Below are 108946 nucleotides of genomic sequence, written 5' to 3'. Positions count from 1 at the left end.
GGAGGTGGAGAGGGAGCCCCTGCCATGCACAACGGACACCCCCATCTTCCTCGACACCCCCATGCTACTCACATTTCTCAGGTCGCAGGTGATCCCCGGGGCCACCCCCTGCTCCCCTAGCTCGCTGAGTGCCAGGAGCAGCGACGCTTCGTTCTGGACGTTCACCTGGGCAGGCAGGTAGCCGTAGGCATCTCGCTTGAGCAGAGGGGAGGGGGAAGGAAGGAGACGGGATTAGATGGATCAGCGACGTGAACCCCTCCCCCTGCCACTGACCGGTCACCGTGAGAAATCCCCAGTCGTCACCATTCCTCCAAGTCGCCCTCCCCTCCCTGTTCTCTCCCTCTTGCCTGGAGCAAGCTGGTCTGCTCAGCTAAGAATCCCTCCGTTCCCGTCTCATTCCAGGCTGTCTCTTCCTTCCTGCAGAGGGAGCCAGGCCCACCCCACCCTCCCCGCCCTCCCCCAGTCCCTTGGCTGTACCTGGAGACAGGTAGCTCGCCCCAGATACGTTGCCACCAGGACCCCAATGATGCTGACGGTGAGGACCGCGACCGCCCCTGCGGTCATGATCACCAGCTTGCGGCTGGAGGGAGGAGGCCCCTGCATCTCCAGGCCGGAGTGGAAGGTCTGAGGAAGAAGGAGAGTGTTAAGACCATAAGAACAGCCAGACTGGGTCAGACCAAAGGTCCATCTAGCCCAGTGTCCTGTCTTCCCACAGTGGCCAATGCCAGGTTCCTCCAGAGGGAATGAAGAGAACAGGGAATCATCATGTGATCCATTCCCTGTCTCTGACAAACAAAGGCTCAGGACACCATCCCTGTCCATCCTGGCTAATAGCCATTGATAGACCTAACCTCTGTGAATGTAGCCAGTTCTTTTTTGAACCCTGTTAAAGTCCTGGCTGCCACAACCTCCTCTGGCAAGGAGTTCCACAGGTTGACGGTGCGCTGCGTGAAGAAAAACTTCCTTGTGTTTGTTCTAAACCTGCTACCTATTAATTTCATGGGGTGACCCCTAGTTCTTGTGTTATGGGAACAAGTAAATAACTTTTCCTTATTCCCTTTCTCCACACCAGTGTTGGATGAGGAGGGGGCTGCAGACCAGGGGCCGGAGCTGTCTGAGTCAAGAAGCTCACTGTGAGGCAGGCCAGCTTCCCGGCTGCTGCCAGCCAACCTCAGCAGGGGCCGGACATAGCTCTTTCCTGGGCTGGAGAGCCCATCGCTGCCACGGCACCCATTCAAAATCCAGCCCAGGGTAGTGACGCCGGGAACATGGCGAGTCTCAGCCCAGCACAGAATCACCCTAGACAATGGCTCCCTGGCAGAGGGGCCAGCAGGACCATGACAGCTCCCTTCCCAGCTCGCTGTTGGAAGGGGGCAAGTGTCTAAAATCAGCCCTATTTCAGGCCCTTGTGAGGGGTATTATGGTAGGACCTACCGTAATGGACAGGGCCTCTAGTGCACTAGGTGCTGAACGGAGAGGTCCCTGCCCCCTTGGTACTCTGCTTACCTAGGAGCGGGGTCTGGCTGGCCTGCCTGCCAAAGGGCCTGAAGCTAAGGGAAGAGGTGGCGTTAAATGCGGGAGCAGCCGGGAGGCAAATTGCCGCGGAAACGCCCCTGTCCCTTTGTTTCCAGGCAATTTCTCTCCAGCGCCAGGCCGCGATGGGGCTGTCTGGGCTCCCCACGCCATCGTGGCTCCCGTTTCCCGTGCAGCCCTCGCACGTCGGCCGAGCTTCGGCACGTGTGTCAGAGAAACCTAAATGCCGTGCGTGACGCGCGTCTGTCTCTTCGGAGCTGGAGCGGTCCCGCTGGGCTACTAGTTGCTGAGAGGTGGGGAAACTGAGGCACACAGCAGCACCGGGTCTGAACTTTGAGAGGGTACTCAGCTCAGTCTGGAGGCACAGGCCTTTGGAGGGCGGATGCTGCTCTAATGAGGCCAGGTGTTGCCGTGGCAAGGAAAGGAGAGAGAGACTCGGGAAGCTCAGCCCATCTGGACTTATGGGGGGGCTGTGCCAGTCTGGGCTGAGAACAGCCAAAACAGAGCCAGGCTAGAAAACCTGGAGGCCTGCTTGGACAGAGGCTGGGCTACCAGGGCAGCTGCATTTCCCCTGCTAAGCCTGGCCCCTGCAAACCCCAGCACTCACCTGCCCTCAGTAGGATAGGGAAGGGGCAGAAAAGGCCGAGGGGGGTGCAGAGATGCCCAAGCAGGCAGGTGAGAATCAGCTGGGGGGAGATGTCGGAGAAAGGGGTAAGGATCAGGGAGGGACGAAGGTTAAAGCAGCTGAAGGAGCAGGAGAGGCTGAAGAAGGGATGTGGCCCAAGGCAGGGGGTGACCTCTGAACCTCCCTCCAAGCACTAGAGCTGACGGATTGTGCAAGAGGCCGGCTCAGCCCCTGTCCTGCCTGGAGGGGCCAACGCTGGATGCCCGGCTCCATCCCCCCATGCTGCAGGCAACTCCTCTGCCCCTGGGTTAGCACCCCCTGCCCTGAGCCACGTCCCTTCTGATAGCCCGGCCTGTGCCCGAACAGGCCTCCGGGGTTTCCAGCCTGGCTCTGTTTTGGCAGCCGGAGGGGGAGCGGCACCTTCCCTTGCTCCAGTAGCTGGATCCTGCCCTGGTGGGACCATCTCTGACCCACTTAGTCCCTGCCCGTCCAGCTGCAGCTACCACCCTGCAGGCGCATGAGTCCTAGGAGCCAGATTGAGCCCCCCATGCTCCCCAAACTTCTCTCCCCAAGGATCAGTCTGTCCCCCCCCTCCCCGCACACACCCAGCCCCTGATCCATCGCTTACGTAGGGGGGGCTCTTCAGCTGCAGTCCCGCTGGCCAGGAGTCAGGGCTCTTCTCTTCAGCAGACATTCCCCAGGAGCACCCCGGCGATCGAGACCCCTTCTCGCCCTCGCTCAGCGGCGCCCGAGCTCCGGGCATTTATAGGGGCTGCGGAGCTGGGGGGCGGCTTTGCTTGGGCAGTGCCTGTCCAATGGGAGCGCTGCTGATAGCGGAGCCTCCCAGCCCTGCACCTGCCCCCCCACACCTTCCCGCAGCCTGAGTTACCTCTTTGTCCTCTCCTGCCTGCCTCCCTCACAGCAGCCCTGAGTGGTGTCTGTTTGCAGCCGCCAGCGGAACCTCCCGGGGCAGGATGCGGGGAGAGGGGGCTACAGGAACCCTTCCCCCTCGCTTAGTTTGGGCTCTGCTTCTGGAGTGTGTAGTGCCGGGGGCAAAGAACGGCCTGACGTGTGCATCAGACCAACTTCCCCACCCCCCACCCGGCCAGGCCAGGCCCCGTGCCCAGAGGGATCTGCCAGAACTGGAGGGATTTGGCTCTAGTGCCGCCCATCTTGAAGGGGCTCCGGCATGCGCCGACTCTAGAACATGTTGCAAGCACCCCAAGCCTTTCTGGGCAAGCGTGCCAAAGGGCCATGCCATAGCGCCAGCAAGAGCCATAGGGCCATGCCATAGCGCCAGCAAGAGCCATAGGGCCATGCCATAGAGCCAGCAAGAGCCATAGGGCCATGCCATAGAGCCAGCAAGAGCCATAGGGCCATGCCATAGAGCCAGCAGGCGGCCCTGATAAGCTTTGGCCCAGGAGTTAGGCTACGCCCCAGGGCTATTGCAGGGGCCAGTTCAGTTCCCCCTCAGCCTGAAGAGGAGACTGGATTTGAGCAAGGGCTTCCCTCATCCTTTTCTGCCATTTTATGTGGTGTTGCCCTCTAAGCACCCCTGCCGGCATAGGCCCTGCCAGCGAGGTAGGCGGCTGGATGCCTGCCTGTCTGTGGTTCGTGGATCGTGCCCAGGCAGAGGTGGAGACAACTGTGCCTAAGGCAGAGACACAAGCATGGAGGAAATGGTTACAGCAAAACTATAGGGGTGAGGCAGCTGAGGTGCCTATGGGGTTAGGCCAAATGGGGCTTTTTGGCTCTCGGAGCAGGCCCCTACGCAGGAATTGGGGGGGGGGGCTGCTTTTTTTGTAAATGTGGACCACAAGGGTGTGAATGTAGCCCCTATGGTCCCTCGTGTAAATGGGGAAATCAGCTCCAGCCTTCCCCCAGCCAGCCAGAGCATGGGGGAGGGAGGTTCAGCAATGTGCTGCTTCTGCCTTCTCCTGGCTGGCCAGAGCATGCTTACTTGGGGACCCTAGGGGTACGGGCCTGCAGAGGTACCTAAAATTGGCTTGGAACAGGGTCCTGAACTTAGGGTTGCCCATGTCCTAAGCTACTGTCCCTACCCTGTAACCAAAATCTGTGCATTTTGGGTTTAAAATTGCACCCCTGAACCCCAAAGGCTGATTATCCACCTAAAAGCAGGACTGATGTGTGGCTGTTTCTAGCTGAGTTCCGCCTAACCACACTGAGTCCCTCTTATACAGAAATAACCCATCCCCTCCAAAAACAAACCAACAAACCAACCCTATGGCACACGGTGGAAATCACATCTTATGTCCTCTTAGTGCAACTTTCCCATGGAGTTCAGCTTTCGTGAAGGGGAGCAGCCCAGACCTCATAGCTTGCAATGGCCCAGTGCAGTTTGTATCTACACAGCTTTTGCGGCTGGGTCTCCATCTGGAATCCTACAAAGGCTTCTGAATTGGGGCAAAATAACTCCCTCTTCTCAATGAAGGCTGGGCTTGAAGCTGATGTGCCAGCCCCAGAACTGCCGGGCTCTGATGGTGTCTAAGGCCCTGCTAGGAATGGACGATCAGAGGCCGCCTAGGGGATATTGCAGAGCTGGCAGTAAACTCCTCGCCCTGTGTCTGCCTGCCCTAAACTCCAGTGCTGCTGCCGCTGCCAACTCTCCGGATTCTGTCTCGAGTCTCACGACAAGTCTCGTTTTCCTTAAAGCCTCAGTTCCCGGCGTCAAGCAGCGATGTGATGACGTCAGCCTTCAGCCTTCAAGAAAAAGTAAGTTTCCGGCCCTCGGGACTGTGGGGAAGTTTCAACCAGTGACCCCAGTGGGACCAAAAGGCTCAAAAAAAGCAGAAGGCCAATAAAAAGAACCCACATCTATTATCTACTATATAGAGAGCGTGTGTGTCTGTTCAAGAACTCCTGCCTAAATAGTAAGAGCTAGAACCGCCAAATTTGGTAGGAAGGTTCCTCTTATCATAACTTAAAGCAAGGTCAGGGTTTGGGTCTTCCAGGAAAAAGGGATGTGCCTGGAATGGGATTGCAGCTCATAAGACAAACAGAAATGAGACCGACTTACCAAAATCCAGTACAAGTCCTCAATACTGACATAACGGAGCAAATGTTGAAAGAGACTGACCCAAGATGAGCCAGAAAAATAGGATGAAGGTGGAACAAGATTGCTTCTCAATAAGCCTTTCAGAAAAGAGATCATATGGAGAAATGTTGGAGTAGTGCTCTCTTTTGGCACAGCTAAATCAATGCTTAAGGTTTGAAAACTAAAAGAAACTTACAGAAGAGCAGGGCTGGCCTTACCTTGAGGCAAACTGAGGCAGCCGCCTCAGGTGCCAGACTATGGGGGGGACACTAGTTCACACTTTTTGAACAAGGCATTTTAAGTTTAGTTCTCCTTTATTGGGGGAGGTAGCAGAGCAGTCCCATGAGAGGAACAGAACAGGAAGAAGGCAGAATTGAGACCTTTCAAAGTTTTGGCCCAAGCGAGGTGACATGGGACGTCATTTGAGCTCCCTGCCTCAGGTGCCAAAATGTTACGGGCCGGCCCTGCACTGGAAACCAAATTGACTAGAGCCCTTTTTGGTTAAATCAGAGCAAATGATAAAAGAGTTTATAGGGATGAAGAAACAAAAGGCGCTTCATGGAATTCCCGAATCACGGTCCCGAGCAACGCTGGGTAAATCTCGTTTTTTTACATCATCTGGGGATTTGGGGTGAGCCTGCCTGGGACTTTTTGACCGTGTGAAGTTGGCGATACTGCACTTGGCAGGCTGGGTAACGTGGTTGCTTCTGGGGGAGCGGGCGGGCTGGCGCGCTTGCTGTACTCTTCTCGGAGTCTGTCTCTGTGGGGGTGGTTCGCTGAGTCCTGAAAGGACCTGGAAGTCTGGGAAAATATGTCACTTTATTCCCCAGGGCGTGGGGGTGTCACCTGACTTACGGGGAGCAGAGCTCCCCACCGTCCCTACGCTCACCAGACTGTCTAAGCTCAAGCAGCTAGCAAGGGCAGGCCCCTTGCCACGGCCTCTCCCCTGACAGGTACCCCATGCACAGTCCAGCTCTGCTTTCAGCCAACCTACTCAGGTTCCACATTCCAAGCTCCTGGGAAAAGGGCCTTTCGAAGGAAACCTGATCGCTGATAAGCTGGCTCAGGCCTCGCTGGCAAAGGGCCGGGCTGGGACACAAACGGGCCCCTGTGTGCTTGGATGTGCTGTGTCATGCCGGACTCCCATGGGAGCCCACCTGGCTTTGGAAAAGGGGCCGTCTCTGCTCGGCCGGTTGGGAGGCAGCATAAAGGGAAGATTGTGCGGCGATACTGAGCTGAAGCGAGACACAATGCAAGGCCGGGCACTGAACAGCGCCGCGTCCTGGGAGCCGGCCCATTGGCTAGAAAACAAAGCGGAAGCGGGGGGAGGGGGAAACCGGAGCCCTTGGCAGCGCAGGGTGGGAAGGAGAAAGAAATTTGCGAGCAGGCTGGGGATCCTGGGTTTAGCTCCTCCATCCCACCAGCCTCCCATCCCTTCTCCCCAGCATATAGAAAGGGCAGAGTCGTGCTCCAGCCATGGTACGTCCCCCCCTGGAATACAGTACGGGCACCGTTGGTCGCCCCAACTCAGAAAAGATCATCTATGAGACATAGGAAAGGGCTAGAGAAGGGCAATAAAGTGAGCAGGGGGATGAAACAGGCTCCCTAAGAAGCGACATTACAAAGCGTGGGACTGTGCAGCTGAGAAAGGTGTGGCCGAAGGGGGACATGATGGGTGTGCAGAACGGGAATGGAGAAATGTTATTTACCCCTTTACATCAACCCAAGAGCCAGGGGCACCCAATGGCAGCAGGCTTCAAGCGAGCAAATGGGGGTATTTGCTCACACAACGCACAGACAACCTGCGGAACTCATTGCTGGGGGATGTGGGGAAGGCCAAAAGTGTCACTGGGGTCAAAAAAGAATTAGATGAGCTCCGGCTGGGGCTGGTAGCCGCAATGGTCAGAGGTGCAACCCCATGCACCAAGTTTCCTAACCTGCCGCACACGGGGCCTGGATGACTGGAGGCTCACTTGATGAGTCCCTGTTCTGTTCATTCCCTCTGAAACAGCTGGCATTGGCCACTATCCGCAGACAAAATACTGGGCTAGCTGGACCATTGCCTAGTCTGGCCATTCTCAGAGGGGCCGACAGCTCCTGCGGGCCCCCAGGCAAAGGGGGGGGCTCTGTGCCCCTGGAAGGGGCAGGGCCTCAGGCAGAAGGGGCAGAGCCAGGAGCAGCCCAGACCACGGCACCCAGCCCTTAGAGCCATGCGGCGTGGTGCTCCAGCGGTGATTTAAAGGGCGCAGAGCTCTGCAGCAGCTGGGAACCCCAGGATCCTTTGAATCACAGGGCACGGGGGCAGGTCTCCCTCCTGCTGTCAGCAGGCCTGTCCGTTCTTATGGACACAGGGCAGGCAGCCAGCTAGGTGGATGTTGCCGACTGTAATACTGGAAGTTCATAAAGCCCCCCCCCGATTCCTAAGGCGACATTGTTGGCTGGTCCTCTTTGTCAGGGAGCGAGGGGAAAGTGCCCAGTTTGCTGCATTCTCACTCTGGCTGGGGAGCACAGGGGAAGGCGAACCTGGACCTGCCCCAGCTGGGGGACACGCACCCCTCCCCCGGCTGTCCCCACTGGCGCTGCAGTGGCCATGGAGAGGCGCTTCTCACCTGGCCCAACACTGCTGCGGTGAGAGAGGGCTGGGGTCGTGCTCTCTCTCCCCAAGGCAGCCTGCAGCCTGAGCCCCTCCTCCCTGGCCCCACCCCACAGCCATGATGTAAATGACGTTGAGTTGAGTGAAGTTGAGTGAGGGGCCCAAGCAAATCTCCCCGTCCCAGGAGAGCAGGGCTGGAGGCAAAGCCGCCATTTGCAGGACAAGGGGTTCGCCCCTCCACAAGTGGAACCAGAAACCAGCTGTGGCTCTTTGAACCGCGAGGCGTATTCACCGCCGGCATTGACGCCGGCAGCATGCGGGAGCCGGCGTGGCTGGGAGCTGGCTGGCTGGCGGCGAGCTCTGCGCCAGCTCAGCCGCAGGAGACGGGCTCGAGGCCGGAATCGCTGGGTGTGTGGCCCTGCTCTGCGGGGACAGCCCCGGGGTCCCGTCTGGCCGTGAAACCGACCATGGGAACGTCTCCCTTGGCAGGGAAGCAGCGTGTGGCAGCGCCGGCAGCTGCACCGGACTCCCCATGAATGCAAGGGCTGGACAGCCTGGACCTGTGCCCTCTGCCCGGCGGCTGCTGATCACTGTGATGTGGGGGCGGGAGGGATGAGAAGGGGCCGTGATGCAACCTGACCATAATCACCGCGAGCTGTTATCTCGCACTTTTCAGCCATTGTTCCCAAAGCAGCTCAGGACTCTCCTCCCCACGTTACATAGGGGGAAACTGAGGCACAGAGCAGGGGTCACCCAGCAGGTTCACAGCAACCAGGAATAAAATCTGTCTCCTGAGTCCCAGTCCCATGCTCTAGCCATTAGGCACCCCTGCCTTTAGGCCCATGTTCTCTTTCTATGCGTGTCCACCCTGCCCTCTGGCTACTCTTGCACCCTGACTGTGCGTGTTCTCCACCCTATGCTTGTGCTGACCAAAGAGGTAGCCCAGACATCTCTCCCTAGCATGCCCCCCTCCCTCTCCCACTGTGGGCCAGTGTTGTCCCATGGCTGGGAGGGGTCGCAGTGCATGATGACATGGTGTGGGAGCGTGGTTCCATGTAGCAGAACAGCCTCTTGGCGAGGGGCGATGTCACCCCAATTTTAAGGGTCCCTGGTCTGGCTGGCAACTCAGTCATGAATCTGTTCCCCGCTGAAGCATGAGGTTGGCTTACAAATCCTGAGATGGTCTATAGACCCATAGACTTTAAGGTCAGAAGAGACCATTATGATCATCTAGTCTGACCCCCGGCACAATGCAGGCCATGGAAGGTACGTCTAGACTACATGCCTCTGGCGACATAGGAAAATGAAGTGACGATTTAAATAATTGCCGCTTCATTTAAATTTAAATGGCTGCCGTGCTGAGCCGATCAGCTGTTTGTCGGCTCAGCGCACTAGTCTGGACGCTCCACGGTCGACATCAAAGGCGTTTGTCGACCTCCCTGGTATGCCTTGTGGGATGAGGTTTGCCAGGGAGGTCGACAAATGCTGATCGGCTCAGCGCGGCAGCCATTTTAATTTAAATGAAGCGGCGATTATTTATATCGCCGCTTCATTTCCCTATGCCGGGTAGCCTAATCTACATGCCTCTGTCGCCAGAGGCATGTAGTCTAGAGACATACCCAGAATCTCACCCACCCTCTCCTAGAATAACCCTCTCACCTGTGTCTCAGATATTGAAGTCCTCAAATGGTTTAAGGACCTCAAGATACAGAGAATCCTCCAGCAAGTGACCCATGCCCCATGCTACAGAGGAAGGCGAAAAACCTCCAGGACCTCTGCCGATCTACCCTGGAGGAAAATTCCTTCTAGACCCCAAATATGGCCATCAGCTAAACCCTGAGCATGTGGGCAAGACTCACCAGCCAGACACCCAGGAAAAAGCTGTTAAGTCTGTGACGGTTTCCTGTAGTTTGTCTACTCCTGCCTAGGTCCTTACCTAGGGAACAGACAGTTCCTGGAGCCACTGTGCTGGGCACGCAGCTCTGCGCTCCTTAAATCTGTCCCATCAAACCTGTGTGACGACTCAACATTTCTGTTGTTTCCCCCAACACTGAACTTGTGGGTCCGAGTTTTGATGAATGAGAGCAGCGATCCCTGTTTTTCTTGGGCTGTGAATCAAAGGCCGGGACAGGGAAGGGCGAGTTTTCCACTGACCCTCGCAGGCCTTGCATTAGGCTCTTGGTAGTTTGTTTCTTCAGCACTTTTTATGCAGTTCTTCTCCTCATGGAGTGGAGCAGCGGTTTTCAAACGAGGGGCCGCGAGCCAGGACTGGAGGGTGGAGTGTTGGGGCGCTGGGTCTCAGTGCTGCACAGGGGTCAGGTGAGCAGTGGGGGAGCTAAGGCAGCTCCCTGCCTGTCCTGGCCCTACAGACTGTGCTGCAGCTTAGAAGCAGCGGGCAAAAGGTGGGAGGAGGGGGAAGAGTGCACAGGGCTCCATGCTCTGCCCCTGCCCCGAGCACTAGCTCTGCATGCCCATTGGGAACCTGCTGCTGGCTGCTTCTGGGGCGCAGCCTGGTCTGCGGTGCCAGCAGAGCCGGCCTTAGGGTGCCCTGGGCAAATTTGTGTTTTGGTGCTCCAGTCCTTTGTGAGCATAGCACCATAGGCTCCTCAACCCCTGCACCTCTCTCCTGTGCATCCTTCACCACTAACCCGACATTGTGCTCTCTTTGCCCCTAAACCTCTGCACAACGCCCCCTTCATCCCAACCCCAGCCCTGCGCTTCCAGCATGCCCCCCACACACTGCTCCCCTGCTCAGTACCTCCCCTGTACCCCCTTTGCCCAGCAATCCCCATGGCTAGTTGCCCCTCACCCCCTGGCTATAGCGCCCTGGGCATGTCCCCAGTTTGCCCAGCCCAAAAGCCAGCCCTGGTGCTAGGAGAAGCAGGAAGCTGCCTTAGCACCCTCCCTGCACCGCTGCCCGGGAGCCGTGCAAGACAAACCCCTCCGGCCCTGGCCCTGACCCCTCTCGAAGCCGGACCTCCTCCTATACTCCAAAGCTCAGCCCGCACTCCAGTCACATTCTGTTGGGTGGTGGCATCAACACTTTTCTTCAACTGGGACATGAGAAAAAAAGTTTGAAACCCCCTGGCCTGGCGTAGCCCTGCAGCCCCAGCTGCTGGCGAGATGAAGGCACTGCAGTGTCTTTGCTATGGTCCATTTTGTTCCCGTGAATGGCCTTTTCTGCCGCTCAAATGACTGGTTGCGTATGACACCGTGTAGATGCTCAAATGAGCTCAGGGCCCCAGACTGCTGGGCAGGTGCAGACACATCGTAACAGCCAATCCTGGCCCCCCAAGCCTCTGCGTCTAAATAGCCAAGGTAACCAACATCTGGGAGGGAGGAGGAGAAGTACAAAGATGAAGTGATTAGCACAAAGGTGGTAACATTTTAGATGCCACAAATGCTGGCAGGGGGTGAGACTGGACTAGACAACCATTACCCCCTTCCCACAGCTGCAGGGGGGAGCCGAGCTGGTCTGTACAGGATAAACTTAAAAAAACAACAAATGATGAGTCTATGAGAACACATATAGATGGTCTCATGAGCTTTGGTGACAGGTTATCTGAAGAAGTGGACTGTGCCCACAAAAGCTCATGATACCATCTACATCAGTGGTCCCCAACGCGGTGCCCGCAGGCGCCATGGCGACTGCCGGGGCATTTATGTGCGCCACATCTGGGCTGGCCCCCTGGCCCGGTGCGCAGCACATGTGGGGTACCGGCCCTGGGCTCAGGGTGCATGGGTGCCACCCCCCCATCCCCGGATGCCTGGCACATGAGCAGCCCTGCCCCTGGGTGCCTGGCAGCCAGGAAAGGTTGGGGACCACTGATCTACATGTTCTGTTAATCTATAAAGTGTTACCAGACCATTTGTTGGTTTTAAGTTTATCCCTTCCCACAGGCAGCAATCCAGCAGCAGCTGCTCCCTCCTCCCCCCTATGAGGGAGCTAACACCTATGAAGGGTGTTAATGGGCCACTCCACCTTGAATGGTCATGTGTTAACTACTTATGCTAAACAAGATGTTTCACCTCTTATTTAGCTGCTAGCCCTGGAGGGCTTGGCTACATTTACAGTCCTGCAAAAGCTGCGAGGAGTCCTGTGGCACCTTATAGACTAACTGAAGTGTAGGAGCATAAGCTTTCGTGGGCAAAGACCCACATCTGACGAAGTGGGTCTTTGCCCACGAAAGCTTATGCTCCTACGCTTCAGTTAGTCTATAAGGTGCCACAAGACTCCTCGCCGCTTTGGCAGATTCAGCCTAACATGGCTCCCCCTCTGATAATTTACAGTCCTGTAACAGTGTTTCTCAACCCTTTTTTTATATAGTACCCCCTTAAAAAATAAGTACCCCCAGTACCTACACTTTTCAGACACACAAATTTTTTTTCTACCATTGCAACACATTTGTTTAAACAACTTAATCGTAGCTGGGCGGGCGGTGAAATGTTGAGGTGTAAAAAGTACACAAATAATAAAGGGCTGTAAGACTTAAAACAAAAAATCAGTTTTCTCCAAATTTCAGTTGTGTTGATGTACTCCCCCAGACTTCTCTTGAGTACCCCTGAAGGTACGTGTACCACTGGTTGACAAACACTGCTGTAACAGCCTAACTGCAGCTGTGGCTTTGTCTAAATTTAAGGATTTAAAGCAGGGGTGGGGAACCACAGGCCCAGGGGAGGGGAAGCAATGCAGCCCCCTGGCATGCCTGGATTTGGTCCCCAAGGCTCAGCCCTTCCCCCCCAGTATTGGGGAGCCCATGCTGGTGCTCAAGCCCGATCTGCTGCCTCACCAAAGTCTCTGTCTGTGGGATTAGAGCAGATGCGGTTGTATCGAAGGGCTTGGCTATAGATGATGGATCGTGTGGTGTGTTCTGGATGGGAGCTGGAAGCATGTAGATAACTGTATGAGTCATACGATCCATCATCTATAGCCAAGCCCTTCGATACAACCGCATCTGCTCTAATCCCACAGACAGAGACCAGAAGCTTCAGGATCTCTACCAAGCATTTATAAACCTCAACTACCCACCTGGAGAAATAAAAAAGCAAATTGAAAGAGCCAAACGAATACCTAGAAACCATCTACTACAAGACAGACCCAAGAAAACCAACAATAGAACACCACTTGTCATCACCTACAACCCCCAACTTATACCTGTCCAACACATTATCAATAGATTACAGCCTATACTGGAACAGGACACTAAACTCCAAGAAGCTCTGCGAGACAGACCCATAGTCTCCTATAGACAACCACCTAACCTCAAGATGATTCTTACCAACAACCACAGGACATACCACACTAATACCAACCCTGGTACTTTCCCTTGCAACAAACCCCGTTGCCAGCTTTGCCCACATATTCACTCTGCTGACACCATTATTGGGCCTAACCAAGTGAGTTACAAGATCAAGAATACATATTCCTGCGCCTCCAGAAATATAATCTATGCTATCATGTGCCGAAAGTGTCCGTCTGCTATGTATATTGGACAAACGTCTCAGACCCTTCGCCAAAGAATCAATGCCCACAAAACAGACATTAGACAGGATCACAAAGAAAAAACAGTTGCTTGTCATTTCAACCAGAAAGGACACAGTCTCAATGACCTGCTAACCTGCATCCTACTTCAGAAGACATTCAAATCTGCACTTGAAAGGGAATCCTCTGAACTGGCATTCATGCTAAAATTCAACACTCTCCACACTGGACTTAACAAAGACCCCAACTATCTTACACATTACAAAGATAGCTTCCCCAATTATCACCTCTAATACTATTTACTCACAGACATTTCCCCTTCCCCACCTCTAATATCATTAACTCACTGGCATTCACCTTCCTCCCCCCCCCCCCCCCCACATTCCCCTTCTGTTCTGTAATGTGATTTGTCCTTTTCATGTGTGTTCATTTTTTTTAAATTGTATCCTTTGGTATATATGGTTGTGACTATTTTCTTCCATTATTTGATCTGAGGAAGTGGGTCTGGCCCACGAAAGCTCATCATCTAATAAACCATCTTGTTAGTCTTTAAAGTGCTACATAGTCCTGTATTTTGTTAGGGCTGAGAATGGGGCTCCCAGCGTTGTAGCCTGTTTTACACTGTGCTGTAACGTGCTGCCCTTTGGGGGGGGAGGTGCATGATTTTTCACACCTGTGATCCAGAAAGTGACAGTGCAGTAAAGCAAAGCACTAGTGTAGCTTGTGCCACTGCAGGGCTTAGTGTTGTGTTGACTGGGGAAGCCCTCCTGTTGACTACAGCAGGGCTACATCCACACTGCTCCCTCTTGTGCAAAAAAATATGCAAATGAGGAAGAACGGCTCTTGCGCAAGAGGGAGGTTTTGTGCAAAAAGGAGCCGGGTAGATTTTTGTGCTTTTTGTGGTAGGCTCCCTGCATGTCTTTCTCCTAAGCATAGGGGGGCCAGGGTAGCTCCATGTGCTGCCCACGCCCCGAGCCTCAGCTCTGCAATTCCCATTAGAACCTAAGAACGACCATCATGGGTCAGACCAAAGGTCCATCTAGCCCAGTATCCTGTCTGCCGACAGTGGCCAATACCAGACGCCCCAGAGGGAGGGAACAGAACAGGTAATCCTCATGTGATCCCTCTCCAGTCACCCATTTCCAGACAAACAGAGGCCAGGGACACCATTCCCACCCATCCTGGTTAATAGCCATTGATGGACCTAACCTCTATAAATGTGGCCAGTTCTTTTTTGAACCTGTTAAACTCTTAGGCTACGTCTACACTGCAGGCTTTTTGTGCAAGAAGGCTATGTCTACACTGGCATGATTTTCCAGAAATGCTTTTAACGGAAATTTTTTCCGTTAAAAGCATTTTCGGAAAAGAGCATCTAGATTGGCAGGATGCTTTTCCACAAAAGCACTTTTTGCGGAAAAGCGTCCGTGGCCAATCTAGACGCACTTTTCCGCAAAAAAGCCCCAATCGCCATTTTCGCGATCAGGGCTTTTTTGCGGAAAACACTACTGTGCTGTCTACACTGGCCAAAGACTTTTGCCCGAACGGGAGCAGCATAGTTTTTCCGGAAAAGCACTGATGATTTTACATTAGATCGTCAGTGCTTTTCCGGAAATTCAAGCAGCCATTGTAGACTGCTGGCAAGTTTTTCCGGAAAAGCGACTGATTTTCCGGAAAAACTTGCCAGTGTAGACACAGCCGAACTGTTTTGCACAAGAGTTCTTGTGCAAAAGGTCTTATGCAAGAGCATGTCCACACTGCCATGTTCTTTTGCGCAAGAGATGTGCTTTGCACGAGAGCGCCAATGGCAGTGAGGACGCTCTCTTGCGCAAGAAAGCTCTGATGGCCATTTTAGCCATAGGGCTTTCTTGCGCAAGAAATCCGTTGCCTGTCCACACTGCCTTCTTGTGGAAGAGCTCTTGTCCAAGAGGGCTTATCCCTCGTGGGGAGAGAAATAACTCTTGAGCAAGAATCCGTTTCTGACACTTTACTGTAAATTTATTTGTCGAAGAACGCACGCGCAGTGTAGACGCTCTGCAAGTTTTTGCACAAGAACAGCTGTTCTTGTGCAAAAAGCCTGGGCTGTGTCTACACTGGCTGCGTGTTCTTGCGTACTGACGTTCTAATGTATGAAATCAGGTCTTCTTGCGCCAGAACTCTGATGTTCCCACTAAGGAATAAGCCCTTTTGCACAACTGTTCTTGCACAAGAGGCCAATGTGGACAGACAACAGGGGTTTCTTGTGCAAGAAAGCCCTATGGTTAAAATGGTCATCAGAGCTTTCTTGCGCAAGAGAGTGTCTACACTGGCATGGATGCTCTTGCGCAAAATCACATCTCCTTCGCAAAAGCACATGCCAGTGTAGACACTCTCTTCTGGAAGAGTTTTTGCACAAGAACTCTTCTGCAAAAGAGTTCTTGTGCAAGATCATGCCAATGTAGACGTAGCCCTGCAGTGTAGACATAGTGCTAGTCTTCACCACATCCTCTGGCAAGGAGTTCCAGAGGTTGACTGTGTGCCGAGTGAAGAAAAATGTCCTTTTGTTTGTTTTAAATCAATTGCCTATTAGTTTCAATTGGTGACCTCGAGGTCTTATGAGAAGAAGTAATTCACTTTTTCCACACCAGACATATCCCCCTTAATTTCCTCTTTTCTAAGATGGAGATAGAGTGAGCAAGGAGTGGGGGTCTCTGGGGAAGGTGTAGGCAGAAGTCTTCAGTTTTCCACTATGAGAAAGTTGGCCACCCTTGTCAGCCTGTTGGACTTTTCAGTTGAGACCCTGCTTTGGGTGGGGAGCAAAAGGAAATGCCTGGTGCTACCATGGTCCAGCCCGGCTGAGTGCTCCACTGCACCCATCACTTCCTGTCTGCAGGGCTGGGAGAGTTTGAGACAGGAAGTTGGGTGGCTGGGAGAGTTTGAGACAGGAAGTTGGGTGTGTGTGTGGGGTGGGGGGGGAGCTGGCAGCAACAAAACACCCTGCAGAGCCTTAACCCTTTACAGACCACGTGTCACCACAGCCCCTCATGGCTGCAAAAGCCCCAGCATCCCCAGCTCCCAGCATCCCCTGCTCCCCTGCCCTTGGCAACAGCCAATGCAGACACTGGAGATCTGTTTACAATCAAAGCACTTGTACTAGGTGGGCGAGGCGCTATGTTGATAGATGTGGGTCTCAGCCAATCAGCGATGCCAGCAGCTGGGCCTGGCCTTCTCATAGGTGTAGAGACGCCGCATGCCACAGAGGCTGTAGCCAATGAGGAAGGGCATGAGGGGGCAAGTGGGCAATGGACACGGTGTCCAATACAAGGCGAGGGGTTATTTCTGAGTGGCATGCCCGCCGTCCAATAGGATAAGTGGTGGGTCGGGACTGATCTGACCGACAGCCTTTTTTGGCCAATTGGGAGATAAAGAGTTTTGAGTGACGGGCATGCAAGCCAATGGGAAGGGCAGAAAACTGGGGCTCGCCTACACGGCAGCCAATTGCCTTGGGCTTGAAGACCGCACCTGAGTTACATTCCGTTTGGTGTGGGAGAGTGACACTTTTCCCAGATAACTGGGAAGCCCTTCAGGGATCGGCCTCAACCAATCGGTTTCGGGAGTAGGCGGGTCATCTCGTTGAGCATGAGGTTCCCCCACTAGTAGGCTATGGCAGGTGACGTCCTCTTGATTGTCAGGCTCTCTGGCCAATGGATGCGAGGATTAGCCCTTGAACGACAGCCAATCCAGCCAATGAGGATGAGCATGAAAGGAGCTGCGCTAACTGACAGGTTTCTCAGCTAATGGAGAACGAGATAGTAGCAGGTAGCCACCTGAGCTTCTGACCAATGGGGAATGACGTAGGCGGGGTAAACCCTTGAATGGCACAAGCCGCCACCAATGGTAGTAAGAGTGGAAGGCGGGCTCAGCCGTGGGGCTGCTTGTCTGTCAACCAATGCAGAACGAGGCAAGTGGGACAAGCCCTTGAGTGACGACCAGATCAGCCAATAGAGAGGGAGGAGGGCGGGGACAGTCGCGGAGTGCCAGCCCCGCCGGCCAATGGAGTCGATGTTGGGGGGGGGGCGAACCCAGCGGGCAGGGGGCGGGGGAGGAGGAGGGAGAAGCAGGAAGTGGCTCAGGAGCAGCTGTGGCCGGAGAAGGGCCTTGGGGCTGGGATCCGAGCTGGCCCCCTCCTTGCCCTGGCTCTGAGGCCGGGATCCCCCCCTCAGCCGCCCGGCCGGGGAGGAGTCGCCGCCGCCGCCGCCTGAGGCCAGTGGCCGGCAGGTAAATCCCCCCCCCCCCGCGCAACAACAACATGAGGGGGGGGGTCTTATGCCCCCCCCAGTTCCTGGGGTCCCCCTGCCCCCTCCCCAGCGTCTGGGGAGAGAGTCGGGGGGGGGGGCTCTGCGCCCTCCAATGGGGAGGGGGGTCTCGTCCGGGGTCTCCCTGCGTCCCCGAGATGCGTGTGAATTAGGGCGCCCCCTAAAGGCGGAAAACCACCAGGGGGTCTCGTTGCCCCCCCCCCTCCGGATCGTAGGGTCTCGCTAGCTGCCCCCCCGATAATGGAGCGTGACTAGGAGGGTCTGGTGCCCCTTCGTTTCCAGGGGAGGAGGGTGCGAATAAAGCGGGGGGGGGGTGACTCTCTGCCCCCCCCAAACACGGAGAAGATGAACAAGAGTGTTTTATGGGCTTCTCCCCAATTCCTGGGGGAGTGGGGTTTGGGCAAGGCGGGTCTATGCACCCCCCCCCAAGTCGGGTAATGAGTAATGGGAAGGGGGGTTATGGGATTCCTCAATTCCTGGGGGAGTGGGGTGTGGAGAAGGCAGTCTGTATGTACCCCGAAGTGGGGCAGTGAGTAATGAGGGGTTTGTGGGGCTCCCCAGTTCCTGGGGAGAGAAGCCTCAATAAGGGGGTGTTTCTTTGGGGCCCTGAAATATGGAGACGGTGATGTCTTTAAGAGCTTCCAAGTCATGGGGCCGGGAATCTGGATTGGGGTATTCTCCTTCTTGTCCCCCTACCCCTGCTCAGTGGGAGCAATTAGGAGTGTTCAGGTACTCAGGGACGTCCCTTTCCTTTAGCCACCCCTTAGGCTGTGGTGGGTGTCTCACTACACGGCACCTCAGACTGTAGAAACCAAGAGCTGGGATTAGTTGATCCTGCTCTGAGCCCCTTTGGCTCCCTAAACTCAGTGTGTAATACTTGGAGGAGCAAGGTTAACCCTTGGATGTGAGGAGGGGGATGGGTTCTGCAAGGAAGTTATGTATAAAAATGTAACTGTAAAGTCTATCCTAGGCTTTGGCCACTTCCTTTTGAGGCTGGCTAGCTTTTGTACGGAGAAAGTTGTTAAGACACCATGGGTGTTTGGTGTTTTAGACCCAGTTACCAACTCCTGGGCATCTCCCCTACGAAGTCTCTTCCTTGCTCTTTACTACTGTGTGGAATAGGTTTGCAGGGCAGCCTTGTGGCTCTGGAAAACACAATCATTTGTGGGAAGGAGAGCAGGATTAATTCTCGCTGTAGTGCGCTGGGGGGGTGGAAGTAAGATCTGTTTCCTACTGATGTTTAGGTTGTATCTGATCTAAGCAATGTCCTAAGATGTGACAATTTTCTTCCATTATTTGATCTGAGGAAGTGGGTCTGGCCCACGAAAGCTCATCACCTAATAAACCATCTTGTTAGTCTTTAAAGTGCTACATAGTGCTGTTTTTTGTTCTAAGATTTGATGTGTTTCATTGGAGACTGCTGGCCTTGCCCACTCTAAGTGTATGCAAAATAGCCCATCTATGCTGTAACAAGAGTGCGGTTACTTCTAAGCCAGCTCTCCCACCATTGCAAGCGTAGATCGCATGTGCAGGGGTTTGCACCACTGTCTTCTATTTCTGGTGTAGAGGACAGTAAGCAATACTTGTGCTTTGACCTTTGGCCTTAATTCTGCAGTCTCAGCTGTGTGGGAGGAGGGGCCCTTACTTGTTCATGAAGATCAAGCGAAACCTATAGGTCACTGCAGAGATGCTTGCAGCTGAATGTAGCATCCAGCCCTTTGTTAGCAATGGTGGAAGCATTTCAGAAATTCACCTACATAGCAGGTTTTTCTGACACCAATGTGTTATTTTTGTTCCTTTTAGGGACTTAAATCTTGTGTGGTGTATGTCTTTCATTGTTTGCTCAGCGTTTTGCAAGGACTGGGGGCCTTATACAGTTTCCTTGATCTCTTCCAGCTCTGATTTCTAAAGTTCTAGGTCATCTATTTTAATCCATGCTTTTGCTAATGTAAGGTTGTCCCCTACAATATATCTTGCAGGGCTGTAATTTATTTGTACCAGCAAGAACCTAAACACACTTCTGGATACAGTATAAATATTAATGTACTAATAGAAGCTGTGTGCAGTTATGGCACAGAGTCACAATGTGTGTGTGTATGTGTCTAGACTATGTATCTCGTTCCTTTCCCCATCTGGCATTACTGTAGGTGTGTGAGATCATCTCTTTCCAGTGGTCCAGGCTGAGATTGAACCTTACGTTGTAAAACACATTGTGTTGAAAATAGCATGAAACTCCAGTGGTATAAAGATAACAATGGTGTCCTTTAGAAGTCTCCAAACATCAGTTTAGGTATTTATTTGACACCAAATGACTTAGTGAGAGAGACTAGGTTAGAAATGCACTGGGAGCGGGGGTTTACGGAGTTCCATTACCCTATGGCAAAAGCATTGGACTAGGACTCAGGAAATACAAGGCAGTTGAGTTGTTGACTCTCTTTGACCCTCTGCATGAGTCCCTTTATTTCTTTGTTCCTTGATTACCCATCTGTAAAATAAGGATATTTCCTTTCCTCCCACCTTTGTCTTGCCTGGATTGCAGGCTCCTTGGGGCAGCCACTGTCTCTTAATATATGTTGGGTACGCGTTTTAGCAACATGTTGATTTAATTCTTTAGGCCACTACATGAATATGGCTAAACCAGAGAAAGGATCTAATAATACACATTTCTTCATAAAACAACAACAAATGTTCATGTTAACCTGTTTGTGCTCTTCTGGTGGCTTGGTTCTGTAGCTGTGTTAGCACTGTCTCCCTCACTAAACAGAAAGGTCTAGCTGGGGGCACTAGAAGCAGTACCTTTTCTTCCTTGCTCTGCCCTGAAAATCAGGCCTTAGCTACACTGAGGTATTGCCTCAATGCCTGCTGCATGCATGGCAGTGCCAGGCTGAACTGTGACTTGCATCTGTGCAACTTGACAGCAGGCTAAATGGGTGCAAGTGCACATTATGGTTTGTAGCTACTTCTGTCTACACCAGGAGTTAGCGCTGATGCTGCTGCACTGATGTGTGAAATCGGGGCATGTCCCTAGTGTAGACACATCCTGTAAAATGGAAATAATACTTGTGCGGGGAAGAAGGGTGTAATACTAAATGCTTGCATAGATCTCAGTGAACTATCTAAAGTAGAGAGGGCAGCCATGTTAGTCTGTAACTTTTAAAAACGAGTAATACCGTGGCACCTTAAACACTAACAAATACTCTCTCTCTTTGTGTCTCTGTCTCTATATAAATATAAATAAAAATCTTGAGCTTTCATAGGCAAAACCCGCTTCTTAAGATGAGATGCTCTTGGGTCTCTAAGGTGCCACAGAACTACTTGTCCTATCTGAAGTAGAACATGTGGAGGCCTTGTTTATGCCAGGAGTGCTTTGCTACGGTAGCTATACTGGTGTACTAAATCAGCAAAATGCTCCTAAAAAGTTTGAAGTTTGTCCCAGCAAAATCACACTTAACTTGTTCCAGCTCCCAGAGTGAAATACTCTATCCTGGCAAAACTGCAGGGTTGCTGCTGTAGCGCTGTCGCTGCTAGTCCAGGGCTGTAGCATAGCTTTGTCTGTCAGGGATCTCACTTTTCATACCCCTGACAGAGGTAGGCTGGTAGAACCTTGTAGTATGTAGACAGCCCTAAACACAGTGTATATGTTGCAAAGGATTCAAAGGCTATCTCTTCCACCTCAGGCTGGTGGTTACTCTGACTTTAGGGTTTAAAGAGAAACACTTTTCTCCCCTTGTTGATGTTGAGAACAGTTTGTGTTAAAAACAACTTCAACAAAAGCCTGCCAATGTTTAAAAACTTCATTTTCCAGGCTGGCCAAATTCTAAACAGCCCTGGATCTGAGCCACCTCTTGTTTGTTTGGTGTCTCCAGAAATTAGCAGATGGTAGAGACTTAATTCTGTTAAACCTATGGGAATTTAATCACTAACAAGCCTCTAGTCGGGTTTTATGTCTTCTCCCATGCAAGGACAGCTGTGATCTGCTAGTAGAGGGAGTATATGGGATTGTGAGTGAAGTTCTCCTTTCAATTTATTGCTATCGTGCTTTATTCTTTGGATTTCCTCTCTGTTCCATGGGAAGAATGGAACTTACCTGAGCTTTGTATAACAGTTCTAAGTATTTTCTACTCTAATAAAGTTTTTTATGGTGGAGTTTTCAGTGCTCTGCATCAAGTTTTTTCTTGGAGTCAGGGTGGAATCCCTGTGTGGAGTGTGGATCTATGAAAACCAGTGTTACCTGCTAATGGAGTGAGGTGCCTGGACCCCTGAGTATACGTCTTGCTAATGATGTTAAGAGGCGTATAATTGACTAATCATGTTGTCGATCCAATTTGTTATCAACTACAGGAAACCCCCGAGTTGTGACCCCCGCTCCCCTGCACTTACAACTATTTTTCAAAGTGCAGAAGGGGGCAAAAAAACCCTGATTTACGTCCTCGGCCTGCATTTATGACTGCGCCTATTGTTAATGAGGATTTGAGTTACGATGCCTCCGACTTGCGATGCTTCCCCAGGGAACTAATCACATTGCAAGTCGGGGGTCGCCTTTACACAATTAGTCGATAAGGGAGGCAATGTGTCCTGGAGCTACCCCACTGCAGCTCTGCAGTTTAAATGTAGAAGGAGCTGGCACGCATGCAGCCCAGCTCCTACTACATTTAAAGTGCAGAGCCGCAGTAGTCCTGGACCAGGAAAGCTGTGACTAAGCCAGGCTTGCTCAGTCCCGGCTCATGCTGGGTCCAGCAGTCCCTGTCTACAGCCAGCCCTGGCCGCCATGCCTCCTGATAGAGGCAGCAGCGCAGAGGGGGCAGGTGGCACCATGGAGACAGTGCTGGGGGGAAGCCAGCTCCCCCCAGCACTGGCTTCTGTCCCTGTCCCATCCCGTCCCCTCCCCCCTCCCGCCCAATGCAGAGGGGGGGAGGGGAAGAAGGTACTAGAATAATTGACTGCTCACTTGCAACTCGACTACTCGCTTACATCCCTACTGGTGGCTACTAGTACATTTTAAAGGCTAAAACAGAGTGTGGGAGACCAGGCATGATCTGGGACAGCTGATTCCCGGCTTGCACCTGGTCCCCATTATGCTTCTGCCTCCCCTACCCCACTTGGAGATGGTGCTGGGGCGGGGGACAACTAGCTCTTGCCCCTCCTCCCCTTGCTGCCTCTCTTTGATAGAGGCAGCAAGAGTGGAGAAGTGACTAGTAGCTTGCATCCCTAGTTAGAACTGTGATTGTTCCCTGCTTAGACTTTCCACCTCCTGCTCCAGGAAAAACTACCCCAGGTGGAGGCAGCCTAGTTAGGTGTTAATACTGGCAGGGCTGCACAAAGCAATGTGTAATGGCCAAGTTCCAGTCATGCACCCTTGCTTAGGCAGGAAGGGAAAACAACCCTAGCTGGTTTCAAATGCCCAATCGGTAGGTGTGTTATTTCTTACCCGCTTCCTGAAGCAGTGGAAAGAGCCATCCTTGAGTGCCCCAGTCCAGAGACAGGAAGGCGTAAGGGCAGGGAATAGAGAGGGATCCGTTTCCCAAGAAAATGGACAGATTCCTCACCGAGCCAGTGGCCGGCCATGGGTTCCACCAGGGTGAACTAATAAAGTTCTAGGAAAGCCTTAAAGTTACATTTCTTTCCTCTTTAGTATCTTGGACTGTGGTGCTGGCAAGCTTCCTACACCTAGCATCTAACATCTAAACCAGCATTTAGCTTACTTGTCTCAGCTGTGCTGTAAAATACCCTAATGTGGAATAAATCAAGTGGGCGTAGCAGGATGGGGGGGGGGGGGGCGGGGGGCTGGAATTCTGACTAGAGCAGTTGCACAGGAGGGGAGGCATGTTTACCTGTCCTCCTCTCTACCCAAGGAAGATTCAGCTTCTGATCTGAGAGCGCCTGCATGCTGTGGACAGTCGGGAAAGAAATATGCCCACCAAAATCCATCACGCGTAGTATGGTGGTAGGCTGGGCATCAAAAAGGAAAAAGCAGTTAACCTTGGCTAGTTACGCAGCATTTGGAGCATCGGGGAGCAGTTAGGAGCCGGAAACTCAGAGAAAACAGATGGAGAGGCACTTCTCAGATGACAGGAGGTGCACAGGAGAAGGCTTTCCCTGACACAGGTAGATTGTGCGGCGAGCTAAGCTGGGAGGAGCAGAATGTGCATCGGGGTGGCTGGCTGGTGATAATCCACAGAGGGATTTAAACCCAAGAAGGAACAGGCTCCTGAACCAACACTGGAGCTTGTTGGACTACCAAAGAGAGGAGGTGAATGTGCCCATGCCGTGTGTGGTGAGATAGCAGCAGCACATGCTGGGGGTTTGTGGAGTTGGGGCTGTGGGGAGCACTCAGAGGCTTGATCCCATCCATGAGGAGGTGCCCCAGCAACTTAGGTGCAGCCTGGGGGCATTCCTCACAAACTGCCCCCTGGGAGATGCTCACTTAATCCAATCATGGCCATGTCAGGAAACAATCAGAGCAAGACCAGGCTTTGTTGGGAGCCAAGTGCACTTACATTCTGTGCAAGCCCAGTGAGTCAGAGGAAGTGTAGCAAGGTCCTTGCCTCTGACTTGGATCCTGTGCCTCCAAATGCTCCTCTGGAAACACCTGGGGATGGAGACTTTCTGCCACTTGTCCTTTGAAGCCCCCACTCAACTGTAATTATTACTATTGGCACACGTGGGCCCGCACTGAAGCCTTCCTTTTGGGACTCCCAACATGTGCTTAAAAATATGAAACCCCAGGCCCTTTTCTGGGAGATCCAAGTCCTCCAGCTGGGAAGACGTGGCCCCAGGGAGATAAAGTGACTCTGCACATGATCACGGACGAGTTTGAAAACAACCGGGTGGTCAGTTTTCAGAGGGGCCTGACTCCTCGCCCTGCCACACAGGTCCCCTCAGCATACAGAGAGTGCTGCCCTAAACCACCTCCTTTGAGGTTGATCCCTTCCTCCTTCCATCTCAGCCCAGGGAGGGAGCTTTTCTTAGAAAGCTCAGAATGTGTCTCCAGGTCTGTTTCATTTGCTGGTGCGGGGGAGATCTCTGCACCTCACCAGAAATGGTAGCCTAGATTAGCTGTAGCCCATGAAATAGAGGAAGAGTCATCCTTGGCCTGTGGAGGTTACGCCTCACAGAGCAGGCGCTCAGTGTGTTTTACACTGACAGTTTGATGATGGATTTTGTATTGAATTAGCAGCAAGAGCTGCACCTTTCTGCTTTACCACGGTTGGCGGCAGGGTCTCACGATATCTTTCCAGCTTGGCTGGGCCAGGCGAGTGCAAGAAACTCATTGGAGCACAGGCCGAAGTGTCAAGACACCTGGAGTCTGTTCTGACTGTTGCTATTTACCTGTGTCTCCCGAGCTGCATCTCCAGGCCTCCATTTCTTCATTCTCAGGGTGGAGGCTCTCGGGCGGGGGGGGGCCTGAAGCTGGTAAAGTATCTCTGTTAATACTGTCCCTGGTATAGGTGATGGTGATGGCAGGATATAGGAGAGACAAATTGAGGGAGATAATATCTTTGCTCAGCTTTTGAGTTTACAGAGCTCTTCAGAATGGCTTCAGTGTTTGAATTTAAAAAAAAAGGAAATTGCAGGTTAACCCTGAAAGTAGGGGAACTCCAGGTCTTTTGTGTGTGTGTGTGTTTTTCATCAACCAGGAAGAGCCAGCTTTGGCATAAAGATCATGGCTCATAAAAGCCCCTTGAACACTTGCTAAGTTGCTTTGCCTTAGAGTTGCTTAACAATGCCTTGGTTTTAACTAGCCTCTTGAGGTTTAATACTGCCCATCAAGGTGAATCGGCAGGGGAGGGGTCAGTTTACACCTTTGGGGATGCTGCTAATGGTTGTTTTTCCTGCAAGGCAGCTAGGAATCTCTTCACACAGTGTCTGTCTCCCAGCTCTTTTGCCCACCCACCCTTTCAGCTTGAGATCTTGCCATGAGATTGTGGTTTTAACTCCAAATTCTCTCTCCTGTATTTCTGCCCCTGCTAGTCTTGTTTGCCAGCTGTTTCTTTCCCCTGGGTTACACACTGCTTTACCCTTCTCTTTTATCTGGAGATAAAAGGGTCTTTTATCTGGGGATCTTAAAGCACTTTAAATCTTAATGATGCTCTATCTCCCACCCCCTCCCTTTTTCTTTTCCCCCCCTCTTCTTCCCCTCTCCTATTTATACTGAGTTTTCCTATCCCCAACTCATAACTCCAGTCATCTGAAGAAGTGGGCTGTGCCCACAAAAGCTCATGATACCATCTACTGTTTCGTTAGTCTATAAAGTGCTACTAGACCATTTGTTGTTTTTTAAATCTCTGTGAGGCTTAAATTTTAAAGATGGAGAAACTGGGGTGCACTGAAGTGAAGGGACCTGCTCCAGGTTGCCCTGCAGAGCTGGGGAACAGATCACAGGTGTTATGTTGTTTAATCTAACCTACCATGGGGAAGCCAGAGTGACTGTCTTGAGGAAACACTGCCTGACCTTCTTGAATATAGCCTTTCCTCCTGGCAAGAATGATACAATTCTCACTCTCTCACCTATATCCCCCCGCCTCCAACAAACTTGGCACAAACATATCAACTAGCATGCACACGCCCCCATCCCAAACCCAGCTGGGGTTTCCGTCACCCTGAAAAAGGAGAAGAGCTGGGGGAATTCCATGAGACCCACTAGGGACTTCATTACTGCTGTGGGTTTGAGGCGGGAGGTGCACAGATGCTGTGGTGAAGGGCAGCATGGGAAAACCCTAGCTAGCTGGGAATGGAATCCAGGCTTCCTGTGGTGTGTTGCTGTAATTCCCTTTCCTCGCCGTCTTCCCCCTTTTCCTGGTGCTGTCCCCTGTTTCAGTGAATGCTGCCTGACTGTATTAGAAGCCAAGAGACCTGGAATACCTGAGTTTCTCTCCCCTCCCCCATACGTCCAGCGTGCGTGATGTTGAACCTGCCAGCCTGAGGCAGGATGGACACCGTGCGTGCTGGATCCCAGCCCTGGCAGATGGCGAGGGAGGTGGAGCTCCTCCCACGATTAGTCGATGTTGCTGGGGGCAAGGCAGAAGGGGTGGCAGCGGAGGATTTGTGCATCTGATGGGTAGCTGCTGCGGTAAACCGTGGTCCGACCGCCTCCTAGCCAGGGCCGGCCTCCCAACGAGCCAGAGTTGTTCTGGGCTTGTTTTGCTGAGCTTCCCCTCCCACTGCAGCTGTCCCTGCTGAGTCCTGACCTCATGATGTCACACTGGGCGCAGAACATGTTGCTGCTGCTTGTTTAACCAGTGTGGCTTTCTCTCATCCCCCTCCCCTTTCCTCCATGTGAAACCTGAGCCCACTCTCTGGCCCTGCCTGGCTCCTCTGCTGTCCGGAGCTCCCTTCTAGCAGGTTAGTACTACATCGGGTGCCTGGTTCTGAAAACTAAGGGGTGACAAATCACATCACTGAAGATTTGCTAGATAAGCAAACCCTGATGAGATCGGGCAGGTTGAAAGTGAGAAATGCAGTGTTTGGGAAATCCCCAGTGAGGTGGGTTTTGAAATAGGTGCTGTGCTTTTGGAATAGGTTGTCAAGCCAGGGTGTATTCACACAAGGGTGTATTTGGGGTGTGCAGAACTCTACACCACAGCGATGAGGGTTCTTCCCTTAGCTGAATAGCAAGTGAAAATGGGGCTTCATGCATGGCATTGAAGGTGCTCTGATAGAGAACAGTCTTAACTGAAACGTTGGGTGAGAGCAAAAGAACTGGGATTTTGGTTCTGTACTTAGGTTTATCCCTGGATTGCTGTAACTTTGTGCTTCTCTTTCCCCATCCTTAAATGGGGTGGAATATTCCCCTGCTCTCATATAAAGCTTGTGAGACTTTTGTAAATCTGCAAATTAAAGGCGCTCTCGATGCACAAGGTGGTTTATAAATGGCATCTCTCCTCCAAAGCTTTGCTGAATCCCTTTTTGCTTTCTGTCTTAGCAGCCATAATTATAGCTCCCAAAAGGAGTAAAGTGGGGCGGGAAGAACTTTGAAGTTGAAGATCTTTAGAAGTTGTCCGGCAAGATGACTTGGCTCTTAAGTCGATGCTATAATGCATGTTCCTAGAGAAGTCAACTAGGTGTGGCATAATGCAGAAGTCTTGGAATCCTTTAGTTGGTAGAGAGGAAAAAATATGGCTCAGGAACAGCTATGAGATTTGCAGGGCCTACCCATGAAGCCATAGTCATTTAATAATGAAAAAGCAGCAGTTTGGTCTAGTAGTCAGAGCTGGAGACAAGGGTATTAAAAAAGGCTTTTTACTCTGTTTGTGGATGCAGTTGTATTGGTATGAATGTGCTCATGTCAGCATAAGCTGTATTGATATAATATTGTCTACACCAGTGTTCTTAAACTATGTTCCATGGAACACTGGTGTTCCGTGAACGACTTGCAGGTGTGCCGTGACCTCATCTTTGTTTTTGTTACTTCGTTTTTGTCTTTTTTTTTTTTTGGTCTGACAGCAATTTTTTAAAGAAAATTTTCATACGTGTTCCGCATTAAAAAAAAAAATTGTTTGGTGTTCCGTGATCTCAAAGTTTAAGAAACACTGGTCCACACTAGGGCTTTTCCCAGAATAGTGGTTTGTTTTTGTTTTTTAACATCACCTTCCTTCACTGATAGCTATGCTGGTAGCACATTTGAAAGTACACAGGCCTAGTTGTTAGGGACCTGTGTTTTGCTCTTGGCTCTTCCCACCTTAGATTTTACAGGTGTGGTGGTAGCACACGTTAGCTACCAGTGTGGAGAAGAGAATGTACACTTTAACATACACTAAATAGATCAAATTACTGGAGGTTTGTGGTTTGAGCTGTTTAAAATATACACCGCCTTGTTGTAAAAATTGGTGTAGATGTGGTTTACTTTAGCTGACACTATACCTTTAAATCCCACTCTGTACAAAGCCATAGACTTGCTGTTTGACTTTCCCTCCCCTTGCCTCAATTTCCCTGTCTGTAACATGGTCAAGGTTACAGTGTTCAAAATATTTATCTTACCGGGGGAAAAATCCACTAAAACAGCCTTTTGCATCTCCTGTTCTGCTGTTTTTGCAGAGCAGAGTGGCTAAGTGGTTAGAGTAAGGAACAGCAAGTTGGAAGATTCCTGACTCATGCAAACACTGTGAAGGAAGGATTAAATGCAAAGCCAGTTCCGTTCACGCCAGCTTTTGTGAAAACTTGTTTAAACTCCATTGGTCTTAAAATAAACCTAGAGTGTCCCTTTGATCTGAATGATATGTGTTAACCACACAATCCCGGTGAGGTACCTGCTCTGTACAGCATTCGGTGTTGCACTGTTTCAGCCATTTGCAGTTGCATGCTGGGAGAGCAAGGCTCTCTGCTTCTGTGGCAGATGTGCCCCCAAAGAGTTGAGCCTCCAGAACAAGGCTAAGCTTGTAGATCCTGTTGCATACACCAGACACTCCGGTTCCATCCCCACCCCCACTCCCTTGTCAGCACCAGCTGGGCACCATGTCAACAATTAGCATTGATCTTCATGTAAGCACAGCTTCAGGGGGCAATCTACCCCCAGAGAGGGGAATTAGAACAGCTGAGCACTGGCTGTTGCATAAAACAGCAGGGCTATTACTTGCAGGAGTTTGTTTGTGTGTGGGGTGAGGAGTGAAATACGGAATAGCAAGGCCAGGTGCTTCGCTGCTCTGAGATTTCTCCCTTCCCCTCCTTCCCAGTTCAAGGCGGGTTGGCTAAAACATTGGCTGAGATTCTCAGCCGGGGAGAGAAATGATACAACACCTGACGCTAGTTTTGCTCATTAAAAACAGTTGCTCTTGAAGGTCCCAGAAAGGCTGGCGGAATTGTGTGTGGCGGGGGGGGGGGGAGGCTGTTAAAATAGCTCAAACAGCACTAGGAATGATTGAGAGAGGAATAGTTTGTCCAGCTCCTAATCTGGGTGTCTCTGCCAGGTAAATCTGACATTTTCTTTGGGGCTGCTTCCCTCCGCTCTTCCCCGCTCTCTAGCCGTATGCTCTTGAGGCCTGGGAGCAGTGGTCCAGGGAGAGCTGTACTAAAAGGGTTCTTCTGTGCCTCGGAAGCTAATCCATTTGTCACGTGATCTTCCGGCGCTCAGCCATTCCAGTTGGCCTTCGACACTGCGACAGGCAGGGCTGAAGGCCTGGGGGTGGGAGGGAAGCGTTCCAAATGGCGTTTAACAACTTCATTGAGAACTCTGTTTTCTGAGGGTTTTTTTAATGCTCTGGGGAGGCAGGACCCTGCATCCGTCAGGAAGGGGAGCAGTCGAAGCAGTTTTTAGAAACAGCAAGCCCTTTAAATAGCCCCACCGCTCGCAGTCTTTCTTTTTGTCTGAGCTTTGTGTCTCTCTGGCTGTCCCTGGCACTGGCTCTCCGGCGCTGTCTCTGTTCTCTGTGCGCTGACTGGGGACTTAATGCTCCCAGCAATTCCAGAGCATCCGTGCACAAAGATGGCTTCTGTTGATAATCCCAAAGACTCCTCCTCTGCTGGCATTTTTTAAAGGGAGGGAGAGTAGGGGGTGCTATCTCTAGCCAGCAGTCCTGGTTAAGCATAAAGTCACTTGCACTAAACCCACAGGCTGAGCAGCTGAAGGGGTGTTGGAAGCTTTACAGTGCGTCGGTGCGGAAAGCTGGCTAATATTAGTAGCAATGATTAGGGGTTAGATGCCAGGCTGGGACTCTAACAGCCGGGGTCCTGCTTTGGGAAGTGGCTTAGAGTAGAGAGGATGGGTTCCATTCTCAGCCTTGCCATTGGCTTGATATGTGACATTGGGCAAATTCCTTCCTTCCTCGTGACTCAGTTTAGGGATGTAAAGGACTAATCACTCCCCACCCCCCTTGCTGCCTCTCTCAGAAAGAGGCAGCAAGGAGAGGGTGGAAGAGGTGGGGGTACTTCAAAGTGGCAGCACTGCGTAGAGCCAGGACCTGACCCTGGGCTCCACACGACGCTGCTGCTTGGAAACGCCCATGCAGCCTGGGACCAGGTGAGGTGTCCCAAGGCTGCATGCGGCATTTCAAAGCAGCAGCGCTGCGTGGAGCCTGGAGTCAGTGGGGAAGTCCCCGAGCTCCACGCGGTGCTGCTGCTTTGAAATGCCGCGAGCAGCTTGACGCCGGACTCCTGTGGCGTTTCAAAGCAGCAGTGCTGCAGGGGGAGTCCTTTGCTGACCCCAGGCTCCATGAGGCGCTTCTGCATTTGAAGTGTAGCAACAGCCTTGGGCTGTTGCTACACTTCAAAGGCGGAGGCACCCTATGGACTAATCAAATGGTCGATGCAAAATGCATTGACTAGACTATTAGTCAATTATTCACAATTTAAAGCCCTCGCTCAGTTCCTGTGTACGATAATGACACAAACTCCCCTTGGTAATATTTTCAGATGACACAGAAATGGAGGGAATGGTAAAAAGTCACAGGGACAGGTCAGTTCTCCAGAAGGATCTGCCTCGCTTGGGTGGGAGCTCATTTGAACTTGTTTTAACGTGGCCGAAGGCCAGGCCCAATATCTAGAAACAAAGAAAACCTAGAACCTGAAGAAGATGGAAGACTGTCTCCTGAAAAGGGTGTGTGTGTGAGGGGGGGTGAACGTAAGCTCGGAGAGTTGTACTGTAGCTATGTGGGCAAATCTGATTCTTTGCTGTATGAACTGGGGAATATCAAGTAGAGCAGGAAGGGGGAACCTCAGGCCCGGGGGTCAGATGTGGCTCCTAGCTTGCCTGGATCTGGCCCTTGATGCTCAGGGGTCCCCCCAGCACTGGGGAGTCTGTGCTGGCACTCCAGCCCTCTTCCCCACTGCCGCTGCTCACCACAGGGCTGGAGCACACAATCTGCTAGCCTGCCCTCCCTCCCTCCCTCTCCCCCCCCCCCCCCCCGCCACTCCTCCCGCAGCTCCGGTGTGTGTGAAGGGAATGTGAGGAGTGTCTTTCTCCTTTTCGGTCAGGGGCCACCATCTGTGAGGGTGTTTGGGTTTTTGGCTTCTCACTTGTGTGCGGGGCCCCGACTGATTTTTTTCTGTGGGTCAGTAGCCCCTGACCCAAAAAAAGGTTCCTTCCCTTGAAACAGAGATAGGGAAGTGGCATTTCTTCATATGCAGCATCCATGAGACTCTAGTGTCTGCACTTACGCACTTAAATAAGGATGGTGACAGATTGGGAAAGGTTCAGAAAAGAAGCTGCAATAATGATTCAAGGCCTGGAAAAAATGCCTCTTAGAGGAAGACTAAAGAAACTCGGGGCTTGTGTGGGCTTCAAATATTAGAGCCAACTATGCTGTCCTGCTCCAGTGTAGAATTCTTCCCATCAGCATAAGTAATTCACCTTCCCAAGAGATGGTAGCGAGGTCAACAGAAGAATCCTAAAGAAACTAAAGAATCCTTCTGTTGACCAATTAGTGCTTGTGTGCACCCCCCTCCTCTTGGTGTGTTTTAGGTTTTATGCCCTCCCTGGGGGTCTCTTCTTTTACTTTTTTATATATTGTGTTTTAAAATTGTATAAGCCACCTCAAGGTAAATAGAGAGGCAGGGTCAAAACGTATTTTAAATAAATAATAATAAATAAATATCTCCACAGGGATTTAGATTGGTTTAATTGCACTGCTCAGAAGTGTAGATTTTCCACACCCCACCAACATGGTTAAACAGATTTAATTTTCTAGTGTAGACCTGGCCTCAAGCTGTTTAGTTGATCCAAGAGGAATTTAAGGGGTGTGGCCCTCGACTGATTTTTCTGTGGGTCAGCGGCCCCCATCCAAAAAAGGTTCCCCACCTCTGGTCTACAAGTACCTACAAGAGAAGCTTTCTAAGAGTTCTTTAATCTAGTGAAAAAAGGAAAGCAAGATCCAGTGGCTAAAAACGAAAGCTAGACAAATTCAGAAGCTTCAACAGGGAGGATAATTTAATTTAGGGAAGGGGTGAATTTTCCCTTGCTTTGGGAGTCTTCAAATCAAGACTCTCTTTCTAAAAGATCTGTTGTAGCTCTACCAGAAGTTAGGTGAGAGTCTGGCCCATGTTTTTCCAGAGCCCAGACTGGCAAACTATTCAGACCTTCAGGTCTTGGAAGCTTTGTGTAAGTTACTTTTTTTTTTTTAAAGGCCTTGAGTGAAAGGCACTGTGGGGGGACTTTCTAAAGCGCTCTGCATATTTTTGAAAATGTGGCTTCAAGTATTGCAGTGGGGCTGAAAGTCTGCCCTTGTTCCACATATGTAAATGGGACACAGCTCCTTTGAAATTCTGACCTTCTTTCTCTTAGCCTGTGGGGGAGATAGGTTTGCACCACTCTGCAGAAACACAGAGACTTAACCGCCTAACACAGTGGTCTCCAACCTTTTTATACCCGAGATCACTTTTTAAATGTCAGTGCAAGATCTACCCCACCCCTTCCTGGAGGCCTCGCCCTCTCTATTCCCCTCCTCTCCATCACTTGCTGTCCCCAGCCCTTACTCTCTCTTGGTTCAGGGAGGTGCAGGCTCTGGGGTGGGAAGGGATGAGAGATGCAAGTTCTGGGAGGGAATTTGGATGCCCGAGGAGGTGGAGAAGGAGATGCTGGCTCAGGGAGGGGGCTCCAGGCTGGAGAGTGTTGGGTTGCTGAGCAAGCGGCAGACTTGTGGATATTGGGATGCAGGAGTTCGGTATGTGAGGGGCTTGGCGCGGGTTTGTGGTGCGTGGATGGTGGAGGAGTGTTGTGGCACAAGACTGGGGATGCGGAGGGTGCAGCAGTTTAGGGATGTGGGGGGGGGTTCAGGGCAGGGGGTTCAAGTGTATGATGGGCTCAGGGTTGGAGTGGGGAGGGTGCAGGAGTGTTATGATCTGGCCAGATGGGGGCTTGTTGGCCAGGCTTCATTTTTAAATAAAATATGATGTCCAACACACAACTTTTCAACATTGTTGTTCTTTATGGGAGGGGTGAGGAACGTATTTTAGGTCAGGGGCCACTGACCCACAACAATGCGCAAAAAAAAAAACCCTCCAAAACCCCCAAGCCTCACTGATGTGCGTGCTTTCTGAGAAGTCGGATCTGGCACAGAGCTGCCGGACCTCTTCACCCCTTCCCCCAGCAGGAATCTGGTTTTGGCTCTAATTTTGTGAGGGGCAGGAGGCTGTAGCGCCAGTGCAGGCTCCCCGTTGCAGGTGGAAGGGAACACTGTGTCAAGATCGATTGGCAGTGCCTCCGCGATCGCGGTTGGTGACCACTGTCCTAACAGCATACAAAACTCAGGATCCCAGGACATCCCATAGGCAGGCGTGCAGCTTTGACTTCCTCAACCACCTCAGCCCTTCTGGGTTGTGGTGCTTACACCCCACCCATGCCTGAAGGGACGTGTCGATTGATGATTGAGTGGGGCAGAAAGCAGGGTGTCTCCAGATGTCTGGGTTTGAGAACTTTAATCTACCTCGTTGCTAGAAACACTGCAGTGCACCAGCGTAGGTCAGGGGTGGGCAATAATTTTTGATGGGGGGGGGGCACCAAGACTGTGGAAAGTGGTCAAGGGCCGTGCTCTTCCACGATATTAATGGGGGAGGTAGGGATGTGAAGGACTAGTCGCTCCCCTCTCCCCTTGCTGCCTCTATCAGAAGGGGGGGGGGAAGAGGAGGGGTACTTCAAAGCAGCAGCACCGTGTGGAGCTAGGGGCCAGACCCTGGGCTCCAGGCAGCACTGCCACTTTGAAAGGCTGCATGCAGCCCGGGGCCAGCTGGGGTGTCCTCAGGCTGCACGGGGGTTTCCAAGTGGCAGCACCATGTGGAGCCCAGGATCAGCTGCGGACTCCCCCGCTGACCCCCAGCTCCGAGCGGCACTGCCACTTTAAAACGCTGTCTGGAGCCTAACGCTGGGCTCCCCGTTGCATTTCAAAGCGGTAGCCCTATCAGCTAATGGAATAGTTGATGCAAATTGCATTGACTATTTAATTAGTCAGTTACTCGCAATTTAACATCCCTAGGAGGAGGCAGCGCAGGGTCTGGGATGGAGGTTGGGTGCAGAAGGGAGCTTAGAGTGGGGCACTGGGGTGCAGAAAGCATTGTGGGGTCTGGGAGGGAGTTTGGGTGAAGGAGGAGGTTGTGGCCTGGAACAGGGGATTGGGGTGCACCGTAAGGAAGATAAGAGACGGGTAATTCGGTAACCATGTAGTCAATATGATTTGTTTCGACTTTACGATTCGTCAGTAAGGGAAGGCGCTCAGAAGGAGTTACTCCCGCTGTGGCTCTGCAGTCTAAATGCCCTAAGAGCTGGGTGCGCAGTCAGCCCGGCTCCTACTACATGTAAACTGCAGAGCCACAGCAGGAGTAGCTCCTGGACCTGGCATGGGCCAGAATTGAGCTGGGCTTGCTCTGATAGAGGCAGCAGCGTGGCAGGGGCAGGAGGGGACAAGTGGCACCATGAAGACAGTGCTGGGGAGAACAGGCTTTTAAGCCGTCTCCTCCCAGCCCTGGCTTCTGCTCCCCCCCCCCCCCCACTTACTGCCTCTGATGTAGAGGCGGGGGAGGGGGCAACGTGAGGACTTGACTCTACTACCCAAAAGCCTAGGCTTATTGGATAGTTGACTAATCGACTACTCTCTTACATCCCTAGTGCACAGTGAGGGAGGGGGTGTGAATGCAGGAGAGGATTCCGACCTGGAGGAAGGGTGTGAAAAGGGGTGCAGGATCTGGGATGGGGATGTTAATGTGGTATCATTTACATGATTAATCGATAAGCCTGGCTTAGGTGGGAGCCAGTGCTCATGGGAAGCTGGCTCTTAAGCCAGCTCTCTGTGCATGCTGGCTCCCATGGAACTGCCCCCCCCCCCCCCGCCCCGTCTCCCACAGAGGCAGCAGTGCAGGGTGCAGGCAGGAGACAGTGTACACGGGAAGCCGACTTTCAAGCTGGCTCCCTCTGTGTACTGGCTCCGTGGAAGCGCCTGACCCCTCCCCTCACTCTGCCTCTGTTTCAGAGGTGGAGGGGGGGAGGCAGAAGCTGCTGGCTCCTGCCTGCTGCACTGCATAACGTCTAACTGTTGGATTTCAGCAGTTACACGTTTACTGAAGTAAACGATTGCTAACATCCCTAGTCTGCGAGGGAAGTATGACCCAGGACAGGGGATTGAGATGCATGGTCTGGGAGGGGGTATGGGTGCAGCAGTGGGGATGCACAAGGGTTTGGGTAACGGGGGACAGGGTTGCAAGGAAGGTGGGCTCGGGTGCTCAGGTGCAGGTTCTGACCAGGAGGCACTTATGTAGGCGGCTTCTCGCAAGCAGCCCAGTGGGAGCCTCAGGCGGACTCCCCCCTGCCTTCCACGCCCTTGCACACCACTCGGACGTAGCTGCGGGGGCCAGGTGCTCTCAGCATGCCACGAGCCTCTGGCAGGTGGGGGAGGGGCTTCATATACTGCTCCCACCCCCCAGCACAATCTGGTAGTTCCCATTGGCCAGCAGTGGGCAAATGGGAGCTGTCTGGGTTGTGCTTGTGGTGTAGGCAGTGTGTAAAACTCCATCCACCCCACATAGCACGTGGGCCCAGCAGCTGGCCACTTTGAGTGATGGCGGGTTGGATCCAGTGGTCTGGTGGGCCGGATCCAGCCCAGGGGCTGTATTTTGCCTGCTCTTGGTGTATGCTTTCCCTATAGCAGTGGGAGAAGTGCTCCTGTTGCTGTTATTAATCCACCTTCCTGAGAGGCAGTACTAGGGTGAGGGAAGAATTCTTCCATTGACGCAATGCTGGCTACACCAGAGCTTAGATTGGCTTAACTATATCACTCAGCAGCATGGATTTTTCTCATCATCCCTGAGAGATGTAGCTGGGTCCACCTAGCTTTTTAGACCTGGTTGTAGTTACTGTACATTTTTGCCCCACCCCCTGCTATGGGGTTGCCCTCTAATCTGGCACATTTCCCCAGCTCTGCCTAACAGAGAGCAGCAGCCCGTGATCTGGGTTGTCTCCCTATTGCACTGTGTCCTTTGCACTCAGGATGTTAAATATCGGTTAATTGAATAGTGAGTAACCTCATGAATTCTTATCGGTTACTCGACTATTCTGTAGTCCCCGGGGGCGGGGCCAGCAGCCGGTGCGCTCTGGCCTCGCTCCCAAGGAGCCCCCTGCCACTCCGTGCTGCTGCTTCTGTATCAGAGGCAGCAGCGCAGGGTGCCAAGTGGGAGCTGGTCCACGAGGGGAGCTAGTTTAAAAACCTGCTCCCCTCGCGGACCAGCTGCCTGTCTCCCTGTGCTGCTGCCTCTGATAGAGGGAGCAGCGTGAGGTGGCAGCAATCCCAGTGTAGGGCAGGGTTTGAGCTCCCAAACCAGGCATGAGCCAGAACTGAGACGGGCTACGTGCCCGCTCACCTGGCTCCTAGTACACTTTAAATGCAGAGCTGCAACGGGGATAGGTCACGGACCCAGCGTGAACCGGGACTGAGCTGGGCTGCTGGCCAGCCTGCTAAAAAATGTACTGGTGAGGGGGAAGGGAAATGTGTGTAGTCTGTAACATTAACCTATAAGCTTTTGCTTATCAGTTAATCAACTATTCTGTTGCATCCCTGCTTTGCATACATGCATTTCTGCTACCAGGATCTGGGGGAGCAGGCCATCCTTAGACGCTTGTCATTTCTGCTAACAGGCAGGGAGGGGGCCTGTTTGGAGGGTGGGGATAAAACGTGATTCTCCTTACAGAGCATTTTACAGAAGCGCCTTACTCATTACTGTGCATGCTGCCTATCCAACCAGCAATGGAGGTGAGGGGCTCATGGTTAATGTACGTGTGGACTAACCAGAAACCATATCCTTTGGCGTGAAAGTGAAAGCACAAACGGTCTCTGAAATTATCCGCAGGGGTCACTGTTAAGGGTTCCTCTGTTTCTCAGTTTGCGAGACTGACAGCAGTTGGCCACGGGTGCAGTTGTGATCCAGACCATCCGAACCAAGCCATGGTGCTGGGCACGCAGGCTGTTGTGTTTGCTGGGAAAAGTGGCTGAGTCCATCTCCATTTCAAAACCCACCACTTTGTCCCAGACAGAGTCAGACCGGCCTGTTCTCTGGTGTCTGTGTCCTGCGCTCTCCGGTGGCAGCTTGAGAACAGACCCAGGAGCTTTTAGATTTGAAATCTTACGTTGCTCTCTAGTTAATTTTAACCCGGGGATCATGGTGCTTTGGGCGGGTTAGGGTGGTCTGGATCTGGGTTTTAATCCTGGTTCTGCCTCTCACTTTCTTAACTTCTCCCGTTTTCCGGTCTGTGCCTTGGAGAGTGCTCAGAGAGCCGCAGATTCACTGGTGTGCTAAGAACTAGTTCCTGAGCTGCACTGTGCCCTGGGCAGAGTACCTTTCAGCACCATTAGTGTTGCAAGACCCAAACTGTGCTGCAGTGGGGTCCCTCAAAATGATCAGCCTTGTGCTCACTGGGGAGAGGGGAAGGTGTAGTTTTAGTCTCGCATTTAGCTAACTGCGCTACTGTCCTTGTGAAGACAAAGCAGTTTGTTTCCACATGAGTTAGCAGATCGTGGTAAACTTTAGGCTGTCCCATGGCAATTTGAGATAAAGACGGTTTGCTGCAATCTGCTATTGCATGTGGGAACGACAAACTGCCTTGTCTTCACCAGGATTTTACCATGCGCATGTTAACTTGAGTTAAGGACACACCCTGTTTTCCTAGTGAAGACACAGGCACAGTTGCTGCAGTGCAAATGAGATCTCTGGCTAGTGACTTCTAAGAACACACACAACCCCCCTGTGGTGGGTGGAGGAGAATTTCCCATTGACTCTAGACCACGCGGAAACACTCTTGTAATCAGCCCTGTGCAGTCAAAGATCCTCCCTAAAGAACAATTTCTTCAGGGAGTGATCAGTTGAAGAGCAGCTCTGGGAGCATGGAAGCGAGAAATGGTCTGTAAATGCCTCTTACTTTCTGTTTTAAATGGTGAGGTTTTCAAAAGTGATGGAAGGAAGTTAAAGTGGGGGGTATAGTCTCCTACAGTGGTGGGCAGGGCGTATTCAAAAAAAACAAACAAAGTTAAATCAGATGACACAGGAGAAAATAATGACTCTTTAGAAAGACCAGGACAACAAGGGGCAGAATTTTACTTAACTCTGCCTTTGAGCATAGAGAAATGAAATGCATGGGATTTTCTTTTCCCAGTGGAGATCATGTGCCCCTGCTTGTACAGAGACAAAACGCAAATTGTTTATAGTAGAATAAGTGGGAGTAAACTGCAAAGCGGATGTTTGGGCAGATGTTGTATAATTGGACTGAGGCATACATCAAAGTAGCATGCAGGTTGTGTGACACCAGGCCGAGTAATGTCCGAGCTTGTCTGGGTAGCATAAAAGCCCATGGTAGATGTTTTATAAGCATTCTTTCATACATGACTTGCTGAGAATTCGCTGCGGGTGAGAAGCAATAACCCTGCTGACTTGTGTGTATCAGAGCTGGGATCTCACAGGCAGTGCTAGCTCCCAAGCTAGTTTCTCTCTCGGGTTTGTCCAGGGAGCTGTTCCATTGGGGCTCTTCCTTCCTCACGGTCCTGTCGGAGTGTCTTCCACTTGCGGATTGTAATGTGACCGTCGTCTGTCATGGGAGGCTCCTTTCCCCAGGGCAACTCTTATGTACAGTGGCATGTTCTGTTTTGGCCGGGTTTTCTTTTTAAATGTTCCCTGCTGCGTTGTGTTTGTCAGGGAAGACGTGTTGAGAGTGTGTGGCTGGCACCTGTAGCAGGAGAGGGGGAGGTCTGGAATGGAGAATGCGTTCTACTGCCCAAGGAAGCTCTGGACGCCCACCGAGCTGTACCCTGGGGAGTAGAAAGTCCCTTTGGGTCTGAGGAACAGAGCTGCCGACTGGAGTCCCCATCTTGGAATTTCAGGCTCTCTTAGGTTATGTAGGTGGCAGCAGAGAGATGCTGGCTCTGCTTGGCAGTAGTGGAATAGCTGAGGTAGAACAGGTGGCAGCTCAGGTTAGCTGTCCGAGTGCGTATACTGGGTGGGTTTGCCGCCTGTCTCCCCCAGCTACGCTAGCTCACACTGAGCTCCCCTGTGTCTGGTGACCCAGGCTGCGAAGCTGCTCCCTGCTGCAGTACAGGTGTCTTACGTTTGCCCAGGCTGGGCCATCGAGCGTGTCGAACGGGACGACAGCTCGCAGGTGAGTTGGTTCTGGTTACTCGAGCTGTGTCCAATGCCGCTTTTCAGAATTGGTGGGGATGTCTCTCACCTTCCCCCATGTCAGAGTTGCTGGTCATAAAATCCCTCCGGGTTGGTTTTTCTTTCCCATGCCCACTGGCAGATACCTGTTCCCAGTAAGAGAGAAGCTGCGTGTACAGGGGAGCGCTCTGTAACCTTGTGTTTATATTTGACGGTGCGGGCACAGCTAAACTACAAGTCCAGGGAGCATGTTGAATCTGTTCTGGGGGAGAATTTCCCTAAACAAGTCCTTGCTTTGTGAGCACAGGCAAGCTGCCGGTTTTCTCCAGGGCATCTTTCTGTGCAACAGCCTCCTTCTCTCCTCTCTTGACTGTAAATAATCAGACCCTGCCAAACTAGGGCTAAGGAATCGTTAGTTGAAAAGCAAACTTCCATGCAGAATCGTGGCTGGGGCTAAGAGAGCCAGTGTGGCAAATTCTGGAGCGCAAGTGTTACATGCAGAGGTCCCTGATCCCGACTCATAGAAATCCCACTTCTTTTCATCACAGCCCTTCTGCGGAGAGGTCTGATAGGGCCTCGCCTCCCCTCTCACTTACGACATCTCTGCATTGTCACCAGTCATGGCTGGAGGAACATCATGTGGTCTCTTGAAACCTGATTGTAAGGGTTTAATCACAGAGGAGGTCTCCTCTCTTGCTAATGAAATCCCCTCTGTTCCTACTCCTGTCCAGGACAGAGTAGGTCCCTCCATTATCTTCTAGTGCTGTGATGTCCAACACGCTAGCCACGAGCCACATGTGGCCATTTGGCTGGTTGAGCGTGGCTAGTTGGCTGTAGCAGTAGCCACTCTATTTACATTTTGAGAATGTGGCTAGTTTGCTATAGCAATAGCCACCTGAACTTGTTGGGACACCAGGGTTCTAGTGACTCTTTATCTAATCTGCTTGTAAAAGTCTCAGGAGACAGGGCTCCTAATCCCTGAGGAGAGGACTCCAGAGCCTTAATAAGTCTCCGTGTCAGGGACGTGGTTCTGCTGTTGGTTTAAATTTTCCCTTTTGTCATTTCAGTCCGTTCTCTGTCGCCCCTGGTGCCTCCCGGCCGTTTCCTTTCCTCACATCTAAGCCCTTCCTGATCTCGTAGACTGTAATCCAGTCCCCTGCCCTGCATGGCTTTTCATGCTCGTCCCTTTCAAGTGTAACGAGGACTCAGAACCAACTGTTTGCCACACTCGCCACCTTCATTTGCGCCTCTTCTGATACAAATGCCAGACTTCTAGGGCAGTGTTCTTCACTGCAAGGCCTGCGAGCCGGCAGTGGCTCCTATGGGGCAGTGGGACTGCTGCTAAGGCAGGCTCCCTGCCTGCCTGCCCCCACCCCATGACCTACCCACAGGCCAGAGTGGTGGAGAGAGCAGAGGTTTCTGTGCTCTGCTCCTGTCTGCAAGCACCATCCCTACAGCTCCCATTGGCTGGGAACAAGGAACTGTGGCCAATGGGAGTTGCGAGAGCAGTGTTTGCACAGAGGCAGCACAAAGAGGCACATGCTCCCCCTCCCCCCGAGGGGCACATAAGCCCCTGCCAGGAGCTGTGTGGGGCTAGTGCTGCTTGAAGTAAGTGCCGATCCCTCCTGTACACTGGGCCCCCTCCCATAGCCAGCCCCATATACTCCCTCCTGTGCTGTGGGAGGGTCCCAAAGCTCATGTCTACACCAACATCGCCACCCCTTAGCCTGAGCCCCGTGAACCCATGTTGGCTGTGTAGACACACCCTGGTACCTCTTTCTCAGGGCAGGGCTAGCTGGCTGTGCATTGGGAGAGAACAACTGACATGAAGCTCACCCCATGTGGATTGATGTCATTGGTGGAGTATGGTGGTGGTCAAGGGACCAAACAGAGATCCCCTTGGAATGACCTATCTGGAGGCTTAAAAATATAACTAAACTACACCTACTTACTAAGGTTACAGTGGCTTTCCTAGTGGTCTTGAAACCCTACCTAAGCTCAGTCCGCAGAGAAATTGGTTTCTAATGAGGTCTGGCTGACATGAGTGAGACCAAACCATGTATCAAAACAGGTGGAGCGGAAACTCAAGAGCTTGGTTTCTTAGCCCAGTTTGGGCTCCGCATGTGGTGGCCACCATGTCTACATCATACTTAAGCATGTTCTTGGAACGCTCCTGGGCCAAGTACCTGCATCCACAGTTGCCCGTGTGCCTATCGTGGGAAATGGCTTATGCAGTGACCTGCTGCAGGTAGCCTCATGCCTGCACCATAATGGCCATGTTTTGGTCCTAGCCTTTGGTTTGGTGCCATCACATAGGAGTATCTGTGGTGCCCTTCTACATCAGTGGCTCTCAACCTCTATGGACTCCTCTATCCCTTTCAGGACTCTGATCTGTCTTGCATACCCCCAAGTTTCACCTCACTTAAACTACTTACAAAATCGGACATAAAAATACAAAAGTGTCCCTATTACTGAAAAATTGCTGACTTTCTCATTTTTACCATACAATTATACATCCAGTAGAATATAAATATTGTACTCACATTCAGTATATAGGGAAGTAGAAACGAGTCGTATGAAATTGTAGTTTGTATTGACTTCACTAGCGCTTTTTAGGTAGTGGGGATGTGAACGAGTCATGGGATGTGGGGCGGGCATGTGGCTTTGTACTTCCTTTCTGCAGGCGGTGCCCCTGTAACTCCCATTGGCCACAGCTTCTTGTTCCCAGCCAATGACAGCTGCGAGTATGGTGTATGATGCTTATGGTAACCAGTTAACCGGCGCCTGAGAGCAGTCCATGGTCTTCCGGGGCCATGGCAGGGCGGCTGCAGTTGGGCTGGAGTGGCTCCCCGCCCGCAGGATTCGGTTTAATCGGTTAACCAGTTCATCTTAACGTTTAACCAGTTAACAGATTAAATGGGCTTTTACATCCCTATTAGGTAGCCTGTTGTAAAACCAGGCAAATCTCTAGATGAGTTGATGTACTCTCTGGGGTTGTGTTTAGACTACACAGTTTTTTCAAAAAAGTAGCTTTTTTTTCCGAAAAAACTTCACCTGCGTCTAGACTGCCGTCGCATTCTTTCGAAATTAAATTGAAAACCTCATTTTGCGAGGAAGAACGCCTTTTCTCGAAAGAGCTCTTTTGGAAAAAAAGGCGTTCTTGAGCGCAAACAGGGTTTTTTCGAAACAGTGTGTCCAGATTGCCTGGGTGCGCTCTTTGGAAAAAGCAGATCGCTTTTTTGAAAGTGTTGTTTCTGCCTAGATGATCTCTTTCAAAAGAGGCTTGTAGTCTAGATGTACCCCGGAAGACGTCTGAGAACAATGGTTGAGAGCCCTGAAAGTTTGGAACACGAGCAGCCTAAATCTAGGTTAGTATCAGTCCACAATCCGCTGTGTGCCGAGTGGCAACAGAACCCGCTCAGGCGCTGATGTGCATGCTCCGTGGCTGTGTTCTTTGCGTGATGCGACTTTGCCATCTGTCAGCATGTGCTGTAATTTCTTCGTTAGGAAGCTTTCCCTTGGTGTGCTGTGAGAGACCGCTCTCTCGGTGCGCCCCTCTGCTAGAGTCGCTGATGCTTCCCGCCAGCCATGTAGACCACATGCCTGCCTGCGCCAATTTTAAAACAGAACATCAGTCTTCAGACCAACAAGGGCTCTTCTGAGAAACTTGTCCTCTCCCCGATGAACCAAGGGAGACAGAATGGTTTTGCTCACATATGTGTTTATGGGGACTCGGAACAACTTGCTGCTTACTGATAGTCATAGGGCTTGTCTGCACTTCAGATGCTGCAGTGGCACAGTGTAGACGTTATCTGTGCTGACAGGATGAATTCTTCCTGTGGCCTAGGGCTGTCTGCTTAGGTTGGCTTAGCCATGTTGCCCAGGTGGGTGGATTTTTAAATGCCTCCCCTTAACTTTTTAGTGGAATGAGCTCATAATCTGACACTTCCCTGGGAGCTAAGATGAGGGGTGACGAATCCATCTACTTGTTCAAAACCTTGAAAGAGTTTTACAAGCATGAAGGAGGCACGGACAAACAGCTGCATATTGGACCTCTCTGGTCTGACCTGTCCCAAATGAGGGAATTTGTGGGCTCAGAGTAGGTCCCCTGCCACCAGCCTCCCAGGACACTGCCCCTCCTTCCGAATGGCTCTGCTCAAGTCTTGCTGCTACAGGTCTTGGACTTGGCTCCAGACCGGCTCTCCAGGGATGGAGCTCCCCAGCCGCGGCTTTCTGGAGCCAGAGCTCTGCGGCTGCCCTGCTGCTGCCGTGCCTGGACCACAGATGTTGCCAGACCAGAGAATCCTGGATTTAGGGGGTCCAACCTGTACTGAGCGCTTGGTCTGAAATATTGGCCAAATCATGGAAGATCTTGTCATGTCATCTTAGAATTGGGTTTTTTAAGCGTTTTGGTGTTCACCGGGTTTTTTGCCAATTATTCATACAAAGCTATCCCATCAAAGGGGTAATTCTTCTAGGAAACTTCATGTATATTTCTGTTGTTCCTTGGGGAGTAAGAGGGCTAGATGTGGCTTTATAGCACAATATTCCAATAGGCCGACAGTTGCTGCTAATAGGTGGTAGATGCATAAGTCACATTCTGGCATAAGCACGTACGGTGTCAAACAGATGAGTGGAACTCCGCCCACACAGACTGTGTAGCCCCTTTTCAATGAGGGAGGCAGATTTGTTCTATTATTTTCTCTTGAATTGGTTGAAATTTTTACATCAAAGTGGTGTTAAAAAATTGGGATTTTGGACTAAACCAAGTTTCCCCTGACACATGTCTACCGTCCACTGAGAACTGTTCCAAGAGGCAGTAAAGAATTTTTTTCATCGTCTCGGGGATTCTGACAAGCATTTTCTTCGTAGGATCCAAGCACCAGACGTGACACTAGATTTGTGAATAGTGGGATTTGGGGGTTTGATGGGATTTTTGGAGCAGTCGTATACTTGGTACTTCCTGTGGTTTATCTTTGAGCCCAGGGTGGCTGGGTGGGCTTTTCAAGCTCGTAGAAATCACATTAACCCTCCGCTTGCTGCGTGAACAAACCCTCATGGCTCCCATGTGAGGCAGGGTGGTGCTTATCCCCATTTTACCAATAAAAATAAAAAGCAACAAACAGCAGCGGAGAGGGGCAAAGTGGTGAGAGGCCCAAGAGTTCAGAAAGCAAAGGTTGGCCTGGGACTTAGGAGAATCAGGTTCGATACTCCCTCCTCCCCCCCCAGCCACAGGCCTCCTGGGTGACCTTGGATTAGGGAAGTAAAGGTTAGCCAGTAAGACTCACCCTAAACAGGGGTGCTTACCAGTTAAGGTTAGCTGGTGGGGGCAGGAGCATGGGCAAGGGGCTTCTCCAGCTCCGTGGGGGGGCCTGTCATAGACAGGCATCCTTGCTGGTGTAGCCCCTGCCTCAAGTTGGGGGAGTACACCCCTCTTACCCCCCCCCCCCCTTTAATTGGTTAGCCAGTTAGCCAATTCAACAGGATTTTGCATCCCTGCCTTGAACAAGTCAAAAGGGCTGCGTCTCTACTGCGGTTCTAGGTGTAGTCATACCCAAGCTGGTAAGATTGGAGCTAGCTCAGGTCCCTGAGTAGGGAAGCCCCAATGAGGTGGGCTCCAGAGAAGGCTGTAAAAACCATGCCTGGAGCCCTGGGGAACTACTCAGAGCTAACCCATCTGTGCCACACAGCTTCACTACTGCACCACCTGCAAGCGAGATTAAGGTCAGCGTGTGTATGGCTCTGGGCTGCAGTCGTCCCCTGGGAGTTCAGTCGAGACATGCCCTAAATGCCTCTGCCTCAGTTCTCCCTCTGCACGATAGGGTAGCAGCCCCCCTGCTGCACGGGTTGTGGAGAGAAGTACCCTAAGCGGGCCAGAACCCAAGGCCGAGTGGAGATTAGTGTGCCAGCTGCTCTGTGTCGCCAGCGTGGTCTGTGCTGTGATATTAAACTCCCTCTCTTCCTTTTCTTAGGCTCTGCTGGATTCTTCACCATGGGTGACATGAAGACCCCGGATTTTGATGACCTCTTGGCAGCCTTCGATATTCCAGACATCGACACCAACGAGGCCATCCATTCAGGCCACGAGGAGGCAGACGCTCACATCAAGCCGGTGCCCGGGGAGCCCGGGGCCCCCGACCATGTCCTCCCCCATGCGGATATCACTGCTGTGAGTGTGATTGTGAAGAACACTGTCTGCCCGGAGCAACTCGACCCCTTGGACGGCCGTAGCAAAGATGGGCACGTGCTCGGGCCCCGCCTGCTGCAGAACGGCTTTGGCGCGCCCGAGATCCCCAGGTCCCCCCCCGCCAGGCCAGGGGAAGCGGTGGCATCGTCCAACGGCGAGTGCTGGGTGACAAAGGAGAAAGGAGCAAAGCCCCTGGACATCTTTTCCCACTTCAGCCCCGATCCCAATGAGGAGAACTCCGCGGATCTGATAGACAGGCCCCGGGACAGCAAACCGAAAGAGAAAACCCTCTCTGTGCCCTCCCTCTCGCCATCCCCCACCCCATCTCCTGCCCCATCGCCAGACTGCAAAGACCCAGCTGGAGAGAGCACCGAGAGCCTCCCGCCAGCTTTCCCGCAGCCCTTTGAAACCAGCGATGCTGGGGGCATAAACGGTTCCCCATCCACCATTCCCCTGATCAAGAAAGAGGAGTCCGACTCGGAAGAGCTGGACCATGGGGCCAGCCCCAAGGGTTTGGCTGCAGCGCTGCGTGACAGCCCCTTGGGGCATCTAAAATCGGTCACTGTCCGCTACTCCACGGACGATTCCCCCATTGCGTCATGGCCCAGCTCAGACCAAAACCTGGACGGCAGCTCCAGCAACCTCCCTGAAGTGAAAGACTCTCCCGCCAGCCCTCAGGAGCCGTTCTTCAAACCTTCCCCTCTGGCTGAAGAAAGCCCCGGCCTCCTTAACTCCCCCAAGCCGCTGGAGAGCAGCCCCCTCAAGGAAGAGCAGGAGGCTGTAGAGAAACCCCCGCCGAGCATGTCCAGCGGTGAGGAAGAGGAGGATGAAGATGGCAGCAATGACTCCCCCTCTTCCAACTCCTCGCGGCCCCTCAAGGTGCGGATTAAAACCATCAAGACGTCTTCTGGCAGCATCACCCGAACGGTAACCAGAGTCTCCTCCGACTCGGAGCCGGGAACAGCCAAACTACCATTGGAGCCAGGCTCTCAGGAGGCTGCCAATGAGGGTGGCATGCTCTCGGCATCAGCGGTGAAAGAGGAGAGCAGCCTGGAGGTGCCCAAAGAGAAAATGGAGCTCTCCAGCCCCCTGAAAGTCATAGAAGGGCCCAAAATAGTCAGTGTGCAGCTGGGCAACGGCACCAAAATCAAAGGCACCGTCCTGCCGGTCACCACCATCCAGAACGCTAGCAGTGCCATGCTGATCGCCGCCAGCGTGGCCCAGCAGAAATCCGTGGTGCTGCCGAGCAAGGCGGTGACCAAGAACATTATCAACTTGGTGCCACAGACCCTCCCCAAAGCTGACACCAGGACCAACGTCAGCACGGTGACCCAAACCACTACCATCACCACCACAGCCAACCAGAAGGTCAACGGCACCACGGTGGTGATGGTGCAGCCGCAGAAGCCTTCGCCCACCCTCGCCGGCACGGTCATTTCCAGGAGCCAGTCCAGCCTGGTGGAGGCTTTCAACAAGATCCTGAACAGTAAAAACCTCTTGCCCACCTACAAACCCAACCTGAATCCTCCAGCGGACTCCAGCCTGACCCTCCCGCCCTTCGGGTACCGGTGCTTGGAGTGCGGGGACTCCTTTGCCCTGGAGAAGAGCCTGGCGCGGCACTACGACCGGCGCAGCATGCGCATCGAAGTGACCTGCAACCACTGCACCAAGCGCCTGGTCTTCTTCAACAAGTGCAGCTTGCTCCTGCATGCCCGGGAGCACAAGGACAAGGGCCTGGTGATGCAGTGCTCTCACTTGGTCATGCGGCCTATTGCTCTAGATCAAATGATCGGCCAGCCGGACATCACCCCCATCGTCTCGGTGACCTCCCTGGCGGCCGGCAAAGTGGCAGGGGTTGCTCAGGACGCCATGGCCACCGCAAACGGGGTTCAGGATCTGCCTATCCTGCCCCTGAGCGGCGGCTCGGAGCAAACCAGCTATAACTGCTTCCGGTGTCTGGAGTGCAAGGAGCAGTGCAAGGACAAAGCCGGGCTTGCGGCGCACTTCCAGCAGGCTGCGACCACGGGAACCACCACCACCACGGTAGGTAGAACAGCTCCAGCCTCCTGCCAGGGCCATCTCTCCAGGGTATCCTCGGGCTTTCCTGAGGGAGGCAGCATGACCTAATGGTGAGAGCAGGGAGCATAGCCAGCAGCAGAACTGGCTTCTACTCTGGACTCTGCTATGGCTTCTCTCTGTGACCTCGGGCCAGTCCCTTCCCCTTTGTTTCAGACTCTCCCTTCGTGAGATCAGGCTGTTTACCCACAGGTAGAGCTGCTGGAGACCCTGCAATGAAAGGCCCCGTGTTACAGTAGCAGCTCTGTACACTGCCTCAGCTCCGATTACTTCCTGTACCACGTGGCTGCTATTTGCAAAATTTCCATTCACAGAGGCAGCTTCTGTTGCAGGAAACCAGCCCATTGTAAAGCAGCGACTCGCGACCTTCTCAGGCTCAGGACCCAAGGTGGCTCGGTGCAACCCAATCAATAGCTTTAGTGTGAAAAGTATTTGCCTTATGCAGTGTCTTATAAAATAGACACATTTCCATAGAAAGCATACTGTGTCCCATAGCCGCAGCTCCAGTCCTGTGTGGCTGGCTGGGCTGGGCTTCCCGCAACCTCCCGGGTCGCAGCACCGCTGTGGTTTGGCCTAACTCCCCTGGTGGGACGACCAGGCCACGTTTGTGAGAGTGGTGCTGCAGCCTCATACGTATGGTTCCAGTGCCACACAGGTTTGACCTGGCTTGTCCTCTGTCATCACAGAGCTGTGCCAGGCCAGCACCCCAGGACTGGAGCCGAGGGAGCCTCCCATGCTTCTGACACATTCTGGCAGCCCAATTTTGGGTTGTGACTCTGGGGTTGAGAAACCCTCTTGTAAAGAAGAAAGAATGGTCACAGGAGGCAAAATGGGCTGCACTTGATGCCATTGTGGGAGGTGAGCGGGTGCAGAGCTGGAAGACTGGAAGGAGCAGAGGGGGAAGAAGACAGCTGAGCGCGGTGCAGAGCAGATACTCTGCAACCATGGGCTCGGTTAGCCTGGCGAGGAGTCCCTAGAAAAAGCAGGGAACTGGAGAAACATCAACTGGGTTGATTTACTTGGGATTGGTCCTGCCTAGAGCGGGGGCTGGACTTGATGACCTTCTGAGGTCTCTTCCAGCTCTATGGTTCTATGATTCTAACATTGAAACACTATTTGAAAGGGAATTATTTTAAATTGACTGGGGTCGCTCTGCCCTGTCACTACAGTTCTGTGCTCACTCTCACATAAGAACGGCCTTACTGGGTCAGACCAAAGGTCCATCTAGCCCAGTGTCCTGTCTGCCCCAGAAGGAGGGAACCCAACAGGTAATCCTCACATGATCCCTCCCCTGTCACCCACCTCCAGAGAAACAGGCTAGGGACACCATTCCTACCCCTCCTGGCTAATGGCCATTGATGGACTTAACCTCCATTAATCTATCTAGCTCTTTTTTGAACCCTGCTAAAGTGGTAGCCTTCACCACATCCTCCGGCAAGGAGTTCTAGAGGTTGACTGTGCGCTGAGTGAAGAAAAACTTCCTTTGGTTTGTTTTGAACCTGCTGCCTGTTAATTCCATTGGGTGACCTCTAGTTCTTATATTGTGGGAAATAAATAAACCTTATTTGCGTTTTCCACACTAGTTACAATTTTATAGACCTAGCATACCCCTCCTTAGACTCCTCTTTCCTAAGCTGACATGCAGTTTCCAATGCCCATGAGTTAGTGCCCTACATGCTCCTAGCATCTGTCCTGTATAGTGATGAACATAAAGTTGCACATTCAGTTGTGTAACTTACTCACATCTGGTACCTTTCAACTCGTGTGTATTTCAGAGATACTGGGACAATTTCCCCAGCTTCTGTCCCATTCACAGAATTAACGATTGGCAAGTAATTAATCTTCCTGTTGCGCTTCTTTAAAACACATTTCTTTGTATTATCACTTGGAAAGTGGCAAATCTCTTACAAGTATCACATTTAGGGTTTAATTCTGTGGTATTCCACGGAATTATCTGTCTCTGGCCATTTTTAAATCAAGGTTGGATGGTTGATCCAAAAGATCTGCTCTAGTTCACACAGGAATTAATTCAGGGCCTCTGTTATACAGGAGGGCTGATTAGAAGATCACAGCCGTGCCATCCGGCTGTTGACTTACGAATGACCTAGGGCCTTGTGCATTATTTAAACCTGGTGGGGGGAGGGGACTTGGCAAAATTTTATTAGCATCTTTCTTTAAGATTAAGATTCCTGCAAGATCTGGTTGCTGCTTCCTGGTTTTGTGGTGCTCCATCAATTAAGTTTGTGGAGAAACTTGGAGGTACTTGCTCCCTCCTTTAGAGCTAGGCGGGGGATCCTGTCTGTTTCCTGTTGCCTGCAAACACATCCTGGCTCGCTCGGCATGATGGCAGCCAGCAGTGTCTATTTGTCTATTAAATAGTATAGCGTCCCCCCCCCCCCCTTGGAAAGAGCAGAGAGCTCAAGGTACAGGTTGAACCCCTCTAGTCCAGCAGTGTGAGGACCTCACGTGCTGAACCAGAGATCAATATTTTGCTTAGCAGCATTTACCAACACTTCCATGGCTTACTAGGCTCTTAGAAGACATTTAGAGGTCAATTAGAGGTAAGTAACAGCACAGAACAGAGCCAGGACTGGTGGCTGTAAACAAACTTTATGGGACTGCGGGAAACTTGGCAACACCCATAGGTTAACATCCGTCTAACTAAAATCATGCCGGACCACAGATGTTGCCGGACCAGAGTGTGCCAGATTAGAGAGGTTCCACCTGTAGAAATCAATTGTGTATTCAGAGTCCAATACAGGACCTACAAATTCTGTCCACCTTCACTTTGTCCTTTTCAATTATTCGGCTCATTGGCTTCCTTCCAGTGAAAGGAATTTACTGTTCCACCTTCACTGTTTGTTGTCTCTGGAGCACTGTTGCTGCCAGATCATTGTTTCAGTTCAGGTATTACAGGGCTGTAGTTAAGGCTGAGCATCGCTCTCTGGTTGACGGGTGACTGTTTGCTCTGAACTCCTCGTGCTCACTGAAATCAGCTTGGAACCTGCTGTGCCCCCTGGGGATGCAGAGCGGAGAGGCTGGTCTGAATTTGGAGCTGTTTGAGAAGGGGGTGCCTGAGATCCAGCCCTCTTAAAAGCAGCTTGATGCAGATTCACCCAGTTCTTGTAACGCCTGTGTCATGGCTCCTTCCCCACTCTGGCACAATAAATGCAGAAGTGGAGGGCCAGCAAGTGTATCCCAAAACCTTATCTACCAGGCTTTGGTATAAAACTTCCCCCCAAAATCTTAAAACCCTAAATTTTGGGAATAAACCTTCTTCTGCCACCACCTAAGTATTGATATGACAAATCAGGGGAAAGAACACTAGGGAAGTCTCACTCTTAAAGTACGAACCAGGACACCCTATTAACCAGTACCAGGTTAATAGAAAGAAAAGAGAAAACTTTTATTAGCACCACAATATTTCTGTTGCAAGCATAATAACTAGATGGAAAAGTAACAGATAATATACTCATGGAGAAACTCCATGGGTCTAGAACTTAGTTACAAAGAAAAGCCAAACATCTTTTAAAAAGTGCACAGGGGGGAATGTGACTCCAGCCAAGTGTGGGGCAGGGAAGCAACTCAGCAGGGGAGGAGAGGGGCAGGTGTGCAAGGACTTGGTGTCCCTCTGCTCCAGGACGGAGCAAGTTTGAAGCACGTAAAACAGCGATGCACAAACATCTCCAGTTACACACACACACACTCCTCTCCCCCAATTACTGCACAGCCAAGGCAGTTAGGCTTAAGCAATTGTGTAGGGCCCGGCCAGCCCAGAGGGCGGGTTGTTCACTTTTTATCACTACTAAGGCTCCGGTTGGTCACAGATTCCATGATTTTACATGACCTCCATGCTTCGCCCCTGCCAACAGCGAGCTCAGACCAGCTATAAACTTGGGCTGTCAGTGTTGTCCCCCCAGTATACCTGCTCAGGGCCCCCAATAGGCTAGCATTGCTTCTGGGTTGTGTGGCCTGCTGCGTTCAGTTGGGAATGAAGGAGGCGCTCCCTCCCCGCCCCACATGGAGTCCCTGCCACCTGGTATCACCGCTTTCCCTCCCTCCAGATAACTTTGGTGGTGTCCCCTCCATGTGGGGGGAGAGCCACCTGTGTCATGGTCAGTGTCTGCCAGAAGGTTGGAGCCTCTTTCCTGGGGTGTCTGTCGGGGTGTGATGGGCAGATTCCTTCCCTATCTACAAAGCTGAGGCACCCTTTGGATGTGCCCGAGAGAAGATGAATGGGTGAGTGTGGATGGCAGCCGTGGGGGGCCCTGGCTTCTGTAGCTGCTGAGAGGACACTGGGCATGTCACAGATTGGACGGTTGTGCTCCTTAACCTGCCAAACCACAGCCCGCCACCCTGGGGTGGTGATGGGGGTGGGGCTAGGGCACAAACCCAGCAGCTGCTCTGGGGCCCAGCAATTTAAAAAGGCCTAGGGTTCTGGGTTGCCACTGTTGCTACAGGGCGTCCCCGGCACATGTTCAAAAAAGTGGTCGTCTAGCGAAAGGGCGTAAAGCGGGGGATTTTTTTCCCATGGCTGACTGCTGTTTGCTCAGATTGGTCGTGTCGTGCCCCCCCCCCCCCCCCCCCCCCCCCGTCGGTGACAGAGGAGCGGGGAATGGGAGGACTGAAAACAGAACAGTCCCCACAAGCGTCCACAGCACTCGTGCGGAACCAACATATACTGGGGCGCCTTATAGCGGAGATGCCCTGGACTGAGGCAGCAGCAGTGGCTGGAGCTCTGGGTCCTTTAAACTGCTGCTGGAGCCCCGCACAGTGCAGTCCTAGCAGCTCTGAGGGCTGGGTGGGGGAAGCTAGGCCCCAGCCCCACCCCATCCATGGGCTCTGGAACAGAGCCCCACTGCCAGCCAAGTCTGTCACCTTTCCTGCTCCATCCAGATCTGCTTTAGGCTGGGAGTGGAAGGGTTGATAAAGGAGCAAAGGGAAAATACACATGGGCTGTGTCTAGACTGCACCCCTTTTGTGGAAAAGGGATGCAGGTTAGACACCGTGCAATTGCAAATGAAGCAGGGATTTAAATCTCCCTCGCTTCATTTGCATGAACATGGCTGCTGCTCTTTTCCGGCTCGGGGCTTTGCCGGCAAAAAGCGCCAGTCTAGACGGGGATCTTTCGGAAAATAAAACCTTTTCTGAAAGGTCCCTTATTCCTGATTTTAAGAGGAATAAGGGATCTTTTGAAAAAGGCTTTATTTTCCGAAAGATCCCCATCTACACTGGCGCTTTTTGCCGGCAAAGCCCTGAGCCAGAAAAGAGCAGCAGCCATGTTCATGCAAATGAAGCGAGGGAGATTTAAATCCCCCCTTCATTTGCAATTGCGCTGTCTAATCTGCATCCCGTTTGCGCAAAAGGGGTGCAGTCTAGACACAGCCATGGGGAAGGAGGTGTTGAGAAGGGAAAACCCACATCAGCCTCATCACAAATGCTGTTACAGCAAGTGAAATAAAATTTTCAGCCTGTGACATAACCCAGGGCAGGGCTTTCTCTCCCTGCCATGTCTCCCTCCAGACGTTTCCCCGTAAGGTCATACTCACCACTGCCCTGTAACAAAGGGGCCCCTTGAGTCACCCAGCACAGCACCACCTTACCGTCAAACCCTCAGGACAACCACACGTCCCTCCGTTATCCCCGCCTGCAAAGAGCAGCATTTTCTGGGTCCAGGAAAGATCCAGCATCAGTTCCATAGAGATAAAGGTACCTGCTGGCACCTTGTGCCCTTCCAGGATATGGAGGTGAGTTCAACTCTAACTACTGAAAAGCAGAAGCCAGAGTTACGGGAGATGCCAACTGCACAATGCAACCTTGGCTCTTTCCTCTGTGCGATGCCCCAGCAGGTCTCCTAGCAGGCGGGACACAGCGCTCAGGGCAGCGCCTGACACCTACGGGTCTCTGTGCCATGGACCCTGTTGGCATTGCCTGTGCGGCTAGAAGGGTTTTTCTGTCGACGTGGGATCCTTGCTTCCCCGCTGCAGAGCTCTTCTGTCAGCGTAGCTGCAGTTCCAGGGTGGTTTGGTCAGGATAGTGGCGTTGGGCAGCAGCATGGCTTTCTCACACCCCTGGCTGGCACAGCTCTGCCTCAGGCAAAACTTGCATTTAGATCTGGTGTGCTCAGCAGGTGTTTCCTTCCCTTTGCCGGGGCTCGCACGGAGTCGGCTCTGCAGGTGCAAGGCCCCACTGGCTGAGTGGTTCAAGGCCATCACCAAGGTTCCCTCTAAATCTTTCCATCCCTGTGTGGAATACATGCTTTGGTGCATATAAAAAGTGCAGATGAGCACCTCCAGAAGAGAAGCATGCTGTCGACTGTGGGCGCTCTGCTAATCAGCTGGGTGGCATCTGAATTTCTCCTGAGCGGCTGCACAAGTGTTCAGCTTACAGGGAACACTGGCTGTCAATCCTCTTATAGGGATGTTAGCATATAGTTGTTTAAAATATCAACCAGTAAGCCTATGCTTATCGGTTAATCCAAATGACTACACACACACACACCCTTGCTGCCTCTGTATCAGAGGCAGTAAGAGGGGGGCGGGCAGGAGCTGGTGCTGGGAGGGGAAGCCGGCTTAAAAGCCAGCTCCCCACAAGTACCAGATCCCATGGAGGCCCCCAACCCTCCATTCCCACGTTGCTGCCTCTGATAGAGAGGCAGCAGTGCAGAGGGTGAGGGAGGTGGTACTTGCGGGAAGCTGGCTTTCAAGCCAGCTCTCCACACCTGTCTGTTCATGTGGCGTTGTCAGCTCCCCCACGCTGCTGCCTGTCTATCAGAGAGCCAAGTGTGGGATGCTGGAGCAGTTTCTGACCACAGGGAGTGCGGGCCCCCTTATGGACAGGGGCTGCTGCCGCCTTTCTGAGCCGGTCTGCGCAGGGAGCTGATTTTTAAACCATCTCCCCTTGCAGACCGATTCTTTTGCAGCTATACAATTACTAAAATAAACATTATCCCCACAGACCGTGGTCATGGTAGGAAATGGTACCATGGTCATGGTAGGAAAGCCCCTGTCTGCTGCTACTAACACAACCCCCACAGCTTCCTCATGTCCCCTTATAGCATCACCCTTACCAAAGGATTTCCAGGGGAAATCGCCGGTGCTGGGGGCACAGTAAAGGTGATGTTCCTGGGGGGTGATGTACCTTAGCTCCATTTCCTGGTTTTCAGAAGTTTACCTGAATTCTCATGTTCTGGAAGAGCACAAGACACCACTGGGCAGCTGTAACTCTGCTTTAACAAAGCAGTCATGACTTAACGAGGCCATTAGAGTTGCAAGGCTACTGTATTGTCCTTTTTTCCCTGTGTTATGTCCTTGATCGCAGATACTCAGATCTGCTTATGCCTGGCCTGTCTCCCATCCCGCCCCCGCCTGTCTGCTTTCCCTTTGTTATTTACATCTCTTGTGCTGTCTGAATTTGTCAGCAGAGTTCTCTCTGCTTCAGTAACTCCTAGGCTCGGTCAGAGCTGAAGCGACCATGCGCATAGTTCTGGAAGCTTGATCTAATTGCAGCCTTGGTTGCCAGATCTAAATAAGGGTACACTCCAGACAGGCATGCCTTTTCCCTGTCTCTCTCAGGAAAAGCCAGGATTGGCGTGTCCTGCAAACTGCTCTCCCAAGCATGCAGGCCTGATTGCGGCGTTGGAGTGACCATCCTGGCCCCCTCGAGTTCTGATCGTTTGCCCTAGTTACAGGCTGTTGCCAAAATTTTTCTCGACTATTGTGTGAGAGAGAGAGAGAGAGAGAGAGACTTGCTAGTGTCCAACAAGCAGTCCTGATCCCAGCTTGGCTGCTTTCTCTTGTCCAGTCCATCGCTTGCTGGTATTTTCCCGCTGCTGAATTATACTGCAGCGACTTCTCCTAGCTCAGTGGTCTCCAGCCTTTTTAACCACAAGGTCACTTTTTCAATTGAAGTGCAATGTAAGATCTACCTCACACCAAGATACCCTTGCCTGGCTTCCTTGCTCCCCTTCTCCGAGGCCCTGTCCTTGCTCACTTTCACCAGGCTGGGACGGGTTCAGGAAGCAGGCTCTGGCTGGGCACTGTTTAACTGAGACGGATTCCGAGTGGTGGCGCAGTGGGGTTAAAGCAGGTTTATTCCTGCCCTGGCCCTGCACCGCTCCTGAAAGCAGCTGGCATGTACAGCAGCAGTTCCATGGGGCCATGTGCTGCCCCTCATCCACTGGCACAGAGCCCACAGCTTCTGCTGGCCACGGTTCCCCACTATTTATCACTGGGAGCTGCAGGAGCAGTGTCTGCAGGCAAGGACAGCATGTGGAGATCCCCCCTCCCCCCGCTCTGCCTTTCTCAGGGGCTGCAGGGACATGCCAGCCACCTCCAGGAGCAGCTGTTACCACAGGGATAATGACTCCAGCCACGACAGGTTGGGCATTTAAGAACTCGCGACTCAAAGAATTAAATTTAGGCGTAAGAGAAATGAAAATGATGAACTGCACAGACCAGTCACAACCCCAAACTGTAACCCCCTTTGCAAGCAGTAAAACAAGTAACAACCACCCCACGTAGGTGTTGGGTCGGGAGCTGTGTGAGAGAAAGAGAGAGAGAATGACAGACTCATACATTGTGTTCAGACAGATCGGCATTGCCACGCTCCCGCCATCCCCTTCTCTCTGTGTGGAGATAGGGTATGGGGGGGGGGGGGATGGAAGGAACACCCTGACATCAGCACCCCCCCCTTCTCCCTCCCACACTCCGCACAGCAAGCAGGAGGCTCCCAGGAGGCAGCAGCAGCATGGCAGTGGGTGGAGGGGCAACTAAAGTGCCAGGGTGGGTGAGCGGCTGCGGAGATGGACGGGACTGCTCCGGTGTCTCTCCCTTCGCGGGAGAGCGCTGGTACTCAATCAGCTGGTCCTGTCCATGCTCTGGCACCGGCTCAACACCCTGCGCCCGGCCTCGGAGGTCCTGGCCAAGCTCCAGAGGGCAGCTTTGGGGTTCTTTTGGCCAGGACTGCACTGGGTCTCTGCAGGGGTCCTGTCCCTCCCCCTGGAGGAGGGGGGTCAAGGCCTGGTCTGCATACGCAGCCAGGTCCGGACCTTCCGCCTCCAGGCCCTGCAGAGACTCCTCTTCAGTGCAGGTAGTCCGGCATGGGGCACCTTGGCGCGCGCTTTCCTCCGCCGCCTCCGAGGGCTCCGATACGACCGGCAGCTCTTTTTTATCCACCCGAGGGGTCTTCCGCGAGACCTCTCAGAGCTGCCGGAATTCTACCAGGACCTCCTCCAGACCTGGAAGCTGTTCTCGGCGACCAGGTCCGTTGTGGCCTCCGAGGGGGCAGACCTCCTCGCAGAGCCCCTGCTCCACAATCCAGCCTTGTGCGTGCAGGTGGCGGAGTCTCCCTCGGTGCGCCGGAGGCTGATCCTGGCAGAAACCACCATGGTCGGAGACCTCCTGGACTACGACAGGGGGGACTGGGTGGATCCCCGAGCGCTCGCTCGGCGCATGGGGCTCTCCACCCCCCGAACCCCTCTGCGCCTACTCCAGGAGGTGAAGGCGGCTTTGCCGCGGCCCGCTCTCGACTTCCTGCAGCGGTCCTTGCGAGAGGGTACACCCCGCCCCTCCCCTCCTGCAAAGCCTCCGTCCCTTATTATTGGGCCCCTGTTCCACGGGCCCCCCCGGCCTCCCCACCCCTGGACCCCCAGCCGGCTGCAAAATCTGCAGCCGGTCTGTTTCCAAGCCGCGCCAAGGCAACATCTGTACACGCTCGTGCTCCACACCCTGCATTTCCCCACCCTCGTGTCCCGCCCTGATACCAAATGGCGGGACTATCTAAGACCCGTAGAGGGTGGGGAACCCCGGTGGGCCAGCGTCTATTCCGATCTAATTCCGCGGCCCATCGGGGACATCAGTTGGCGGCTCCTTCACGGAGCCGTGAGCACGGGCGTGTACTTGGCGCGGTTTACCACCATTCCAGACACCTGCCCCTTCTGCGGCGTGAGGGAGAACCTGGCGCACGCCTACCTCGAATGCGCCAGGTTGCAGCCCCTATTCCGGCTCCTCCAGAACCTCTTATTGAGGTTCTGGCTGCACTTTTCCCCCCACCTATTCATTTACGCACACCCTATCCGTGGCCCCACAAAGTTGCGAGACCTCCTCGTCAACCTCCTCCTGGCTCTAGCTAAGAGCACCATCTACAATACCAGGAGGAGGATGCTAGACGAGGGGGTTCTCTGCGACTGTGGGGCCTATTTCCGCTCCTCCCTTGTGTCACGAATCCGGGCAGAGTTCCTCTGGGCGGCGTCCACTGGCTCCATCGACAGCTTTGAGGAGCAGTGGGCGCTGTCCGGGGTTCTCTGCTCGGTGTCCCCATCCGGCTCCCTTATTTTGAACCTCTAACCCGCACTCCTTGATCCTTTATTCATTATTTGTCCCAAGCAATTAGTTAGACATGGGTCCAGTGTCCCTCCCATAAGGCTGGGGAGGGGCTTTTAGAAGGTGGGCGGGCGAAGCCCGCCCACCATCCCATGTTTTCAAATAGACTAAAGTGCCAGTGCTTAATAGCTTCCTAGCCAAACCAGTCAGGATCAGCTGTCAGAGGCTCCAAGATCTACTGGTAGATCCCAGTCTCCTGGTTGGTGACTGTTGGCCTAGCTCAGGGGTGTCCAAACTTTTTTCAAAGAGGGCCAGATTTGATGAAGTGAACATGCGTGAGGGCCGACCATTTTGCCTGACATTCTTTGAACCATTAAAATTAAATGCAAATTAACTATTTTATGCAAAGTTTATTGCAAACAGCATACTTTTCATTTCGTCACATGGATGACAAATCTAAACAGGTGTTAAATCACTCTGCCTTTCATATCTGAAGGCCAGATGAAAAAAAAATCCAGGAAGCTGAAATATATGTCAGGAACATTGTAAAGTACATTACATATTATTGGTAATAAAGGTTGTCTGTCAACTTTTAAGTTCAAAAAATATGAACAGGAACATAACACCAAGTATACATGTTGTGTCCAAATATATTTATAACTGATTTAGACCAACTGACATTAACTGAGATTTTACAATGTATTCATCTCAATACATATGGATTAGTTGGGGGCCATAAAAGATAGATATTGCCAAATTACCTGTGGGGCCGTATTAAACCGGAACACGGGCTGCAATTGGCCCGCGGGCCGGACTTTGGACATGCCTGGCCTAGCTCTTCAGACTCCAGCCTGAGTAATTACAGGGCAGTGCAATGGGCGGGGGGGCAATGTCTGGGACTCCAAGACTGAGGACAGGGCATCTGCTTTAGACGGTGGGTTTATGTTGCACCTTTTCCATTCCAGAAGCCTCCAAAGCGCTTTCCAAAGTCACAGGGAGCCGTCGGTGTTCAAAGGGTTAATTCAAGCCTTTGTTTTTCTCAGACTCCTGCCCCACACACCTGTTTTCTGCTTCCTTCCATTGGCTCCCTCAGCTCCTCTGCCCATCCCACCCCCCTTCCTGTGGCCCCCTCCACCTGCGGAAATCCTCATCCACGCCTCTGCTCCCCTAACCGGGGCCCTCGGGAGTCCTGGCCCATGGAGACCCACTAAAACAGGCATCTCTGCCACCGAGTCTGCTGGTTCATTCTAGGACCCAGGTCAAAACTGCCTCTTGTGTGGAGTTGCATAAGCCCTACTGTGGGAGGGTGGCGAGGGGGGTGTCTTGCTCTTAGTCCTGCCTGCCTCTTCCATCCCTTGCTTCTCTGCCTGTCTGCTCCCCTTGCATGCGTCTTGCTCCTCCACTCCTGCCACTGGGGGCAGACTTTTCTGTATCTCTGGCCTCCTAGCATCTCTCTTTTAATCCCAGGTATAAATATCCCCTTCCCCTCCTTGGCCCGTATTCCTCTTAATTCCTCTCGCCCCTCTAATTTAGTTCAGCACAATGATTGAAAATTTCTGGAACCAATTTGCGTGAAAGATGCCTCGCAGAATGAAATTCCCAACAAGCCAGAGCCATCTGCGTTGAAGGTGCATCTCGATCTGAGTAGTTTAGTTAGGTATTTGAGAAGCAGAAAAGGGCGTTGCTCTCCCAGCAGCCATCGAAAAGCAAACTGGTACAAGCAACAGTCGCCCGCAGTACACACGTAACTGAACAAGTGCTGCAGCGCAGAGGAAATCGACACCCCCTTCCCCCTTTGCACTCAGCATTGCCCTCCAAGCCACGGTGCCCATGCAAAGCTGCGCCTGGCTGCTTCACACTGAACGTTGTATATTAGCGGAGAGGTTCTTTTCCTGGCTCTGTGTGGCTCTGGGCAGGACTCTGTGCCTCAGTTTCCCCATCTGCTCTGCCTGTCTCTTTTGATCAACACATGTGGTCAGAGGGGGCTTGGATTCTGTTACCATGGCTGGGTACACAGTGATTCAGGCACCCAGCAGGGCCTTTGCTCAGTCCGACCTTTGTGAGTTTATACAGCATCTCCCGCTAGGGGACTCGATCTCAGCTGGCGTCTAGGCGCCACCATGATACTAACCACCTGACTGCCTGTGTTGGGTTGAAAAAATCGCTTAAAAACAGGGTGTGTGCCCCCCTCCCCCCCGGGTTGAAAAAATCGCTTAAAAACAGGGTGTGTGCCCCCTCCCCCCCCCCCCCCGGTTTGCAAAACAAAAGCTTGTGCCAGCCCTAATTCAGCCCCTCACCCATCGCTTCTCTCTAACCTCGATGGGCTTGGCTGGATGTCCCCAGGTTTTCCTGGGGCTCCAACCAGAGCTGGGAGAGGACGTGTGGTGCTGCTCGATGGATGCTCACGTTACCTGTGTTTGCTTCCCCCCTCCCCCAGGTGTGCACGACATGTCCCATGATGATGCCCAACACCTGCAGCTTTAACGCTCATCAGCGGATGCACAAAAACCGACCCCCTCACGTGTGCCCCGAGTGTGGTGGGAACTTCCTCTTGGCGAACTTCGAGGCCCACCTGAAGGAGGCCTGCCTGCACCTCTCCAGGAGAGTGGGCTACAGGTAGGTGCGGTGCTTTCGGCTTCTCGTTGCGCGACACCAGGAGCTGCATGGGCTTTGGGTGTAGCCTAAACTGCCCCGGGGGGCTTGTGCCCTTCCTGCCTTTCCCGCAGTGCCAAGGGTGGGTCCTGAGTCTGTCCCAGCTCCACAGGAGTAGCCTGGAGCAGTCCCAGGCAGGTGAAGTTGAGACGCACTGGGCTGGCCTAATGGCACAAGCTGTGAGTTGCAAACTGCATCCCTCGCCTGGCTGCCCTCAGTCCAACCCATGATGAAGGATTTTCCTGCTGGTTTAAGAAGGGGCAGGAGCTCTTGGGTTCAAGTCTAGCATTGGTGGGCCATGGCTGAGCCGTGGGCTGGCTGGTGGCCATGTGAGACAAGGAGGTTTTGGGTTATGGGGCGAGGCTCGTTCCAGGTCTTTCGGGTCAGATGTCCACAGCGTGCCCCACCGTCACCACTGGCATGGATGGGCCATCCCAGCAGAGGCCAAGCAGTGAACGGTGGCAGAGCCACGGTGGCAGAGCCACAATGGCCGGATGACTGTTTGCAGGAATGGACCTGTCCTTTGGCGCCCCTGGCCTATTGATAAAATGTCCTTCTGGATCCAGGATTGCCAGCCAGACTCCTGCTGCCAGCAGCTAGGAGAGGAAGGATGCTCCAGTGGTTTGGATTCTAGCCATGGATGTGGGAGACTCAGTTTCAGTTTTCTGCTACAAAACCTCTTCTGTGGCCTTGGCCAAGTCACTTAGCCCCAGTGTCCCATCTGCACAATCTGCATAATCTGGGGGGGTTCCTGGTGAGGAGGCAGGCGCCCGACCTAACCCTGCCCCTCTGGAATACCTGCCTTCCCTTGTGTGCTTGCTTCCAGGTGCCCCAGCTGCGCCGTGGTCTTCGGAGGGGTGAACTCCATTAAGTCCCACATCCAGACCTCGCACTGTGAGGTTTTCCACAAATGCCCGATCTGCCCCATGGCGTTCAAGTCAGCCCCCAGCGCCCACGCGCACATCTACACGCAGCACCCAGGCTTCAGCAATCAGCAGTCCAAGTAAGTACCCCCCGTGGCGTTCTCCTAAGCACCCCGGGGCCCTGCCTGGGCAGCAGATGGAGAGGGAGACCTCTGAGGAATCTCTCTGGAGGTAGAGGAGGAAAGACCTGCCCCAGTAAGAGCAGTGTCCCCACGTGGTTAGGGAGCGTGGGGCTGTATGGGCCTTTGTCCAGAGCCAGAGGCCCTGACAGCTTTGCACGAAAGAGCCCAGGGTGTGTTTTTGCAGGACTAGAGGGTGCTGGAGAGCAGCATTAGCCTTCAGTTTACAGCACAGGACTCCTGGGGTCCGTCTCTACCCGAGACCAGGGCCATGCTTGAAAGTGAGGTGAACTCAGCTACTTCAGGGGTGTGAAAAATCCCCATGACTGAACTATGTACTGTAGTTAAGCTGATCCAACCCCACGACGACCGGGCCCACCTAGCTACCGCCCCTTTGGGAGGCGGGTTAACTGCAGCTGAGGGGACATCTGCACTCCAGCACTGCAGTGATGCTGTTCTGCAGCTGTGGCCGAGCCGCATGTGGCTCTTGCCCCCACAGAAGTGTGGCTCCACCCCCTGCCGGCCCCCCGGCTTCCCTGTGCTTACCTGGTCGGAGCTGCAGGGTTTTAAAAATGGTGCCCAAGATGGCGGCCATCTTAAAGGGGCAGCCTCCTTTTTAATTTTTTTAATTATTTTTTTGTTTTTGCTTGACAATTCTGTTCTGGGGGGCTTTTTTCCCTCCTCCCCACCCTTGACTGGTGCAGCTCTTCGCATTTTTTCCGCCGCTGTTTTGGCTCTTTGTTAAATGGGTTGGCCACTCCTGCTGTACTGCGTCAAGCTCCAAATTGCTTTTCGAGGGCCTTCATTGGGCCTGGTGTTCCCTCTAATTTTTTTCCCATCCATATGTGGAATACATTTTGTTATGTGCACTGACGCAGTGGCGGGTGTGCACCACCAGTGGAAACAAAACCCAGCTGTGGGCACGCGGCTAATTAGTGGGGTGGCATTTGAATCTCTCCTGGGCGGGCAACCCAGCCCCTTATGGGAATATTGGTTGTGCCACCCGCTTTCTGTTCTGTGGCTCTGTTTGTAAAATGGGTCTAAATACGTCGGGAGCCGGGGGCTGAGGGGTCACGAGTGGAAAGGGCTGTGAGATCTGTGGATGGGAAGTGCTGGGTAAGAGCCCTGTGTGGTGGGCTAGAATCTCGGCCCCTGCTGAGCACCCCACTGCCCCTCCATCTGAGGAGCTCAACATAATCGCCCCTTGCTTGCTGGCAGGCTACCTGGGAGTGTTTGAAGCCTGTGGATCACACAGTGTCCTCCATACTCCAGGGCACTGCTGAGATTAGGGAAGAATCCCAAGAGACTGAATTTATGCTTAATTAGCAGCGTTGCCTAGTGGCCAGGGCGTTGGCTCAAGACTCAGAGACCTGAGTTCTCGTCCCACCTCTGCCGCCGAGCAGCTGGGGGACTCACGGGCACATCACTTCCCCTCTGGCTCTGACTTAGATTGTCTGTACCGCGGGGCCCTGATCTCAGCAGGCCCCTGGTATGTAAATAACGTTCCTTGGGGGCTTTTTTCATGCTGAACCAAATTCAGGGAAATTACGGTTTGATCTTTGCTAACCCTCCCCTTGCTCCCCCCTCCCCTGGCTTTCAGGATGATTTACAAATGTGCAATGTGTGACACGGTCTTCACCCACAAGCCCCTGCTCTCCTCTCACTTCGACCAACACCTGCTCAACCAGCGGGTCAGCGTTTTCAAGTGTCCCGACTGCCCGCTGCTCTTTGCCCAGAAACGCACCATGCTGGAACATCTGAAGGTAAGTCGGACACCGGTGCCTCCTTCACTAGAGAGGTCAGAGCAGCCTGAGCAAGAATCCCTTGAGCTCTGTGCCTGCCTCTGACGCCGACTCCTTGTGACCTGTGACCATGTGCAATCCAGGCCCTTTCCATGCCTCAGTTTCCCCTCCTGTAAAGCAAGGAGGAGCCTGACCATGTTGCAGAGCTGCCACGAGCATGCAGTACACCAGCTTCCCACAGGTTAGCCTGGATGCTCCCCATCTTGCAGGACAGTGTATTGGGGCCCCGGTGTGGTCTGCACACTCTAGCATGAGGCCTGTGTCGGCGTGTTGGGCCCTACGGGCCATTGTAACTGGTTTGAGGATTTGTTGGGCAAGCCCTTTCCGGGCAGTGCCTGAGTTATGCGTTGGTTGGGTCTAGGGCGGCTTCTTCACTCTGTGTACAGCGCCTACTCCGGGATGTCCCAGTCAGGTCTGCTGAGTGCTTCTGCAAAAGGCTACAGTAATAGGAGCATTACTGAGAGCACACGGACTTCTCCACCTCTTGCCTTTCCCCGTCCCAGATTGGGTTAGAATCCTTGAACGCTAGAACTGGAAGGGATCTCGCAAATTCAAGTCCAGTCCTCTGCCCTCGCGGCAGGACCCAGAACCGTCCAGATCATCCCTGATAGACATTTATCTAACCTGCTCTGAAATATCTCCAGAGATAGAGATTCCACAACCTCCCTGGGCAACTTATTCCAGTGTTTGACCACCTTGACAGGTGGGAAGTTTTTCCTAATGTCCAACCTAAACCTCCCTTGTTGCAGTTTAAGCCCATTGCTGCTTATCCTATCCTCAAAGGCAAAAGGGAACAATTTTCTCCCTCCTCCTTGTGACACCTTTTTAGATACCTGAAAACCGCAACCATGTCCCCTCTCAGTCTTCTCTTTTCCAAACTAAACAAGCCCAGTTTTTTCGGTCTTCCCTCATAGCTCATGTCTTCTAGACCTTTCATCATTTTTGCTGCTCTTCTCTGGGTTGTTAATGGTTAACCAGGAAGCCTCATCCTTGGTGGGTGAGGCTTACTGGTTACAGTTAACCGGTGAGGGGTGAGCAGCCCCCGACTGTGGTGGGCCCAGTGCAGGCGTGCTGTGGGCAGGGCCATTCCAGCCCGGCTGCGGGGGAGGGGGGAGCACACCCACCCCGTGTAATCGATTTACCAGTTAAATTTATTGTTTAGTGGGTTAACTAGTTAAACAGGGTTTTACCTCCCTAGTGTAGCGACACCGCTCCCGTCTGGGCAGGGCGATGGGTTGTCTCCGGCTTCCAGGTGCAAACTGATCACCTCCAGGTTCTGGGGTGCGACTGGTTTGCGTCCCCTCTGGGAGCGCTGCCAGGCAGGGGCTGCTGCTGGAGGCCAGATCTGAGCCTGGCCAGGCTGATGCCCCAGTCTGTGCTTTCCAGAACACTCACCAGCCACAGAAGCCCAAGGAGGACCTCGTGAAGAAGCCGGCCACGTTGCTCATCCCCAAGGAGGAGCCCGTCGAAGCCCCCGTCTCCAAGCTGTCCGAGTCGTCGTCCTCGTCCTCGGAGGAGGACGAGCCGCCCAGCTCCCCGGAGCTGCCCAAGACGAAGCGGGCCCGCTTCCAGCGCAAGACGGACGCGAGCAAGTCGAAGAGCAGCGGCTGGACGTGCGGGATGTGCCACTCCTGGTTCCCGGAGAGGGACGAGTACGTCTCCCACATGAAGAAGGACCACGGGAAGGTGAGAGGGAATCCCAGAGCTGCTGGAGGTTGCTCAGTGGGAGCCTGGCCCTGTGGACACGCCGAGGCCGTGGGGAAGGCAGCATTTCATACATTGTGCCGAGCAGCGGCTGGGGATTGGGATTCCTGGGCTCTGTTCCTGGCTGAGGGAAGATGCTGTGCTCTAATAGTTACAGCAGGAGAATTGTCCTCTGGGCTCTGTTCCTGGCTGAGGGAAGGTGCTGTGCTCTAATAGTTACAGCAGGAGAATTGTCCTCTGGGGTCTTTTTCGGGTTCTGTTGTGATTCTGTGTCACCTTAGCAAGCAATCAGTTCTCCGTGCCTCAGTTTCTCCATCCATGCAGAGGGAGGAGGGGCTGTCTGACCACTGACGCAGTGGCAGGGCAGGTGGTGTTACCCATTCAGAGGAGTAGGAGAGGCCATTTTACACCCTCCCAGGCTATGCCCTTTATCGGCCCGTCACTGAGGGGAGCTATGCTAAGTCTCCCTGCGGCTCATGTGCTGGCTGCTGCAGGGCATTCCCTCATCTAGCTGGGGATGCAACCAGGACAAGGAGTGCCTCAGTTTCTCCCCTCTCCCCTTGCTTCTTCCAGTCGGTGAAAAAGTTCCCATGCCGTCTGTGCGAGCGTTCGTTTTGCTCCGCCCCCAGCCTCCGGAGACACGTGCGAGTGAACCACGAGGGAATCAAGCGAGTCTATCCCTGCCGGTACCCAGCAGCCTCTTCTCCTTCTGGTTTGGGAGGTGAAAGGGATCCAGCTGCTCCTCCCTTCCACCCGAAGCTCTGGGGGAGGCGTTGGTGCAGTCTGGAGGGCTGCCCGAGCTGGGGGGAGGCAAGGGGCTGGCTTCTCAGCTCTGGAAGGGAGAGTAAATCTAGGGGGTAGGCTTCCGAGTTGTAGTGCTCCCAGCTCCTGGGCCTGGTTCTGCCACTGACTTCCTGGGTGAGCTCCACCAGTCTCGTCACCTCTCCCAGGTGCTTTCCCCAGTGGAGGGGGCTTGGCACCTGCAGATCACCTTGGGATGGAAGCAGTAGGGCAGGTCTAGGTGTCGTCCATTGCAAGTTGTCCGGGGGAGCCTCGTTGCCTCCCTGACTCTGCTCCTTCCCAGGTACTGCACCGAAGGCAAGCGCACCTTCAGCAGCCGGCTGATCCTGGAGAAGCACATTCAGGTGCGGCACGGGATCAAGGTGACCGACCAGACCAAGAGCCAAGAGGTCGTCATTGCCCGCACGGGGTCCGGAACCTTGCAGGTACGGGGCCGATGGCGGCAAAGTCAGGCGAGCGCAGCTATGAGAAAGGGGGGTCGGAGGGGTTCATATAACTTACAAACAAAGCAGCCGCCTCTTGGGGGGAACCTAGCAACCATTAGAACCACCCACAGCAACGAAGTGCAATAGGGCAGGGCAGGAAGGTAAGAATCTCCTCTCCAGCAGGGTGGGGGGGATTAGAAGGAAGAATATCATTGAGCCAAGATGTGGGAACTTCAGCGAGTGGGAGAGCTACTCCCTTTTAAACTTCCTGCCAGGGCCTTTTCCTTTGACCTGGTCCCACGTGATGCGCCAGCGCCACCCTGCGTAGCTCCCTGGCCTTTGGCTGGCTGGGGAGGCACGGGGACTAGAGGGGAGCTCAGGAGCAGTTTAGCTGAGACTGCAGGGGGAACGGAGTTAGGCCAAGGAGTGGAGGAGGGAGGGGTCGAGAAGGCTGCCAGAGTGGCCAATCGTGTTGGGATTTTCATCCAACCAGAGCCCACATGGGTAGGAGGGAGCCGAAGGAGCATCTTGTCTGAGCTGCGTGTCCGAGGCGGGGGAGGGACGCGTTCATTGCCTCGGTCTGGCAGCGCCAGTTCAAACACCCAGCAGGTTCCCGCACTGAGGGTCAAGCTCTCCAAACTCCTCCTTGCAGGTGTCCAGCAGGAAGCGGAAGCTGTCCTCGGACGACGGCGATTCATGCAGCGAGGAGCCGGACAGCACCACGCCGCCTTCCAAGACCCCCAAGGCCGACCGGAAAGCCCCCTTCCGCTGCCGCAAGTGCGGCTACATCGCCTGCAGCGCGGCCGAGTTCCAGGAGCACATCCCCCAGCACAGGACAGACGAAAGCTCCCACCAGTGCCGCGAGTGCGGCCTGTGCTTCACCTCCCAGGTCTCCCTCAACCGCCACCGCTTCATCACCCACAAGAAAAAGAAGGGGGCGGGGGAGCTGGAGGAGCCCAGCCCTCGCAGCGACCACGAGGGAGGGGCCCCGCGCCCCGCTGACGGCAAACTCGCGTGCAAGGTGTGCGGGAAGTGCTTCGACACCCAGCTCAACCTGAAGACGCACTTCCGCACCCATGGCATGGCCTTCATCCGAGCCAGGCAGAACGTGAGCCCCGAGAACTAGGGCCGAGCGAGAGGGCAGCGCGTGTATATAATCTCTGCGCAGAGCTCTTGGCAGGCTCCCAGCGGGCGCACCCCTCTCCCCCACCCCGCACCGTTTTAATACAAGTAGGTTGGATACAGAAGCTGTGACGAGACCCGAGAGCTTAGAGGCATGTCGGACAGATCCGCTCCCTGGCTTCTCTCGGCTGGTGGCCCAGCTGAGCCCAGTGTGGGTCTTAGGTTGAGGGGCAGGAGTTGCCCGGTTTACAGTGTCGGGAAGCAACAGCTCAGCGAGGGCAGGAGTCAGGGGTCTAGCGGGGCTCTGAGACTACACGGGAAGCAAACGGTTGGTACGCCGCTCGGAATGCTGCCGCCGGGCCCGGCTGGTCGGGGCTGTGGCTTCCCTGCATTGGAACAAGGCAGTTGGTCGTTCCGACCCAGCAGGGGCATTGTCTGTAGCCCAGGGATTGTTCTCTCCAGCTCAGAGGGCAGATGTTGCATGCAGGCTCAGCTGCTTAATTGGCACCTTTCCCGAGCCCTGTGTCTGCCCTTTCTGATGGGCGCTTCCCCTGCTCCCTGGGAGTCTGCTTGTGCCACATTCAGACCTGTCCGAAAGGAGGCTCTCTGGGCGTGCTGTGGGGACAGGTGGGGGAAGCCACCAGCCACCTCCCAGGACAGGGAACTGGCTGGGAATTTGTTACTCTAAGGTGATCACAGCAGGATCCAATTTTTTTTTTTTTTTTTTTTTTTTTAACTTTGCTTCTTTTGTATTTTCATCTTGAGCTCCGGGAAGAAATCTTGGCCTGGCTCTGAGTTAGTTGCCTGGTATCTTAACTGACAGCATCGATCTGCGTTTCCTTGGTTGGTTCACTCACTCAGTTCCCCCTCTGAATGCATGTGCATAAGGGGGACCTGTTTTGAATCCTCTTCACAGGTTCTCTTGCACTAACTTCAACCAGTTCTGGATGTTGTGCTCTTTCCGGACTGAAATCCGTGGACAGGGTGGACAGCTGCATGGGACCTGGATTTCAAAGGAAACGTTTGGCTATTGAGCTGCAGGTGGGGTGGGTGGGTGTGTGTGTGTGTGTGTGTGTGTGTCTTGAAAATGAAAGCGGTAGCCTCAGGAAGTGAGGGCTGACAGGGAAATGGACTTAGTCAAGGCAGTGCAGTTAACCCTACATGTACCATATAAAGGGTGTCTGAGAAGCCAGAAACGGCTTCATTTGATCTTTGCCTGCTTCCCATGACAATCCCTCTAACTCACAGACCGGTGATTAGTCCAACCCTAAATCCCTCACCCCATTGCTAGTACTTGTAACAGTCTCTGCTTGTGAACTCTTCTCTCTTTACCAAAAAAAAGAAAAAATGAACCAAGTTACCCACAAATATGAAATCTCTTCACAGCTGTGAGGGTCAGAGAACAGTTAATCAAAACCAAAACCAGCTTTTGTTGCAGGTTTTTTTTGGGGGGGAGGGGATGGCAAGGGCCACAAAGGATGCATCCAAGTTCCCCTTCCCCCAGGTCTTACTGGTCGAGGGCTGGGCTTTAATCTTAGTTGTAGGGTGAGGTGGAACCCCTAGGCCTTGCTCAGTGTTGCTGCTTTGAAATGGTTTGTATATATATAGAGCTGGAAGGGACCTTGAACAGTCATCAAGTCCAGTCCCCTGCCCTCATGGTAGGACCAAGTACCATCTCTTGACACATTTGCCCCAGATCCCTAAATGCCCTCCCCCCGGATTGAACTCACAACCCTGGGTTTAGCAGGCCAATGCTCAAACCACTGAGCTATCCCTCCCCCAGGCTAAGCAATGATGAGGCAAGAGGATCTTTGGTAACAGAAGAGGGGAGCATTGACTCCCATTTCCTGGCTTGGGGCTGCTGAGAGAACTTGGATTTTGGCTCCAAGGACGTTAGGAACAGTCTGTTAACTTCTGCCAGGGGTTTCTAACCTCCCCCATCCCTAAGCTCCCGGCTGGTTGTAAATAACGGGGGTGGGAGGGTGGTAAGCGAGCTGGCTTCATTAGAAGCAGAGGGGGAAACTAAACCATCTTTTAAAGAAAGTTTGCAGAATTCAGTTCTTAGACTGACCCAAATGCGTTCATTCCCCACCTATATACCTTGGCTCTGCCCACGGTTCCAGCGCACACCCCACGACAGCTGGCATTGCAAACTTGCAGGGCCTCCATCCAAGAGGAATGGCAGGAAAAACTCCACTGGGTCACGTCCATTGATGAGAACAAGCACTGCCCTGAAACTGACCCTTTGTGTTCAGCTTTCATCTTCCCTTCCGCTCCCCTTATCTGCCAGTGTAACACTGCCCTCCCCCCGCCCCCCACCGATAACGCATTCCTACACTGCATGACCAATGTTACAGCCAAGTTAAGGGCTCGGAAGCATTTTAATAGCAGCTTGGGGCTGCCAGTATTGCAGCAGCACCCACAAGGAGTTCAAAATTGTGAAAAGGGCTAGAACCCTAAATCATGTTTGGAAAAAATTATTTCTTCTTTTGTTTGTTGCTTTGGCTTCAGTTAGGGTGTTGTGTGAGTAATTCTTTTTGGTAACTTAACTTTGGGTTATTTTGAATAACTGTGTGTAAAAAGTTCTGTAACATACACTAAAAAAAAAAAGCTACTGTTGTGATTTATTTTTTCTTGTTTAGAAAACGTTGCTGTTTTTAAGTTCACTGGGATAACACTTCCCCCCTCCGAAAACGGTTTGGTTGAAAGGAACAAATGTGGTTGGTTGTTGCGTTCATAGTAAACAATTTTTTGGATCCACCTGAATGTTAAGCAGCAGCATTTGAGGTTTTGGAGAAAAAAAAACCTTTTTACTGTTTGTATAAATTTGCAATCGAGTATTCCCAATGTTTGTTACAACCTGCCTTCCAACATGGTGTGCAGCTGTCGTGCAGTGGGAACTATTTGTAAGCCATTTAGTTCCGCCTAGTGAGAGTAACCAAGCTGAAATGAAGATAACTACGTTTTTTAAAAATGTCCTGTTTTTCGCTTTGTCTTAATTGTTTCCTCCCTCAACACCCTACACTTTTAAAAACTGTGTTAGCTTGGGGCTGTGAAAGTGTAAATGCTGTTCAATAATATAGACAAACCTACAATTTCTACAGTTTTAGAGAGGAAGAACAAATTGCTTTGTAATCTTTGGTGATTTTATTTCCCATGCACTTCAGTGCCTTTAGATTGACTTCTGTGTAAAAAAAAAAAATAAAATGAAATAAAAAGTGAGATTCTGCATTTTGTTTTTAGAGGGGGTTTGTGAACTGATTATGCTACATTAAAAGTGTGGGCACTGCTAAAGGCTCTCAGGTATTCTTTATTCTTGTAGTAATAATGCAATTAAAACTTTTAGTGGTTAAACTTCTGCTGTACATTGTGTTAATTAATTGGTTTGCATGGCTTTAAGTAGAGATGGTTTGGGGGCCTGGTTCAAGGCTGGGTACAAATGTGGTTACTTCCCTGTCCTCCTGGCGCCTGGTGTATGCCACGTGGCCTGGGTCCAAAATCACTCACTGCCAATGGGGCTCGGTTTGTGTGGTATTAAGGCGGGGTAGAGGGGGTGTCTTACCTCACTATGCAAAACCTGATGGGATGCTGTCTGATGGGGACATGGTAACCCTGAAGTCATATTTGCCTGGCAATAAAGGTTAAAAATTGCATCTTTTTGTACAGGCTGCAGGATTAAAAGGGAGGGATGAACTTTGAATGCAAGGAAGTGTGTGGGAGAGGGAAGGGAGGGGGGCTTAAGAGCCAACACAACAGCTTGCTATGAAGGCCAGCGTTCCCTCTGTGCTAGTCTAGTTAAAAGTGAATTTGAACGACTGGCATATAGCCAGCTAGGGAGCAGTTACACTGACTGAGCTGGTAAGGAATTTTCCCCCTTTAACCTAGGTAGTGGCATTTGCACTGTCTCCATGTCAGTTTCATAGGCTTAGGGATGGGGAGGTTTAGGTAAACGTGATCCCAGAGGGATGGGCAGGATAAAAAGGAGGTGCAGGTTGCTTTAAATTCAGCAGTTTATTACCAAGAAGGAGATACCAGAACTATCCAAGCTGCTGTGCTAAGGGGCTTTTTTTTTTTTAAATAAGAAAAACAAAGTGGAGGATTGAGACTGTCTGGGACCGAACTGATTAAAGTGTCCTTTATACAAGTAGTGGGGTTAGGAAACTTAAAGGCTACATCTACACTGCAGGCTTTTTGTGCAAGAACATCTGTTCTTACGCAAAAACTTTGAGTGTCTACACTCACATGCGTTCTTGCGCAAGTAAATTTACAGCTCAGTGTTGGAAAAGAGGGATAAGCCTTTTTGCACAAGAGCTCTTGCGCAAGAAACCCCTATGGCTAAAATGGCCATCAGAGCGTGGAAGAGAGTGTCCACACTGCCATGGACGCTCTTGCGCAAAAGCACATGGTAGTGTGGACACGCTCTTGTGCAAGAACCTTTGCACAAGAACTCTTGCGCAAAACAGTTCTTGTGCAAGAAGCCTGCAGTGTAGAAGCAGCCAAACTGTTCTCTTAAGCAGAGAGGTTTTCAATCTAGAGGACAGCCCAGGGACTAGACCCTTCTGAGCAAACAGGCATGAAAGCTCCCTGCGGGCTCGACAAAGAAGAAATAGGGTGGTAAGAACAATGCTGCTTTTAGAACAACAAACAGATTCTGCCCCAGCTAACAGTGTTCATTTCCCATCACAGGCTTCAATCTAGGTACTTCTAGTACCAGGGACGTGTAGCTTTTCTGTTACCGAACCAGCCCGGTTCTGTCACCCACTTGCGGTTGCCTTTGTTTGAAGGGAGAACTCATTCCACTATTTACCTAGGGGTTTCGGAGTGTCTGAATCTTCCAAATGTTAGCTACTTGGGAAAGTAGGGGACGCCTCCCTGCAGGAGCCAAATCTCTGCTGGGTAAAGTAAAAAGCACAGTACATCAGCTGCCTGTCCGGCTATGGAAGAAAGGCCAATTTAAACAGCTGAACTTAACCCTGAAACCATTCTCTTGGGTCATTTCAGGGATGAGATTCCTGTGTCCTGCTTTGCCTGCCGAAACGGCACGTTTGATTACATGGCAGTGTTTCTTAAACTTTTAAAGACGAAGGAACACCAAACAATTTTTTTTTATAGAGAACACCAAGGATTTTTGTTGAGCTCTGTTTACTATGTCCCTGACTCTCGGGGTCAAGATGGACACATGACCAGAAGTAAAAGTAACCCCCTCTAAGAACTTTTCCCACCATCCTCCTACCCGTAGGGCAGTGGTTCTCAACTCGTTTCAGTCCACAGACTACCAGGCCAATCAAAAAATGTTCGTGGACCACCTCCAGCACATACAGCACAGGACGGACGACACCGCAACTGCTCAGCACGATGGCAGCAGCTACAGATACTCAGAGCCTCAGACGGACGTTACTGGCAACACAACATGGTTGCGTCCTAGGTGATGCGTCACGTGCTTGTGAACACGGCATAAAACAGCCTAACGGCGGCGCCTGCTCATGCCGTGTGACTTTGGACAATGTTCCTGTGGACCACTGGAAAAAGTCACCATGGACCACCAGGTGAGAAGCACAGCTATAGGGGATGTTTTGCCACTGCCCCCCCCCCCCCGAATCCCTGGTGCTGGTCTCTCCTCTGCAGGTGTCTGCCCTTCTGCTTCACCCCCAGAATCCCCTGGCACCTGCACCTTCCCTTACCCCTGCACCCTCCTGGTGCCTCCCCCTTCCCTCACTGCCCCTGCCTCCTTGCCTTCCTTCTCCCTGATGCCCATCACCCTCTGCCCAAGTTCCTCTCATGCCCCTCACACGACTTGCTCCATCCCTGCCTTCCTCATGCCTGCCCCTCCTTTCAACCCAGCACCTCCCCTTCCTCTTGCCCAGCATCACCCTGTCCCCTCCCACGCCCACTGACACCTCCCCTCCCTCATCCTGCCCTTTTCCTCATGGGCTCCATTTGGCCCGCTGGCATTTGTCTCCTCCACCCTGTCCCTTGGTACCTTCCCCTTTCTTCTCCTGCATTGCCTCCCTCCCCTCTGCACAAGCCCCTTCATCTCCCACCCTCCTTCCCCCTAGTTCTCTTGGAGCCCCTTCCCCCACCTTTTGCCTTCCAGTTTGCGGGGCTGGAGTCTGTGGGCAGGCCCCATAAGTCTCCGTGGCCTTGGCCCCAGCTGCTTCCAAGGCAGGACCGCTTGCTGGGCCTGGAACTGGGCCACCCGTGGTGCTAATGTTAGTGCTGCATTCCAGTCCCTGCACCAGTTTTGGCTCCTATTAGGAGGAGCGGGGGGGGGGGGGGGGGCACTGCAAGAGGGGGGGAGAGAAAGCCCCCATCCCCCGGACCTGGCTTGCAGAGCACGGCAGAGCAAGTGGGTCCATGCACTGCCGCTCCCCCAGCAGAGTGGGAAGGACGGGGGGAGAAAGGGCCGTGCACGGAGCCACCTGGGCTCTGAGGTCTCTGCCGGGACTCTGGTGGCAGCTCCCAGGAGTGGCTCACCGGCTCCAACCAGCGCCCCGCCGGCAGCGGTGGCGGCCGCCTGTGGATGGAGGAGGCTGGGCTCATGGTGCACAGCGGAGGCAGTCTCACGGTGGGAGGGAAGGGACTTGCCGGACAGCGGCGTGGGAGCTCGGAGCTCTGGACGCTGCGTGCCACCAGCAGTGCCCCTGTTTGCCTGCACCAAGGGAGCCGCTTGCGTGCTGGGTGGAGGTGGGGAGTTGCTGCTGGGCCATGCTAGCGGTGGTTGTCTTTAAATCTGGGACTGTCCCGGAAAAAAGGGACGTATGGGCGTCCTATCTCCAGAGCACACCCCTGTTCCACGGCACACCGTTTAAGAAACGCTGCTCTAGTGCCTGCCATTAACAAAAGGAATTGGTGGTTTTCAAGGAAATCTCTAAAGTAGCCGGGCAGCATTCTACTGCCCGTTGGCCGCCTCCAATCATGTGGGTTTGACTCCCCAGTTCCAGTGTAAAATGGGAGCCGGTGGAAACAGTCAAGTCCACGTCCACCAGGCCAAAGGCTGGCTGGCTCTGTGGGTACAGATCTGAGTTAAAACCCGCCGGCTGGTTTTGAAAACGCAGCAGAGGTTCGTGTAGAAAATAAACCATCAATTTATTCTTTCGATACGGTTGCGGAGGAAGGAGAGTTTTACCCTGTGCAACAAGCCCGAGCGGCTGTATTCAGGTTCTTGGAGCAGCTGGCTTAGTCCTGGCAAGAGCAAGCAGGACGGGCTGGTTGATGAGAGAGGCTGCCGGATGCTCGTTCAGGAGGCCAGGCTAACCTGCATCCTTCCCTGTGCACCCCAAGGCACCAGCCTCGTGGGCTAAAACCCCAGAGGAAGAAGGTGCTCAACACGATCTCATCTTCCTCCTCCCACTCAATTGCCTTAAATGAGCGGCCTCAGTCGAGCCCCGCAGCAAGATGTAATCCAGGAGCAAGGCTGATGGGCTCTGTTCCTCTTTGGATCCTGCAGCTTTCTCTTCCCTCCTAGATTCCCAGCTCCGAATCAGAGCCATACAGCTGGCGTGTCCATCAGAGTTTTTCCACATAGTTCCCTGGGAACAGGCCTTCTCTCCCCCGCAGCCGGCCATGCCACCAGCCTGAGGACTCTGAAAAGGAAAGAGGCCAGTCAGCAGTCACAACGGCTAAATGCTGCGGTGATTTACCCGCCTGGATAGCAATCAGGCTGCAGACTAGGGAGAAACTTCCAATAGTGGGCCCCTCTCGGAGCCAGCCTCGGAGCGGGACAAAACCCGGCTAGAAATAAGCTGCATGAGGTTCAAATACGCTCGCGTTCCCCCGGGACTTTGGGCCGAGGCTGACCGAGGCGTGTTCTGCAGGAGCGCAGACTAGGTGGCCATATAACGGTCCAACCCAGCACTGAGTGCCTAAAGGCGGGGCACCAGGCGGGCCTAGGCCCTTCCCTAGACAAGCGGCTAGCTCAGATCCTTAGTGATGGGTGGATCCGCCGGCCTGAATGCACAAAGCTGCCCCAGCCCTGCAGCTGCTCAGAGCCCTGCCGCACGCTCCCAACCCGGGCAGGCAGGGCTCCTACCCCAAAAGAGGCCCTGCAGGAGTATGTGAGAGCCTGGGACGGGGGGCTCAGTGGCTGAGCTAGGCTGAGGGCCCCTGTTCTGGCCTGTCAGCTGGGCGCACCAGGCCTGAGGATGGGCGCTGCACTGCTTGGGGGCTGGCTTCTGCCCATCCCTCCCCTCGCTTGCCCCAGGTCCTGGAGGGGGCCCAGAGCTATAGTGCTCCCAAGAGGGGGGCTGGTCTCGCTGGGTGTTTATTAACCGTAGGGTGCAGCAGCTCTGCACTGACAAGTGAGGAGATAGGCCCAGGCTGCCCCATCTCAGAACACAAGAGGCAGCTGTCCCAGCTGACCAGGGAGGCCCTGGGAGCCGGAGGATTGATCCAGAGCTCCAGCGATCCACGAGCTAGGAATGGTGCCCCTGAGTCCTGTCTCCCAGCCCCCTCCTGGCTCCAACCACTCGCCCACGCTCCCTCCCAGAGTACTGCCCGGCGCTGCCTGCTGGGGGGCGGGGGAAGAGGCCCCGGCTGCGTGCTCACCTTCTCGAAGGATGTCAATGAGGTCGTTGGCGTTGAAGCTGAGCTCGTCCGTGTCCTGGGCGTCGTAGGCGTAGAGGGCGCGGCACTGGGGGGGGCGCGGCTGGGGCTTTGGCCTGGGTTTGGGTTTGGCTCGGCCGCCGCCGGGGATGGGCTTGGCTTCTTTCGAGAGCCTCCGCTGCAGGCTAAGGGGAACAGAGCTCAGATGGCCGCACTCCTCTCCCGGTGGGCGCTTTGGGGGGCCCGTGGGTCGTGGGGGAGGGCAGGTGCTGTAAACCCAGCCGTGCTCTGGCAGAGCAGCCCGCAGCAGGGCCCTTGGGGCAGGCCGGGGGAAGACGGGGCACCCTCGCTGGACACCAGCAAGGGGACGTCTCTCCTACCCCCCGGGGCTCTGTGAGGTTGCCATCTAGCGGGTGCTGGGGGGAGAGAGCAGCCGCGCCGGGGAAGGCAGTGACGGCGCCATGGCCCCCGGGCCGTGATTCAGGCAGGGGGCCGCGCTCAGGCGGCTGGCTTGGCCTGAGGAAGGGGAGCACGAGGCTTTCGGGGCCGCCCTCCAGCAGCAGCCTCTCTGTGCTGCCGGATGCTGCTGGCAGGGCGGGGCCGGGTGCCTCGCTGCGGACAGGCTCATGCCTGGCGCTGCCCCAGGCGCCCAGGGCACTTACCCAGCCACGCCTTGGTCTGGCACGTTCATGAAGTCCAGGTTGAGCGGGGCCGGGAAGACTTTGGCCCGGGGGCTGGCTCCATGCCGGGGCAGGGTGGGTTGCTCCATGCTGCCTTGCCGGGCAAGGGAGAGGCGATTCTGGAAAGGTGCCCGGGGCCCGGGGCTGCCTCCCCGGCCTCTGTAGCCCCTCTCTGTGCCTGGAAAGGAAGGGGGAGAGTCACTTCCAGCCCATGGGGGACCCAAACGTCCTGCCTGGACCCCCCTGTGGGGGGAGGAGACAGTGGATACTCATTCTGGGCAGGCCCTGTGGTCCTCAATTTCCCACCCTCCCTGGGCCATGCAGCTAGGCAGCGCTGCCCAAGGGGCGGAGGTGGCCCTACAGCCTTGGCCAGAGTCCAGCTCCAGGCCCCTGTGGACAGAAGCTGAGCGGCCACCGTGGGCACGCTGAGGAAGGCACCCGGTAGCCATCTCTCCTCCCCTTCCCACAGCCTGGGGGGTGACTGATGGCCTGGAGCAAGCCGCCCGCCTCCCCGCCCCACTTCCCCTCCCTTGCTGCAAGAGGCGCCTCGTACCTGCTGCTGGCGGGTAGCTCCGGCCGGGGACGCTGCTGGCGTTCATGTACCTGCTCTTCCTGGTGTCCCTCCGCGTGGGCCCTGCCGTGGGAACGACAGCGATTAGCCCTCCCCCTGCCGCGGGCCTTCGCCCACCCATTCTAGGTGCCTCCCCCACGGCCAGGGCTGGCTCCTCGGGCCTGGGCCCCGGGGCTCCGACACTCACGGGAGTTCCTGGGCAGCCCGGGCCCGATGCTGACGATCAGGACCTTCCCGCTGCTCCGGGGCAGCGCCACGTCGCCCTGGCAGATCTGGAACTGGATCTGGCGGGAGCCCGCTGCCCCCCAGGGGCCCCAGCCGTCCTTCTTGACCTTGAACTCCAGCCTGGGGGAGGAGAGAACAGGGAGTGGGTGTGGAATCTGCACAGTCTCCCCAGCTGAGCCCCCCAAGCCTGATAAGCATGTGGAAAAGCACCCGGCTCAGCAAGAACCCAACAGGGCCTGGGGAGGCAGGGAACCCTGGAGGCCTGGCGCTCAGCCTTTCCTGCTCTAACCACTAGCCCCCACTCCCCTCCCGGAGCTGGGAACAGAACCCTGGAGGCCTGGCGCTCAGCCTTTCCTGCTCTAACCACTAGCCCCCACTCCCCTCCCGGAGCTGGGAACAGAACCCTGGAGGCCTGGCTCTCAGCCTTTCCTGCTCTAACCACTAGCCCCCACTCCCCTCCCGGAGTTGGGAACAGAACCCTGGAGGCCTGGCGCTCAGCCTTTCCTGCTCTAACCACTAGCCCCCACTCCCCTCCCGGAGCTGGGAACAGAACCCTGGAGGCCTGGCGCTCAGCCTTTCCTGCTCTAACCACTAGACCCCACTCCCCTCCCGGAGCTGGGAACAGAACCCTGGAGGCCTGGCGCGCAGCCTTTCCTGCTCTAACCACTAGCCCCCACTCCCCTCCCGGAGTTGGGAACAGAACCCTGGAGTCCTGGCGCTCAGCCTTTCCTGCTCTAATCACTAGCCCCCGCTCCCCTCCCAGAGCGAGGAACAGAACCCAGGAGGCCTGATGCTCCCTCACCATATCGCCCCCTCTCCCCACCCTTTCATTAGCCCCCGTGTCAGACTGGGGGCGCTTTGCACAGTTCCCATGGCGCGCCAATTAATCAGAACAGCTCCCCTCCTAGGAACGGCGCCGGGACTCCTGGCCACCCCGACATCCGGGCTCTCCCAGCCGGCGGGGCCCCTGGCTGGCAGCAGGCTGCACTCACTGGTTACTGAACTTCACGGGCAGCGGCTGGCAGACCCGCTCCTGGTAGCGCTTGCACAGCAGGCTCAGCAGCTCCGTCTTGAAGACGGACTCCAGGACGCTGTCGTACTGCGGCTCGTGCAGGATGAGGAAGTCGTCCTGCAAGGTGCTGCGGGGGGGTAGGGAGGGGGGGCAGAGGCTGTGTCAGACGCCAGCCCAGGGATGCCTGCTGGGCTCTCTCCGAGGCCGGCGCAGGCTGGCGAGGCAGCCCCAGAGCAGGGCTGGGCCCGCTGCAGCAGGGAGCGGTCCGGGCGAGAGCAGATCCCGGAGCCCCCCGGGGCACCGGGGCTGGGCGGCCGATGGGCTCCTACCTCAGCGACACCAACTGGATCCTCTCCAGCTCCACCTGCCGCTTCAGCACCTCCTTGATCATCCCCTTCTCAGGGCCCTGCCTCACCTTCTCCCGCCCGATGAGGTACAGGAACCGGGGCGTCAGGATCAGGTCCCGCTTCACTGTCTGGGGGCAAAGGACGGAGGGAGCCATTGGCCTGGGTCTGGGAACTGGGGGGAGGGGAGGGGAGCCTGCCCCTGGGGCAGGTGGAGGGGAGCAGCGGGGGGAGGGGAGGGGAGGGGAACCTGCCCCTGGGGCAGGTGGAGGGGAGCAGCGGGGGGTAGCCTGCCCCTGGGGCAGGTGGAGGGGCGCAGCGGGGGGAGGGGAGGGTAGCCTGCCCCTGGGGCAGGTGGAGGGGCGCAGCGGGGGGAGGGGAGCCTGCCCCTGGGGCAGGTGGAGGGGCGCAGCGGGGGGAGGGGAGGGGAGCCTGCCCCTGGGGCAGGTGGAGGGGCGCAGCGGGGGGAGGGGAGGGGAGCCTGCCCCTGGGGCAGGTGGAGGGGCGCAGCGGGGGGAGGGGAGGGGAGCCTGCCCCTGGGGCAGGTGGAGGGGCGCAGCGGGGGGAGGGGAGGGGAGCCTGCCCCTGGGGCAGGTGGGGGGAAGCCGGGAGGGAGCTGAGCCGACCCAGGCGTGGGAGAAGGCAGCCCCGTGCTCACCTTGAAGCGCCGGTCGTACTTGGTGACGGTGTCGGCGAAGTCCACGCGCTCGCGCCGGCCCACGAAGCGCCGCAGCTCGGGCCGGCTCTCCAGCCCGATGTAGTCGCCCACGAAGTTGCGGTTGATGCTGTTGCGCCGTCGCTCCTTCTTGTTCAGCAGGATGTTGGAGGCTGGGGGTCAGGAGACACACGGAGTCAGACCCGGCCCCGACTGCCCAGGAGCCCCTGGCTCCATCGCGTCTCAGGCCTCGTCCGCACGGGGGCGGATCCAGAGCACGGCCGGGCCTGGATTAGTCTGATCCCCAGGGCAGCTAGTCCGACCCCTGAGCCCCGCAGGCCGGAGACCTGCTCCGAGCGGGATTGAAAACTGGGATCACGAAGCCCTGGCCCCGGGCGACGGCTACCCACAGGCCTGCCCCTTCCAGCCCGACCGCGGGGGCAACGCGCCGGCCTCTCGCCTGGCCCCTGGGGCCGTGCAGCGCCTGGCCCGGCCTTGCCCCGCTCTCAGGTCGGGCCTCTCGGCGCCACCAGGACACGCCCCATGCTCAGCAGCAGCTGGAGGTGGGGGGCCCAGTTCTGCGTTTCCACAGGGCTGGGGGCAGGACCCACCTTCCTCCCGCATGCGGATGTACTTGCGCACGGCCACGTGCTTGCGCCAGGCCTTCTGGATGACGCGGGCGTAGCCATCGTAGCGCCGCTCCCGCATCTCCTCCAGCAGGAACAGCTGTGGGGCGGGAGCTCGGGCTGAGCGAGGCTCCCAGGTGAGACGCCCCCCAGCCCCAGGCACATCAGGCCCAGCCGGGCCCCGCCCCTAGCACCACTTCCAAGCCATTCCGCACCCCAGGGATGGGGGACCTCTGGCCCAGGGGCTGGATCCGGAACCTGGCTTGCCTGGATCCAGCCCCTGAGGCTCAGGGCTCCCTCCAACATTGGGGAGCTGATGCTCCAGCCTTGTGGCCCCCCTCCCGCCCAGACCCTGCACCCCCCCTCGGCTCCTGCACCATCCCGCCCAGACCCCACACTCCCCCTCCGCTCCCGCACCCTTCCGCCCAGACCCCGCACCCCCCCTCTTCTCCCGCACCCTCCCGCCCAGACCCCGCACCCCCCCTCTGCTCCTGCACCCTCCTACCTAGACCCCGCACCCCCACTCTGCTCCCGCATCCTCCCGCCCAGACCCCGCACCCCCCCTCTGCTCCCGCACCCTCCCGCCCAGACCCTGCACCCCCCCTCTGCTCCCGCACCCTCCCGCCTAGACCCCGCACCCCCACTCTGCTCTCACACCCTCCCACCTAGACCCCGCACCCCCACTCTGCTCCCGCACCCTCCCGCCCAGACCCCGCACCCCCACTCTGCTCCTGTACCCTCCCTCCCGCCCAGACCCCGTACCCCCCCTCTGCTCCTGCACCCTCCCGCCCAGACCCCGCACCCCCACTCTGCTCTCGCACCCTCCCACCTAGACCCCGCACCCCCACTCTGCTCCCGCACCCTCCCGCCCAGACCCCGCACCCCCACTCTGCTCTCGCACCCTCCCACCTACACCCCGCACCCCCACTCTGCTCCCGCACCCTCCCGCCCAGACCCCGCACCCCCACTCTGCTCCTGTACCCTCCCTCCCGCCCAGACCCCGTACCCCCCCTCTGCTCCTGCACCCTCCCGCCCAGACCCCGCACTCTTCTCTGCTCCTGCACCCTCCCTCCCACCCAGACCCCAAGCCCGCTTCCCCGCAGCCCCCTCCTGCACACTGAACTCATTTTTGGCCCCATCCCAGAGCATGGGGACAGACGCAAAATCTGCTCGCCTGGGCTACCCTAGGCTCTGCTGTGCGAGGGAAATGTGGGGTGGGTTTTTTTCCTTCTCACTTTTGTGCAGCCCCCCGACTGATTTTACGGTGGGTCTGCAGTCCCTGACCCAAAAAGGTTCCCCACCTCCGCCCCACTACTGTGTGACCATCCCTCCCCACCCAGCAACAGAGGGGGGCCCCTGCTGTGATTCACCCCCATTATTGCACCCCCACTGACCCCCTCCAGGGACTCTCCTCCATCCCACCTCAGGGGGTCAGGCCCCCCCCTCCCCCGCCTCCAGGAACTCCTCCCCTGCTCACCGACTCTGGGGCCTTGATGAAAACCTTGCTCTGGCCCAGCTGGTACTGGTCCGGGTCCATGTTGACCGATCGCAGCAAGTGCACCACCCCCTGTTTCTCATCCCCTCGCCAGGCCGGCCATGTCTCAGGGGTGAGGATGGCGTACCTGGGGGGGAACAGGTTGTCTTAGGGGCTCAGTCAGAGAGCAGGCTGCTATGGGGGGAGCTGCAGAGGAGTGTCTCCCCACAGGGACTCCCCGAGGCTGGGGCTGGCCTTCTGCCCTCCAGGGACAGACCCTGGGTGCAACAAGGGAATCCCAGCCTTGCCCCCGGCACGTTTCCTGGGCCGAAGCCTCCCTGCTGAGCCCACGGGGTACCACAGAAGCCACTGGAGCAGCCACCGCTCCTGCGGGCCAGCCCTTGGCGCCGGGACCGAAATGGACTTCCAGATCCTGAGGTAGGAACCTGAGTGCCGAGAGCCACGGAGCTCCAGCCGCAGCCTCTGACATGGGGGGCAGAGAGGAGGCAGGGACCCTCAAACAGCCACAGGGGGGAGGCCTGCCTCATAATGCCCCCCCCATCCCCATTGGGGGGACCCCAGCTCCTCCACCCAGCACCCCCGCATTCCCTATCGGCCCTGCGGCCACGGCAGCTCCTACCTCTGCAGGAACTTCTGGAAGACCCGCCTGTAGGCGTAGCCGGCCCGGCGCACCCGGATGTTCTCCCGCAGGCCAAGGTATTCCACCTGGTGCTTCACCCTGGAGGGAGCGAGGCAGGAATGAGCAAGGGAGGGGAAACCAGACACCCTACTCCCCTGCCCGTCTCCTGCAAGCTGGGCAGCCCCTCCTGTCCACGTAGGGTCCCAAAGTGAGGAGCTGGAGCCGCTCGGAGAGGCCGACCGGGCCTACAAGATAGCGGGGGCTGGGATGGCTAAAGGGAGGGAGTGTGGGTTTGGGGGGGGGCAGAGGGCCAGGCCAAGCAGCTGCCCAAGGGGGAAGAGCAAACAGGCCCCCCCGGGCCCCACCTGCTCTCCTCCCAGTCGCGGGGTCTCTTGGTCTCGTTGGGTTTGATGCAGCGGATGTAGTGCGGGGTGCACCTCGTCAGGGTGCTCACCAAGTCGTTCGCTTGTTTCTTCAAAGGAACAGACAAAGATGGAGTGTCTCCACGGTAACTGGACCCCCGCCCACTCCCGCTCGCCAGCCCCTCCCTCCTTCGCCCGTCGAGCGAGGGGATCAGACACCAGGGGGATGGGCTCCCTTACGACGACACAGACGTCCCGCGGCCACTTTACTGAAGCTCAGCTCTGCTGTCCTGTGTCTCTAGAGCACCCTCCCCCGCAAACCGCCCCCAAGCTCCCCCCCTCGCTAAATGGCCCTGCTGGGGATAGCGGAAATGCAGCTGGTTCTGGGATGGGGCATGGCCAGTGTCCGGCAGCACTAGGCCTCCTGCGCCCAATGGAGGCTGTGGCGGCGGGAGGACAGCGAGGGCATAAGCCAGCTGAGCCAAAAGCCAGCCGAGCCGCAGGGAGAAATCTTGCAAGCGGAGCTCCCGGAGCTGGACGGGATTCCCTGGCCAGCACAGAAGCCACCAGAATCCTCCAGTGCGGAGGAGCCGACAGCCTTGCCGGGCCCTTTGGCAAGGCGTGGGGGGAAGAGGGGGGCAACACTGCGCTCTTAGCAGAGGTGGGGGGCAGCCAGTCCTCAGCACCATCTGGACTGCAGTGTGCTGCCCCCCCAGCCGTCAGCGCCACCTGGAACACGGTGCCTCCCCCCTCCAGAGATGCCTGGACTGCAGCGTACCCCCCCACCCCTCAGCACTACCCAGACCACAGCGTGCCCCTTCCCCCGCCCTCAGCATCACCTGCACCACTCCACGCTGCCCACCCCCCCCAGCCCTCAGAGCGTGCCAAGCGGTGCTCTGGCCCTGGGCCCTTTTGAATGGGGTAGGGAAGGGCTGGGGCTAATTCCCCAGCCTCCCTTGGGTACCTTGATCTTGCTCCCAGCTGTGGTGGGGCGACCTTTCTTCTCCGCATTGATGTTCTCAGGGAAAAGGTCTCGGATAAAGGGGCTAAGTGGGGAGGAAAGGTAATTAAGCCAGTGCCCAGAGGGGTAGGGAGGTGTGGGGAGGGGCGGACTGAGAACGGAGCCTTTTGCCCTGGCTGTGACCATCTAGAGGCCAGACCAGAAGCAACCCAGCCTGGGGTGAGTGCCACCCCACCTGCCCCGGCCCGTGAGGGCCCCTCAAAGGCAGGGTTATTGCAACAGATACGTAACTCAAAGCCATGAAAATATTCAGCCCCTACCAGCTTCACGTCCTAAAGTAGCAGAACTGGGCCTAGAATCCAGCAATGCCAGCTCCCAACTGCCCCATTCTAACCCCCAGACTCCAATCCCTTCCCGGAGCCAGCGAGAGAACCCAGCTGTCCTGCCTCCCAGCACTCGCCCGCAGTCCCCTCCCAGGGCCCGGGAAAGAGCCCAGGAGTCCCATCTCTGGGCCCCTCAGCTCTAACCACTAGTGCGCGCTGCCCTCCCGACCCAGGGAAGCAACACTCACAGCTCACTGCTCTGCATCAGCTCGATGAGGTCGGTGAAGAGCACGTCACGGTTGCGCTCACAGAATCCCTCCACGTCATAAGAGACCTGAGGGCCGGAGAGCTGGGATCTCAGGCAGCAGCCTCCTGCCCCCGAGCTGGCGTGCTGGGGGCATCCTCACACGGCCCTGCCTGAGGGGAATGAGCCCTCCCCGGCACATATCCAACATCCCCCCAGAGGGACCCTACCCAGAGCCAGGGCAGCCACGGCCAGGGACCGTGCCCCCCTCGCCCCATCCAAAGACAAGACATGCCCCTCCCACCTCATCTAAAAGGACCAGAAGATGCAGCTAGTGGGGCAAAGCCCCAGGCCCCCCCATCCCACACCCCAAGCATGACAAGCTCCCCAACCCTCAGCCCCTTGCCCTCCAACCCAGCCTCCTCTTCTACCCAAATCTACCCCTCTCCCAGAACCCCTCACAGAGCCCTCCCCATCTACTCCTCCCCCAGCCTCCCCTTCTACTCAAATCTACCCCGAGACCCCCACCCTAATCTACCCCTCCCCCAGTACACCCATATCCCCCTCCCCCAGCCTCCCCTCCTACCTGAATCTGCCCCTCCCCCAGCACCCCACAGCCCCTCCCCCAGCCTCCCCTCCTACCTGAATCTGCCCCTCCCCCAGCACCCCACAGCCCCTCCCCCAGCCTCCCCTCCTACCTGAATCTGCCCCTCCCCCAGCACCCCACAGCCCCTCCCCCAGCCTCCCCTCCTATCTGAATCTGCCCCTCCCCCAGCCTCCCCTCCTACCTGAATCTGCCCCTCCCCCAGCACCCCCCAGCCCCTCCCCCAGCCTCCTCTCCTACCTGAATCTGCCCCTCCCCCAGCACCCCACAGCCCCTCCCCCAGCCTCCCCTCCTACCTGAATCTGCCCCTCCCCCAGCACCCCACAGCCCCTCCCCCAGCCTCCCCTCCTACCAGAAACTGCTCCTCCCCCATTCTAATCCCCCCCAACCACCCCTCCCCGCCCCGGCGCTGACCTTGCCGGCGTAGTGGTGGACGATGAAGCCCTTGTTCCAGCTGTTGAAGTGCTGGTGGGTGCCCACGGCCATCTGCAGCTTCTGCAGCAGGCTCTGGTCGGCGCCCTCGCCCTTGGCGTGCATGGTGGCGCACACGTCGTCCAGGATGCTCATGAGCCCCGGCGGGTTCTGCAGGGGCCACCGCTCTGCTCAGCCAGGAGGGGGCGCCACCTGGCTCCCCACCCCCTCCGCTCCCGGGGCTGGGCTGGCCAGTGGGAGAGCCAGCGCCCCCTGCTGGGCAGCAACGAGACAGAGTTCGCTTTCCCCCCCCCCCCCCCAGCCCCAAACAGACCCCGAGAGAGGGAAAGTTCAGGGAGAAGCCAGTTAAGGGAGAGGTGCCGCGAGTACCCTCCTCACAAGGGGATCCCATTTTTAAGGGGCAGCTGGAGGGGCCCCCACATTGCTGTTGACCCTCATTAAAGAGACTGAGGGGGGCTCCCCAGGTCACAAGAGAAACCTGGATTACAAGGGGGGACTGGGCCCCTGACCAAGTTCAGATGGATTCAGGCTGGGGCAGTTTTAGGGACCCAGAATCCACTGGGATCAGAGGCTGCCACACAGCAGGGGTCCCAGGCTTGGGGGAGGGGTCACCCAGGCCGTCCTCTGCACCCCCCCCCCCCCGTGCCCCCGAGATTTCAGGAGGGGTCACCCGGCTGCTCGCTCACCACTTTGCTCTCGATCAGGTCACAGACGATTTTGTTGTTGAAATAATCGATGGGGCTCCAGCGAATCCCTTCCTGGACGTACTCCTCCTGAGGGGTGGAGGGGGAAGTCAGGGGGGCAGCCCCGGATCTCGGGAAGGGGGGAGCGGGGGTTGGGCTCTGCTTGTGCCTGAGGCTAGAGGCCCCGGTGATGGGCGCGGGAGGGGGAGGAGGAGCTAATCCCCCTGGTAATCTATTATACCTCCCCAGCGCGTCCCCCATCTGCAGCAACCTCGGGGTGCAGCCACAGCCGCCGTCCCTACAGCAAGGCAGGTTTTGCCCTTGGACAGACAGGGCAGGGGTCCCCCCAAGTTCCCCCAGCAGAGTCTCCCCAAAGGATGCTGAGAGCAGAGCTGGCAGGTTCATGCAACAGCTGCTCAGATGGACACCAAGTAGCCAAACCAGGTGCCCATCAATGGTCATTCTGGCCCTCCCCAGGCCAGTTTCAGCGCCCCCCCCCCCCCAGGTGGACAAGAGACCCAGGAGCTCTGGCACCCTATGCTCCCTGCCCCCAAGTCCAGAGGTCTGGGGACACTGACCTCGCACCCTCTGGAACCAGAGAGGCTGGATCCCACTGGCCTAGGTCTGGCGGGGCTGAAGTGGAAGTTTTTGACCCCACTCAGAGGTGGCCTGACCACTAGAGGGGCCCAGAGAGCCGCTTTCTAATGACAACATGCCCTAGTGGGAAGAGCACTGGGTTGGGACGCCGTTGGCCAGGCTTTTAGTACCACCTCTGCCACTGACCTGCTGGGTGACCCGTGGCAAGTTACCCCCCCCCCCTTTCTGAGCCTCAGTTTCCCCGTCTGTGAAACTGGAGAGCTGGTCCTCACCTCCCTTGCGAAGCACTCGCAGGCCTTGATCTCGAGGGTCAGAGAAGGGACATGAGACCCACCCCGAGGGGCATCCCCAGCTGTGAGTCAGTAGATGCAGGTACCAGCCACCAGAGACACACACAAGTGCTTAGACTGGACGGCCCACAGAGGCTCAAACAGGGTTGTGGGCTGCGCCGCGCCAGGTGCTGCACAAACACCGAGGGGCCCAGTAGGCAATGGGTGGGAAGGGAAACTGAGGCACAAAGAAGGGAAGGATCTTGCCCAGGGTCCATGGCAAAGTTAGGACAGCACCCGGGGTCCTGGGCCCCAGCCCTGTACCTCATCCACTGGCCATGCTGTCTTGCTGAGCTCCCCCATCCATTCCCACCCACACCAGCTCCTTCCCCTGCCCCACATCTGCCTCTCCCCCACTTACTTCTCCCCCTTCCCCTCTCCCTTCTTTTACCCCCCACCGACCCCCCTGCCCTCACCTGTTCTGCCTTCAGCGTGAGCTCAATGAAAATCTGCTGCAGCTTCTCATTCACAAAATTGATGCAGAATTGCTCAAAGCCGTTTTTCTGGGGGGGAGGGGCAAGGACAGACAGACCCGTCAGGCACCTGGGGGGGATGCCGAGGGCGACCAAAGGGGGCTGAGGCTTGCTCAGTGCATGGGCAGGGAGTGCCACAGAGCACTGAGGCGGGCCGAGGGCTCTGTTCGTCACCCCCCCACACACACCCTGCCCCTCCCCCAATATGCCCCCCCCCCCCCCGCAAGTCCCAGAGGAGAGGGGAGTTGCAAAGGGTTGATGGAGCAGCCCCTCCCCCCACTCGAATCTGTTTCATAGGTTAACCGGTTAAACTAGTCCCATGGGTTTTTCCATCCCTAGCCTAAGCCCTGAAAGCTGGGGGCTAGGACCACGAAAGCCCAGGACTGTCTCTCGCGCCCCTGCCCCGTGGTACCTGGAAGATCTCGAAGCCGTAGATGTCCAGCACCCCGATGTTATACTCCTCGTAGTCCTTCTGCATCGCTTTGTTGACGGCCTGGGGGGCAGAGCGGAGAAGGGGGAGCAAAAATTCAGGCGTTTGTCTGGAAAGTGGCAGGCTGGAACCCCACGTGTGTGGGGGCGGGGGGCGGGGGCAGAGGCCTGGAAGGGTCTCTGAGGTGGGGAGGAGCCTTAGAAGTGGGGTTTTGGGGGGGTGCCCCCCCCCGGGGCTGGAGGGAGCTCGGCATGCCAGGGCCGGGACTCACGTCCACCAGGTAGTCGAAGAGTCGGGCATAGAGCGCCTTGGCGAGGGCGTCGCGGGTGAAGCTGGCCTGCTCGGCGTTCAGCGTCACGTCGATCACCTCGGACTTGCCGCCCCACCGGCTGTCCATCTTGCGGCTGGTCAGCTTCTCCTTCAGACGGCCCTGGTCGATGCCCAGGAGGTAGGCGGGGAAAGCCAGGACTGGGGAGGGGACAGTGAGGGGAGGGAGGGTGTTAAGGGCACCACCCCAACCCCATCCGGCTGCAGGAATCGCCTCCCCCCCGGGGCGGGCGTCTGCACCTTCCGCAGAGGGAGAGGGTGGAAGGGGGAAGGGAACAGGCCCCACAAAGGACGGAGGCGGATCCACGGGGCGCGCAAACCAGGCCCCAACTCTGCGTCAGGCGCCTGATGCCCCCCACCCCAAGCCAGACCCCGAAAGGAGCCACCCCAAGACCAGAGTGAGACTTCGACAGCCCCCAGAGCTCGGTGGCAACCCGCCTGGACACATCCCCACCCCCGAGCCAGGCCTGATGGCCCCCCCACCCCATATCCACTCTGAGCCAAGCCCCAAAGATAGCGTGAGCCAGTCCCTGACGGGAGCGCCCCCCGGCCCTGAGCCAGGCTGCAACACACCCCCACACACCAATGGGGAGTCCCCTAGACCCATCCCCACCCTCCAGCGGGGCCTTATAGACTCCCCCCCACACACACACACTCCATATCCTTTCTGAGCCTGATCCGGACGGGGCCTCCCCATATCCCCCCTCCCAAGCCAGGCCTCACTGGGGGGGCCCCTTCTCCCATCCCCCCCCAAGCCTGACAGACCCCCTCCCACTCCTTATCCCCTCTGAGCCAGTCCCCCCCTTTCCCCCCACAAGCCTTCTCAGGGCCCTGCCCCCACTCACAGTCCTCGCTCTCCACAGCGGCGTAGTTGCCCACCTCCCGGAAGCTGATGTTGCCCAGGTGAAGGATCCCGGCCACGATTTGCAGCACCAGCTCCTGCTCCTCCCTGCAGAGCCCCACCACCGTCATGGCCGCCTGGGGAGGGAGCGGGGCAGGCGTCAGGCTGGGGTGGGGGGGTGGGGCACATGGGGGGATGGGAGCTCCAGAGCCCAGCATGGGGCGCTCGGGGGGGGCACCAGGATGGGGTGAGAAGGGAAGGAAATACCATAGTGGGAGGCACCAGGATGGGGCAGGAAGAGGAGGGGGAAGTGCCATAGCGGGGGGCACCAGGGTGAGGGTTGGGGGATGGAGAGGAGCAGGGACTGGGGGGCTCTGTGCTGGCAGACAGTGGGGGGCAACAGAAAGAGGGTTGGAGGATAGGGGCACCAGGATGGGGCTGGGGGGCACCAGGAAGTGGTTTGGGGGTGGGGGCACCATGATGGGGCAGGCCCTGACTCAAGCCCTGGGTCAGGCTGGCAGTGAGTTGAGGGATGGAGGCCCCATGATTGGGACTGGGGGGGTACCAGGATGGGGGGGCCGGGGACACCCTGGGGAAAGCGAGCTCCTTGCACCGCCCTGGCTGTGTGACCTGCCCCCTCCGTACCAGCGTCTCCTGGAACTCCTGCTGGTCGTTCATGTCGTCCACCTTGTAGGACGCCGACTGGTTGAGGTAATAATAATAGTCCGGGCTGGTGATGCCCAAGTTCTCCCGCTGCTCCGGGGAGGCGCCCTCCAGCAGCTGGGCAGAGAGTGAAGAAGAGCATGGGGGGAGGGGTTACGTGCCGGCAGGGGGCCCCAGCACAGACCCTGCCCCCCATCCCAGGACCCCACGCACCTGGTAGTAGACGTGGAAGCTCCTCTCGCCGGGGTTCTGGCTCACCACCCGCGACTTCTCCAGCAGGAAGTTGGAGATCTTGCCCCCGTCCGGCTCCCCGCCCCGGCTGAACTGGATCTCGAAGTACTTGCCCTGGGGCGGGAGGGGAGGCCAGGTGAGTCTGACCCTGGGGCCAGGTCCCAGCAGCTGAGACTCCACCCCTGTAGCATCCCCACTCCTGGGAGCCAGAACTCCTGGGTTCTATTCCCAGCTCCAGGTGGGCAGTGGGGGGCTAGTGGTTAGAGCAGGCAGGATTTTTGAGCCAGGACTCCTGAGTTCTATTCCCCAGCTTTAGGAGCAGAGATGAGTCTAGCAGCTGTGGCAAGAGGAAACTGGGAACCTGGACATTTGAGCTCCACTCCCAGCTCTGCCACTGACGTGTTTTAACAGGTCCTGTCCTCGCTCTGTGCCTCGGTTTCTCCATCAATAAAGTGCAGCTAATGGGAGGAAGCTGCAGGGAGGGCTGCGAGGCTGAGTTGGTGCGTGGATATGAAGCCCTCAGCGACGGCTGGCTGGCAGGGACAGGCTGGCTGCCAGGCTCTGCTGGGCACTGCTGAGCACCCTGACCAGGAGGGACAGGACGGGAGCCCGGGGCACTCACAAAGCGGCTGGAGTTGTTGTTGCGCACGGTCTTGGCGTTCCCAAAGGCCTCCAGGAGCGGGTTGGATTTCAGGATGATGTCCTTGACGTGCTGGGGGAAACAGGGTGTTCATTAGATGAGGCTGTCGGCCACAGCCCGACCGTTCCCAGCCTGCCCAGTCCCATGAGCTGCCCCGGTACCTGCACTTTGGGGCCCCCGCCGGACACCTTGGAGATGTAGCTCATGATGTACTTGGCTGCAACGGTCTTGCCAGCGCCACTCTCCCCACTACAAGACAGAAAGGGGAATGCTGGCTTCTCACCCCACCTTAGCCCAGCCCCTTCTGGAGGCCAGGATGCTGGGGAGAAAGCGGGTTGGTTGCATTTACATTTTCCTGTCTTGCTGGTAGCTAGCGAGAGACTCTGTTTTAAGGCAGGCAGGGTGGGCCCCATGGGGGGAGCAACTAGGATAAATATGGTAATGCTTGGGAGGGGAGCTACTAGGATAAATATGGTAATGCTTGGGAGAGGAGCTACTAGAATAAATATGGTAATGATTGGGAGGGGAGCTACTAGGATAAATATGGTAATGCTTGGGAGAGGAGCTACTAGAATAAATATGGTAATGATTGGGTGGTGTTCAGGTATTCTGGTAATTAGTCAGAAACAAAGGCTGTCCCCAAAATGTGGAGAGGATAGTGGATTTCAGGGCTTGCCCCAGCACAGTGTCCATCCCCACCCTGCTGGGGTTGGCACCAGAAACTGCAGGACTGTGCCTCAGTTTCCTCATCAGTAAAATGTACAGGATGACACTAGGTTGACATGGGAGAGGATGAGGGAGGGGCTCTCTCAGCAACATCAACCACAGCACTGGAGGGCTAAGACCAGCCAGACACAGAGCCACGCTGCCCTGTCACCCACAGTGTGCCACTCGGGCACCTGGAGAGGTCTTAGAGCTAGAACTTGGCACATGCCCTGATGTGGACCTTGCCTCTGCCCCTTCTTGCCCCTAGTGGCCCCAGCCCCGCCCTACCTGATGATGACGCACTGGTTCTCCCCGTCAATCAGCATGTTGCGGTACATGTTATCAGCCAGGGCATAGATGTGGGGCGGGTTCTCGTACTGAGCCTGCAACCAACGCACCAGCAGGAGACTCAATTAATCTGCTGCACGGGACATTGCACATGGGGAGGTGGCAGGGGAAGAGAGAGGGCTAGGCTGGGACCCCGAACAACTCATCATGCTGCTGATCCAAGCCAGGAGGAGACCTCAGCTCTCAGTGATTTGTCTCGGGCTTCACCGGCGGGCCCCATTCAGAGATCCCCATTGCAGTGAGGGCTGCACAAATGCAGGGCAGCCAGTTCCTGCCCCACAGAGCTCACAGCTCCAGGGGCCTCTGGATCCCATCTTTCCACCTGCTCTGGTGAGTGCTTGGCCAACACGTGCTAAGGGTTTAGGGGACAGAGACCTCAAAATGACACGGGGCTTAGGGGGCAGAGGGCGAGGTCTCTCCCAATCACCTTAACCCCTCGTCTTCCAACCAAGGAACAGACATTAACTAACCCTTGCAGGGATGATAGATCAGCAGCAGCCCTATTACACAGATGGGGAAACTGAGGCACGGGGCAGTGAAATGACTGGTGCCGGGTTAGCGGCAGAGTGGGGAAGAGAACCCAGACTGCTCAGTCTGTGTCAGCCTCCCCGCACGTCCCCATGCCAGCCTAGAGCCCCGTGTCCCTGGAAGCAGCCTGGATGGGAACTAGTAGACTGATCTAACCAGCTCTCCATGGCCTTCTTGGAAAGCTACTGCTTAGCCATCCATCTCCCAGCCCCCACGGCTACACTGGGGGGTAGCTCCCGCCATGGATCTGCCCACAGATCTTGAGCCCCGAGTCGATCTCCTGGAGAGGAGACGCCGGCACATCAGGAGTGTGATGGGCACTCGGCCCGCTGCCTCTACCGGCATCCTGGTTTGCTACTGCGAACACCGCTGCAATGGAGCCCAGATCAAAGTGGCTCTTAGGACAGCGACAAGGCTGCTGGGACTTCAGGGAAGCGGTCGGGAACAGCAGAGAACGTCCGCGCCTGAGGCTGAAACTGCAAAGAAATCGGAGCACCCGGGCGCCAATTTGGGCTGTCGCGAGGACCCCAAGCAGGGAAGGTCCCTGCACCAGCCACTAGAGGGAAGGCTGAGAGCAAGGCAGCTCCCATGGGGCGGGGCGATGGGGTGCTGCAGGCCAGCAGCAGGGCGGGGCTCCCAGCTGGCACACTGGAGGAGAGAATTCCTATCCAGGTGACTCACTGGCCTCAGAAATTCTCTTCCCCTCCGAGAGGCAGGAGACTTTCCCTGCTAAGAGTCACTCCCACGGCTCCTTGAGGGTTACCCTGATGGCTGCAGCTCCTCCTGTGCTGGGCACGGACAGGGAAACCTCCACACTACAGCCAAAATCTTCTGTAGGTTAACCAATGCGGGCAGCCTGCTCCGGGGAACACCACCACTGGGTGGCCCTGGGCTTCCTCCCATTCAGGGAGCTGGCCCCACTCTGCTACAGACCTGTGAGGAGCCAGGGAGCAACAACCCAATGGACCATCTAATTCAGGATCCCTCTAGTCCAGTGTTTCCCAAATAGTGTTCCATGGAACATCAAGGTTCCACGAAGTGAAAATAAGGGTTCCGCGAGAAAATTCCATTACAATAATATTTTATGATTTAAAAAAATAATAATTAACAGGGCTTGCCAAGCGGCGGCAAGCCCCGCTCGTCAGCTGTGCGGAAGCACACACTGCGCATGCACAGGCCGCGCTGCGCGGCCCTGCCGAGCTAAAATCTACTTGCCATGGACGAGTAGATTGCCTAATTTGTCGAGCCCTGATAATTAATATTTAAGCATTTATGATTTTTTTAAATATGTGCAATTAAACTACATGTTGATTTCATGACCTTGTTTAGCATTTGTTTATTATTATCCTTACTTATTTGTGGTCTACTTTTTCAGCTCCGTATAGTAGACTGTTATTAGGGGTTCCGCAAAATTTTTTCGAGTTTAAAAGGGTTCCGTGGCCAAATAAAATTGGGAAACACTCGTCTGGTCTGTCACCGGAGGTTTCAGACGAAGGGGGAACACAGTCTCCCACCCACACCCCGCAAGAGCAGGTCCCCTCTCCTCTCTGTCCTGTAGGTCCCCCGCTGGAACAATACCAGCCCACCTCTGCAAAGCACAGAGAGACTGGCGGATTAAAGTCGCTGCCTGTTCTTGTAACAATGCCCAGGGAGGATGTGGCCCTTGGGATACCAAAGCCCCCAGCTCTGCCGTTAGCCAATGAGCCGTCTGGAGCAGCTAAGAGGCAGAATCCAAGAGCGAATCCCCTTTACCGGCTCAGAGGAGAGGTGCAGGGGATGGAGTGTCATGTGAAGGTCAGAAAGGCCCAGTCTGATCATCTACTTTGACGGCCTCTGTAGCCCAGGCCAGAGAACCTCACCAAAAGGTTCCTACCTCTAGCCCATATCGGGAGGCTGAGCTAGAGCAGAGCTTTTAGGAAAAAACAGCCAGCCTTGATTCCATGACTACAACCCAGGGAAAATCCACCACGTCCCTTGGTAAATTGTTCCAAGGAGTAACTGCCCTGCGCTGCTAAAAACCTTATTCCTCATCCGAATCTGTCTAGTTTCAGCAGCTTCCAGCCCTATAAGCTGAGCACGGAGGAGGTTCAAATGCCACCCAGCCGATTAGCAGAGTCGACAGCAGGTGTTTCTACTAGGGACGTGAACGGGTAACAGGGTAACGGTTAACCAGTACCCAGGAACAGCCCTCCACCCACATCCACCTGCTGCTCTAGCGCCTGCACCCATCCCCGTTCAATCAGTTAACCCAGTGGTTCCCAACCGGTGGTCTGCAGCCCCCTGGTGGTCCATGATGGTACTGCAGGGGGTCCGTGGAAAGTTTAAAAGTCCTTTATTTTTCTCTCTTCTTTTTTCTTTCCTCCCCCAGGGAGGAAATGTTAATAGATTGAAAAGGGGTCTGTATGCTTGAAAAGGTTGGGACCCACTGAGTTAACCAGTTAAACTTAACATTTAACTGGTTAATTACTCAGGATTTTAAATCCCTAGTTTCTCCTGCTGGTGCACATCCACATATGCCTTGGTGCACACCAGAAACATTTATTCTGCACATGAATGGAAAAAATTAGAGGGAATGTTGCTTCCAGCTGACTACTGGCTCTGGTTCTGCCTTTGTCTGCTGAAGAGCCATCTCCTACCAGAAATCTCGCCCACTGTAACTTCTTACACGTCCCCTCGGCCTTCTCTTTGGTAAACTAAACAGCTTAAAACACCCTCTCTAGGGAGATACTGAATTGTTCTTCTAGCTCCCATTTAAGCTTCCTCTGTTTGCCAACACCCACCGGAAGTGTGGGCCCCAGAAATGGATCCAGCAGTGGTATCCTAAATGGTGCGTACACTATATACCCGTTTATCTGACACCCTATTACCCAAACTGCCACAGACCCCTCCCCCTCTCTCATCCCTTAGTATGAGATACAGGCTACACACATTCTGGGGGGCAAGGATAGGATGTTGGCAAGGCGAAGGTTTGGATAACAGGATAGAGACGCCCTGTCCAGGAAGAGGCCAGCATGCTGCTGAATGGCTCCTGCCCTCTCCACGATCTGAATCATATCCGTGTGTCCTCCACCCCTTGCTATCTGATTACCACCCTGCCTAGTGGTACTCGATGGCTCCTGCTGTGGGGTGAGGGGCAGAGCAGACTTGGGAACCCCCAAGAGGGTGTTTCGGAGGCTGTTGCCCCACAGCGTGACTGCCCCTCTCCCCCGCGCGCGCCATGACTCACGGCTCCCTGGTACATGTCAATCTCGCGATCCGTGAAGTATGGCAGCTGTTTGAAAGGGTTGACGGAGATGAGGACTGGCCCGATGTACGTCTGGGGTTTCCGAGATAAGGATCGACCGGAGACAGCAGGAAGCGGAAGAAGCAATAGAAAAGAACGCAGGGAGCCACAGATGTTCCTCAGAGCCTGACCCAGAGCTGCCCATCCCAGATAGCCCACCCTGTATTTAAAGTAGGATTGTTTGAGTGTAATCGACTAACCGTTTAACCAATCCGCTGATGCTTATGGGTTAATGGTGTCGGTTACACCCTGCCAGCTCCCGAGGAGCAGAATTGGCAGCGCCAAGGAAGCTTCGCTGCAGGTTCAGCAGTATAAAGCTTATTTAAGCATTATGCTGCAGAGCCCGCAGGGTGTAAGCACCGAGATTTTCAACGGTTACCTATTTAACCAAATATTAACATCTCTAATTTAAAGGGCCGTGCTGTGTGCTTGTGGCACAGTGGAAAATAAATTTGAAATTTACTCTATTGCATCTTAAAATATTAGAAAAATAAAAGGACCCAAATGAAACATTTTCACTGACCCCAACATGTTTTCCCTCTAATCTTGTCCATGCCTTTGCAGAATAAATTTTGTTGCATGCACCAAGGCATGTGTGTATGTGCACCACCAGTAGAAACACACACTGCCAGCTGTGGGTGCTCTGCCAATCAGCTGGGTGACATTCGAATCTCTCTTGGGTGGCTGCCCATCTCTCAACTTACAGAGAACACTGCTCTCCAGGTATCCAGCAGGAAGGAGAGCAGGAGAGACCTGGCTCCAGGCAGAGATAAAGGGCAGAGATGGATGGAAAGTTCTTAACCCATTTTCACTGGAAAATATCATTTAGTCAAAACTGAAGGGTTTTTTGCAGTTGTCTCAGTTTTGATTACGTGTCATGAAAACAATTGGAAAATGTTTCAAAAATCTCAAATCACCACCTTTGGCCATTTTTGGGAAAGTTCAAATTTTTCATTTCAGAATGACGGCTGGTTTTGAATTTACTCAATTGTATCTTGAAAAATTAAAAAGTAAAAGGATCCAAATGAAACGTTTTCATTGCCCCCTCCCTCCCCCATGATTTTTTTTCAGAATTACATTTTGCAATTTATTTATTTTTTATTTTGGCTTTTCGTCACGATTCGAGAGGAAACAAACACGTGAAACAGAAAATCTGTTTTCTAACCAGCTCTAATTAGGGGATTTGCTGAATGAAATATTGAATCTGGTGCCTCTTCTCCAGAAAGGCAGCATAGACTATCAGTTAGGCCATTTGCTTGGCATGCTGGATGCCTGGGTTGTAGTCCTGGCTTTGAAGCCCTGTTGGATGACCCTAGGCAACTCATGGCCCGCCTCAGTTTCCCCTCCCCACCTTTTTGTCTGACTTGACTATTCAAACTAAGAGCTCTCTAGGTCAGGGACTCTCTCTCACTCTACTGCCTGGGGCTCTGATCTCAGTGAGGCCACTACAAACATACGAATTACACTAACGGTCCCTCACGATGCTGGAGTGATAGTTAAAAGCATCTTGCTCATGCCTAGATTCTTATTCTGGCAATGGACCAACCCAGAACCAGGCAGTCCTGGGACCCTGGAAAATTTGGGGCTGCCCTTATCCCTTTTCCCGTGATCCCCATTGGGTTTTGCAAACTGCTGTCCTTTGGGGCCAAGAAGCAATCGGCGTTTCCCTCCTGCCCGGCCACATCCTCCAACCCGCCCAGAGTTCCCGCTGTCACCCTCCCTGCCTTCGGCCCAGCCCAGGAAGGATACGAAGATGTAGTCATCCAGGAAGCGCTTCTTGAGGTTCTCCACGATGGCGTCCTCGTTGATCTTGGCCAGCAGCACCATGTCGTCCACGCCGCTGTGCTTGACATTCTGCGCCTGCCAGTGGTAGCGCTCCTTGCTGCCCTGTGCGGGGAGGAGGGTACAGTGGGACAGGTCACACTGCGCAGGCCAAGCTCCGTGCGGGGGACCCCAGTGCCCAACACACACAGCAGCTTCCGTCGGGTTTCACTCCAGACAGGCAGGGGCTGGCTTAGGGCTGCTAGGCAGATTGTTTGAGAGTCTAGCACGGGGTTACTGATCAGGAGATCTAGGTTCAAGACCTTACCATGGATGCTCCCTGGGGAAGTCACAGGAACTTGCTGGGTCTTGGTCTCCCAGCAGCAAAACAGTGATTCAACCTTCCTCTCCCCACCCTTTATCTGCCTCAATCGTGGGCTCTGTGGGATTGGGTTGGTATCTGTCATTGGGCAACCCATGGACCAGTGGAGCCCCACGTACAGCAGGCGATGCTATTATTTGTATTATGGTAGCACCTAGGAGCCCAGTCACGGACCAGGAACCCTATGTTGCTAGGTGATCTATGTAATGAGGTGTATTACGGTAGCACTGAAACACCCATGACCCCTACAGTTCTAGGCCCAGGAGGGCATGGGACTAGATGTTGTACATTATCTATTAGGTGTATTACAGTAATACCTATGTGCCTTATTCATGAACCAGGATCCCAGGGCAGTAGGCACTGTACATTATTTATTAAGTGTATTACGGTAGCACCTAGGAACCCAGTCATGGACCAGATGCTTATGGTCTTAGGCCCACGGACCAGGATGGCATGGCATTAGATGCTGTACATTGGCTATTAGGCATATTACAGGAATACCTACAAGCCTTAGTTATGAACCAGGAGAACCCCATGGTGATAGGTGCGGTACATTATTTATTAGATGTATTACGGTAACACCTACAAGCCAAGTCACGAACCAGGACCCCAGGGTGCTAGGCACTGTACAATATCTATTAGGTGTATTATGATAACACCTAGGAGCCCTAGTCATGAATCAGACCCATGGTGCTAGGGCGCTGTACATTATTTATTAAGTGTATTACGGTAACGCATCATGGACCAGATCCCATGGCACTAGGCCCTGTACAAACACAGACCAGACTGCACCTGCCCCAAGAGGCATACGGCATAGGTGGTACGTTGGAAGCCAAAATCTTGTCTGGTTTGCATGAGTTCTTGAGACCCCTTAGCCCTTTGCCCCTGTGGGTGAAACTCTGCCTCACAAGAGTCGTCCTGCATGATTGGCTGCCGTGCTCCACTCTAGAAGAGGCTGCATGATTCTAGAAGAGGTGGTCGTAGCTTATAAAGAGAAATTCAGGATGACGATGTTACAAAGACCAAGAACACGGATCAGTCTCTGTCGCTGCACTAAGGCACCAGGTGTGTGTCATTCTCTCTCTCTCTAATGCAGGACGTGCAATGATTTGTGGTCTTGCTCTCCATCCAGCACCAAGACAGCACAGCCCTCTCTCTTTTTCTTTATCTGGACAGAAATTCACACAGTCTCTCCAGCCCCGGGGGTTCAGAAACCAGCCCACAAAAATTGAGACACTGGCTTAAAAATCATGAGATTTAATAAAGAAAGAAATGCTGGGACTCGCCCTTGCCATTTGCTTTTTGAGCCATTAGAAGCGTGTGCTTTCCAACTTTTCTGCATGAGCACTGGGGCCAGAACCCGCCCTTATACAAGAAAATTGCAGCTCCAATTCTCACATGATCATAAGTCTCCGAGGGCTGGGGCTTGAAGCAAAAACTAACCCGATATTGCTAAAAGTTGTGCTAAAATGGCAAAAGTTTGCAACACTGCAGCACAAGCTTATGCCATAAACTGAATTTTGATGGACGACTCTGGGAAAGTCACCACACACACACACACACACACACACACACACACACACACACACACACACACACACACACACTCACTCCTCAGTTTCCCCATCTATATAATAGTTGTGGTGCTACTGATCCTCTTTTACAGAGGCTACTAAAGCCTTGGCAGGTGTAGCCATCCTGACCCACCACGAGGGCTTGTCTTTCCCTTCTCTGCCAATCTCCATGATTAATTGACAGAGATGCTTGGCCTGGCTTTAACGTGGGAGAGAAACTGACCCAGATGGATGGAAATAAAATCCTTCCTGCAAACTACAGGAGTCCAGTGGGCCTGGTCTGGAACAACCCAGGGAACTGGGAGGGAGGGGGAAAAGAGAGAAAGAGTGAGAGCATGTGTGTGTGTGGGGGGGGGGGGAATATATGTGCATGCTTCCCACTTGCCTCCCCGCAGACAGACAACCCACAATTTCACTGCTCTCCTCCTGTGGCATCAGTACACAAGGGAAGGGGCCCTGCCCAGGCCTGGGGAACAAGCCTCCCATCCCCACTCTGAGCCTGCAAGGAAACTTCAGACGGGCTCCCGGCTGTTGCCAAGGCGCCTGCCTCTGGCCCGCACAGACAATGCGAGCGGTCAGTTGCTATGCAACGCCGGTGGCACCAGCCGCGGGAAGGCGGGGCAGTGGGAGGAGGGGCAGCGCGGAGGGAGCCCTGCCGAGGCTCCGGGCGAGCTCAAGGGACATTCTCCGTGGCAGGCGCTGGCACCGGGGCCACGTTGCCCCAGTCTGCCCGGAGCAGAGTCCGGCAGGCAGGCCCGAGTGCTGCTCACTACCCCGCTCCTAGCTGTGATGCTGCCGGCTCTCCAGTGGTACCTGGGGCGTTCACTCAATCCCCAGCTCCTGGCATCACGTGAGATTCTGTTTCCTTTAAGAAAACCCAAGTTTCTAACCCTTATCTGCTCGGCCCATCACTATAGTATCCAAACTCGTGGTGTCCAACACGCTAGCCACATGTGGCTATCTGGCCGGCTGAGTGTGGCTAGTTCACTATAGAAGTTGCCACTCCAGTGGCGACTGCTTCAGAACTGGTTGGACATCACAGATCTAAACACTTCACACGCTTGCGTATATCTATCCTCCCAGCCCTCTGAGAGGCAGGGCAGCACGATTATCCCCATTGTACAGAGGGGAGAAACTGAGGTGCAGGCAAAGTGACTGGCCCAAGGTTCTATGTGGCAGAGTAGGCTACTGAACTGAGGAACCAGGAGTCTAAGGCTGGCACTGATCTTTCCTGCCTCTTTGTGCAAAGCTTGTCCTGAGCCCTGAAGGCTCCAACAGGATTGGCCAATAAAAAAGGAACCCAAGGTTTATTTAAAAAAACAAAACCTGCAGATTTTTGTAGTCAGTCTGGTGCTTTTTGGGGTCCGACTCCTGGGTGTTAATTGATTGGGCTTGTGCCTGATTTCAGTGACACTTGCGTCGCTCTCCCATGTACTGCCCCAGCTCTGGAGCACACAGAGTAAATATTAAAAACCTCACAAAATATTTGGATCGTGGTAATGCCTGAGGGCCCCGGGACACTAGGCGCTGGGCAAGCACAGAGCAAAAACACACACCCTGCCGCAAAGCTCTTCGCATCGCTGAAGATAAAACAAGTGAGAATCGGGTGAGAAGGGACACAAACCCTTGTCAGCACTAGCCAAGCACTAGCTCCATTCTACCCCTAAGCCTGGAGGTAGCCTGAAGGAAGAGCTGGGTCAGGAACAGAAAATGTCTAGTGAGGAGAAGATTGTTACCCCGGGGGGCGAGAATGGTGCTTTCCTTTTCAGCAGCATCCAGAGTGCACCAGAGCTCTGAAGGCTCCAACAGGAGCGGCCAATAAAAAAGAAACCCAGGGTTTATTTAAAAAAAAAACAACACCCTGCAGATTTTTGAAGCCAGTCTGGTGCCTTCTGGGGTCTGGCACGTGGGCAGGGCAACTAGAAGAGCCTCTGTGCCACCCTGGAGAGGAGCAGGTAGCTGGTGAGATGCCAGGGCCAGTGACAGCACCTGGCAACATCAGTCCTGTCATACAAGCCCATGGCCGAGCCACTGGAAGGTAAGACTCACAGGCCCCAGCACATGAGCCTTCCCCAGGGAGGAAAACGACTCAGGCTGGGCCCAGCCCCTGGGATACTCTGGAGCTCTGGCCATGTTATGCCTCAGCAGGCCTGTGGGAAGGGAAGTGCTTTTGCCAGGTCACTGAGGGGGAAGATGAGGCACATGGGAAAGAAGCGACTCACTTGGTTGAGATTCTGAGTCAGCAGCAGAGCCGGGATTAGAACTACAGGCCCTGTCTGTCAGCTCTGCAGTCTAACCACTCAACCACACTTCCTACCCTCAGGCAGGAAACGAACCCAGAAGTCCTGATTTCCAGCCCTCTAGCCTCCACCATTAGACCTCCACTGTTAGTCTCAATGCAGGGACTAGCCTCAAGTCTTGACTCCCAGACCCTCCCTGCTCTAACCACTGAACAAGGCTGCCTTCCCACAGCCCCACCCATAAGGACAGGACCAGCCTTTATGGTTGTGAAACTGCTTTTCTGGCAGTGTTATTCATTAACAGGAGCTGGGTGTGTGCCCAGCTCAGAGGAAATACATCCACACCCCCAATACACGTGCCATCCTGAACGTCACACCACATTCCCGAAATCCAGAGCGGCTTGAAACCTTGCATACACACAGCCGCAAGATCAAACCTGCCTGCCCAGGGAAGCAATCCCCTGGGGGCTGAGCCCAAATCAGACCTCGTTTCAGCCTGTGTATTCCTAACCCCAGCAAAACCTTGTGGGTGGAGGTCCGACAACACAGCCAATCCTGCTACAAGGCTTAGCAAAAGGCACCATGGTCCAATGAGCAGAGCTCAAGGCTAGGCCTTGGGATACCTGGATTCTGGTTCTGGCTCTGCCATTGCTCGGTGATCTTGGACAAGTCCCAGTGGTGCTCTGTGCCTCAGTTTCCCCTCCCAACCTGCGTCAAACTCTTTATCATCTTGTTATGGTGCGGGGGGCAAAGCCAAACAATTTTCCCTGTTCTAAATAGTTTAGAACCTAAATCCACGTCAGTGCAGTGCCAGGGACGACAGGGCCCTGACCTCAGTGGGGGATGGTGTGCGCAGTGCCTGGCACGCCTGGGGGACTGGATTTTGGTCGGGATCTGTGTGTGAGCAGTACCAAGCAGGAGGGGGGCCCCAAGCTTGATCCGGGGGGGGTCTGTACAGCACCCAACACAACTAGGGGCCTGATCTTGGCCAGGAGCGGCGTCTGCACAGGCCTGGAGCAATAGGAAGCCCCCAATCTCAGACTGGGTCTCTGCAGGGCCCGGCCCAATGCAGGGGGGAGAGGAGTGGGGCCGATCTCAGACGTGGTCTGTGCAGGGCCCAGCCTCCTGGAGGGGCTGATCTCAATCAGGATCTGCACAGGACCCAGCCCAACAGGACGGGGTCCCAAACTCATTTGGGGTCTGCGACGGGGCCCAGTCCCGATATCCACGTACTATTAGAATCCACGTGGCTGTTTGTGACAATCTCACCCTGCTCCCTTTTGGGGCCTGACACGCTCAGATGTCCTGGCCCCTCAGGAGAGTCCTGGGGCAAGTACCACCATGGCGGGGCTGGCGGAGAGGGGACCAGGCTGGCTTTGGGAGCAAAGAGAGATTTCACGGGCACAGGACTAGCAGCAGCAATTCGTGCCCAGCCCACAGAGACAGTGCTGCCCCCGTTAGCCAGCCAGGACAGCGCCAGGCCCCAGTGGACAGGACAAACGCGCCCATTGTTTAAGATACAGGGTCCCTCATGGCAGCGTTATCCTTGCATGGCCCGAGCCAGGATCCTGGCCTGTCATCCCAGAGCCCCAACCAAACCCTGCCTGGGGGGGCGGGCTGAAAGCCAGGCCTCTGCTACCAGGCCAAAGTTTGCCCCAGTCCGTCGGCTCTCTGTGCACGGGAGGGGTTAGGGCAAGAACTGACCCCCTATGGCCCTGGCCTGTGCCCCACTCCCAACGCACAACCAGGGCCGGCCCACAACATTTTGGCAGCTGAGGCGGGGAGCTCAAATGACGCCCCCTCGCTTGGGCCAAAACTTTGAAAAGTCTCAATTCTCTGGGTCCTAGTGGCACCCCCCCCCATACACACAGTCTGGCACCGGAGCTGGCCACCTCAGTTCACCTCATGGTAAGGCCAGCCCTGCCCCCCACTACCCACACATGCCCTCAGGCCTCCCCAGCACACACATGCTCCTGCCCTCCCCCCCACACCTGCCCATACTGCCCTTAGCTCCTCCAGCACAGGGTGTGGTATCCCCACCCACACGGCCCCAGACCCAGCCAGCCCTGCCTACACCCCAAAGCTAACGGGGGGGGGGGGAGCAAGGCAACCACTGAAGGGCCCGGCCAGGAGGAAGAGGGATCCCTTGAACAGAGCCCACGAGGCTGGTGCTAAGAATAGCCCCGGCAGGAGGAACTGAGCAGAATCACGGCCCTGGGACAGGCATTTCAGCGTGGGTGGCTGCTGGCACATGGCTCCACAGGCCCGATCCCATCCCGGGGCCCCCTGTCCTGAGACAGGCATGCAGGTGCCCGGCCCTTGCATCCTGCGCTGTACAAACACCAGGGAAGGGAGCGCAGGTTAAGGATTAACCAGCCTGGTGGTTGGGCAGCCATGACCTGGTCTGGCAGGAGCCGAGGGGAAGCCTGATCCTGTTTTGCTGTGAAACAAAAAAACAGGCGCTAGGGACCCACAACATTACAGATTGGCTGGCCCTCGAATTGCCTCACCCCGCCACCCCCACTCACGGGGAGAGATAGCAAGGCACAGGGGCAGCCTGGCCCCCTCCAAGTCACACAGGATAGAACCCAGCAGCTCCCATTGCGCTGCTCCACCCACTAGCCCTCACTCCCCTCCTACAGCTGGTTTCCAGCCTCACCCCAGGGCTCTAATCAAGTAATCAGTATAGATGACAGGTTAATCACAGTCTATTAATAGCTTCCCAATGACCCACTGGGTGCAGCCACCTACCAGAGCAGAGCGGCTCTGCGGAGGGGACAGCTGATCCAGGCACAGGACTGACGCTAGCAGGGTCCATGCTCACCATCCAAGCCAGTGAGACTGAGCTGCAACCACTAGCCCGGGCCACCAAGATCCAGTCAGGAATTGGGATCCCCCCGTCCTGGGAAGGGCACATGCCCCCCAGTCACAGCCCGCAGACGGAGACCCCCTGCTAATCCCAGCTTGCAAGTTGCAACCCCTGTAGGGCCTGAAAGGCAGGATGGGGATGCCCCAATTAGGGATGTAACAATGTAGTCGATTAACCAATTAACGGATAAGCAAAAGTTTACATACTACTGACTACATGCATTCCCCCACCCCCGCCAGTACATTTTTTAGCAGGCTGGCCAGCAGCTCGTCTCAGTTTCGGTTCATGACAGGTCCAGAAGCTCAGCCCCACCCCCACCCCCGGCAGGGGCTGGTGCCACCCCACGCTGCTGCCTCTGTATTGGAGGCAGCAGCGCTGGGCGACAGACAGCTAGTCCACGAGAGGAACCAGCTTCTGCCTGGCATCCTACCCTGCTGCCTGATACAGGGGCAGAAGCTTGGGGGTGGCAGAGGGCTCCTCAGGAGTGGGGCTGGAGCACACCAGCTGCCGGCCCCACCCTCCAGGACTCCAGATTAGTTGAGTAAGGGTGAGAATTCATGAGGTTAATTGACTATTCAATTAACTCATATTTACATCTCTAGCCCCATGCTGGCTGGAATCAGTGCCCGACATTCCCCGCCAGTGCCCCATCTTCAGCACCATAAACCCCCGAAAGGGGAGGCTTTATAGATGGGAAGTGGGGGAGGAAAGTTGTGGACACAGAGGCTGCAGCTGCATCAGCATTTGGGGAATGGGAAGTGGGGGCAGAAGAGAGGAGCTGCCAGGATCCAAAACCCCATCACAAAGAAGGCCCTATGAGGCCCCCTCCTCGGGGTCTCAGCAGGTTGGCTGAAACCCTTGTCCCAGGGGTGAGGGGCCTACTGGATGGCCACACCCGATTTGGATAGAAAGGGGGGCTGGGTTGCCACGCACACCCACGCAGTGAGGGAGAGTTCTGCAGAACGTTTTAAGCATCAACAAACATTCAAAGGGAGGGAACCTCTGCTCAGTCACCTCCACCCCTGAATTTTGCCAAATTGCAAATGGGTCTATAAGCAGCTCCGAAAACCTCCTCCCACAAACCTGTCGAGAGCTGCTGTTTATGCAGGGTCTGCAGGAGGGACGTAAACGGCTAACTGGTAAGCATTAGGCTTACGGGAATATTTGGTTGGACAGCCAACCAAGGCAGGCTGGAGGAGCCCTGGGTGAATCCAGCCGGCCATGTGGGGATGGCAGACAGGGTCACACCTGGGCTGGGTGGGCAGTTGAGATTCTGGCCACACACTGTGTTGGTAGGTGGTAGCCTGGCAATGTCAGAATGGCCGGGCAGGCAGACAGGACTTTGGCCCCAGCCATGCTGGAGTGGCCTAGGCGAGCAGGCGTTAGAACCCCTGCCCCGGCGGCTCCCACTCGGCCCAGGAACCCGGCCCCGGCTGCCCGCCAATGGTTACCCAGTTAAACATTATAATTTTAAGTCATTTATCTGCTTAACTATTTAAATGGTTATTTATATCCCTAGTCTGCAATAAGCCCAAGCATGGCAGGGGAAGGTTTGGAAACTACACACCTCTGAGGGATCTGACTCCTGGAGCCTGCCCCACAAGTAGCAGGCCAGGCCCGGGATAGCATGCTTGACCAAATCCTCCTTACATGGGAGTGCAGGCAGGACTTGTCATAATAGTGTTAGGACATGCCTGGATCCATGCTGGGGCAGCAGTGTTGCTACCTCTTACTAGATGCTGCTCTTAGCCAAGCCCCAGCTGCTGGAGTCAGGTGAATAGAGGAGACGGTCTGCTCCTAATTAAAAGAAAAGAAGTAATTTCTCCTCATCCTGGCCATCGCATAAAGCTTAGCAACCCAGCCTGAATCTAACCCTAAAACCTCAAACTGCATCACCGCCACCAGCCACGTGGTTAGCTGGTACGCTTTACTCCTGATTTTCGTACATTTGTGGTTCATGGGGAGCAGAGTTAGATGTGTTTTACATCCCCCTCTTTGCTACATAATTACCCAGCTGAGACGCCACTAAAACTTCAGAGTAAGCATCCCATGTGGAGACACTATTCCAGAATAAAAGTGATTGTCTTCAGGAGTAATTAATGCACTTTGCGCATGGAGTAATTCCTCAAGAATAGAGCGTCCACACGGAAGCTCTTCTGGAATCGCTACACTGGGAAAATTCCCCACAGAGACAAGGGCTGAGGGAGAGTCCCTTGGCCTGCAATTTGGGTCGGTGCCTGGTTTGAGGGGAACTCTGGCCCATTCCACACAAAGAGCGCCTCAAAAATCCCTTGGCAAACCCGCCTGGAACTCAGATTTTCTTGCCACGGTTCTCAGAAACCGAAGCCCAGCCCCAGCTTGCATAGCATGGTCTTGTTAAGGAAACATGAGCTGGGATCCAAACCCCTTGCCCAGAGTGTCTGGAAAGGAAAGAGTGGCCTCTCCCATCACTGCCCTGCCCTCCTTCTCCTCCCCGCACTTTCCAGAAGAGCAGCAATTTGTCCCAGATGCCTTTGGCCAAAATTCCTTTGCCCAAACTACTGCTGCGACTCTCCACCCCAAAGGTGAGTCAGAGCCTCTGGGGCCCTGGGATTCATGGCACCAGGTGCTGTACAAACATTTCTAAGGCGCCTCACATCATAGAGCCAGTAAAAATCAGACTCGGATCCCTTTCGTCCAGCCTGTGCGCTGGCCGAAATTCTAGATACAACATCCGACAGCAGGTGAAAAGAGGCGCCTTTCAGGGGTTGCTGGGGTGATCTGACCCTTTGTATGCCACAGACGCGCACTCCTGAAAAATGTCACGTCTCCTCTCCAACCCCTGTGGGACGCCCAGCACCAGAGGAAATGTCCTTTGGAAGCCCCCGAGCCTGCAGGAGGCTCCCCCCCCCCCAGGTTGCAGGAAGTGCCCCTGGGCAGCAATCCAAAGGCAGGATCAAGGGCCAACCCTCACAAAAGGAAGGGAGCAAATATTCAGGGCAGCAATGGGGCACCCGCACTGCAACGTAAGCCCCTCCATTAGGCAGGGGACGTGCGGGGACCATCCAGGCACAACCACTCCCCCCCGCCTCCCCCAAGGTTCTGAGCCAGCGGATCCCACGGAGAAAAGGAGCCGGAGCCCAGCCCAGGGGACCAAGCCAGAGGAAGGAAAAGGGCAGGAAGGTTCCTTGGGAATCACAAATCAGTCCAGAGACTATTTCTGATCCAGCTGCTTTCTATCCCCTTTGCAAGGTGATTCATGGAATCGGGCTGCACTGGAGCCCAGGTGTGTCTGTCGGGGGGGGGGGGAGGGAATGGAGATTTAAGATGCAACCCCCCCACACACACACACCCCTCTTCAAACTGCTCATTCCTAATAATTAAACTGGGGAGGGGGCGAAACTTTTACAAAATTTGCTCCAAGAAAGGGCAAAAGGGGGGAAGGAAACTCGAGGAGCAGGAAACTCACCATGGCTGGATCCCAGGGACTTTCTCCCACTTCCTCCACCCAGGGGAGCTTAGCAGGGCCCCATGCCTGGCGCCGGCTGGCCCTAGCTTGTCCTGTCCTGCTGCGGCTCTCCCAGTCCCTGGGGGAGCGGCGGGGGGCTTCGGAGCAGCTGCTCTCTCCCGGGCGGGGGGGGAGGCAGCAGGAGAGCAGCCGGGCTGGGCAAAGATGGAAGGCAGGGGCTGGCTCAGGGGCGGGGAGGCAGGTACAGGCAGGCAGGCAGGTGAACGCCTGGAGTCCGCCTGGCTGCACGGAACACTCCCGGGTGGGGCAGGGCATGGGGGAGGAGGGGACTGGAGGAGCGCGCCAGGGCGCCCCCTGGTGGAGCGAAAAGCCAGCTGCGCGCAGCTGAGGGCGCCCCCCCAGTCTCTGCTGGCCCCTGCTGGGAGAAAAGGGAACTGCAGGGCTTGGAAGCACTGGGCTGGGTTGGAAACTGACAGGGAGGGCTGTCTCTACACGGCAGAGTGAGCCCAAGGTGTCAAGTTAAGCTTGAGGCCTGACTCCCTTGCCCCCCCCACACCCCCCCCCCCCCCCGCACTGACCCAGGCTTCCCAGACTTCCTGAGTGCAACCCCTATTTTGCAAGGTAGCCGTAGGGTTTGCCGAAAAGTCTCAGTGGGGTAGCTGTGGTAGCCTGTAACTTAAAGAAACCAACCCGTAGTCCTGTAGCATCCTGGGTGGGGGTGGGGTGGGGTGGGGGGGTCTAGATAGCACCCTTACCTCGGAATAAGCTACACCATTTGTGCTATTTAAATGGCATTGCTTATTTCAAATGTATTTCTAAATTTGGTGCTGTCTACACAGCACCACATTTCAGAATAATGCACTATTTCAAGACATTGCTTAACCCTCAAGGAACGAGGGGCAAAGGCAGGCCGGAATCATAGAACAGTAGAACTGGAAGGGACCTCGAGAGGTCATCGAGTCCAGTCCCCTGCCCTCACGGTGGGACCCAGTACCGTCTAGAGCAGTAGTCCCCAAACTTTTCAGCATCACGCCCCCCCCTCTTGATTTTTGAAAAAACCCTCATGCCCACCCCCCAAAAAAGCAGCAAAACTTGAGGAAAAAAAAGGAACTGAGTGGGGCAGCAAAACTTGAT

At 54.9% G+C, this 108946-nt stretch overlaps 2 protein-coding genes across 5 annotated transcripts; one reads left to right on the top strand and one right to left on the bottom strand.

Annotated features, from left to right (window-relative positions):
- Window positions 1-17365: 17365 nt before the first annotated feature.
- Window positions 17366-71120, top strand: ZNF687 (zinc finger protein 687). Of its 3 annotated transcripts, none has more exons than XM_075907665.1 (9): window positions 17366-17542; window positions 45606-47863; window positions 60656-60834; window positions 61697-61873; window positions 63513-63675; window positions 65101-65400; window positions 65992-66104; window positions 66503-66644; window positions 67297-71120. In XM_075907665.1, exons 2-9 carry the CDS (start codon window positions 45626-45628, stop codon window positions 67768-67770), a joined length of 3786 nt encoding a protein of 1261 aa, XP_075763780.1. In that variant the 5' UTR covers window positions 17366-17542; window positions 45606-45625; the 3' UTR covers window positions 67771-71120. The 3 variants fall into 3 exon arrangements, with proteins under 3 accessions (XP_075763780.1, XP_075763782.1, XP_075763781.1); XM_075907667.1 differs by lacking the exon at window positions 17366-17542 and adding an exon at window positions 23390-26922; XM_075907666.1 differs by lacking the exon at window positions 17366-17542 and adding an exon at window positions 42758-43001.
- Window positions 71121-74833: 3713 nt separating this feature from the next.
- On the bottom strand, window positions 74834-108107 carry LOC102461036 (unconventional myosin-Ie-like). 2 transcript variants are annotated; one of them, XM_075907668.1, is made up of 28 exons: window positions 107813-108107; window positions 97288-97425; window positions 95482-95571; window positions 91668-91762; window positions 90836-90923; window positions 90657-90746; window positions 90017-90148; window positions 89786-89920; window positions 89145-89277; window positions 88244-88440; window positions 87955-88035; window positions 87486-87572; window positions 86147-86233; window positions 85443-85610; window positions 84429-84514; window positions 83861-83942; window positions 82900-83006; window positions 82535-82633; window positions 81898-82042; window positions 80406-80520; window positions 79798-79967; window positions 79125-79270; window positions 78776-78922; window positions 77746-77903; window positions 77541-77621; window positions 76970-77165; window positions 76311-76492; window positions 74834-75349 (listed from the first exon to the last, which is right to left on the bottom strand). In XM_075907668.1, exons 1-28 carry the CDS (start codon window positions 107813-107815, stop codon window positions 75273-75275), a joined length of 3315 nt encoding a protein of 1104 aa, XP_075763783.1. In that variant the 5' UTR covers window positions 107816-108107; the 3' UTR covers window positions 74834-75272. The 2 variants fall into 2 exon arrangements, with proteins under 2 accessions (XP_075763783.1, XP_075763784.1); XM_075907669.1 differs by lacking the exons at window positions 95482-95571; window positions 97288-97425; window positions 107813-108107 and adding an exon at window positions 94008-95472.
- Between the last annotated feature and the right edge of the window lie 839 nt (window positions 108108-108946).

This window comes from Pelodiscus sinensis, chromosome 24 (assembly GCF_049634645.1).
Source record: "Pelodiscus sinensis isolate JC-2024 chromosome 24, ASM4963464v1, whole genome shotgun sequence".
Taxonomy (NCBI): domain Eukaryota; kingdom Metazoa; phylum Chordata; order Testudines; family Trionychidae; genus Pelodiscus; species Pelodiscus sinensis.
The sequence above is the reverse complement of the archived record's forward strand: the minus strand, read 5'-3'. Positions and strand labels throughout refer to the sequence as shown.

What these genes read in the sequence shown, in the direction of transcription:
- ZNF687 (XM_075907665.1), top strand. Translation starts at nt 45,626, where the DNA reads ATGGGTGACATGAAGACCCCGGATTTTGATGACCTCTTGGCAGCCTTC. An exon ending in TTCAGCAATCAGCAGTCCAA is followed by an intron (nt 61,874 to 63,512) that starts GTAAGTACCCCC and finishes CCTGGCTTTCAG; the next exon opens with GATGATTTACAAATGTGCAA. An exon ending in CGGGGTCCGGAACCTTGCAG is followed by an intron (nt 66,645 to 67,296) that starts GTACGGGGCCGA and finishes TCCTCCTTGCAG; the next exon opens with GTGTCCAGCAGGAAGCGGAA.
- LOC102461036 (XM_075907668.1), bottom strand. An exon ending in TCCTGGATGACTACATCTTC is followed by an intron (nt 95,572 to 97,287) that starts GTATCCTTCCTG and finishes CGGAAACCCCAG; the next exon opens with ACGTACATCGGGCCAGTCCT. An exon ending in TCACGCTGAAGGCAGAACAG is followed by an intron (nt 86,234 to 87,485) that starts GTGAGGGCAGGG and finishes TCCACCCCTCAG; the next exon opens with GAGGAGTACGTCCAGGAAGG.